Source organism: Chelon labrosus (assembly GCF_963514085.1).
Source record: "Chelon labrosus genome assembly, chromosome: 16".
Classification (NCBI taxonomy): Eukaryota; Metazoa; Chordata; class Actinopteri; order Mugiliformes; family Mugilidae; genus Chelon; species Chelon labrosus.
In genome coordinates, this window is record NC_140349.1 from 26,160,032 (window position 1) to 26,283,126 (window position 123,095).

General features: G+C 40.1%; 5 protein-coding genes across 6 annotated transcripts in view; 3 read left to right on the plus strand and 2 right to left on the minus strand.

The window, feature by feature from the left end:
- Positions 1–13,007: 13,007 nt before the first annotated feature.
- Positions 13,008–20,042, minus strand: LOC311501027 (sodium-dependent neutral amino acid transporter B(0)AT1-like; the record flags this gene model as incomplete). Its single annotated transcript, XM_084562676.1, has 12 exons — positions 13,008–13,869; positions 13,962–14,124; positions 14,261–14,420; positions 14,519–14,723; positions 14,809–14,965; positions 15,966–16,094; positions 16,198–16,310; positions 16,390–16,500; positions 16,738–16,919; positions 17,006–17,143; positions 17,227–17,367; positions 19,844–20,042. The coding sequence occupies 12 exons, from the start codon at positions 20,040–20,042 to the stop codon at positions 13,696–13,698; spliced, it is 1,872 nt and encodes a 623-aa protein (XP_084418802.1). The 3' UTR covers positions 13,008–13,695.
- A 2,820-nt stretch (positions 20,043–22,862) lies between these two features.
- Positions 22,863–36,996, minus strand: LOC311501472 (uncharacterized protein; the record flags this gene model as incomplete). Its single annotated transcript, XM_084563315.1, has 24 exons — positions 36,322–36,996; positions 34,359–34,499; positions 34,110–34,247; positions 33,846–34,027; positions 33,595–33,705; positions 33,388–33,500; positions 32,608–32,736; positions 32,357–32,519; positions 32,064–32,268; positions 31,818–31,983; positions 30,573–30,735; positions 30,260–30,479; positions 28,097–28,300; positions 27,374–27,514; positions 26,499–26,636; positions 26,188–26,369; positions 25,982–26,092; positions 25,138–25,250; positions 24,927–25,055; positions 24,675–24,831; positions 24,340–24,544; positions 24,074–24,233; positions 23,176–23,338; positions 22,863–23,066 (listed from the first exon to the last, which is right to left on the minus strand). The coding sequence occupies exons 1-24, from the start codon at positions 36,518–36,520 to the stop codon at positions 22,863–22,865; spliced, it is 3,837 nt and encodes a 1,278-aa protein (XP_084419441.1). The 5' UTR covers positions 36,521–36,996.
- Positions 36,997–41,039: 4,043 nt separating this feature from the next.
- fhod3a (formin homology 2 domain containing 3a) lies at positions 41,040–102,098 on the plus strand. 2 transcript variants are annotated; one of them, XM_084563301.1, is made up of 27 exons: positions 41,040–41,534; positions 47,266–47,375; positions 51,830–51,897; positions 73,081–73,148; positions 75,091–75,196; positions 83,103–83,197; positions 84,296–84,407; positions 84,555–84,649; positions 84,967–85,110; positions 85,262–85,497; positions 87,147–87,563; positions 88,547–88,606; positions 89,008–89,142; positions 89,728–89,778; positions 92,238–92,446; positions 93,913–94,212; positions 94,449–95,134; positions 95,606–95,746; positions 96,652–96,810; positions 96,894–97,076; positions 97,900–98,019; positions 98,210–98,371; positions 98,900–99,090; positions 99,238–99,442; positions 99,831–100,041; positions 100,129–100,293; positions 100,688–102,098. In XM_084563301.1, exons 1-27 carry the CDS (start codon positions 41,370–41,372, stop codon positions 100,768–100,770), a joined length of 4,677 nt encoding a protein of 1,558 aa, XP_084419427.1. In that variant the 5' UTR covers positions 41,040–41,369; the 3' UTR covers positions 100,771–102,098. The 2 variants fall into 2 exon arrangements, with proteins under 2 accessions (XP_084419427.1, XP_084419428.1); XM_084563302.1 differs by lacking the exons at positions 87,147–87,563; positions 88,547–88,606.
- Positions 102,099–102,167: 69 nt separating this feature from the next.
- On the plus strand, positions 102,168–103,911 carry LOC311501461 (glutathione S-transferase A-like). Its single transcript, XM_084563303.1, has 6 exons — positions 102,168–102,378; positions 102,990–103,055; positions 103,148–103,253; positions 103,334–103,452; positions 103,551–103,636; positions 103,715–103,911. The coding sequence occupies exons 1-6, from the start codon at positions 102,211–102,213 to the stop codon at positions 103,845–103,847; spliced, it is 678 nt and encodes a 225-aa protein (XP_084419429.1). The 5' UTR covers positions 102,168–102,210; the 3' UTR covers positions 103,848–103,911.
- Positions 103,912–113,352: 9,441 nt separating this feature from the next.
- The window catches only part of bzw2 (basic leucine zipper and W2 domains 2), a gene marked incomplete at its 3' end in the record, with an annotated part of 10,115 nt that continues 372 nt past the window's right edge, over positions 113,353–123,095 (plus strand). Inside the window, exons 1-10 of the mRNA XM_084563316.1 lie at positions 113,353–113,595; positions 114,725–114,901; positions 117,447–117,550; positions 117,983–118,048; positions 118,387–118,522; positions 118,857–118,966; positions 120,383–120,553; positions 120,655–120,801; positions 121,890–122,028; positions 123,064–123,095. The exon at positions 123,064–123,095 is cut by the window's right edge and continues 91 nt beyond it. Coding sequence (XP_084419442.1) covers positions 113,532–113,595; positions 114,725–114,901; positions 117,447–117,550; positions 117,983–118,048; positions 118,387–118,522; positions 118,857–118,966; positions 120,383–120,553; positions 120,655–120,801; positions 121,890–122,028; positions 123,064–123,095 — 1,146 coding nt within the window. The 5' untranslated portion in view covers positions 113,353–113,531. The remainder of the gene's footprint in view (positions 113,596–114,724; positions 114,902–117,446; positions 117,551–117,982; positions 118,049–118,386; positions 118,523–118,856; positions 118,967–120,382; positions 120,554–120,654; positions 120,802–121,889; positions 122,029–123,063) is intronic.

Here is a 123,095-nt window from a genome sequence, read left to right on the forward strand (position 1 = left end):
TGTGTTCTTTAACTTACAATACAATGTCCATATTTGTAACAAGAACCCTTGCTTGCTACACAGCTGGGCATGAACAAAATTTACATACACATGAACAAACACTAAAACAAATATGGCTAAATTGTTTAAGATTTGCAATAAAATTTAGCTACGCAATTATGTACAAAACCCAGTATACCGATATACACAAATGAATGTTGGTACCCAACCAAAGATGAAAACAAAAAAAACATGAGATCTCAATAAAAATCAAAATGTAAGCTCTGTGTAGAGTCTGTAATATATAGAGTATAAATCAGTCTTTGACTGTCGACTTCTCTTTCAATGGTCAAAAACCTCTTCTAATGTAGCCTTTCTACCTTTTTACTTTGATGACAAGTAGTGAGCTGTTGTCTTTTCTCAATAACATCTTTCTGCTGACGCTGTTATACTCTGTTCTACACGCTCGTGTCTTTCTCTGAGTGAAAAAAAAAAAAAAATCATCAGGTGCACATTACTATGCAGCAGCAGCGAAAACATAGATATTTAGATACTAGAATGGCTGTTCAGACTACCTGGCTACACTCTCCCCCTCTAAAACCGTATGAGTCCCTGCATGTGTGTAAGTACCTCCGTGAATAATCAAGGGACTGATTTGGGACTGGGTAAGGAAAGCCTGTAAACTTTCAAAGAATGAACTGAGAGCAAGAATCAGCGGCTTTCCTGGCTTATCATGAGTAAATGTATGGGGCAGACATCTCTCTCTAGCACAACGTTCACTTTCAGATCAAGCTACATGTCTTGGCTGAACATTGTAACTTTGCTCCGACGCTGTGCCTGCCCTGCTTTTCAGAATGTCGAGGGTGGTTTAACATTTTCACAGGTTCAGGTAACAGTTTCAGGAATGTCTGTGACAACACGATCAGATGATGTCACAGGGCAGTTATCTACACTGTTATCTGCCGCAATCACTGACTCAGGGGCATGGATTGGAAAGTCAGGTTGCACTTCCTCAGACAGGATTCTAGGAACCTGAGTGGTGAATTCAATGGCCTGAACGGTTGAGAGCAGTTATAGGTGCTCTAATGATCTCATCTTGAGCAAGTTGCATGATGGGGGGTTTTGTTGTCACCTCTGTGACCCTCTCTGCCCAATAACCTTGCTCCTCATCACTTATGTTATCGTCTTTATCACTGTGATCTACTTCCTGGTCTGCAGCTTTCCTTTTTCTCATACTTCTCCTGGACGATTTTGTCTCAATTTCCTCTTCAGAGGCTGCATCGATAGGCAGGAATCCACAAGGAAGAAGGAGATCTCGATGTAGTGTGCGATGTGGACCCTTCCCTCTTTCAGGTTTGACCCTTTTCTCCACGACGTTAATTATTCCCTTCCATCTGTCTGCTAATTTGCACTAATATTCTGCACCAACACTCTGTCTCCTGCGACCATTTCAGCTGCCCTAACCTTTGCATTAAATCTGGTTTTGTTTTGTTCTCCTCTCTTTTGAGCCTGATCAACAGCTATGTATAGCTCTCCTGCTGACATTGGCGCAAGTTACGAACTCTGAATGAGTACTGGAAGAACCTCCAGCAGGATTGTTTTGATGCCTTCGATTCTTTCCCTTTCTCTTGGGAAAGCATCATCCTCTAGTGGTCGACCATTAGGTTGTTTGGATAAACCATCAGCATCCTTGTTCGAGACCTGATCAATATTTTATGCTGAAGTTATAAGTCAACAAAGCTTCTAGCCAGCAGCTGCATCCAATTTGGTAAATGGTAAATGGCCTTATTTTTATACAGCGCTTTTCTACCTATTGGTACACAGAGCACTTTACAGTCACAGACAGATCTACCCATTCGCTCACACAAGCACACACACATTCACACACCAGTGCCACGCACTGGGAGCAACTGGGAGTTCAGTGTCTTGCTCAAGGACACTTCGGCATGTGTCACATTCAGGGGATCGAACCGCTAACCCTCTGGTTCATGGACAATCCACTCTTGGATACTCTTGGATCACTCTTGGATAGCCCTCAACTAGCGTAAGCTATCACTCTTAGCTTTCCGCCTTGCTGTTGATAAAGTGCAGTCCCAAGGACCTCTCCGCTAGCATCATTGTGCAGCACATAAGGGAGCTTGGGATCTGCAATAGCCAGGATTAGAGCAGATGTTAACCTCTGAACAAGGGTCTTGAAGGCATGGTCGCACTAGGAAGCCCACTCATCGCCAAAAGGGACACGAAAGTTTGCAGGGCCCCTTGGACAAGGTCTCTTAGATAGATCTTTCCTCTCTTGCGTGGATGATTACAACCAGCTTTCAAAGTATTTAAGGGCCTGGCTATCGTAGTCTTCGACAAAGTGTTGATAATAACCAGCAAACCACAAAAAACTTTCAAGCTTGAACGTTCCCTGACTATCCCAGCATCCAGTAGCTCTCTTAAATGTTGTTTTTTTTTTTGTTATCAATTTTTTATTGTGTTTTATAAATCATACAGCAAACACACAAACAAACAGAGATACATGTAAAACAACAAATAAGACAACATATATCAAATAAGAAAACATACAGCATTCAACCGCATTCCTTCCCCCCCACCCCCAGGTCTTGCTCTCCCCGCCCCAGAAAGAAGGAGATTCGGTTAGTTGATACAGCTCAACAAAGTTGACAAAATAGATATGCCAAATTAAGATGAGAGATGAAAAAGGAAAAGAGTAAGTAGCAAGGGGACATCAGGCCACTATCTACTATGGCTACTATCTTGACATACTATCAATAAACGATGACCATAAAGTAATGTTTTTAGTCTGAGCGCCATGCATAATGGCCACAGACTTCTCTAGCTTAGCCAGATCTATAACTGTATTTACCCAATGTTTATAAGACAGATCATGAGGTGCTTTCCATCTCTGTGCTATCAGTTTCTTGGCAGCAGTAAGGCCTACCAGGAACCAGCTTTGGTGCATCAAAGATAGGTCTAGATCAGTCAAATCACAAAGCAATAAGATAGTTGGGGAACAGGGGATGGTACGCTCTAATACTATGGACATCTTATTGGAGACCATACTCCAAAAATCTCTCACACCAGGGCAATCCCAGACCATATGAACAAAAGTTCCTGTTGTACCTAAAGAACATAGCTGGCAGTTGGGAGATGGGTTTAGTTTCATTAAAAATAATTTGCGAGGAGTACAGTAGAGTCTGTGTATGAAATTATAATGAGTCATCTGATGGTTGGGATTACGAGATGATAAGACTATCTTTGACCAGACTGTAGTCCAATTTATTGTATTAGGTGCAATCGAGAGATCATGGCTCCAGTGACTATCAACCTGCAGTGGTTTTTCTGCACGTTTGGTGATGTGTGTGTAAATAGAGGAGACCAATCCTCGAGTAGATGAGGTAATACAAATTCTATGAATCGGATGAGGCTCCAAATTATCTCCCCATGGGACTCCATATGCCAGTAGGGCACTGCGGAGTTGTAAATAGAAGAAAAAAGAAGTACCAGGTAAATTGTAGTGTGACTTCAGGTCTTGAAAAGATCTGAGTGTATTCTCTGATGTAATGTCAGAGAGGGTATAGATCTCTTAAATGTTGTTTGACATCTTCTCTGTCACATGGATGTATAGGTCTAGGGCTCTCTTTAAAAGGAGTGTCATCTCTTAGCCGATTCTGGTGCTTAACTGCATTTGTGTGGCCATTTGCCATCTCATCAGTAGCATGAGGACCTAGAATGGGATAAGGAGGACTGTTCAAAGCCCAAAGGTCCAAGACACAGACACATGCTACAGAAAGCTCACCAATGATGTGTTTTGGCGGCAAGATGACACTATGGTTTGTCATTTTCTGGATGACAACAGGAATCTTGCTGGTAGACTTACAAAAAATGTTCAAAAGTGCACATCCAGCATTAGCCCACTGGGCAATGAGGACGACTCCGATGGTTCAAGAACAAAGGAGGTGTTGGGATTTGTCTTACCTTTTCTGACATCTCCAAAGACCTGAACTGGAGATGGGACTCTTCCTGTGCAGTTTAACAGCACAAAATTTGCTTTCACTCCTGCTGCTAGAGGCTACTTTCTGGAGAAGTAGGACATAGTTGTCTGACCTCCCTAAAAACTTGGGGCCCTCATGCTCTAGAGCATGTTGATATAGTCGTAAGAGAACATTAGTGCCAACTAACAATGGTGTTTTACTGTTAAAGTGGCACTCAGGAACAATAAGGGCCAAGTCAGCTCACCTTCTGTACCAGTGACAGTGTGGGGAAAAGTTAGATTGACTTCCACATATCCAAGATGGGGTGCAGTCAGCCCTCCGGCACCTTTGATTTCAAGCAAGCAATGGATGGGTCGTACAGGCAAGGAAGACAGATGTGAAGCATGGAATGTTTCAGAGACCCTGTGCCAAAAATGGACTCACATTACACCCCTTCGATTGATACTGTGGCAGCACAACATGGACCAATAAGACCAGCAGGTAAGTTGGAGTTGACTTCACTGTCAGATCTTAACCCCCTGGGTACAGGTTTCTCATTTGAGTGTCATTATCATGGGACTTATCAGATCATTATTATCAGCTCCCAGTTGTCCCACAGCAGGAGCTGCTAGTAGTTTAAAGGTTGCCAAGAAGGTACTTGTGTCATCTGATAATTCTCACGCCTGACTTTGAGTTCTGAGTTTTTCTTGCGCACAAGAGCAGGGTTTGCAAACAGCTCCTCACTCCAAATGCAGCTTCAAGTTGTTCAAGATATGACTGGAGAGGTGCACTTGTGCCAAGAGATTTAACAATATCAGTGGCAGGACGAAGTAAACTCTCCAGTATTCTCCTAACCTTAAAGTTTTCAGACAATGAGGGGTCGAAATGGAGTGTGTATGCCAGGCATCATAATCATCTTCCCCATTTGGCTTAGGAAGCCTGCCAGAAAATGTTCAAATTCTGCTCTGTCTGTAGCTGGGGGGTGATGACTCACTGCGCAGTATGTGCTCAACCATCACTTTTTGGATGTGTGGGGGGTTAAACATGCTCTCGTTAACATGTGCTGGGTTGCTGGATGTGCTTGAGGGCAGAGGATCAATAGAGGTATGAGCTGGTCTTGTGCCTTAGACCTCATGAGTGTTGCCTTGGGCTGATTCATCAGTCACGTATCTGGGGCTATGTGCAGATCCCATAGTTCCATACTGACTGTCATGGGTCTGGTTTTCAGTATGAGGAGTAAGGCTAGGCTGACTAGAAAGTAAATGAACCTCAATTCTCTGAGGAGGACCAATGTCAGACTGAAGGATTTTGGAAGCATAGTGAAATACCCTTCTCTGCTGGTCCACGTAAAGCTTGCAGTTCACTTAAGTATCTTTGTGCAAGCTCCCTGCCAAGCTTGTCCTGACATATTCCTCGTATGGTCCTCACATCCCATGTTACATTAGGGTATTTAGGGCTTGGTAATTCACCTACAGGGGCAGGATTTAGTCTTGAGATTGCTCTATCTCAAGAGTACTCCCTGTAGGGTGCCCTGACTCGTTTGGGACATTCACAGTGTTTTCAATATCTCCATTAGTTGCAAAGAAATCAGATTTTGTGCTCTGAGTATGAATCGTCAATGCCAGTTACATAAAGGCAAATTTGCCTGCGAAGATCAAATCTGTTACAAAGTTCATCTTTTCTTTACTCAATATTTCTTAAGCTATTTTTAGAAATCAGTGTTGGTGGGAGACTATGATATCCACAGTTAAAATTATCAAAAGGGAAGGAACTGCTTCTACAAATACCTGAGCTCCTGGCTGGCTCGCCACTATTGTACACACCACATTTCACCAACCCTGCAGGTATATCTAAGATCTAGACTCTAAGAGGAGACTGGCATAAAATAGAGCAGAAAAGTACATGAAACACTTTAAATCCTTCCCATAAAAAATCACACCAACAACGGAATAATTTGAATTCACTGTATTGTTGCAATGTTTAACTGTCGTTCTACTTCCTTATTGTATTCACCTTCAGTTAAGACAATAACTTTCAATGTGTTCTTTCACTTACAATACACTGTCCATATTTGTAACAAGAACCCTTGCTTGGGACACAGCTGGGCATGAACAAAATTTACATACACATCTGGCCCAACTGAATGTCAAATTATCAACACTAAAACAAATATGGCCAACTAAATTGTTAAAAATTTTCAACGAAATTTAGCTACACAATTATGTACAAAACCCAGTATACTCAAATACACAAATGAACGTTGGAACCCAACCAAACATGGAAACAAAAAATGAGATCTCAATAAAAATCAAAATGTACACTCTGTGTAGAGTCAACAAGGTGAGTATAAATCAGTCTTTGGCATGAGTTGGGAAGATGAGAACTGAAGATGGTCGAGATGATGATGATGATCCAGTGATGGGGATGAAGGGGAATGATGAGGTGGAAACCAGAAGGCAGCGAGATGGAGGCAGCTTGTGCAACTCAATCCAGTCAGTAGATCAGCTCAACAATAATACTAGCCTGCACAAAATGTGCAGGAAAATCATTAATTGTCCTTATCAATCGTCCACATTGTATGTTTTTATTCCTCTCTCAACCGAGTTACACACATTATCACACAATGCATTGATCACAAAACATTGACCGTTTCTGCTCAAGTTAGCTGACCATTACTTCGCATTTCTCCCACAGTATTCAAACATTTTCAAATAAACATACCGTTTGTAATATCAACAGGATATGAGCTTATCCCGACTGTTTTTGTTTAACATACCTAATCCACAAACCTCAAAGTTATAAATATATTTCAAAGCTATCAACTACCAGAGTACTAATTCACGGGTCGACAACTCCCTGGCGGTCGGGCGACTTCCCTTTCAATGGTCAAAAACCTCTTCTAGCCTTGCTACCTTTTTACTTTGACGACAAGTAGTGAACTGTTGTATTTTCCCAATAACAGCTTTCTGCTGATGCTGTTAAGCTCTGTTTTCCACGCTCTACCTTTCTCTGAGTGGAAAAAAAACCAAACTCGTTAGGTGCTTTCTAATTCCTATTGCTCAGTTACACCACTAGGCGGCAGCGGCGGACCACCAACACTGAGAACATTTCCATTTTAGAATGTCTGTTCAGACTACCTGGCTACACACGCTTATATGCAAAGGCAAAATGCACATGCACTGTTCATCCAATGCTGATACAGCACTCATAAAAAGTATTCAACATCTTGGATGTTTTCCCTTTGTATTGCTTTTATGTATGAAGTCATGCTCAACATAATTTGTCTTTGTTTGACAAGAATTTCCAAGACAAACACATCAACATCACACTGAGTGCAGATTTCTACAAAACAATCTAAATTAATTAAGGTTATATACGGTAAAATACGTGACATAAATATGCATAAATATTCACCTCCTAAAGGCAGTATTTGTAGCTGCAACCACGGCACTGAGTAAGAAGAGGTCTCAATCAGGCTTGCACATCTGGACACTGCATTTTTTCCCTCCATTCTTCTTTCTACAAATTCTCTGTTGAATGAAGGTCCTGGAAGGTCCTTGGCCACTCAAGAACATTCACCTTGTTGTCTTTAAACCTTTAAGCCTTCACTGTTTGCTTTGTGGTTATTATCTTGCTGGAAAATAAATCTTCTCCAAAGGACACTTTGGAGTCCAGGAATCAAACCACCAACCCTGCATGCCACTCACCAGAGCAGACACTGAAGCGTACTGAATAAGTGTTCCAGTAAGCCACGGCAGTGAAGCAGCATGTACTACACTAAGTGGAATGTAGCCATCATTACATTCCACATATTGCTGGCGCAGTATTTAGCCTCTTGATTGAACTGTGACTCCTGGCTCATTCAGAAATTCCAGTGCTAAACCTCAGAGCTCACTGATGTCGTCCACTGTATTAATGAGTGACTCCTGCAATTATATAAGACCTCAGCTCCTGGACAGATACTGTATATCATGTTGAGGTTTATCTTCCTTTTATCATTATTTTTGTGAATCATTAAAGGATCATTTGGCAGTTGTCCGAGTGCACTAAATAAGCAAGAGACAAAGTTCAGTTTGTCTTGGACTGACTTCAATAAAACTCTTATTGTTAGTTATTTAGTTAGGCATTATTAGATAATATGATATTTGTTTGCACACCAGAACACTATAAAGAGCAGCTGAGCAATAACACCTGTCAGCTCTTCGGAAGTATTTATGAATTAACATGTATGAATGAATTTCTTTTAACTAACAATCAGATCTTCATCTATGTCCCAATCATGCCAAAGTAAAAAAAATACACTGAAATAGACTTAATTTAAGTGTGCTTAGTATACTGCCATATCCACTGCTGATAAATGTACTAAAGTGTACTATTTTCACTGTACTACAAATGCACTTTATATGCTAATGTTATGTCATAATTATGTTGATTAAGTGTACTTGACTGTACTATTTTGAGACACCATTAAGATGCACTTAAATGTATTTAAGTACACTATATAAACGTGATTGGTTTCAACTTCAAGAACATTTTACTCCACTTTACATGTCAACATGTCAATATAGCTGTAATGCTTTGGAAATATACTTGGAGTCTAATGGAAAACACATTCTAAATATAATTTAGGTGAAGTGTTTCAAGTATATTTAAATCCATACAATACACACATACAATACATATTTTTATTAAGACTTGTGTTACCTTATTAAATGAAGCGCCTACCGCTTGTATTTTGGCAATGACCATAACACTTTACAATACACTATTCTACAAAGTGGAAAAGTCAAATAAATAAAGTGCTATGTAGTTCATGCTTGGTGTAAAGGACTGAACAACAAACAAAACAACAATTTCCCTTCATCACAGAATTTTATTAAACTTAAAATGTATTCATCTTTAAATCAAAATGAGTTGTGTCTATTTGAACAAATCCAAATTTAAACCAAACATGGTATGGTAACTTCCACCGAACAAAATAAACACTTGTTACCACATTTTCATTGTTACATTTCCTTCTAATCACTGCTCTCATGTTAGACACATTTGTTCCTGGAAATTCAGCAAGTGTAAACTTTACAGACACCGTACTATCAACTATCAGTGCATCCATAAACATGTTTGTGTATTTTCTGTTATTTCAGGGCCCTATTCTCCATTACTCAAGTCATAAGGCCAAGTCAAGTCTGAAGTCATCAAATTAACTACTTAAGTGTGACTTGAGTCCACACCTCTGCTGTACAGACAACAACAATAAAAAATCAATAAAAAAGTTTTTGTGTACTGTTGTAGCAATATTACAAATGCTGGTGAATGGGCTGTACTCTTGCGAACTGAAAAAGGTTGTTGTTCATGTTCATTCCCAGCTAATTAATTTGTTGTATGTATGTATCACGGGGGGCGAGAGGCAGGGTACACCCTGGACAGGTCGCCAGTCCTGTATTGGTGTATTGTGTACTTTAAAAAATTGACTAATTTATCATTGAAATGTTTTAAATCATTAATAATAACTAGAAAATTCCCGCAGGAAATTTTGAGAGTGACTCGAGGGCTGCTGCCGGGGTTATTAAAAAAAGAAAAGGAAAAAGATGTTAGCATTACCATTACTAATGTTGGCATTACCATTTGCCACGCTAACGCGCGGCGCTGACGCACTAAACTAGGCTAAGGCTAGAGATTAGCACAGTCATGCACACACACAATAGAAAACATTCAGCTCAGATGTACACACAGAGCAAGCAGAGTGACAGTCACCTCAAAAAATGTCTTGCTTTACCTCTCTGTTACTGCCTGTCTGTCTTTTACCCTCTCTCTGTCTCTTTCTTTGTTATTTACTTAAATAAACTGAAATTAACTGCCAAGGACTACAAAAATGGCTGCAGCTGTGGCCCTGGCCTGAGGCTGCCATGGTGACTTTGCTGGTTGCCATGACTACTCACAGACACAGGAGAGGAGAAGGAAGAAATTTAGATGTTTTGCCCTCTGACAGTCCTCGCATTTGGGCTCAGTGAGGCAAAACCAAAGCTCACATCAGAAAAAAAAACAGACAGTGATTGGCAGGAGAAGTTCCCGAACACACTGATATAATTTTGGTGTCTCTTGAGTAAATATTGTGGAAACTGTGGTGAGTATAAGAAGAGGGTGGATTCAGCTTTCCTCGAAAATCAGCTTCAAATTTTGAATGGGAGTTAATTGGCAGTTGGAGCGGGACACTCCTCACTCTGGGGCACGCCATTCAAATTCAGAAAATGTCTCGTCTTAGGCGAGCACATTGTACGAATCAGGACAAGTTCCTCTACAAAAGTGGAAAAAATCTAATGTCTACGATGTAAGATGTGCCCAGGAGCAGTGTGGAAAGAGAAAAATTTCAGTGAATTTCAGACAGCCTCTCTCACTCTAGCCTGTGAGGTCCCCCACTCTAGGCCGAACATTCCACGCAATACACACCCATTATAAACTCAGAAATTTCACATGATTGATCACGATGATTGACGAGTGATTGATCGAAAAGTATAAAAGATATCAAAAATCTGAATGGTATTTTTATAGAGGACAAATTTACTTACATTTTAAAGTTTAAATGAAGTCTCTAGGTGAAATTTTGCGGGAGGAGTTAGCTTTTGAAAATGCCCCTCAAAAGTGTCAGTTTTTTCCTTTTTTCGCAGTTTCCCATTCATTTCAATGGGATGATTTTCGCAGTTTTTCGCGAATAAATTCGCGAACAATTCGTGGATTCCTTATAAAAGTAAGAGCACACCGATCCCGATAAAGGCGCACGTTTTGATGTAATTTTTGTCGGTGTCGCCCCAAAATTGCGGGGCGAGTTTGAAATCGAAAAAAGGTACGGAAGATGAATAATATAGAAGAAACACGCAGAAGAACATATAGCTTAGAGCTATATGGGGAGTCGTGTCTCGTGCATAGCCTCGAGTCACTAATAACATAGAAGAAACACGCAGAAGAACAATAGACGGATTTCTTGTCAACGTCACAAGTGTTTGCGCGCGCAGACAGGGGGCAGAAAGACGTCTTTTCAGAGAGTGTTGATAACGGAGGAGGACTGAATCTTTGCGTGTTTCGTTTAGTAGTAGTAGTAGTACAGTCAAAATGCCAAGGAGTTGTTGTGTTGGCTGCGCTAAAAGAGCCAGTGATGAGTGCCAGATGTTTAATATTCCTAGGGGGAATCATACTTTTGCAAAAAACCGGAGGAGGTTATGGCTTCAGACCATAAAAAGGGCAGATTGGGGTCCAGATGGTGTTTTGTTTTAGAGCTATCTTAATTCTCTATCTATGAGTTTAAGTTAGCACTGCATGCTCGTCCATGTTCACGTTCATTCATGTTAAAGTTTAACAAAGTTGTAAACAAAAGACATTGCGTTCAGTAAATCTGTTCGTAGCAGGCTAGCAGCTAGTGCTAGCTAACTGATATCACGTTTGCGAATGCTAATGTTGTTATAGCATGCCGGTTGGATCATTACTTCGGAGATATCCCCTTTGAACTTAACTACGGGTTGTATTTTAATACTTAAAACACGAAATATGTAAACATTAGCCAACATATCTTAGCAAGTAGCCTGCACGTCGACATATCTTAGCACGTCAAATGACAAAGAGCTCGAAATCTACAAAAATGTAAATTCAGCTAAATGTTCAAGATATGTGAGCAAGCCAGGTAAGCTCTGTGACTAAAGAAAAACGAAGGGTTCTTAACTTTAATTTAAAAGTAAAATCGGGCTGTCCGATTGATGCCGCTGTTAAAATTGGCTACGTTTTACATTACCCGCCTAACATGATAATTATAGCCATACATATACAGTGACATTGCAAAATTAAAGATGGACAAACAGATCCAACTAAAATCACGTTTTATTGAGTCTGCAGTTGTGCATTTATATACAAACAAAACAAAAAAGCTTCAATACTTAAGATTGTTGTCGTAGTCAGTCTGGCTTTCTGCCCCCTGGATGCGCACGCACCCAGTAATGTTTGTAAACGGGAAACCCGTCTATAGTGTCTCGTGGCTCCCCATATAGCTTAGAGCTATATGGGGAGTCGTGTCTCGTGCGTAGCCTCGAGTCACTAATTAATAATTTATTTAAGTATAAGTGATATTGAATTTACTTATTGAAAATAGACTTGGGGGAGCAATGCCACCATTCTATGTGAACAATACATTCATTCATTCATCTTCTGTAACCGCTTATTCCTGTTAAGGGTAGCGGGGTCTGCTGGAGCCTATCCCAGCTGTCATTGGGCGAGAGGCGGGGTACAACCTGGACAGGTCACCAGTCTATCGCAGGGCTAATACAGAGAGACAGACAACCATTCACACTCACACGCACTCCTACGGCCAATCCTTCTCGCTGTGAGGCATCAGTGCTAACCACTTCTCCACTGTGCCGCCCGCGAACAATTTTCAATTTAAAAAAACATTTGTTCACCCATATCAGGTGAGTAACAGGGGTCGCGTTAACCGAATATTTTCTGTCACTGATCGTTTTTTTAAAACTGTGACGGAAAAATCTGAAGGCCATCTGTCATATTCACACCCCTGACCACTTGGTGGCGAGTGACCTTATTAATTGACTCTTGTCTCGAATCGCAGTTTGCGATCCAAACATCACGGAACTTTTATCAGGGCACGATTTCCTGGTACACCGATTATACTGATGCACACGCCAGAGCTCGGCTTAACCATGGACCATAGACATATATACAATATATATGTATATGTCTATGTGGCTAACGGCTACCAAAATGGAGGAATCGGATGAAAGCACGTTGCTAGGACTGACTAGACTGAGTTTTTGTGCAAATTGTGCAAAATAAAAGAGTTTACATACCACCAAAGCACTTCAACCCTACTGTGCCATCTAAGAGCTGTTAGCGCTAGCGCTTTTTTTCCTACCATTTAAAGTCAATACTGTCAATACTGAAAAAGTACTTAAAGTTAATGACATTTTAATGAATATTAAATGCTATTGAATTGTATTATTATCATTTTAAAAATTTAAGTGACAGGTAAAAATAGATTATGACAGGATTTTTATGACCCTGTCAGTCAAAATGACAGACAACGTAAAAGTCTAGCGCAACCTCTGGAGACTACACTGTCATTTTGTATGCTATATATAAGTGAAATAAATCTTGAGGCTGGATGGTTAGAAACACAAAAGAGAGGAGACGAGAGGAGTGGAAACCACTGTAGTTGTCAGTTAACATGTTTAAGAACAGCTCTGTAGCTCTTCTGTCATGTGACATCAGACAGATGAGCTGCAATATGTTGATCTCTTCTGACTTCTCCACCACTGTTTGTTCTATCAGTATGCCGTGTCCCTCACTTGGTCAATTCAGTGGACTACATCCCCCACTTGTCCAAATATTAGTAGTGTACAGTTATGTCCGGTGGTCCTGTTAATGACTTTTCATTCTGTTTTTGTAAAGTTAAACTTTAATTTCATAGAGACAAAAATTGTTTCAGCAGCTGCAAGTGCACTCCAGTTAGAGAGTAACATGCTCCTCTCTAAAAAGGATGTATAAAACATGGCTAGGAACAGAAATACGTGGAATGTGAGTAATGAAATGGATCAATAAAACATCAGTAGTGTGCTTCAAGAAACTGTGCATGAATATAAATAGACAAAGCATTGCATTTCAAATTATGTTAATATATTGTAACATGATTTGCTAAATAATCTTGATTTCTCCTGTATTTTAAATTGTATGGCTTTACAACTGTTCAGGAGATCTGCCTCAATTTCTTCACCCCGCAACTTTTTTTTCTGCAGCACACAAAGACCAGCCTACATAATGCAAACAGAGGCACTGCCAGACTCGGGACTCCCGCCAAAAGAAAGATGATCGCGTTGATCCAAGAAGGGTAAGGTACTGATGCCAGAGCCGGGAACGTCTCCTGTAAACCATAAAACAATATGATAAATGGATTTGATTAAGCATGTATAATTTATGTAAGTTGTAATGAACGAAAATGTAAAATGATCTTACAGAGTTTGGGTCCCAGACTAAATATGTGAGCTTCTCTTGGGCTTGAGTCACCAGGTAGAAAACTAAGATAACCAAGACGATTAGAGGACTGACAAATCTCCATGAAACCTGCCAGAAGATGGAGGGCTTATGTCCAACCATGAACTTTATGTCCTCATTGAACCTGGCACATGAGAGAATATTTAATTAGTTTTGAAACATTTTTTAAATACATCATGTTACTGAAAATCCAGGCCATCTTAGTGCGCCTAACTTTATACACAAGCACCAACAGACAAAGAGTTGGAATGAGCTCAAACCTGTCAATGCCGTAGATGTAAACAACAGCTATCATCTCAAAAAATCCGATGGTCAGGAGTGGAACCGACCCAGCAAAGTTGTCAAAGAGAGTGACCCAATAAATTCCTGAATGCTGTGCAAACAGGAGGCAGATGATGAAGGCCACAAGACATGTTAGTCCTGGAACACACATGCACAAAGACAAGTTAGTTTGTGTTGCGAACAATGAAGCAATAAATGCAGAAGTTGTTTTATTTTGAGGTTAAAGGACGAGTTACCGGTCAGTACTTCATGGGGCCATTTTTTTGGGAATACATTTAGGTCTTTCAAAGGGACCACCACTCCTTCAATGTTGCCAAACAAGGTTGAGAGTCCCAAGCAGAGAAGCATAATGAAAAAGAGGACGGACCAAATCGGGGATCCGGGCATCTTGGTGATGGCCTCTGTGAAAACAATGAAGGCCAGACCTGTCCCCTCCACTCCCTGAACAAACACAACACTGATTAGAGAGAGAAGCTAGAATAACTGATGCATCTCCATAACTGATGCATCTCCATCAAAACCTCACCTCACTGAGAAGCTTCTGCATGTCACAGGTTTTGATGTCCAGTCCAAGAACAACATCAGGATAGGAGCTGTTCAAATGATTGAAGGCTGCATCGTAGTTGCTTGCAGTGATGTTATCCTCAGGAAGGCCAAATGCATTCAATAATGCCATGATGTTACTGGGGAAAAATTATGTCAGAGATTAGTTAGTCTGGATTTCTGCAGAGAGATTTAAGAATGCACTCAGATTTTCTGTTCTGTTCTGGTTTATCTTAATACTCATACATACCTACACTGAAAAAGAGAGTGTCTTGTGTAGCTAAATGCTCACTATGCTAAGAGGCTGTTATTCAGCAGGTCTGACTAAGACTTGTGTAGCTAAATGCTCACTATGCTAAGAGGCTGTTATTCAGCAGGTCTGACTAAGACTTGTGTAGCTAAATGCTCACTATGCTAAGAGGCTGTTATTCAGCAGGTCTGACTAAGACATGTCAGCATGCTAACATGTCTTAGTTAGCATCAAACACAGAGTACAGCTTAAGCTCATGTGAATGTACTTAAGTTTTGAAGTGGTGCACTGACTTCCAGTCCTGTAAGCCAACTCATCCATGTCACCCTGCTGGTGTGGCCAAAGGAAAAGACTTTTACTTTGGTCTTTGACTTTTTACTTTCTTACACAGTGGTGACACTCAGTAACTCTTTCATCATATACAAGTACAGTCTAAATATCCGGATATGTACAATGTCTTTTGATAGAGGATATATTGAGAGGCAACTTGTGTGGACTTGGTACAGCCAGGTATCCCAGTATGCAATTCAAGAACGCTCTCCATGCTCTCCGTTTTCAGAATCTAATTTGTCAAGTCCGAACTACCAATAGTCCAAAGTTTGCATAACTGGTATTGATAAACGTCCAGTTTTACCTTTGTGTCATTGTCAGTCAGTTGATTGTTAGCAACACCTTTTGTATCGGCCAGAAAGATAACTGATTTGTGATGGATCGTGTTTCACTAACTGTATATGTCATATGAGATTTGATTTCAAGAGAGAGCGTCTCCACAGACACCCGGACCTGAATACTGTAAATGCCAGGACTTTTTATGTAATTTCACCTACTAGTGAATTGAAAGGAATAATTGTCGTATATTACAAAACGTCCTTGAAGCTAACAGTACTCACTCACTGATACAGGTGTCATATTTCTCAGTGGCCCTGAAGCCAATGATGGAGTAGGTTACAGCAGCAGCATAGACTGAGGTGAAGCCAGTTACGACAGAGAGGATCACAGCATCTTGCACACAGTTGTTGCTTGGGAAAAGAAATAAAAACATATCTTGTGATTTTTTTTTAAATGACATCATGACAGCAAAGTTAAATGTAAGCTCACGTCTTCCAAATGTGACTGCCTTACTGAATAGGATTGTAGCTTGAGAAAGAGATGAGGCCTCCCCATGCCAAACCAAATGCATAAAAGACCTGGGCACCTGCATCCAACCATGTTGTTGGTTTCATCAATTCTTCCACCTGCAAGGTTGATGATTGCATTGTGATGTATGTTAGATCAATGAGATGTAAAAAAAAATCTGTCAATTATGAAACATACATCTGGTGTGAAGAGGAACTTTATCCCACTGAAAGCTCCTTTAAGAGTCAGTCCTCGGATCAGGAAGATGGCCAGCACTATGTAAGGCAGGATGGCTGTGACGTACACTGCCTGAGGTCAAGGCAAATACACAAATTTATATTTAAAACTAGGCAGCTGTGTACAGTAATATAATAAAATTGTGTATACCTATCAGGATCGTGCATATTTTAAGCTGAGCTGAGTAAGCAGAAGACATTTTCCAACAAACTCATGAAGTTGACAAGTTGAAGAAGACATGTATGACATTCGTAGCAAGAAGAACAAAAAGAAGCATGGATGATAGAATGACTTTAAGGTTCAACAAACCTTGCCTGAAGTGCTAATTCCTCTTATGCAGCAGATAGCAACGATAGTCCAGGCGGTCAGCAGACAGACTACTATGGGCCACTGGATTCCTCCAGAGTCAGCGATACCCGTCGAACTGTTCAGAGTCACTCGGTAAAAGAAATAATCCACAGTGGAGCTCTGTTGACATTCTGGTACAAATCCTGAGGGGGAATAAATATACATGGTCAGTGATGCAACTTGAGGTCTTTGGTGTGTTTCTGGGTTCTAAAGATGTGTGATTAAATACCTGTTCTATTTTCATTGAGAGGACACTGCGTCCAAGGCAGCGGCTCTTGGAAAGAATTGAAGAGATACCACAAGATCCAGGCTATCAAGGTGTTGTAGTACAGTGCGACCAAGAAGGACACTAGCATAGAAGCAATACCTGTAATACAGCAGCATTAAGTGTAAATTGTCACTCACAATAAGCCAAATTCCTAATTTTGTTACAGTGACGAGTTTACTTACCAACACCAGTAAGGTAAGGGTTGATGGCCCTCCACACTCCCACGCTGCCTTTTCTGAGTCGCTGACCAATGGCAAACTCTAGCAGCAGGAGAGGCATTCCCTCCAGCACCAGCAGGATGAGGTAGGGAATCAAAAAGGCACCTGGAAAATGAATGGGATGAGCGGTTCAGGAGTTGAGAAAGTGACAAAGGGGATGGAAATGTTTGCTGGTTAGTCCTCAGTCCTCACTTTGCTGAGATGTCACAACAACAAAGTTTGGATAGATTGTCATGTAATTCTGTCATCATCAAGGTCCTCTGTAGCCTGGAAGCCAGATAAACTTGGCCAGGAGTCGCTTTGTTGAGAACTACTACTCTGGCATTTATAGGGCCCTCATTGAAATACTTGGAAATTTATAATTTCAAACCTAGAGTGTTATTGTAAATGTAAATGTACTTTATTTATATAGCACTTTACAACAACCCACAGGTGAACCAAAGTGCTTTACCAGAGATCAAACAACACACCAGAAAACAAGTAAATGAGTAAAAGGAAAAAAATAAAAATAATAAATAATAGGTTAAAAAGGAAAATAAAATAAAAGTGTCACCACACTACCGGGTATTAAAAGCCATTCTAAATAGATATGTTTTAAGTTTTGATTTGAAAAGACCCAGGTCAGAGATGAGACGCATGTCAGTGGGGAGCTTATTCCAGAGCCTGGGTGCAGCAACTGAAAAGGCTTGGTCACCCCAGTGTTTAAATTTTGACCTGGGCACTTCCAACAAGAGTTGGTTAGACAACCCCAAAGCTTTACCACACTCATGAACTGTCAACATTTCAGACAAATAAGATGGGACGAGGCCATTAAGAGCTTTAAAAACAAATATTAAAAGTTTAAAATCAATTCTAAAATGAACTGGAAGCCAGTGGAGGGAATTACGGACAGGAGTGATGCACTCTCTTCTCTTAGTGCTAGTTAAAAGAGCAGCTGCATTTTGCACGAGTTGCACGAGGACTGGGAGACACCAGCATGCAGTGCATTGTAGTAATCCAGTCTTGAACTAATTAGGGCATGGATAGCTCTCTCAAGATCGTGACGGCTCAAAAAATTTAAACTTTGGCCAGAAGACGTAACTGAAAAAAGCTTGTCTTCACAACATGTGTGCAGAAGTTACCAAATATGGTTAGGTTAGTTAAAGGGTTAAGCCAGGCCAATCAATTGTTTGGAATTGCTTTATGTGACAGACAGAAGAGTGACAGCAGCTTAGTCATACATGTCATCTGAATGCCTTTGAGTTCATTGTTTACAATAAAATGGCTCTGATTGGTTGTAGGAAAGTCCATTTGCATGCAGAGGTTTCTTATTCTATTCATTAGTTGAAACGCCGCATAATGAAATCCAAAAGGTGTGTTATGTGCTTCACCAAACTAGGTCCTCAGAGGATGAATCCTGTTGCGTTGTTTGGCTTATTCCCTGAGATCCATGTATATATTATGCAGTCAGGTCAAAATGTTCAGTATCAGGTATTACTTTGTATTTCTATTGTAAATGACTGTAAAAGTATTACGTTTTTGCTCATAGTGTGAACACAGCATAGCAGTTGCTTTGAAGAGACATTGAGTCATTTCTATTAAGGATACTCTGCAGTTCTCGGAGTTGCTCAGAGTTTTATGTTTTGAACAAAGCACGCCTAATTGACAACATAAAATATATATATATATATACACACAATATAGCCAGTGGACACTTTGGCATGTTTGAAGCGCAACATGTGCTGTGCCCAATTTAAAATGCTTATGATAACAATAACTATTAGCAGTTAGGCATTAACGACTGTAAGTTCTTAAGGAATACAGATTTGTTACTATGCTGATAAGCATAGTTTATGACTATAATTAATTATACATGTTTTGATATGATTTAATCAGTTGTTTTCTTAAGATTAAATGTGATTTAATAACACTGGGTCCATCAGTAGCCTATAGTACACATACTGTTGGACACAAAAGTCACAAAGTCTTGACATTTGATAGCATGGACAATGAACTGTGGTTTTAAGTCTGTGTGCTTAAAACTGTCTGGCTAATAAGTCACAGAAAAAGAATAAATTATATTTTCATTATATACATGCTTTTCCATTCCCTGTGCGCCTCACTTAACTAACTTAATGCAGTTTCATTTGAAAACACACACACACACGCACCCACCTCCACACACACATATGCATTTTAAATGCATAGCAAAACATTGTTACCATTCTATTTCAACTTAAGCAGTGTACAGATGAACCCAGGGTCTCTGCCTGCACCTCATAAACCACACCAAAGGTTACCCATTACCTCAGAAAACCTACTACTCTCAAGAATCATTGATTTGGATCTACAGCTAATTTACAGGCACTCTGCTGCAGCTATGAATGAGTGATATATTTAACTTCCCAGAGATTTTATTGAAAATGAAATGTTTTAGCTTTTGGGTGATACTACAAGCTTCTGTAGCTCCTCAGAAAACTCATATACATGATGAACTGCAAAATGCTGTAAATTCCAGTAATAGCATAATCTTTTTTTCAGTACCACAACCACACATTAGCGATCATTTGACAGTATAACCAAATATGTACATTTAACTTACCTCCTCCATGACTTTGACACAAGTAAGGAAATCGCCACACATTACCAAGCCCAATGCAGAAGCCCACACAGGTTAGTATATACTGTGCTTTGTTGTCCCACTTGGGCCTGTCTGCATCCTCTTCTTTTTCTATCCTCTCCAAATCTTCATGTCGAGGGATACGGTGATCCAGTCCTGGGTTGGGAAGTACCAGTCTCATGATGACCACATGTGCACTGAAGCCACAGAAGAAGTGTCTGCTACCTTTGCAGCTCAGCGAGGGATAAGTGTTTACGTATGAACGTACAGATAGGATCATTGTTGGAACAAGTTTACAATCGTTTTCTTTATCTGGCGTAGATAAACCAAAGGCACACTCTGTTCTTTTGTGTATATTCATAGCCATTCAGGTAATCGGTGTAATAATTTTGTACAACCATACAGATATGTTATTATATATTATTATTATATAATAATAATAATGACCAGTGAGGACATATTATTATTATTATTATTATTATTATTATCTTTATTATTTTTAATAATAATAATTGTTAATAATAATAATTGTTAATAATAATAATAATAATAATAATAATAATAATAATAATAATAATAATTATTATTATTATTATTATAATCATTACTGCCATAATAATAATAATAATGATAATAATAATAATAATAATACGTAGAAGAAGAAGAATTTGATTTGGCAGACATTAGATTTGTTACCATTGTGAAATGACCCCTTGTGCACAAAAGAATGCTACATGTCTTTGTATGGACATCAGCCCCTGAAGTAACCCATTATGGTTTCCTTTACTGCCAAATTGTTAGTTGTTAATAGCGTTTTATGGAGCAACAGATACTGCTTCTATACAGACGTTTCTGTTCACTAAGCAACAGAAATGTGATGATTCTGAATCTACACTGCCTGGCCAAAAAAAACATCGCCACCTGGATTTAACTAAGCAAATAGGTACAAGCCCCCTATTGGACAATTACTGCATGGCAGATTACCTCTCAGCTGGCAACAAGTTATTTAACCCCAACTGATGAAATGAGTAGCTTCTCATTTCTTGAACAACCATGTCTAAAGACACATCCTGTGGTCGTGGAAAAGATGTTAGTCTGTTTGAGAAGGGTCAAATCATTGGCATGCATCAAGCAGAGAAAACATCTAAGGAGATTGAAGAAACTACTAAAATTGGGTTCAGAGCTGTCCAACCTATTATTAAAAACTAATAGGATAGTGGGGAACCATCGTCTTTGAAGAACAAATGTGGTCGGAAAAAAAATCCTGATTGATTGTGATCAGAAATCACTTAAACGTTTGGTGAAATCAAATCGAAGAAAAATAACAGTAGAACTCAGGACTATGTTTAATAGTGAAAGTAAGAGCATTTCCACACGTACAATGTGAAGGGAACTCAAGGGATTGGTGCTGAACAGTTGTGTAGCCTTAAGAAAACCACTAATCAGTGAGGCTAACTGGAAAAAAAGGGCTTCAAATCCCTAGGGAGCATAACGATTGGACTCTGGAGCAATGGAAGAAGGTCATGTGGTCTGATGAGTCCAGATTTACCTTGTTCCAGAGTGATGGGGGCGTCAGGGTAAGAAGAGAGGCAGATGAAGTGATGCACCCATCATGCCTAGTGCCTACTGTACAAGCCTGTGGGGGCAGTGCTATGATCTGGGGTTGCTGCAGTTGCTCAGGTCTAGGTTCAGCAACATTATGTGCTCAAAGAATGAGGTCAGCTGACTACCTGAATATACTGAATGACCAGGTTATTCCATCAATGGATTTTTTTCTTCCCTGATAGCACTGGCATATTTCAAGATGATGCGTTGTGAAAGAGTGGTTCAGGGAGCGTGAGACATGGATTGGCCACCACAGAGTCCAGATCTTAACCCCATTGAGAATCTTTGGGATGTGCTGGAGAAGGCTTTGTGCAGTGGTCAGACTCTCCCATCATCAATACAAGATCTTGGTGAGAAATTAATGCAACACTGGATGGAAATAAATCTTGTGACGTTGCTGGAGGGCCATACTGCATATAGAATAATAATTAAAAAAAAAAATAGAAGAAAATAAATCTGATTTGGCCATATTTGGCATAGTGCTGTATGCAATGGAGATGTCAATGTCCCTGCAGGAACCTCCCAAAGGGATCAATAAAGTTGTCTATCATATTTGCCTGCAGCTTGAAAGTAGCTCATGTGTTTAAGATTTTGTTCAGATCTGTCTATTAGTGTTAGAATTTGCTCTTATGAAAATGTGTCACCAGGATAAACTCTTAAAAGAACTTTATTTAAATAGTTTGCTCTTGAAGTATGAACTCATGAGAAACAGATTATAACAGTATATATCATTCTGACATATAACAGTTTATGTCAGAATAAGTGCAGTGCTTCAGTACACATCAAACATTTAAACTTCACAATCATCCTCCATAGCACACCAAAAACCGAGTGATAGGGCTAAAAGGCACAGATGCCATGATATATTAATTTGTTTTTGATTAACAACATTATGACAGTGTGTATAAGGTTTTACTCAGTAGTGATTCCTCCTTTGAGGATAATTTACAATATCTTCAAATAAAACTTCATTTTTATACATTAGACATGTGCATGTTGTAAACTTATAATATTAACAGAATAGTTAAATAAGCTCATTTGTTTTCTTACAAAGAATAGATGAAAAAAAATTACTCATGTGTGTGCTAAATATGAAACTACAACTAGTTAGCTTAGAGAAGATGAGTAGAAAGAGGAAAACAGCTCGAACACATTTTGACTTTTTCAAAGCCATGCTGTTTTCCTCTGTTCTCAGTCTTTGTGCCAAGCTAAACTGACAAGCTGTACTTAAGCTTCATACACTGCATATTTTCCAAAATGAAAACTATTTCTTGAATACACAAGGCACACTGACACATGAAACATGACACAGAAGGCCACAAATATTACAAAAGCCTTATCAATAAGCAGCATATGACAACAATGAAGCAAGTCACGCTGAAAGATCTAAGTGTGTCTAAAACTTTTTCTCATTCATCTGTATTTTGGCAGAGATAGTGTCCAGTGTACTGTCACTGTCCTTCTGCTTGCAGCATTTCCTCTGGATGAATTTGTAAATGGCGAACAAGGGGATGGCTAAGCTGGGAAATCCGGCCAAGATGAAGATGATGACGTATATCCAGGAGGGATAAGGACGTGCTTCAAGGGTGGGGAAACTCTCCTGTGGCCAGAGTAGAGAAAATTTTTCCAATTTATAGCACACGTATAACACACAAGAGATCTGAAATAACAACAAATTGTTTATAGTCTTCATTCGAGAGCAAACTTACCGCCTCCTCGTCCCAGACCAAATAGGTGAGACTCTTGGTGACTTGTGTAACAAAGTAGAAAATCAAGATGACGGCCATAATGAGTGGACTAACCACCCTCCATGTCACCTGCCAGAAGATATTGGGCTTGTGGCCAATCATAAACTCAATGTCCTTGTTAAACCTGTTTGGAAGCAATAAGAGATAGATTTTAATGTAGCTGAGTGAGAATGAACACCCATAAAAGGTCAACCTTGTACTTTTATTAGTCACAGTAAATGAAGCAGCACGTGTGGCTGTCAGTGGGTGCCCGGCAGGTGGAGCCTGAGATGGACTTTGTTACGTTAATCCAAGTTTGTGTACCAAATGACAAAATATGGCATAATGCCTTCTTTTGCAAATTTCTGATTGCACAGTTCAGATGTCACGTTCACTGCTTTCATCAACATCCTTAACAAAAAAATACACACACATTCCACGTTCCACACCATAGTGTTGCTACATCACAAGAGACACTCTGTACTTCGTTATCTCGTCTGTGATGGCTGCAACACATTATCTCTACTCCAAGGTCAGAAAACAATATGCTCTGTCATTTCCTGCTGTGTGCCTCACGAAATAGAACTCACCAAGTCATGCCTGCTCAGCAACTATCTCTGTCTCATGTGACAATAACTAGTCTCTAGAATCGTGCTAGGATTTAAAAGGGTACATCTCTATCTGATCGGATTTTAGGTTATCTAAAAATGTTCTCATTTAGAAGCCATCGAGGCTTAGAAAGCTAATCACAGTATTACTTAATATATTATTATTACTTAATAGAGGTATAAAGAAAGGATAAGGCTGTTGGGAATATGTAAAGTCTGTTATTATGGACACTGTGGGATACATTAAAGGATTATCTTATGGACAGACTCACCTATCTATCCCATAGATGTAGATGACGGAAATCATTTCACAGAATCCAATGACCAGTAAGGGGATGGAGCCCGCAAAGTTGTCAAAAAGAGCTAACCAGTAGTTCCCCGAGCGTAGAGTAAATATGAGGCCAAGAATACAGGAAACTATGCAAGTCAGACCTGAAAGAAAACAACAAAGAACTGGTTATACTCCTATCTGTAGATCAAAATGTTTAAAGTGAAAAAAAAAGTATTTCATATTTAGTAGGAAATTTTACATAATTACCTGAAAAAACTTCTTTGGGCCAACTACGCGGCAGTATTTTGAGATCTTGCAAAGGAACCACAACTCCTTCAATGCTCCCAAACATAGTTGAGAGGCCAAGACAGAAGAGCATGACAAAGAAGAGGACTGCCCAGAGAGGGGAAACGGGCATCTTGATGATGGCCTCTGTGAAAACGATGAAGGCCAATCCTGTTCCCTCCACACCCTAAAGGAGTATGGGCCATACATTTTAAACATTATCTTATGTTAAACTATTTCTGAGACACTTAAAGGAAATAGATGTTTGATAAACTCATTCAGATCTATGGTTAAAAACATATGAGTTCCATACTAACCTGACTTAGTAAAGCTTGCAAGTCACAGGTCTGTAACTGCAATCCTTGGATGATATCTGGACTTGTCTGGTTCAGGTGGGTAAGAATATCATTGTAGTTACTCTCTGTGATGTCGTTTTCAGGGTAGTTAAAGGCATTCATCAGCTTCAAGATGTTGCTGCAATAACAAGGACATTCACATGAGGTCAGCCTAGTACAAATTTATCACACTGTTTGGTTGTAAACTCTCCTTTCGGGCTGTCTGAAACTCACTCTCCAATGCAGTCGTCATATTTCGCCGTTGCCCTGAAACCAATGATGGAGTAGATAACCGTTGCAGAGTACACAGAGGTGCAGCCATTGATGATGGAGATGAGAACGGCGTCCTGCTCACAGTTGTTGCTGCAAGAACATTTTGAAGGGAGACTGAGTGAGGGGAACTTCAGAACGGAGAGCTTATCTGCGGTTTGAGACATTTACTCACTGGATAGAGTTGTAACTGGAGAAGGAGATGAGACCTCCAAAGGCTAGGGAGAAGGAGTAGAAAACCTGAGCCCCTGCATCCAGCCAGGTTGATGGATTCATTAACTCATTCACCTAAAAAGAAATATTCTCAGTAAAACTGCTATGTACTTCCTGCTGAATATTTTCACTGCAATTGGCCATTGTTAATAATTAATGTGTGACAGTAATGCATAATAGTTTTTATCTTTTGTTCGATGTTCCAGGTCTACCATATATATATATAGATTGTTATTGCATCAGGTAAATTTTTTTTAAAGTAATTATCCAAGTTTATTACGTATGTATTGGTACGTGCAGCACACTCTTTTGACATTCAGTATCATTTTTGTTATCTTTTATTGGTACTATAATTGAGGTTTATTGCAGACATCTTTTGAAATTTTCTATGTCCACTCAAGGTGGCAAACTTGTGTTTCTGCAAGAATGAGAACTTTGTGTGCATAAGCATGAAGGATTAGAGGAATGCCAATACAGAAAATGTGTATGCATAAACCATTGTCACCACTGTAGGTGGTAACAGGCGCGATTTAGCTTAGCATAAAGACTGCAAACATGCGGAAACATGAAACCTGTTTAGTTGGTTTAGCATATCTCAAAATCATGACTCATTGAAACAGATGGATAAACAGTACATCTGCTGATGCGGCATACTCAGTCGTTATTGCAACCACATTGCAAATGGGCTCCCATACTTGGCGACACAGTTATAATGCAAGCTTGTTTTTCAAAACGTCAAGCTACTGTCAAATTCTTGCATCTATCTTACAGACAAATGTTGGTTGATATGTGACAAGAGTGCTTACATCTGGTGTGAAGAGGAACTTGATTCCCTCTACAGAGCCTTTGAGAGTCAATCCTCTGATAAGGAAGATGGTGAGGACCAAATACGGGAGAGTGGAGGTGATGTACACAGCCTAAGAAATGAAGGAATGGCACATAGAGTTGAATAAACTTACATAAAGGAGTAACTCCCACCTTAGATTTTTCAAATATAACGTAACTTTCACACCTTGCCAGTGGTCTCAATACCACGAATGCAGCAGACGTAGAGCAGAGTCCAGGCACACATCAGGGCTAGCACCATCCACCACTGCACACCCCCAGACTCATCAATAGCTGTTGATGTGTTCAGAGTCTCTCTGTACCAGAAGTAGTCAACAGTGCTGCTCCGTGCACATTCCGCCACCAAACCTGTAATGGACGGATGAACAGATGAAATAACATGGAAGAGGATGTCAGTAACTTTTGAAGGAAACAACAAACCATAAATATCTAGATTTTTTTATAGCCTTCCTGTGGTCTTGTTAGATGAAGGCATACCTGTGCGGTTGGCATTAAGAGGACATTGGCTCCAAGGCAGAGGGTCTTGAAAGGAATTGAAGAGATACCACATGATCCAGGCCATGATGGTGTTGTAGTACACACCCACCAAAAATGAGACAAGCAAGGAAGCAATTCCTGGAACAGAATGAAACTAGAATTACAGTCTACGCCAACGAGACAAGTAACAATTTAAATCTATGTATGCAACACTGTAATATTGTGCAGAGTAATGCAGATTTATAAAAAAAAAAATAATAATTGTTCTTGCAAAGCAATGCAATGAAACAGTAAAGTTTGAACTTTGGTCATTTGGTTATAAAATGCCATCACCTCCTCATTTTGGTCTGTTAGACATTTATGAACAAAAGCGTGTGACCTTTGACCACCAAATTTTAAGCAGCTCATCCTTGGGTCCAAGTAAATGATTCTTCCAAATCTGAAGAATGCCCCTCAAGACCTTCCTTAACCCTCGTGCTACCTTTGGGGTCTCTGGGACCCCAAGCGAATGGACAGACAGATAGAGATCATGCAAGAGGGTAGCACGAGGGTTAAATATCACATACACCAGAATCGGACAAATGTACTAATTTGGTAGACAACCCAAATACAAAAGGTTCACCTGATTATGGTGAAAGTTAAACTAAATGAAAATTTTGATAAAGAGATCCCAGTTTGTCCCAGATGTTTGAAAGTATGTTTTGGTTCACCAGTACATTTTATTGTGTGCGGACTATCAATGCCTGAATAAAATGAATTTTAATCCATCAAATTTCAGTTTTGACCAAAGTGACTTCCCTACAGAGCAACCATGATGAGCATTTTTATAAAAATAAATAAATCGAAATAAAAGTGGGCATGTTTTTTGTACCCACCAACTCCTGTCAGGTAAGGATTAATGGACCTCCACACTCCCACACTGCCGTTCCTCAGGCGCTGACCAATGGCAAACTCTAAGTGCAGCAGCGGGATTCCCTCCAGGACCAGCAGGATAAGGAATGGGATCATAAACGCTCCTAGAAGTACCACATACACATTGGTAAATGTGCTGTGATTAATTTTATTCTACACTTTAAGGGAGGAAGGTAAATATTTAAAAGTCAACTTAATTCACAAAAGTGGCCCCATAAAGAGACCCATAAACCGTTAAAAGCATTGTACATGTTTTATTACATACAATAGGTACCACACAAATCAAGATCATGATTCACTTGTTTTATTTGAATAACAGGAAAGTTTGAAAATAAGAAACACAATGAAATATTGTATTTTTGTTAGAAACTTGTCTGTTGAACACATAGTTAGAATATGCCTTTCTAAGTATTGATTTGATATGTGATGTTTGTTAAAAAGTCAAGTCACAAAGTTACACTAAATTAATTTTCAAAACACTTAAGAATGAAATAATAATAATAACAAAGTTCTTGCAAATAAATTTAGACTCATTTCATTTCCATGAAAATTCCAAATTATGAATCCCCCAGATATGATAAGTTATGATGTTCAGGAACAATATGTAAGAAAAAAGAAGTGTTTAGTTATTGAATATTAAATTAAGACTAACAGAAATAAACCAGATTCTGATGATTGCTGCTTACCTCCTCCGTGGCTTTGACAGAGGTACGGGAACCTCCAGACGTTACCAAGTCCCACGCAGAAGCCCACACAGGTGAGCAGGTACTGGGCTTTGTTGTCCCACTTGGGCCTGTCCCCTGCCTCTTCCGTTTCCATCTTCTCCAGGTCTCCATGAGAAGGGATTCGGTCATCCAGCCCTGGGTTTGGTAACTTCAGCTTCATGGTGGCTCACTGGATATGAAAATAGAAGATGAAGCCGCTGAGTCTCCCTTCGACAACCAGTTGTTAGACTTGCAACTCTTCAAGTGGCTGTGTGCTGTCCAGATGTATCTCCTCTCTCTGCAAGCAGTTACTGATTCTCTCCTGACTCTCTCCCTCGGAATCCTTCACCCCTACTGTTTGTCCTGTGAGGGGAACTGAAGTATTTACTGTGACACCTAAACTAAACTGCAGTTATCAGTAGCTCATTACAGTCTGTGCTGTATTATGTGATGTCAGCAACTTTAACCGGAAGGAGGTGCAACCTCCTTGATAATAGTTAATGCATCACATGAGATGCTGCTACCAACTCAGTTCCCTGTAGATAAGTTTGGTGTTCCTAAATCTGTGAAGCCTTGCTGGGAGAAATAATAACATGGGATGTTGGAAAAACTGACACAAAAAATGAGAGGTCTTTTATTATATATTATACAGTTTCTCCTAAATGTAAGATTTTGTTGGAGGCCAATAAACAGATCTCAAGTGAATTGGTGGCAAAGCACATTTTGGTCTCACTTAGACTGACAGAGAAAACATGATATTACAGCTGGAGGCAGTTTCCATCATGGTTTATCTTAACCATCTGGCCACATCTTTTTATAGTCCTTGGGAAATCAGATGGGTTTATTGCACGGTGATGTACAAGCACATTATTTCAGTCTGTACATGCACATTTGGTCCATGTTCTCACAATGACACATGTCAGAGTAAATGTCAAAATAACAAAGAGCTGTCAAAGTGAATTTTGTGAGCTTGTTTGTTATAGATCATGATGTTGTTCTTGTAGCATGATAACTAAGCAATTCAAAGTGCATATAAACCTTATCAGTGTTCCATTCTAATTCTACAATTATTAACCACAGAAAGGCTGGCGTCTGCATTTACAGGGTTGCATATTTGGACTGTAAAATTATAGAAGTCATATATAGGGTTCCTTTTAGGATGTCCATATAGATATAGATACATGTGCATTATGTGCATTACTAGTGTTGGTGGGAAACACGTACATGATACAGTAAATGTACCTTTAGACAAAGTGAACCTTGGATATGTAGAATCTGTGTCCGGGAACCAAATTTAACATTTCTTTACGGGAAAATTAACATATGTAATACTATTTAAGGCTTTCTATTTCCCATTTCGTATGTATTGCCCATATTTCAAATAAATACAGGCAACACATTTAAAGAAGTATGCTCCAATCTGTACAATTTCTTTCTTTATGAATAGGCACATGTCTCTTGAGGCCAGTGCCATTTCAGACCTTTACAATAAACCTTTTTCAAAATAGGGACACTACATTTGGAATTCATATGACTATTAAGAGCCACAGTAAGCCATTGTTGTGAACCAGCATGCAGTGAAGCAGGACTTTACCTAAGCATTCTTTAATGTTAGTTCTCTTTTTTGTGTGTGTCATCATGTAAGAGTGGAAAAAGAAAATAGTGAGAAGTTATGGAAATAGATTCAATTTTACAAATCTTTAATTCTTTGAACAGAAAAGACTATACTAAAATATACATAAATGATGAAGTTACAGGGTTATAATAGCTGTTACAGTCTACATGTATGAGTACAATGCATGTCAAAATACAGGATTTTGATTTGTAATCAGACCATGTCACATTAAAATAATGCAAAATTTACCTTTTGGTAAATCTGTGCATGACATGGTTTTTAATTATGAAAACGTTTCTCTGCTTGAATCACATATTATTTAATGCATTTCAGGGTAGCCATGTTCCAAGGTCAAGTAAAGACATTAAACACACTAATGTATTTATACGTGTATTTTCTTCTTTCAGTTTACATACTTACTTCATTTGGTTCATACTACCAAATGAACCAAAACAGAATTGTTACAAAATAAAGCAAAACTTTAACAAAGTCTGAACTGGCTCATATCAGTTTAGCATGTCAGTTCACACTTGGTGAGTCCGACAGAATGTTTTTCGGAGTGTCAAACATGTTGATCTCGGCAGAGGTGGTACTGATGCCATGTACATTAGTTTTCTTGCAGCAGCATTTTAGGATTAACTTGTACAAAGCATATCCTGGAATCATAAGACTGGGGACACCCACCAGAAGGATGATAATAGTGGAAACCCAAGTAGGATAGGGTAATGTCTCCAACACTGGGAAGTTTGCCTGTAACGATGACAAAGAACTGAAGTAAGCTTTTAGTTATGAATGAATGAAGTTTGAATTTGTCACTGGGATGACGGTTTTTATCCATCATACCGAACTTGGATTCCAGGTGATGTATGTCAGTTTGGCTCTGATTTTGTTGACAAAGAAAAATATAAAGATGACCAAGATGATCAAAGGGCTGACCACTCTCCACATGGCCTGCCAGAAGATGTTGGGTCTGTGTCCTATCATGAACTCAATGTCTTTGTTAAACCTGACAAAAAAAAAAAAAAAGAAAAATGAAAAAGATCTGATATTGTAATATCTCTGTAGTATTTGATGTTGTACATAAATACAGACATACACTGCCTCACAGCAATTTTTAGTCATGAAATGTAATCAGTTGATTTTTGTGTACAGGGCATGAATTTCCTTTTTTTTTTTTTTTGTTGTTTTATCCCGACGTCCAGTGGCAACCCTAGCTTCTTGGGGGACCTATGCAAAAATGTATATGTGCTATCCTCCTTGTCCAGATTAACACAGTCTGTCATAGAGTAGATAGAAGGTGCCTCTGGGGACGTCTTGGAGTATTGCAGAAGCAGTGTAGGGCCTTGATATGGTTGTCATTGCAAAAAATACTGAAAGGGTGCCATCTGGGGCACCCCTTACCCATTTTATTGATTGGGCCTCAAGCAATTGCTTGGTTTGCCTTTCCTCACTGTGCGCTCTTGCAGATGACAGCTAGTATGAAGCAAGCAGCAGCCTCCAGGTCTGACAAATTAAGCCACCACGGGACTGCCACAAACTGCAGTTCCTCAAATGACCACTTCAGGTTGACTGTAAACATGAATCAGTCTCCACAGTTTAATGTCCAACTTTACAGCGGAAATAAACATGTTTACAGCCTAGTGCAAAGGCGGCTGTAATCTCTGTATCAGATTTACTCCTCAATAACAACTGTACTTGGGTGGATTTTTACTTAATAATATTATATAAAGAAGGGAGTGGCCACTTTCAATGAGGGGAGTGCTGTCTCAGGTCGCTAGCTATCTGTCCAGACATCATTTGCCCGTCTCAGCTCCATTTATGCTCCAGTCTTTGACCAGTTTTGAATGAGTCTGTAAGTCACATGTAAGTGGGATGATGCTGCAGTGTGGCAAGTGAAAAGACAAATATCGCTCTGGGGTGTGTCCCCTCTGGTCACATAAAGGACTTTCATTCATTTGAGTCGCATGTGGGACAACTATTTCATGAACTCCCATGAGACTGGATGGATATATGATAATATGTATATATATATATAAACTCAAAGTTTAATAATAAGTTATCTTCTGCTGGAGTTACAGTGGCTTTCACACTTTCCTATCTATTCCATACAGGTATACAACAGCCAACATCTCACAGAAGGCGATAATGAGCAGAGGGATGGAGCCTGCATAGCTGTCAAACAGAGCTAACCAGTAATTACCCGACCGCTGGGCAAAAATCAGGGCCATCAAGAAGCATGAGAGGCACACAATTCCTGAAATCCAAAACAACACTTAAAATAACAATGCTTCTCATCAAACCCATGTCGTATGTCAGTGTGACTGTGCTGTATACCTGTGAGCACCTCTTTGGTCCACTTTTTAGGGAAGATTTCCAGATCCTGCAGAGGAACCACTACTCCCTCAATACTACCAAACATGGTGGAGAGGCCGAGGCAGAAGAGCATGATGAAAAACAGCAAAGCCCAAAGAGGAGAAACAGGCATCTTTGTGATGGCCTCCGTGAACACGATAAAAGCAAGACCTGTACCCTCCACACCCTGGAAAACAAGAGCGCTTGATGGACCAATTTTACTGGCAATGAAGCAATGAACACTATATCATGAGAAGGCCTCAAAAATACCATACACCACTAAGAAAACTCCTCAGGTTGCAGGTGCTGAGATCCAGCTCTTGAATGACCTCTGACCCCAAGGTCGTGCCATTGAGCCTTTGTAGCATTTCATCATAGTTGCTCTCTGTGATGCTCCCTTCTGCTAGGTCAAATGCATTCAGCAGCATCACAATGTTTCTGAAAAAGACGATGTAGGAACTTTAGTGACTGAAAAACGTGTGCAGACACAGCTAGCACAGTTTTTTTTTAGTTTTAGTTTACATACTCATTAAGGCAAGCATCAAACTGCTCTGTTGCTCGAAAGCCAATGATAGAGTAGATAACGGTGGCAGCATAGACAGAGGTGCAGCCATTAATAATAGAGATGAGAACAGCATCTTGCTCACAATTATTGCTAGAAGAAAAAGAAAAAAGTACAAATCAATGACTATATATAAAATTATTCAGTTCCATTCAGTTTTGTTTATCAAACGATCGTCAGTAACAATCCAGTCTGTGTCAAACCCCCTGCCTAATATTGTGTAGGTCTCCCCTGTGCCTCCAAAACTGTTTGGAGGATGACTCATTAGAGAATGGACATGGGCCTTCTGGGGGTGTCCTGTAGTGTCTGGCAACAGAATGCTGTTAGTGGGGGCCTTTGGGTCCTGTGGGTTGAGGGGAGGGGCCTCTGTGGATCATCCCACATATACTTGAATAGTTTGGGATCTAGTGAATTTGGAGGCCAGGTCAACACCTTCATGTTTTTTGAGTTGTTCCTAAAGTGTTTTTGTGTGTGTCAACCTGCATCCTGCTGGGGACGGCTGCTGCCATCAAGGCGTGTCATTGCTATGGGGTGTGGGTGTGTGGTCTGGTCTAGGTGGGTGCTACATGTCTAAGTAACATCCACATAAATGAATGCCAGGTCCAAAAGTTTCCCAGCAGAACACTGAATTGTCCCAAAATGGTCAATGTTATTTGGTCAGTGGTTTTAATGTTGTGGCTGATCGGTGTAAGACTGGGATCATGTCGTCTGAACATAAACTGTGATGTAGTCATGTGTGCTTACTGAACAGAGTTATAGCTGGAGAATGAGATAAGACCTCCGGAGGCCAGCGAGAAGGAGTAGAAAACTTGCGCTCCTGCATCCAGCCATGTGGAAGGATTCACCAACTCATCTAGCTATAAATTCATAATATTATCATGACAGTGTCTGACAATGTCTTCAAGGCTAATGAAGACAGTGAGAAACTTATTAAATGATGACTATACTGACATCTGGTGTGAAGAGGAACTTGATTCCCTCCACAGAGCCTTTCAGAGTCAGGCCTCTGATGAGAAAAATGGTGAGGACTGCGTACGGCAGAGTGGAGGTGATGTACACAGCCTGAGGGAAAGGAAAGAGGAGCAAATAATAGGTTCATATGGTTGACCTTGTCTGAAAAAATGGATAACTGGAAAACTTTGGAAGGGAACATTAGGGAGCATATTATTTTATTAGACATGTAGACAGTTTAGCAGACGTACTTTGCCTGTGGTCTCAATCCCTCTAATGCAGCAAATATAGAGCACGCTCCAAGCAGCAACCAAGCATAATACTATCCACCACTGGAGGCCTCCAGCCTCCTCGATTGTCTCTGAAGTGTTCAATGTTGTCCTGTACCAGAAGTAGTCCACTGGAGAGCTGCGTTCGCATTCTGACACTAGACCTACAGATATGGAAAAGCAAATAGTTTGAATTGTCTGTGAATTATTAGACTGAAACTGAAGACCGCTTAAATGGTGACATGCCTGTGAGATTATCATTGAGAGGACACTGGCTCCATGGCAGGTTGGTCTGAAACGAGTTGAAGAAGTACCACATCACCCAGGCAATGATGGTGTTGTAGTACAAGCCCACCAAGAATGAGACGGTCATGGAGGCAATACCTGTAATAGTGGGGTAAAAGTAACTGGGTCACATTTGCAATGCAGACATCGCTCATGTATGTTTATCTACCAGATAACAAGCTGGACTAATAGCCACTATTGTGTGCTTACCAACACCAGTCAGATAGGGGTTAATCGCAGCCCAAACACCTACACTGGCCTTTCTGAGACGCTGGCCGATAGCAAACTCCAGGTACAGCAGAGGGATACCCTCCAAAACGACCAGGACAAGAAAAGGGATCATAAAAGCTCCTGGGAACACACCAATGTAAACTTAGATAAATGAAAAAATAAAAGGTAGACATGTACAGAATCCCTCAGATACATTATGTTTACTGTAACCTTTCAACAAAATAGAAATAATCTCCCTTATGGCAGACTCTATGTGATCTTCGCAAGTTCATTATTATCTTCATAATTCTTTTTATTTCCAGTGTTCCTAATAATACATCCTGTACAATCATCAGTTATCAGTCTTTCTGAACACGTAAAACTTTTGCAGAGACAGTTGCAATATAATGGCAACTAATAAAGGAAATTGTATTGCCTTCATTATCAACAACGAAGGTGCAGGTGGAGCAGGTTCAGGGCTGAAAGTTCACTCTGTTGTCAGGATTTTTTATAGATAGCAGAGATTGAAATCAGCTGATATGGAAAAGCTGAATGACACAGCAATTTATAATCCTCATGTATAATCAATGGATGTCCCTGCGCCTTTTTGACATGCCGTGCCCAATGCAGAGAGATGGCGACCATATTCAATTTCTAAATGATATTCGGAGAACTTTTAGTTACTACACTAAAGCAGCTCACGTTTTTACTTAATTGACAAGACCAGTAATATTGTTGAGAAACTGGATTTCCTCTATTAAAATGGTTCCAGCTCGTGTCTGTGATTCCTATGGAGAGTTTTGTTGGGGTGTTGTTCTGGTGGTGGTTCAGCTCTTAAAAATTTGGTTGCCATAACATTATGTGTAATATATAATTGTAATAACTATGGTGATCCATTAACTTTTAATTTTCTGGCATCGTCATTAGGTCAAAATATTGTTTTTTAGTTGTAGTTAATAACACTCTCACTGTGTTGTTAATATGCAATTTTTGGCATGCCAACATGCTTAACTTCAATCTTAATTAGCATGCTGACATATACTGTTGCCTCCAATGTGCCAAAAAATTGTCACTGGCAAATGTTAGCATGCTAAACTATGATGACCGTGGTAAACGGTGTGTTACCATGCTAGCATTTAGTTGAATTAGTTTACAGAAGCAAATATGCGTAACAGCGTTATTTTAATGATGCAGATTATCCATTTCATACAGCCTTATAACAGCACCATTTCTATATGTGCAGTACTGTGTGCTGCTCGGACACTTTTATCTGATAATGACACTTTTATCTGATAAGAGATATCTGATCACCCGTAGGGCAACAAGGCCATGTTTATGTATACATGTGCTGAGGCCCATCGCAGCCAAGAGGCAAAGGTCAAGAAAACACTGAAAACCACTGAGTGTTTGTGAGGTTGTAGTTTCTTCACTCCTGTTAGGTCACCCTATTACCAAACTAAATGTAAAATTCAGTCTCTGTGACTAAATGGAAAATAAATCAAAACATATTTGATCTAAAAAGAACATTCCAACTTTACTTCTTTTCTATTCACCTGATTGAGTTAATATTTAACATTAATCTATATTAGCCTCACAATTACTAATTTTGCTTTCATAGTGTCAGCTTTGCATTGTGAAATATGTATGTATATGTATCTACTGGTTTTATATTCCCAAACCAGAGTCCTGCCTTCAATAAATACATTTCCACTCAAGCAAACAGTGACCATATTGAAAAGTATAATGCAATACTGAAAGACACAATTTTTAGCAGACAGAATGTACAGTAGTCGGTAGGAATGTGTTATATTTTATGCTGAATAATACTGAACAATAAATATTTAAAGAAACATTTTTAAATTAAAGACAAACACAAAATGTCCAATAAACCTTCAGAGAGCAGTTTTACAGTATTTCTTTGACATTCCTCATTTCTTTTTCAGTTTCACCATAAAGAGCTTACCCCCTCCGTGGCTTTGACACAGGTACGGGAACCTCCAGACGTTACCAAGGCCTACGCTGAAGCCCACACAGGTGAGCAGGTATTGGGCTTTGTTGTCCCACTTGGGCCTGTCCCCTGCTTCCTCTTTCTCCATCCTCTCAAGGTCCCCATGGGAGGGGATCCGGTCATCAAGCCCAGTGTTGCGAAGACTCAAGCTCATGGTGTCTGTTTAATTAAACAGGCTTCCTCATTAAGTGCTGGGGAAGTCTCTGTGCTGCTTGCTGTCAGAGAGCAGAAGTGCTAATGATGTGTGTGACGGTGTTTTGCACATTTCACCTCAGAGTTTATCTATCCATCTCATCTCTTGATGAGAAAGAGGTGACATGTGTGTAGCCATCATAAAATATCCCTGCTAATAATTAATAGGGTATTGGGGTAGGTTCATGCAATGCAAGTTTTTAAGTGGAAAACTTTGGAATCAAATAATCTTGTCAAAAACTGAAACGTCGCCAAAATATCCAGATTGCAGGTTAAACCAGCTGAACTCCACAATCCACAGCTGGGTTCTTGGCTACTCCAGAAATAAGGCAGAACAGCAGTTCTGTGGGGAAAAGACTCGCCAACTGTTAATATAAGAACGACTTATAACCCTAACCCTAACCATGGCTAACAAAATCATGATTTGTAATACAGGATATCATGAACAAATGGAGACATAATTATGAAATCAGATTCCCCTACATGAGAGAAAAAAAATATCAACACAGCTAGTAGGCTAACCAGAATGGTCTCTCAATGTCTGTCTTGAATTTTGAATGTTTATGTGTTGCTGAATTCAGTTTGACTAGTTGTGTTTTATGACCAGTATCAGAAAAAAAAAACATCTCACTATGTGTTATACTAGCTTGCTGGGGTAAAAATGAACCAGGTGGACGAGGTTCTTTTAGAGGTTTGATGATTATGGACAGATTAAACAGCAGAAGTGCAGAACAAACAAGTGAGGGTGCAACAGTGGGCACTACTCAAAATGAGTAGTGTCCGAAGTTGTAAACATGCTTGATACGCTTGCTATATCTGGTGAGAACAAAAGAGAAATAAAATCCTGACTACTCAGCTTACACTTTCTTGAAGATAAACATAACAAAAGACAAGGATGAGTAGGACCCCTAAACCCTGATGTCTCTTGATAGTATAATTCATAAGAAGAAAACCCTGCTCCATTAACAAAGTAGCTCTGTCTCCAGTCAAAAGCAGGTAGACAAGACAAGAAGACACAAAGGATGTAGCTGATACACAAATACTGAAGTGACTAACATTCAACTATCAGTGAGGTGGAATGTCTAGCTGCACCACACACGACGTACACAGGTGCTCCGAATGGCAGTTTGACAGATATTTTTTTAAACAGGTGCTAAGAATATGGCAGCATCTCGATTGTAGAATGCATCTGAACGCTACTCCAAAGGATGACAGATGGAGGCAGACCAGAGAAGGAGGTGACAGATATCAGTATGGATCACCAATGCAGACCAAGGAATTACTCTGGCTAGTTGTACTGAACAGAAAGAATTACACACTAAAGAGAATAAGGAACACAATTACATTGCTTTCAGTCTGATTGTGCTGTAGGAGCAGTAAAGTACCAGTATAACATAAAAACATTATGACCACCTTTGTGTCTCCAAAACAATTGTGACTCATCAAAGAATGGACATGGGCCTTCTGAGGGTGTCCTGTGATGTCTGGCAACAGAGTGTTGTTAGTGGGGACCTTTGGATCCTATGTTTCACTGTTTCTTTTTAAAAGGCAAATGAAGTGAATTTTGCTTTTTACCTTACAAGTTTCACTTCATTTGCCTTTTAAAAAGAAACAGTGAAATATAAGTATTTAAGTAGGCAAAATGAACCTCTTCAATATATTTGGATCCTATGGGTTGAGGGGAGGGGCCTCTGTGGATCATCCCACAGATACTTGATCAGTTTGATATATACATATATATATATATATATATATATATATATATATATATACACTATATATATAAACACTGTTGCATACTTTGTGGTTGTTTCAGCGTTTTAGTTATAAAGGCTAAGTCAACTAAAAAATATGTTAAAAAAATGAAATACCATTTTACGCTTAAGGGAGTCACATCAGGAGCAGGGTGAAGTATTCAGGCTAATAACCTTTAGGTAATAATTTATCATATTCAGTGCATTTCCTCTTTATCGAGATGATTTCCTGTAAGTCTGCACAGCATCAATATGTAGTTGGGGATTATCAGCCAGAGTTTAGACAAGGCAGATGAAATGTGATGGACTCTTTGCACTTTAAGCTTTACTTTATAACCAGCCACTGACATGAGTTGCATGCTATGTGAAATTTTCCCCCCTCTTGGTTAAAAAGTAGAGAAAGGAGTGCGAAGAAGGTATTCACAGGTGGACTGACAAAGGAGAGAGGGAGGGTCGCGGCTACAAACAGACAAAGGACTGATGGGATAATAAAACACAGGTGAAACTAATGAGGGTGTAGCATACCGACACAAGGGCAGGACAACAAAGACAGGAAGTAAAATGGACACACGAGAAAAGTGATGTTACTAAGTACTAGCCTAAAGGAACCAAACAACACAAAGAAAAACCAAACAATGAAACAACAGAAAAATCCCATAACTAAAACCTGACACCATGACAGAAAAGGTGTTTTAGACAGGATAGATGTTACTGGCTTACACTGAGAGGTACAGATTTCTACAGTAATAGAGAGCCGAAGTCCCGCCCCTCTACTTCCGGGTCATGGGACCTATCTTTCGAAAAAATATGAACGGCAGTCTATGGAGAGATCATAATTATTTTTTGGTCCCGTTCGAATTGTGGCATGAATTTCACATATGATGTGTGTGAATTTAAAAGATAATTTTTCACGTCAAGAGATAAATTATTTGACGTAAATAAGCTGAACAACATTAGGTTTTGTATGAGATCGCTTAGTGAACTACATCTCTCGTCTCGAACAATGTACCTCACTAGAGAACTATGGCTGTCTCCTTGTTGAACTTTACCGTCTTCTTCCAGGATGAAGGCAGAAGCATCAAACGAGGTGAAAATCATTATAAATCAGGTCATGTCGAGAGCTGTAGTTACACGAAGGGAGTTTTGGTCGGTTCTGTACGCGCCAGCATGCGGGACTTGTAGTTCGTTTAATTACGTATTTTCCATAGCGTTTTACTTAACTATCTTGCGACAAACTGTGACATTCTTGACATGTAAAATCATTTTTTATTCTGAAAAAACAACATATGTATAATCCAAGGCACAAGTCGATCGGGACCAGAAAATAATTTATCTTTCGCCATAGACTGCCGTTCATATTTTTCCGAAAGATAGGTCCCATGGCCCGGAAGTAGAAGGGGCGGGACTTCGGCTCTCTATCAGACCAAGTGTATGATAACATATTAAAACAGAATGGACTGACTTTGCACTGCACATTCAATCACCCATTCACACAAGCAGCCGAGGACAATGAAAGGCAGCGGTCTAATAATGTTGGACAATTGGATTTCAGTGTTTCTGCATGCGGATGACATGCACTGCCAGACAAGGACCTATAAAAAAACACTGTTAAACACTATCATGTTGGAGCTTCGGGGTACTGTCTACAGCCACGGTCTAAAAGGAGAGATCATTGAAAGTAAAGAGCAAAATGTATTAAAGTAAAAAGTGGGAGTAATAGTTGCAAGACAGGCAGAACTATACCACTACAAAACTGTAGTCACTCATTTCACTGACCTTTTGCAACTTCAACCAGACAGAAATTTACTATTATTTCTACAGAGGCTCTTAGTCATATTATTTTATATAGGAGCTAATAAAGCAGCTGTAGTATTCCAACAGTAATACCCTTACTTGGTCCAGGTTTTAGAGACATCTGCAAACAATGGTGAACCTAAAGACACGTGTGTTATCACCCCAATCGAAACGAGCAAAGTCTTCAGTAGGGTAGATAAAAGGGGACAAAAGGGGAGGTTGGACTATTGTCGAGGCACCAAAGCTCCTTCATAGGTTTAAGTGGGTTTATGTTTGTATGTAACAAATGTGGAGCCATCTAGAGGGCTCATTTTGTAATTTCCTTTCTCGTGGGTACCAAACAATTGCGTGGTTTGCAGGCATTCTACACCTGCATTTACAAACTTTGGCCACAAGAGTGCAACATTGGTCAAGTTTGCGTTGGATTGCCCTCCAACTTGTAGCAACACTTTTGACAACAATTACTTAACAGCGAAATTAGTCAAATTAGTGTGCAAGACTGTGAGATTATATCAAACAGATATTTTATCATCTGTCACCTCATTATTGTAAGACATAAAGTTTAATAATTTAATAGTACATTATAGTAGACTAATATCATGATTGCAGTGGCCTATTACAAATTTAGTGTGTTCATTATATTCATTCCATTATATAGATATGTATGGTTTTGTATTGTCTGATAAAGTCACATTGGCATCTTGGGTCAACAATTCATATGTGTTCGTATTGTTCTAAATAAATGTATCATGGGATTAGTTCAGTTCATTTTCATATGGAAAGTCTCTGCTAAGCCGCAGCCAGTGATCTGAATGGAGAGGGAGGAGGGAGCGATGAGGCAGAAGGGGGGAGAAATAGATACCGGGGGGGTTGGATTTACTGAGACTCAGACATACAGCAGACCGGCTGTCCCAAGCTGCGCTGATCCTTCACTCTCCGGCACCAAGCTGAAGTCCGCCTGCTGCCTCCTCTTTATCACTGGCCACCTGCCTCTCCGAGAATAAAGTAGGCAGCGGCATCAGAGAGCGAGCAACACCAAAGCAAGGAGGCCAGGAGAGATCCTGACCCGAGTCCCGTGCCATCTTCTCGGCATCCACTCCGCGTCCTGTGGGAGGACGGGCTGCGCACAGGGCGCGCTTGGCGACCAACGGGTTTGTTGTCGTTACCAGGAGAAGAGAGCACAGCGAGCGGAGCGATAGCCGGTGCCGCTCTCACTACACCGGGCAGCCCCCTCGGAGGAGACGCCACTTGTATGGATGCACCATGGCCACGTTTGTCTGCAGGGTTCAGTTTTTAGACGACACCGATCCGTTCAACAGCACCAATTTCCCGGAACCGACGAGACCACCGCTGTACACCTTCAGAGAGGATATCCCCCTGATCAACCAGCTAGCAGGCGTCCACAGACTCCTCAAAGCTCCACACAAGGTAGGATTACCAGCAGACAGCTCATCCAGGAATTAACCAGCCTTAGGAAAATAGTTCATGGAAATATATAATGCAACATAAAGACTAAATACTAAAGGACAAATAACAATCTGAAAAGTTCATTTTCATCAACATGAGGTTCAAGCTCACACATTCTCGAGTTTAAAGCAGAGTTTCTGACTGCTGTTTTTCACTTCAAGCCTCCTGCAAATAAACCACAACCACCGTTCAGTCTATTTTGAGAACACATGCAAGCACAAGTGATTGGCTTTCCAGTCTGAGGAATGAAACAAGGTTCCAAATGTTTGCCTCAAAGCCCACAGCAACTTCAAACATGGACTTCACTTTTATGTTTTAGATTATAATATCCCAGTGTCGGCACACCTTTACTCCCCTGAAGTGCCATTGACCTAGTCGCTGGACCAGGTCATAGAAATCTCAGAGTGGACTATTGTTGAACTTTTGACCTGTCCATTGATGGGGGTCTTAAAATAAATTAACAGAAACACCCACAAGTGAATCTCTGTGTTCTCTGAATAAACCTGATCGCTGTATATTTGCACTCTGCCTTGCATGTCACAGTGACAGGTGGTTGCAAACGCATTAGTGCAATAGGATCCGTCCTGAGTTGCCTCATTCGTCTGCTAGTGACAGTCATACTGCCGAGGCAACCAGCGGCCTAAACTGCAATGAATGGAAAGCGAAGGAATATGCTGGGTGTGACAGAGAAGCGGAGATTCAATTTTCAGTAAATTTCAGAGTTTAAAGCGACCCAGAAAAAAAATAGCAACACATTCCTTTCTGACAAGGTTGACTCAGACACACAAACACATGAACACACCCACAGAAGCTACACAAGAGCAGCAGAAATTTCGTCTGACCTTATTTCTACTATTTATATTTAAGGGCAATATAGTTCAATATATACTGATAGTTCAATCAGCGTTTAACTGCATCCCTAACAGCAAACCAGTGTTGAACAGCGGAGTGGTTTTTCCAAACCAGTCGATCTTTTGCTGCCCCGTTTTTAAAAGCCACAAAACAAATGAAAAACAGCCCGCAGCACTGAAAAGCTTATGATTACAACTTATACACGGACAGATGGCACAGCCTGCCTTCGTGTTTGCAATTTTGTTCACATCAGGAGGAAGACTGTGCACAGTGGCAACTGGATATTGCACTTAGATTATAGGGGATGAAACTGAATGGCTGCAAATTTGCCCGCCAGACTGTCCAGATCTGAAAGCTGGTGCTTATAAGGCTCAAGTGTTATGATATTATCGGAAAATGTCAAAACGGGTCTGCTCTTGAGTTTTCCCCTTAGTTTTTGGAGTAACTAGTTGTAAAAACAGTCTTTCTCTTGTTTAGTTTCTGAGCTAAGCTCTTCTCTTATAAAAGCCTGCTGTGTTATTATGTCCTGATGGTAGAGCTCGGTGTACGGCTGGCTGGCCTGCATGAAAAGTATAGGTCACTTGTCCCAGAATTCCTGTGGCCGGGGCCTGGATCTCTGCAACACTTTGTTCTCCTTACTTTGGCTGCCGTGGTTTTCCTGACCTCTTCCTCCATCTCCTCTTCCACCTCTCTGACCGTGCACCAGTTTGTACGCTCAAACACACATAAACACACACATAAGGTTGGGATGGGTTGCCAAGGCTAAATCACTGTGTTACTGGGATGTGTCATTTTGTCCTAACCTCTAAACAAAGAAGTTTCCTTTTGATTCTTACAGATGAGGTCCTCATTTTCCTCTTCCTGCTTTAAGAAATCAACCCAACTTGATGATAAAAAGCCCATCAGTGATTAGTGATTAGTGAGATTAGTGATTTAAATGATGCAATAATGCAAGTTTTGTACCATTCCGATGTTCAGGCTCAAAGCAGAAGCTTCCCCAAATAGGTACCATTTTGCAATGAAAAACTCCCTTTGCTTGAAAAAAAACCCAACAACAATAAAAAAGAATAAATCCCAGACTTCACAGCTCAACTTATATTTCATTACCAAAGAGTTCTCATTAAAGCAACACTGGGAGATTTAATGGCAGAGTAGAACACACCCTCCCCCAAGCTCTTCAAAGAGCCCGCTGCTCTGTGGCTCAGATTTTGACACAAAAAAGTTCTTAAAAACTCATTGTCTACATTACGTAAGGGTATCATTAACTGTCGACGCACCGCCATCGCCGGCAGCCTCAGTGATGTTTTAACATGGAAGTAATTACACGCCCCCCACCCCCATCCCGCCGCCACCTTTTTTTTTTCACTGCCTTGCTCTTCTGGGAGAATTTGATTAAATGAGTGTAAAGTATACTAGCCACTAAGTGTTTCCCTGGCCTGTCCCGGATCCTTGAGCTGTGAAGAGCTTGTGGTTCCTTCTTGGAGCCACATCTCTCCCAGCTACATCCAGCATGATGTGTGTTGTTACTTCTATTACCCAAACCAAGTGTCTTTAGGAAAGAGTCACCCTTTGGCAGGTGAGTTGCTTATATATTGCTTTTCAAAGTGGTCCGGAAATCACTTCTTGCTGTCCAAACAGTGTTTACTGTATAATATAGATATATATAGATAAAGCAAAGTAGCAAAAAACAGCAGGGAGCTGGAGGTGATGGCACACTGTCTTCGGTCATGTGTTAGTAGACAGACATGGGATTTTCAAAGAAATGAAAAAGTAAATTATGCTGTTTTACTGTAGGTTGTAGTTTAGGTGGGATATTGTTAAAAAAAAAATCAATAATACAAGCAGATTGGGCTCAAGAAATGCTTTTGTCTCGTTAAAAAAAAAAAACAGGGCAGTGGGCCAGGGCATGATTAACAAAACCATCCACCCCATCCCCCTCTCCCTCAGCCTGAGATTTGCCAAATCTCACATTGACAAAAAGTGTGGATAACAATGGTGTTGCACTTGGGTCTAATAGCTTGAAAGCTAGTGCTAAGATTGCCCTTAAAGTATTTACTCTAGAATGCTAGTATCTCTTAATTTTTGCCTGGTTTATAGCTTGAGGCACATGAGCAGCCAAACAGTTTCTAGGGATCACTGTGTAGTCTGGTCTGTGTTCATCTGAAATAATGAATCTCTTTGACTTTTCCGCTTTGTGAGGTTAACATTTGTTGTTTTGAGTTTCAGCGGTTCTCGATGGGTTGCCATGAAATGGGGAAATTATCCTACTAGGATAAATTGCAATGACTTTGATGATCAAGCATCAATCTTCAGTTGACATTTCAGTGCTTTCGTATCAGTAACCAATATCTTATGGCCAAAAACAACATGTTAAATATACTAGAATTAGCATTAAGCACAGTAAGTAAAGGCTGGCTGATTGATTATGGGTTTTTTGAGCTGTCAGCTTTACCTTTTGCAACATTTCCCTCTACATTAGTTTATTTTGTCTACAATATTTTATAGTCGTTCCTATCAGTGGTTTACTTGATCATTTTTCAAATTGTGCTAGACAAGTGTGTTTTGCTCAGCAGATTAGTTATTTGGCACAGGCGGATTAGTGTGGTTTGTGAGAAGTTGAGGGGAAACTGCACTGTTGTCATCTTACTTGATTATGGCGTAAACTACTTTTTCTTCTTGTGGGATTACTTCAAGAATAAACAACATGTTGGAGTCCCACAGCAAAGTTCACTGGTAACATGGAGCTTCTTTGATTCTCGTCTGTAATAGTTTGTCCCTGGCAGTGTCCCCCTTTAGCTCCCAACCTCTGTGGACACACCCACCTTGGAGCTCCTGTAAGCATGCTGTCTCGGAGCAGAGTAAATATAGCAAGGATATATTTACGCTGTGAGTCCATCCGACTGTCCGTCTCTCAGTTCCCAACTGAAGTGTGGGGGGAGAGGGGGGCTCGAATAGATGGTTGCGAGTGCATTTGGCAGCACACCAGAGGCCAAGCTAGGTTATACCCACCAATACCACTGAGCTGCTAAATGCTCACTCTGATCTCATTCACCTATCAGCAGACATGGAAAACTAATGCTAATTGTTGCAACATAATGATGCAAGTTGATTTCTATGAGACGTCTCTTTGATGCCCGCTTGCACCTGCTATCAACTTGTGACCGCTATCATAAACATCAATGCCAGTGGAGTGCAGATATATTGCTGTGCACCTGGTTTCAAACTCAGCAGGGTTTCCTATTACACAGCATAGTGTGTCAGCTCTGACGTAGGCCCCTCAATGTTACTTTGGATCATGCAATCACAGATGGCATGGCTGAGATTGCACTTTCTTGACAAGTAAAAAACAGAAAGAGCAAAATCTGTAATGTAAACATGGATTCTGTATGTGGGAAAGACTGTTGCTCCCTCTGTAAACATACTGAGATCTCAATGTGCTGAAGCTTCATATTATAGGCTACACATAAATGCATTAAAATATGTCTACCATTCTTTGTGTTCCACTCTGGTTTTGGTTTCATGTTCTGCAGCCTTTATTACCAGTTAATGCCCTTAACAGGTTTGTAATGCAAAAAGCAGAGGCGCACCACATATGGTTTTCGCACTTTTCACAGACTACTGTACTCGTGTTCAAAACCCTGCCCCATAAACTGGCTTTATTTTATAGGCACAAATTGTTTTAAAAAGGCTGTAAAACATGGATAGATAAGGGCAACAGAAAAAGTGAGCCCAGAGACGAATGTCAGGCCTGTGGGTATTTTATGTGCTTAGATTGCCATGGTAATTTTGACATGGCATTTCATCCCAAATCTGCAAACCCATTGTCTGTCATCTGAAGACTTTGCCTCTGGGGGCAATTGCTAATGTTTCGTGACGTTTGGTGTTTTGGTGTCAGTGGATATCTGATCCAAGACTTCCCATTCTGTGCAACGGTCATTGCCTACAGTTTGACTAGCAACTGGAGAAACCAGTACTGAATTTGGGGTTGAACAATGAAGTCTGCAACAAAACATTGGTAAAGAAATTAGCTTGATAAATGTGACATGTTACCTTGCTTACTGTTCTGCCTCTTTTGTTCTCTGCACGGACTGTTTACCTGCATACAACCAAGCCCTCTCAAAGCACATTTTGGCAATACTACTAACAGAAACCAGAAAGCTTCTGGTTTATGTCTTTTATTTCTTCTGTACAGCACTTTGGTTTACTTCGGTGGTTTTTAAAGAGCTTTATAAATACAGTTGGATTGTATTGAATTGGATTGGATGGGACTGAATTGGTGCAAAAATGTTGTTCCCTGTCTACTTTATATGCAAACTCATGTGCGGATATCTGTTGATAGAAATCATTTCATCCCTAACATTAACTAATTATAATTTTAATTGTGGACCACTTTGTTGCGGTATATTTTGCTTAATTTTGGTCTGTTCAGTAAAAACAATTCCAGTATCTTAGTTGTGATCAATTGTATTCCTGTCCCTCCATATGAGCTGGGTTCTGCTCAAGGTTTCTTCCTGTTAAAAGAGAGTTTTTCCTTGCCACCGTCGCCTTCAGGCTTGCTCTGGGGGTTTCAAGCCGGGTTTTGTAAAGCGTCTTGAAACGATTTGTATTGTTATTGACGCTATATAAATAAAATTGAATTGAATTTAATTGAATTGGGCGACCTGTCCAGGGTGTACCCACGCCTCTCGCCCGGTGACAGCTGGGATAGGCTCCAGCAGACCCCCACGACCCTTAACAGGAATAAGCGGGTACAGAAGATGAATGAATGAATGAATGAATTGAATTGTATTGATTTGCATGAACCTTTTCATTAAAACAATTTCTTTCTTCCTGTCCATAGCTCGATGACTGTGCACTTCAGCTTTCACACAATGGAACCTACCTGGATCTCGAATCCTCTCTGGCTGAGCAAAGGGACGAGTTGGAGGGGTTTCAGCAGGATGACACAGGGTGAGACCAAAAGGTCATGCATTCTCACTTTTGACCAATCAAACATAACACCCTCTCTCCCTCACACACATATTTTCAAAGTTTCTTCATTCCTATAAAATGGGGAGAATCACAAACTGCTGGATATGGATTTCTTGGAAGCACAAGTTCACGGAAAGTATGAAGCACTCTGGAAAGCAGGACAGATGTGCCCTCCCTTCCACAGCAACAGCTTTCCTCTTGCTGTACTTTGTTTTAATAATAACTTGTAAAGACCATATCCTTGTGACAAAATTTTACAGTTCACAAACTTGTCAACTTGGATGTAGAGGAAACAGCACGATCACTCTGTAGCAGGACTGTTATGAAACCGTTCAGTCTCAAATTTCCCAGCTGTCTAGGTGCCTCTCTTTGTCTCAAAAAGAGGAATGGAAAACCAGTACGTTAAGCATTTCACTTGAATATTAGATGGTAAGCCACCTTTATTGTTATGTTGTTTTTGGATCAATTCTTGGACTGCTTCTTAAACAATAGACTCACTTGATGCTTAAGTATTAAGAATAAGTGTATTGTGTACTGTTAATGTTAAGTTAGACTCTGTGATGTGTAGCTGGCTTCCAGTCTGATTTACTATTTTGTTAACTGTGTCAGTATGTCAGCCTATTACAGTAAACCCTGGATCTGCTATAAGTCTCATCACGTATAATTTTCCTGGCAGCACTGTAGCACATCCACCATTTTCCTTTGACGGGTTGTGTTCATATTTCTGATACTGATGGTAGAAACAGTTTTCAGTCATCCCAAGCTAATAAACACTATGAGGAAAAACTGAGCACCTGAGGCTAGCAAATTAGCCACAAAGAAAACGAGAACAGTTTGTAATAGATACAGTTAGTAACTGAAAATAAGACTAGCCACAGATCTAGCTAGTTAGCATAACCATAGCATTTTTTTCTTTCTCGGGTATGTACCTTTGATGTTAACTAGCCAATGAGCGAGTTTGACCACTTTACATATTGACAACTTTATATACAATTAATGATTAGCAATGGGACACTATTTCTGCTTTCAAATGGAACTCATGAGGTTGTGTTTTATGATGTAGGAAGTTGTGTACACAAAATATTGGGCATTCAAGTGATAGTATCCAATGTAGTAAGTCACGAGAATACCTTTACAAGGCAACCGTTGGCGTCTAGAAGCCATAAGGGCTAGCAGTTTTGCAAGCTAATGACTGAGTAACATAATGTAGGAAATTCAAAGGGATAATCGGAGGATCCACTTCCACCATTTCTGAAAACATTTCAGCAAATATTTACACTAAGAGGTTGTGAATACTACATTGACGGGCCATTCATATGGTCTTTTCTGGTGAACACAGGGAAAAAACCAACCTCGTTTGAATGCAGTATATAGCTTAGCTGATCAGGCATTGTAATCTTAGCTAATCCCAAATAGCTAGAACAAAAGCTAACATCAAAACTTTAGAGAGTTTATTGTCAGCTGAAAGCCCTATATATACAGAAAGAATACTTAATAGTCATGGCTGAAGAGGTAAATTACTGAGAATAAATGACCAGATAATGTCTGCACTTGTTTCCAGAATTATCTCATTGTAACAGAACTTTGTTGTTGTGTTCTCTTTAGTGAATATAAATACAATTACAATTAATCTAGCATAGTTAGCCTTAATGGCTGTAGCCTTAAGAGTTAGTTAAATTAGAAAAATGTACAATTAGCATCAGACCAAATGAAATATTACCAAAAAGGTGGCCTTGCTATACATAACATTACTCACCATGTTTGCCAGCTAACTTTCATAAAAGTCCAGTGCATTAACAATGAACCACTTGTAACTTTAGCTAAGTAGCTGTATAATATTAAGTAAATACTACATTAAGAAACACAGTTTGTTTTCAGCTGTAAGCCTTTTACGTACACAAAGCAAACCATTTTGATAAGTCATCACTTAAGAGTAATAAGATAAGTTACTGAGAATAAAAGGTTGTGACATAATTTCACTGTTATCTTCTGTTTAGTACATTAGGTGTATAATGTAACTGGCCAGCATACTAAATTTAGCTAAAGGACTAAGGTAATTGTCACATTTTTACAACTGTTATAAAAATCTAGTGCTTTAACAATGAGTCACTCAATATTTGTGTAACAAACAAACTAATGGTACAACTTCACACAGTATAAATGAAACTGAATTTAACTGAATTCAAGATAGATAGATATGAACTTAGATTTTTAGATATGAACCCTTATACACAAAACATATTTAGAAGTTCACTGGGAAAGCACACTAGCCACATATGTGTGTGACAGTGTGTGTGTTTGTGGAAAGTTGTGGTATGTTGATCTGTTTGGGACTGGGGGCGGTAGCATGATAAGTGATGGCAGACCCACAGAGGCAAGCTGTTCCCTGTCTGTTTGTATGTGTGTGTTTGTTTCCATGTGTACATTTATTTGTTTGTTCGTGAGTGTGTGTATCTTAGTGGTGAACTTTTGTAAGTTATCTGACAGATGATAGACAGGTGAATAAGGCCTGTGTGTGTGTGTTTGAAGTGGCTAAGATCTGGAGTAACTGGCTGGATAGGGCTGTCTGTCATTCTGACAAACCAAGGTCATCTTGAGCAGACAGTAGGAAATCAATCACACATTTGGTTTGGGTCTGACCTTTTTCAGCCAAACATTACAAAGTTTCAGGATGGATACTTTACTAAGCCTGTTTTCTCTCTGTTGGATGAACACTAGGTAATAGTATGTAGGTAGGGTAAAAGAGAAAGGATTTAATCACATCAAGTAGTGGTATGAACACATCTGCGATTGTACTGTGCTCTATTTATATAGCTGTAAGTCACATCTTTGCTTCTATTATCTCACAAAAGCAACATTTATGCCTTAACTGCATAAATGATCTTCTTGCTGCTGGTCATATAGACAGACATATTATATATTTGTACAATATACATGCATAAGTGAGGGTTATTTTGTTACATTTTTCAGTAAAAACAGAACGAGTGTTATGAAGTGCACATTGGTGTAAACAGATTATCCACACACAATTTATGTTCCCACACTTCAAAAATGTGTTGTGATTCCAGCTGTGGAAGGACACTGCTCACCACAGTTGACAGTCTTGTTGCGACTAGCATAGTTCGGCCTCCACTGAAACTAAGTGAGGAGAAAATGAGAAGAACCTAACTATACTTCAGATTGGGATGCATACTAATCTCCCTTTAAATCATTTTTATTTATTTTTCTTGTCTTTGTAATATTCAAAATATATAAGTGTGAAATATATTAAGCCACATATGTAGGTTTCATCATTTTCTGTAAAGGGTCGTGGGGGGCTGGAGCCTGTCCCAGCTGTCATTTGGCGAGGGGCAGGGTACACCCTGGACAGGTCGCCAGTCTATTGCAGGGCTAACACAGAGAGAGAGACAACCATTCACACTCACATGCACACCTACGGACAATTCAGATTCACCAGTGAACCTAACTAGCATGTCTTTGGACGGTGGGAGGAAGCTGGAGTACCCGGAGAGAACCCACGCAGACACAGGGAGAACATGCAAACTCCCATATGTAGGTTTTTTAGGTGTAAATTTAAATTGTGTGACCCTGAGTTTTGAGCCTAGTTTCTCTCTGTTTGTTATCTCCTTCTGAGTCATTGCTTTGACTGTAATTCTCACACAATATTCTATCAGAAAAGTAAGAAAAATGTTTTTCCATCAGCATCTCAACAGATTGTGTTAACATTTGCTCAATTTCCCAGCAAAGCTGATAACATAGTGTAATGGCAGGATAAGAGGCCAGCTGCTGATTTGTTTGGGTGTATGTTTTCCTTAGTGCATGTCATGCATATCAGACAGTGCTTTCCCTGCCTGGCTGAGATGTAATCTGTATGTTAGTGATTGAAATCACTGTTTGGTGGATAACAGCTAAGGATAGGAGAGACAGTTTGGTTTGCGCTAAAAAGACCATCATGCCTCACCTTGATGTTTGTGTGTACTCAGTGTTTTCCCGCTGGCAATGTGGTGTGTATGAGTGTGTGCTCATTGGCATAATGCAGAGCTGTGTATAGTGTGCAAATGTGTGTTGTGTCTGCTGCAATTCTGCTGTCTGTCCTCAAGGCTCAGATGTGTATCAGTATAGGGGCACAAATGTAATGCAGGCTAGTGTCTGTCTGCATCATTCCCATCATACCAACGGTTTTACACTATAAAAAAAAGGTAATTGCTTCATATTTTGTCCTCAAACCCCATTTCTGTGGACATAATTAACAAAATTGTTGTAAAAAAAATTGTTTTTCACTTGTACAAGGAAGATTACATTCCAGAAATGAAACACGAAACAAATTTATTATCTTCAGCTCTACGGAAAAATCTTGTTCAGCACTGAAAATATTTTTGAATCAAAACTAATTGTGTTTCCTTCTGTTTTTATTCCCCCACTCGCTCTTCCAGATCCAGAGGGAAGAAGCACAGTGTTATTTTACGAACCCAGCTGACTGTCCGTGTACATGCCTGCATCGGTGAGTACTGTGCGACATGTTTATGTGTCTTTAAACACACGTTTCTCCCAGGACACACACACCAACAGTGAGACACATCAGCCTACCTGAGAACACATTGTACCAAACACTCAGCTGGGTGTCCTGGGATCCACATGGGGTGCATTTCAGACCTGAGACCTCCCAACCAGAAGCAGATTGAATTGGTGTGTGAAGTTTAATGTAGTAATTCCATCATGTCAATAATAGTGTTAAATGTGTGGTGGAAGGTTTTACATGTTGCGCAAAAAAAAGTTGATAAGGTTGTCTTTGTGAAGTGACTTAGGTGTGTAAAGGCTGATTCGTGTTTGTGCATTGAAGTCTTTTGTGTAGCTCTCTTTCTGCGCAATGAGAAGGATTATGGGAATTCAATCAATGAAGCTGCTATGAAGCTGCACTTCTGTACTAACATTTAGGGATGGCTCGATACAACTTTTTCATGTCCGATACCGATACAGATACTGCAACTTGGAGTATCTGCCGATACCGATATCAATCCGATACCTTCTTTTCTCCTCTGTTAAGTTTATAATACATATAGTTTGTATAGATGTACTTTGCTTAATATGGACATCTAAAAACACCATGGCCAAACTGTGCAACAAATATTCTGCTCCCCTAAGGGAAGAAATAAAATAGTCCACAATGTGCCTCAAGCCATAAGCTCTTTATTTAAACTTCAAATCAGTGCAAACTGCAAACTTGAATGCTTCTTCTTTGACATGTAACCTCTGGGGTTGAACTGTATGTAAAACACTCATATCCAACTAGATATAGAATGGACTCAGTTCCAATGTCCCATTGAAGACTATAGGACAGGGGTGCCCACACTTTTTTGGCTTGCGAGCTGCTTTTACAATGACCAAGTCAAAGTGATCTACCTATCCTAAGTCATATTAATTGTTGCTACAGTGTTAAAAGCTCTATCCATCTTTGTTTTTATTTTTATCAAGAAAAATTGGTGCACTGCACCTTTAGAAAAATAGCGCTGTCTCTTTAAGAAAGACGGTAGTCTTGAGTTGTTGTGGTTGAAGTTGTGCCGCTGAACTGAGGGCATGTTGCAAATATAAAGTAAATAAATAAAGATGAAGGTTTGTCTTGCTGTTTGTTTTGGAGGTGCAACAGATAATTGTTAAGCCAGACTAACATCTAAAACATATTTTTTTCCAATGGCACGCGATCTACCCGCACCGGTCGATCGCGATCGACGTAATGGGCACCCCTGCTTTAAGTGACTGCTAACTTTAAATAACTGTCACAAACACTTGCGTCCAGTGCTGCTGCCACCCCTTGAGACACTCGCGTTGCACAAGTTGCATTCGGCTGTTTTACTTTTCTCTTCCTTGCGTGCAAAGTAACTCCACACAGCTGACATGATAAGAGCGCGAGGCTAATTCACTGTCGCGACGTTCTGTTTACACACGCTTGCAGCAGCTGCTCTCTGTTTACGGCATGTCGCGCAAAGTTAAGTTGAGCATTTGGGCTTCGGTATCAGATCGGACGGGCTATAGTTATTTTTTTCGATGTCCGATCCTGAAATTTTGACCAATATCGGGCCGATACCGATCCTAAGTATCGGATCGAGCCATCCCTACTAACATTGCATTGCCATAGTTGCTAACGCTTTGCGTAGAATGGTGATTGGTTGAAGTGCTGGCTTGGGAAGGCAACAACCACAGCAGTTCACACAAAAATATATTGTGGGAAAAATCTCAAACAAGAGAGAGGTGCAAACAGTGGTTACATATTAAGATTCGGATTCAATACAATACAAATTATTTCTCAGTCCAGTCTTTTCCAAAGCAGTGGCACAGATAAAGGACCAACAAAAGCACAAACTTCTACATATTTTTGAAACTGCAACCAAGGGGTAGCAGACAGCTACTGTAGTAAACATGCATCTACAAAACTCTATGTAGCACAAACATAGTACCATGCTGTGTCCTTAAGTGTCCTTTACTCCTCTCAGTTTGTAATGGTGAAGAGGAGGAGAAAAACATAGGAAAAGAGGTGAAAGTATGGCCAAATGTAGATAGTACAAAATTTGAAATATGTCATGATAAGAGAAAGGAGAAAGGACTGAGTGAGAGATGTAGAAGGGAGGAAGAATGATCGGAGATTAAGTTGAAGGTCAACATGGCATCTCACAGCCAACACTTTTTTATCATGATGTTTTATCATTTGAAGGACATGTTGGATAAACATCCAGCTGGTTCTGTGATGAGAACACAGACAAGAACATCATCCATGTAGTTCTTGTTGACCATTGTCTACCCCAGATGAAGATATCTTGTAGATCACACATATTACACTTACATACAGACTTGTCGTAATTACCCCCCTAACACTCCATTCGTGCCCGACAGCCCAAGTTCTAGACTTACCAGTGTTCATCTGGCGGTTGGTCAGCTCAAAATTACATATAAACTGGTTTGATGATGGTTTGTTTCACAGGACAGTGTTGGTCTGTGTCCCCAATTTCAAATCTATCTCCGGCTAACTTTAATCAAATCAGACCAATTAACCATATGATGTATGAAATAAGAGGGCACAGAAGAGGAAGTTTGTACTCTGAGTAGCTTTGAGAGCTCCTAAGCGGTCATTGTAGTTTGCTGTGTGGTTAGGATGTTGGTGTCTTTGAAAGAAACATTTGTACATAAAAGTCATCTATAAGGGTGACTGTTGTCACACCTAAAACACACCTAAGCTGCCAATAGTTACTTACTTGGTGCTGACTGATCCCCGCCAAGCAAGTGGATTGCTAGAAGCCTGAAAAGACAAACTGTCATGCGATCTTCGTGTGATCTCTTGACCTCAACAACCCAATCAAGTTGGACTGGTTTAAAATTTGGTGTTCTTACTTGTGGTTTTGAGTGACAACTACTCGATGGACAGCGTATGGCTACTGATAACATTTCTGCTCAGTCAGACTTATGTTGGTGGTTCACTTTCTCAGTGGGTGTAGCCACCTTACTGAGCTACTGTGGACAGATAGTCTTTTTGATCGCATCACTGTGACAGTCGTAGCTCTTTTTGGATTTTCTCCCACATTCATTTTGTTGTAAAAAAGTTAACTCTCTAGCAGGAAAACATGTAACAGGATCTTTCATATACTTCGGCAAATCAAACTGGGCTAACCAACCACTTTTAGCTGGACTTAATGCCTTGCAACATTATTGCTACAAACTACCCATAAGGCAACACAACATGCCATTATGTAGTCAGTCACCGAATATAAGACAACTCTCTCTTCTGTTCAGGCCCATTCAGTATCTTATCTCTCCACAGCAGTAGAGGACTATCAGCATATTGTTTTTCATTCATCAGTTTTTTTAGACACCTACTATAAGTCTTGTACAGTAATTGTATGGAAAAACCTGTCAAAACAGACATTCAAATTATCCCACTCTCTCTTACTTTCTTTCCTCTACCTCCGTTCTTCTCACTTATTCCCTCCATGACTTGTCTACATGGTAAGCATTCCCCATGCCAGTGATAGCAGTGCTAATTCTGGATCCTAGAATCTGTGTCTCTGATTGGTTGAGAACCAGATGAGGTGAAAGGTCAGTGGGACATAGGGTGTTAAAGAGGGGAAACGTGCACATCTGTTATTATTTTTATGGTATATTTTTTTTACACAAGTGACACAACTGACCGTGCTTACAGTTATAATAAAGCATAAAATAAATGAAGCAGATTATGCTATAGAACCTGTTTCAGTAAATTAATACATATTAAGTGATTGAATTACAGTTTAATTTTCACCAGTCTTAGGGACCAACCACTGGACATGTCCCACACACCCCACCTTTAGCAGATTATAATGGACATCTGTCAGAATGAGAGCTCTGTTAAGTCCCAGGGTCAGGGGTATTTGAAATGTACTCTGCTCGAAAACAGATGAAAACAGACCAAGGTTCGGGAGACACCTGCTGCCATTTGAACACATGAACTCTCCACGTTTTTTCCTAGTCATCCTCTAGCGGGCAAATGAGTGGGAAGTGGGTTGAGCTAAAAAAAATTCTCACGCCCATGCATATGTAATAAACAAACCCGCACACACACACGCAGACAAGTTCTTACGACAGATATTCCCATGATTTTGAAGAAAACCAGTGCTGGGTTATATTTGCTTGTTGCTTTTAGCATAATATGGAAAACAACTTCTTATTAAAACAAGCAAGAAGGCACTGCATCATCCCCATATGAGATGGATTTCCTTTTTAAGGCCATGAGTGGATTATCCGCGCTATACTGACCGCAGTCCAGATTTCATTGAGCATGGCATAGATACTAAACAGCAACCAAATCTCGACTGGAGCTGGTATCTGAAATGGCAGTGTGCAATTCTGCTGCATTAAACAGGCATATAATCAGAAAGCTTAAGTGAGTCCGAGCGATCCATTCACTTTAGTGTGTTTGGTGTCGCCTCAGCTGTTCAACCTGTTTATAACATTCTGTAATCCTCTGAGGCCTTGACCCTCAAATCGCCTGAGTAGTAGTCAGCAGACTATCCACTAAATGAAAATTCTGTCGCATACAAGGATGCAGATTGCATACAGACTTAAGTGTCTGTCTCACAAGTAGTTGTGAGAATAACATTTTGTGTTAGCAATGGATAAGTTTCTTTTAAGACTGTCTTAATCTTTCTAGCTTCACTAGGTTTCATGTTTGACTGGCATCAGGATTTGATTAAGGTCAGAAGTTAGTGACACCTTAGAGTTTGCAACCTTCTTAAATCATACACTGGTCTTCTTTCGGGGAAGGAAGGGTGAGAAAAATGCGTATGGGAAACACAGATCTCCTGGGCATTTCTTGGTTCTGTTGTGGAAAGATCAAATTACATGCAGGCTTGCCAGCTTGGGATCAAGGAAGCTCTGTGAAGCATGTAAGTGTGAGTGAGGGTGTGACAGTGTTTGTGAGTTAATGAGTTTTTCTCTTGTGTATGAAAAGGAGGACACATTGGCACTGTCAGCAAAGCGGTGACTTTGATGGGTGGTATAAGCACTACTCTGCGTTCAGTGAGAGGTCCTTAATGATCTCAGCCATAGACTGTAGAAAAATGAACAATGCATTCCCACTCCCTCCCACTGGCCAAACTAACAGCAGTATCCAGGGGATACGGACGCTGCCACCTTGCCAGTTTGGAGTTTGAGCCTGCGCAGTACTGCCCAAGAGTCTGCGTTATCGATGACTTGCCCACACTTTCGCCAGACTCAATGTCGTTTACGTTTAATTAATCCTGCGCTCTGTTCTACCCCCACCAGTTACACAGAAATGTTGGATTATGCACTGTACTTATTATTTATTTTATTTTATTTTTTCCTAAAAATACTACTCTCACATTCCTGCAGGGCCGTTTCAAGGAGCGGTTTTCAATGGCAACTGTCATCATGATGTCACATCCTGTGTGAATACCAAACCTTCTCAGAAAAACTCACTCTTGAACATACTTCAGCATTCTGTTACCTAAAAAATGTATTTGACGTGTATTTTAGTGTTTTAATTTGGCCTAAGTTCCATTGTGTGGCTTGGCTTCTGACCTATACTGCAGCCAGCCACTAGGGAGAGCTCCACAGGCTTTGCCTTCACTTTTGAGGGACTGTCATGGTGTTCATTTTTTTACAGTGTCAACACTTAATGAGATGGCCTGAGTCCCGCTGGGAAATCAGGTTTTTTTGTTTTTTTCATGCATGATGCTGACCTGAGCATCCTCAGTGTTAGGTTAACAAGATTCAGTGTGGAATGAGCATCATAATTTTCCCTTGTACTTCTACCTCTTTCATTTGTTCTTTTGTCTTTCACTATCTATTCACATGCCCTTTTTCCTATATTCCCATCTCTTCTTTCAGTTGCTCCCTTACTCTCCTGTTCCATCAGAGGGCCAATCAGAACTTCTTGTTTAAGGGTTAATTTTAGCTGTCTCTGTCGCAGTATGTTGTTGTGCATCACGGCTGACTGGAGAGGGAGAGGAAAATGGAGGTGTTATCTTTAGAAAGTGTTGACAGCACAGAAAATGTGAGTAAGGCAGCCCACTGTTGAACTTGTACTTACTAAATGTGAGATTTAAAGGATTTAAGGGACACAATAAAAACTGATAGAGAAAGATAGAACAGTAAAAGTTCATAGTATGGAAAAGAATGTGTAATTTAACTTCTTTTTTTCCCCATAGACTGTAATAATTTTCTCACATGGGAGAATAAACGTGCTCAGAAAATAATAAACCCTCACAATTAAATTTGCTGAGGATAAACTATAATATTGTCATTTGTACAGTGATTAAACAGCATATACTTAACAGAAAGTTTGTCTGTTCCAAAAGGTGCTGTTTCACATGTGGCCTCATTTCCCAGCCACTCCTGAAGTGAAAGAACATCCAGTAATTCATGTGATCAAATATAGAGAGGGTATGCTATCTGACAGGTAAAGCTCCCGGTAATGAGCAGTACAGCAGGTGAAACAAAAGAGCCGGAGTGGAGAACAAAAGACCTCGCATGTGTTTTGGAGCTTGTTCAATCCACTGAGCTCTGGAATTTAGCCCCTTTAAAAAAATAAATTTGGCTTCTATACTTTTGAATTTCTGCAGCCCCATTATCCATCTCTAATCACCCCCTGCAGTATAGTAAAGGAGAGGTAGGGTCCAGAGGTTGAAGTGGAGTGAAGTTTGACATTTTTCTCTTGTAGTGCTGTTAAATAACAAATCTGTAACTCTAAAAAATCCTTTGTGCCTTTATTATTGCATTTATGTAGTACACTTCATAATTCAATGAATTCATGTTTCCCAAAATCGTCACTTATAGTTGTATGTTTTAACCTTGCTTTAACTGGATAAAAACGGCAATATAGCTTTACGCAAAAACAGGGATTTATAGTGACTGTATTTAAAACTATGTAAGAGATCTTTTGAGGATTTGGTGGCATCAACGTTACACAAATCAAGATCTTTCCAAATATGTTCTAATTGACAGGGTAATCTCAAGTGACAAAGAAGAAGTCACTTCTTAGTGGAGATTTACTGACAGGGCTGTAGTGGTAGTGACAGCAGCGTGGCCTGAAGATGCTGCAAAAAGAGATGACTACAGCTGGTCTTAACAGCGATTTACTGTTCAGTGTCCCCCTGCTGTGGGAGATAAGGCCTGGTAATGGCATGGTGTGACAGGGAGATAATACATGATAATACTTGGTAGGGGTCAGCAGTGTAGGACATCTGTGGCAATGTCCAGACACATTGGGCCTGTTCAGACCTTGCATTAAGATCTGATCTGGGTTATCTGATCACATGTGACCAGCTTTAGATGCGTGTTTTCAGACCCGGCATTAACGTGCGTCTCTAAATGCGTCTCCAGATCTGATCTCTGTTTTGCACTCATTATGTAAATAAACCCCAACATCACCTGGGGCACAGTAGAATATTCTAACAGCTGTTATTTCTAATGGATCTCTACCACTGCTCCAGAACTCTGAACAGCGATGTTTTATGTGTGTGCTCCATATTAAGTCATTATTTACTGATCTCCACCCTGACGTTAGTTAGACCTGCACAAAACTCAGATTATATTGTACAATTATCATTACAATTTGTAATCTCTGGTGATGAAGGTAAATAAAAACATTTGTAAATGAGGAAATACAAAACTTAACCACACACAGCTCCTCATACATCAACATGATCACATCAGTAATAACACAGAATTGCACTCATGTACTGTAGATAAAAATTTGAAACTTTTGTAATTTGTCATTTGTAAACTCTTACTACAATGACAGAGTATAATTAATTGGCTCTCATTACAAATGAACAAACATCACTCCTGCTGCTTTTTCCTTTTCAGGCTATCATTTATAATAACGTCCGTGTGTGTTTTCTGAATGAGTGAGGCAAAACTGTGCAGATGCAGGAGCACCCCTGTTGAGTATAGGTGGTCTTAATGCAACCCAGGACGCATTGCGTTTACACCACCAAAGAAATGCGGACACATGTGGACACATGCGACCCAGACTACCCCTAAATGTGGTCAGGACAGGTTCTCTTAAAAGCGACCTCAATGCATCCTGGTAGTGCACACCTGTCTTTTACATGATCGCATTGCCCAGATTGGATCTTAATGCAAGGTCTGAACAGGCCCATTATAAGGTTTTGCTGGCATACTGCCCCTAATACTGTTTGTGTGCTACCCTTAGCCAACGTGCTCCAACTATTTTTTAAACTGGCATAGTTTATTGTCCTTTTGTCCCCATTATCATCTTCCTACTGGTTCAATTCAGACATTAACCCCCTGTAAGCTTTTCTTTTCCCGGCCAGCATGCTCTGTTCCCTACATCTATATTTACTCAGCTCAGCTTCACATACTACTCATCTTGACTCTTTGTTTTGATAGCCACCTGTGGCTTTGGCTCATGTGCCCTATGATCGTTTGGCTGACTTGAGTCAACAGGGATAATTAACCATGCTTATGAATTGCATGCAAAGTTTAGACCTGTCACTCAGTCTGTTTCATTCGTGCATAACCATGATAGCTTCCGTGCAAATGTATGTTTATATGTCCATGTTTTGTTTTTACTGTCTCACCATTACCTACAGTCAACAACAAAACCAACCCTCCTCTCATTTTTATGGAGAGAAAGAAGTAATGAGAACATCTCTCAAATAGTTTCCCCTCTACCCTCACCAGCAGCTGAGACTCACATGAGTCATGCTTTAGTTGCTGCTGTGGGAGATGGAGAGATGGGCTGATGAGACATCAGGGATTGATGTGTAGAAGTACTGAAATAACTTTACAGCAGTGACTGTTGTAGAAAAGCCACTAACATATCTTTTTTTACAGCTCTGTAAATAGATCATGCTGCGTGCATATACAACTGAAACATGATAGGTGCACAAACTGACTTGGAACTGTTCTAAACAAAATGACAAAAAATGACAAAAACATTATGACTAAACTCTCAGATGTTAGCAATAACAGTTATTGTTCTGCTTACTACTTATTGTACTGCTTCTTACACAATGCCATAATATACAGGAAAACTGCATGCAGAGGTTCCTGTCTATAGCTCCAGCTTGTGTTTTCTGTGGATGTGGCAGGGTTTTCCCTGGGCTGTAGTTATGCTGACAAACGCGAGAAGTCCAACTCTTGTGCTGTGGCACAACATGGTGCTCTCTGGGGTTTTCTCTCCCAAGCCTCAGTGGGCTGACTGGAAGAAGAAAAAAACAAATATATCAATATGTGTGTATGTACGTGTGTACACTCATCTGAACGTCTGGGCTTGTTCATATATGGACCCAAGTGTGCCTGCACAAACCTCAGGCCAGCCTGTTTTAATCATTTTGAAGCTATTACATAATACAATAAAACATTACAATTGCCACAAGCTCAACATCCAGAGCACAAACTGGAGAATGTGCAGGCTGGGCATCTTATCCAGCCGTGGGGTTTTGAAGATGATGGGTTTAGAGGATGTGTGGAAAGAGACGTGGAGAGGGATCATTTCCAGTGAACTGGTAAATCACTTAGGGAAGGGATCGCAAGGGAAAAACAAAGAAAGGAGGAAATGCACCTGCCAGACAAAGCTGAAGCAGCAGGCCAACAGCACTGAACGTTATGTCATAGGTTCATGGTCTGCTGACTTACAGGTGATGATAGGTTTCTATAGATTTCATATACATTGTGTCTTTCCAGTTCAGATTAGTGATTGGCTTTGATTCAAACTATACTCTCACTCTATTTCTATTTTTAACATATGTCGTGTCCCCATATAACCCCAACATACACTTGTGCTTTCAGTAGTATTGTTCATTTTACTGTAGTTTCTCTTCAGTTTATTTCTAGTGGTTGCTTAGCTAACCACACAGTCTCTCTCTCTCTCTCGCTCTCTCTCTCTCTGTTTCTGTATATCTCACGCACACATCCAAATATACTACTTGAGGGGCCTTCTGGCATGACCTGTATCATTAGCTGCTAACTTTATACTACATTCTAATAAAGTCCCTTTTCTCTTTAACACTTCACTAACTTTATTTCATACAGTCACAGTCACAGTCATTGTGTTGGCAATATCTGACACACTCGCATAAACACACAACAAGCATTCACACACAAGGGAGGTGCATAATAACAGGCAAGTGTGGTATGAGTCAGAGCAAGATTTCACTCAGCTAATCCACTCAGCAAGCAGCACATATCCTCCAGTATCACCTCTGTTTACTCACTCTGTCTGCTGTTCTGTTTGTGCCGTGTTTGCCTTTCTCACTCTCTGTATGCCTGTCTTTTCTTTTATGTCGACCTTTGTTATATTCTCTTTTGCTATATAAGACAGTTTATTGGCATTTCTATTTTCAAAGCCTTTAACCCACATTTAAATGACAATTTTGTATTTCAGTGTTATTACTTGTAATTAGATACAGTAGTGCTTATTGGAAGGGACAACGCTGCAATGAATTAGAAAATACTGTTGTCTATACAAAGCTCTCATTCCATTTAATTACTTTTCGTGTTTGACACTTTCCGTCCTATTTCTGACACAGTCTCATTGCACGTGCTTAGTGAAGCCTGTCAATTAACAATGCCACCAGGACTGAGTGCGAGAAGTGAGATTGACACACAGAGCAAGAGAGAGAAGGAGTGAGAGAGAATGAATGTGTAAGTGAGATAGAATGACAAAGGGTGGGGGAGGAGCAAGGGAACACACTGGGCACTTGTTTCACACGTGCACATTTGTATGTGGGACTGAGCACCAAAATATTTCCCACAATTGGCTTTTGTGTCTGGGTTCCGCATTGCACAGATAGATAAATAAATTTTCAAAAACCGGGTTACTACTATAATAAGAATGCACTAGTGTAGAAAGTGCAGTAACATATCAACTAACTGACATAATGTCAAGTGCATGCATTAGCATTGAAGACTTGAATGAGAGGACTTTAGTGATAACAGTTAAACAGCAACACTGTCTTAATGAAAATTTTAAAGAATTTGCAAACTTTTTTTGCAACAAGAACGTGAAACACACTAGGTAGTTAAAGGAGAGACACTGGCAGTTAAATTAACACTGTGAAAGACAGGCTGCAGTTATCTTATTGAGCCAGCAGGTACGCTGTCACATTGAGGGCCAGAATTGGCACAAGAAGAAATGCTATGAGGAAATATTTTAAAAATATAATGATATTAATGGGTTGTTACTGTCCATGGCCTGTACGTGTAAAATAGAGAAATATTTTAACTGGCATGGGACTCGGGTTTGTTGTTGCAGTAGCACAGTCTGCTAAAACGAAAAAGCAGAGTATATTTGTGTTTGTGTTTTTCCGAGGTGCCAGGGGCATGTGAAGGGCACAGGGCATATTGTGGTCTGGCAGTGTGCAAGAGATGAACAGGACTGTATTTGTGTTGTATATTTTTATGTGTTTGCACGTGTTTATGTGGTAGTAAGTTTCCTTCCTGAAGACATCTGCTTTTGAGCTTCTTTCACAGCTGATGTCCTTTGTTCAAGGTTGCAGTCTGGAGATCTTATACAGGACCTGTCTAGGGTAGTGTGTGAGGGTATGTTGTTTGCATTGTATTTCAGTGTGTTAGATATTGCAGCCGCCATTTGCCTTAGCGGTGGATTTATGGGAATCACAGTAAAGTTTGCCTTTAGTCACTCACAAGTGAGTTCAGGCATTGCACTGATTAGCCCGCGAATGTGTGTATGTACAGGTTTGTTTCTCAAACCTTGAAGTTCTCATCCTCCCTTTATGACTTTCCCTCTCTCTCTCTCTCTCACACACACACACACACACACACACATTGAGTTCATGGTCCTCTATCGTCATCCAGAACTCATACTGTAAGCCAAAACCAACAGACAAAAAATAGACAGTTGCAAAATAACCAAGTTGTCCTCAGCAGTCTGACCTTCGCTGTCTGCCAACTTTTCCTTTTCATTTCACTTGACATGAGACTGAAGTCGTGCATTATTGTCCAAATATGAGTCCGTGGCAGACTGATGAAGTATTTATTCATTTATGCCACTCCACAGATGTGCACGGTACAGGGGTTGCTACCTCCCATATGCCTTTTCGCGTGCGTACTGACACAAAATGTGCAGAAATCTGCTCTAAAAGCAGTTTTGAAAGCTAAATGTAAAGCCTACAAGGCAGCACACGGTGCACTGCATGACCTAAACAAAGGTTGAACCCAGTATCTAGGGTTGTTACAGTATGCTTGAAACTTGATACCCCTATATTTAGATACCAGCACAGAGGAGGAAAGACTTCCTGGCATTAAATCAAGCTCCCAACGTGCCAGCACCCCATCCTCCTCTCACTTTTTTATTTTGGATCCCTCTGAAGACCCAGTTTATAAGTCAACTGACTGATTGGCCCAGACAGCCGCATGGGGACTTTTTTTAGGGGTGCAATGAAATCCTCGAGAAACATGAGTCAGCGGTTATAACTGGACCTAAATGCAGGACTATCAGCTGTGACCCGCCCCTTTCTTGCCTGTGTAGTTGTTGTACCATCCTGAAAAATAATACCCTTGGTTGACCTCAGCACATGCTTATCTGTAAATATCCTGTGACCGAATAAAAATGTGTCACACTGAAAAGATTCCCCCCAGTCAAAGCACATACAGTAGAGTAGGTTCATACATGTGTGCACTGTATTGTGGGAGAGGAGGAAGAACATTTTTATTTGTTATGTTGTTGATTGTGTCGTTGTGTTTGGTTTCCCTGTTAGCTGTCATATATTTCCTTTGCATATTTCCAGCCGTTTTATTTGATATGCTGCATAACAACACAGTGGCACAGCAGACTGTGAAATAGTCACAAATTTGAATCAACCGATTCATGCATATCTGTGTTATATTCAAAGTTGTGGTCTGTGTCACAAAACAGGATCATTTCTGTCAGTGGACACTATCCAGTTCTGTGACTATTTCACAAACTATCAAGGAGAGACTGGGCTGTTTTTATACATCAACTATTTTCAATTCAATTCTGCTATTGGGAATTAATCCTGTAATTAAGAGTTCACAGTTCAAGTTTTGAAAATGCTTTGTAGTTATTATTTCGGAGCTACTGGGCTCTAATTCTTAGATCATGCACTACATGACCTGTAACCACTTAGGGACAGCAGAAACAAGCTGTGAAAACAGCACTGACATTTTACCAATAAGCACCAACCTCCCCTGAAAAATGAAACCACCACAGAAGTGCCAAAAGCAGTTCCACAAATGGCCACTTGGGACCGGTTCCAAAAGCAAGGGAATCCTAACAAACCTCCATATTAAATTGCCCAACTTCACAGTGGACATAAACATGTTAAGCCTGGTCGGGGGAAAAAAGTTATGAGTAATTTAGGATATGGCTGCTTTGGGTGACAAATACAGTTAATCCATATATATTTGGATACTGATACAAGTTTTGTTATTTTAGCTGTTTACCAAACCATATTCAAGATACAGTTATATAATCAAGATGGGCTTAAAGTGTAGATTACTGGCTTCAGTTTATGGGTGTTCACATCAAAACTGGAGGAAGGGTTTAGGAATTACAGCTCTTTAATAAAAAGTAAAAACAGACCATCCTTCAGAGAGGTTGAAGAAATGTTATGCGTGGCCAAAACTTGACAGCAGTTTGGTACATTCTGAGAAAAATCTCAGGAACTCAAAAAGTCCTGGTCGTCCATGGGTTTTTAGAGTTTTTCTTGTGACTAAACATTGTCTACTGTGGCAAAAACGATAGTGGCGAGGGTGAAACCCAGTCAGTACAGCTGTGTCCTATAAAACCATAACTCTTAGTGACCAATAGGGTTTGTTAATGCCAATCAATGTGTTTGAGATGTAGATATCCTAATAGATTCTTATGATTGTTTTGGTTTGTCTTTTCACTTTGTTTTCTTGTTAACTGGCACAGTTTGCTCCTCATATTATTGTTTTTATCTAGGTCGCCTTTAATAAATATCTGCTGAGCTATCTTTCCTGTTAAGTCTGAGGATTAGGCAGGGTGGTGGTAGATTGTTGATGCCCTTTGCTAAGGCCAGCTCAGCTATCAGAATTAGACTTGAGGATGCTCCGATTTTGTAGCAAGTGCAAAAAAATACAGTGAGTGTAATAGCAGTGGATTGAGCCTAGTGACGATGACCTGTGTGTTTTGTGTTTGGAGGTATGTAAATGGTTCAGCAAATGTTGAGGCATTAGTCAAAGCTGAAGGGTCACAGCACTAATCTTATTAGGTATGAAGAGGCAGGGATTTGACCACTCCTGAACGACTTAACATACAGTCTGGGCACTGGGGGAATCCCTGTTTCACTGTAGGCGACACTCCCATACACGTGGGATAATCACAAACAGGCTTTTCCATTACACTAGCTACTATAATTTGAAACAAATGAATAGGGAAATTCAATTGATTCTTTATGCTGTATGATGTTTGTCAGGCTAAGCAGAAGTGCAAGTGCTTACATTGCGGTAAGTGAGTTATTAACATTACATTTCTAAGAATAACTTGCAACACATTAGGTTTGCTCCTTTATCACCTCTGCAACACACTGATGTTATTTATATCTAAAACAGAGAAACTACTTAAGCCAGTAACACACTGAGCATTCTGGAATTGTGAAGTGTCTTTTGACAGCTGCAGCTAAGGTTTCCTTTATTGTTTTTGTGCCGTAATCCTTGACTGCTCTTTCGTCAGAAGTCTCCTAAGCATGGTCACAGCAAAAATCACACCTGGAGCTCTTTTTTCTAGTTAACTCCACACATGGAGGCAGAACAGTGCTTCTTTTCCAGAAGTATCCACAGATGAGCAGTAAGAATGTTGGAAAGCATATTTTCTGACTCAAATTCTCCCAGAGGCCGCTTCTACTTGATCAGAGATGGTAACATCACAACACAACAACAAGTTCTGTTCTAGTCTGTTGCCAGGTTTTGCTTTTTATAGGCAGGTTGAACTGCACCAAGAATAATCTAAGGCAGTATGTTTGAAACATCCAACTTTTTTATGTCTAACAGCCAATGCATTGGCAACATTTGAGCTCTAAGCCAAAAGAGCCTAGTCTAGCTAGCTGGCACCTATATATCACAAGATGTTAACGATATGTTAAGGTGGTATCCTTAGGTGGCACAGTGCCTACATATAAATACACGTTTTCTGTGGGAATCTTTGACAATTATTAAATGATAAACAGATGATTCGTGATAGATGGTAGATAAAATCTTATTATATAAATTTGGGACTCATTTTTGGTGTCTAAGTCATCATGAACCATACAGTATAAACCAAGCTCCAGGTGTGTTGTTTAACATCCTTAAGGGCAAGGGCACAAGTAGAAACAACTGCTTGTGGACTTTCTCCTTACTCTGAGAAAATTATGATTTGAAGACAGAATATGGTGCTAAACGTCTCGTTAAGACTGACATATTGCAGTGCATGTGAGGTCATGGTGGAACAGTGTGGATGAGAACTGCAAGTACTCCAAAACAAAACTGTAAAACTCCAAGCGAACCTATAAATGAAATGTGCCTTTCTGTCTTTCCTTCATCTGTCTGTCTGCACGCAGCAAACACAGGCACTGGCTTACATATGGTCACACACAAGCCACAATGACACATCCCAGTGAGGGTTTTAGCGTTTCTTGTGACAATAATAAAGTCTAGAGCCAGGAAAAAAGAGAATGACCAGTAAAAGACACGTGTACAGCAAAACTTCCCTTTAAAAAATTATGATTTTGCTATTGTACTTTTGCTTTTTGTTACCAACACGTTACACAGACCAGTGGAGGGCATCTAATTAAGATGTGTTATGTTCATAATTTGTGTTTAGCTGTTTTTTAAAAAATTCCTTGGGGAGATGCAGGCACTGAAGCAGTGTTGTTCAGCCAAGACGGCTGAAAGAGAGAGTGATTAATGTTTGAATTTTCTCTAGCTTGTTCCTGCATTGTTAAGACAGCTGGATCAGTTTGTGCCAAGAGGAAAATGGTCTATTGATTATTTGGCATGTCAAATTCCATTTTCTCTGGAGTAGAAGGATAATTACGTTGACTAGCCTATCAACTATCAGGTGATTATAGGGTATTACCATTGACAACATTAATGCTGTAATGGGTTTGTAAGAGGCTGTTGTTTCACCTGTGTAAGAATTCTCTCAGTGTCAAGAATTCTCAGTGTTTTAGTGAGAAGAAATGAAAGAATGTCAATTTAAGACCAGGCTTTCGAAACAAAATGACCTCACACCTACCCTTAGATCTAACTGCATCAATAGAGGTAGACCAGAATAAATAAAGCCAAGTTTATGCCTTATCACTGCCGCTGACATGCTCCTGATGCACAGCAGACGTTTGGGAAAGGTTACCCTGACAGCACCACTCAGAGCCAGATGAAGAACACAAACGTGATCGTCTAAATGAACCATGACACTCAAGGGGCAGACGGAGTGTTGTGTGCATCATTAAGTGGCCACTTGATTTCCAGGGAAAGGTAGAGAAACGAGAACCAGAAAGTCATCAGACTATCTACTTGGATTACTTTGTATGTACTGTATGAATACTCTTTTCTCTTTTTTTCTCCTAACATGTTATTAGCTTTTTTTGGTGAGTTAATGCCTCTTAACACCAATTTAGAAATTTGGATGGCCTGATGACCTTCCCAGATTTGATTATCTCTACTGTAGACTGTCACAGATGTATTTCATGAATGCCAGTACTGATCCCAGAGAAACGGTCTTGCAGATGGAAGGACAGACAGGCCTGTAATTCTTCGTCTGTGTGCGGAATGATAATGATTTTGACCCTGGCCTTGGGTTAGCCTTGTCTAGCTTAGCAACCTTTACTGTTGAGCTCCAGACATCAGGGCAGACCGGACGACTCCGTTACCAGACTAGCCCACTTTGGGTCCACATTAGGTTGGTGTATACTCTGTCCTTCCCTGCCCTTACACAACTGCCCTGCCCCCCTCCCCCCATTATCCTTGGGGACTAAAGGATTTGTCATAAACACTCAAACTCTGGATTTACACACATCGGTTCCCAAACCCCCTGCTGTCACTCAGCTGATCCACAACTGTTCATATGCACAAATGTACAGTATGGACACTCAACCAAACAGAGCTTAATGCAGAGCACTTAAGAAAATTATTTATGTTGTATTATGCTTTCAGTGGAACTATGTAGCATTCAAATGCAAATATTTGCATATACAGGAGGTGAACAATTGAAACTGTTAAAAAGGTGCTTCAATCCACAGTGTTTAGAGGAGACTGGTTTTATTCATTCCACCCTAAAACATTTCTACCTGTCTATTGGGATTTGAGCCAGTGCCTGTAGCTGGATAAGCAAGGAGCTCCCACAAGCCGACTACGTGTATTTTGATCATACCTATTTAACGAGGATGCTGCAACAATGTAAAGCAAGCATTAAGAAGATATTAAAGAGAGAAGGCATTTCCAGACACCTCTTAACAAGATGCTCATCCACTGGCCCAGCTGAGTAAAGACTTATGGCAGCTCAGAACAGGCAACCAGTGATTTAAAATATTAAATTTTAATTTTTAAAATTAAAATTTGATGAGTACTTTTGTGTTTCAGTTTGGCCCAAGTCCAACATATACTGACCTACGCATAGATATGAAGAACTAAACCCACTGGATGAAGCTTAATGATGAACACCGCCTTCCTTAGAGGGGTATAGATGAAAAAGAAGTTGGCTGGAGTCACACTGTAAGCAACCGCAAGGACTTGTATGGGCATATTAATTCTTTGTGGGTTAAATCTCATTACTAGATGGGGTACCCTTTTGGTGAAAGATATTCCCCACCTAAAGTAAAAGAGGAATTTTACCAGTATGTTAGGAGAGAGTTGCTGGCACCTCTTTATGGATGTCTTGTTTTTGTGTATAGTTAAAATATATTCTAAATTGTTATTGTACATAAACTAAGAAGGCTTATGGATACTACATACAAAGAAATTAAGCTCATGCCTTTGAATGTTAATGGCCTTGGTAACCCAAGTCAAAAGAGCCAACATCATGACTAAGCTTAAAAGGAAAAGACACAGATAGACTTCCTGCAAGAAACCCATCTATCAAAAGCACACCACGAAATATTTAAGAGATTTTGATTCAAAAATACCTAATACAGCTCACATACCAATACTCGAAAAAGAGGACTTGTAATATTAATTTCTAATGCAATTACATTTGAGTACCAAAGACCAAGAGGGTTGATACATAATAATGAAAGGGGTAAGTGATCACACACAACATAACAATAACATTAGTGAATATATATGCTCCACCTGAAAACAATAACTAATTACTTAGATTTGTATTTGATATCATTGCATTACAAGCAGAAGTTGTATGTGGAGGAGATCTTAATGTGATTATGGACAAAGAGCTGGGTACAGAGACAGAAGACATCTATCACAAAAACTGGTGAAAAACTCTTGGGATGAAAATAATTTCTTCAGCATGTGGAGAGAATTGCACCCCCTGCAGAGAGACTATAGTCATTACTCATCAGCATACTTGGTTTATTCCAGAATTGATTATTTTTTTTATACAAAGTGAAAATAGAGATACAATAACAAACTGTTGGATTGGAGCCACAGATATATCATTTGAAAATGGCACTATGATCAGTCAGTTGTAGAGCAAATTAATAGCAACTACATGTACCCTTAGAGAGAGTAAAACAATATAATATGCATTTAGCTGAACTGAGACCATTGGAACAAAAACATTAAAGTAAAATAGAGCTAAAATACAGCAACAGATGAACAATGTGAAAGAAGAAAATCCATGACTTACTTTTATGTGAAGCAGAAACAATAGTGCGCTATATAAAACAAAGCTACTACTAATCTGGACCCAGACTGATGAAACTGTTAGCGAGACGATTACGGAAGCAACAGGCACAAACTGCAGTCAATAAAATGCAGAATCCAAAAACCAATTAGCTACTACATGAAACAAAACAAAGTGAAAAAATGTTTTAGAGAATATTGTAAAGAACTTCAACCAGTGACTTCAAAAATCGAAATGATATGAAAAACCTTTTTTTTGTCTTTGGATTTGTCCTCACTTGGCACAAAACAAAATGGCCATATGACAACAAAGATAACAATGGATGAAATACAAAAAGAAATCTGGAAATTAAAATCAAATAAGACACCAAGTAGAGACACAATCCAATCATATCAAATAGGCTCCAAACATTTGTACCTGATAGATGAAGATCAAAGGTTTGTGAAGAGCAGATTCACGAACGTTGCACATTATTCATAAAATTTAAAAAAAGACAATTTACCAGCATTCATAAGCTTTTGTCTTAGTCCAACTTTGTTTGCGCTTTACATCGAGCCAGTAGCCCAAATGATTAGACAGGACACGCCAAAAGCAGGGATAGATATCCATAAACTACAACATATCTGTTCATCTGTTTGCAGACGAAATAATGATTTATCCAAAAAATCCAACTCTTTCATGCACCTTACGGAAATGCTTGTACAATATGGTTTATACTTTGGTTAGGAAGCTAATATACTCAAAACCTAACTTCTCATGTTTAACTGTACACCAAACCATAAACCAAAAATGGGGAATAAATAAAACAATATCTGGGTATAAGCATAACCGAAAATCATACCAAATTATATCAAAGAGATTTTGAAAATATAAACAACAAAATAAAGAAAGATATAGATAGATGGAACGCCTACCCACTGGGATTAACTGACAGGATAAATGTAATAACGATGAATGTCTTGCCACATCTGTTATCATCACCAATAAATATAAGCAGAATTTTTAGAGTGGGATAAAAGCATAACCCATATGGGAAGGTAAATGTCCAAGAATACGTTATACCACACTACAACTGCCTAAAGACAATGGGTAATGTCACTTCCTAATCTGAAAGAATATTTTTGCGCTGCTCAATTGGATTAATTGTTGTGTAATCATAACTATTTAAATATCTGATTCAAACAAGTATTGGAGAAACAGAGAATCCAGATTATATAACAAAAGAGGAAGATCTCAACCCAATGATATCTTTTACTTTAGGTATATGGCACTCTATAATAAACATTTCAAACTTGGCAAAGAACTATTAAAATGGATTTTAAAAAAAATCTAAATTCTGCTCTAGATTTAAACACTGGCCGGAAAAAGGAATTACAGCTATAGGCACAATTACTTAAAAGCATGAATTTAACAAACCAGGATGCATTTAGATATTTATAAAGGAGAGATTATTTTAACAAGACCATACACACATCTTCTGGAAATGTACAAAGATTCAAGCATTCCAGGTTCAACTTAATTCAGTTCTTTCTGAAGTATTGGGATATGTGATTACTAGAAGTTGTCTTGTTTTGTATCTTGATCATTTGGAAGGAGATGTGCAAGGGGATCATTACCTGGTTAAAATTCTTCTTGTGGCTGGAAAGAGAGCCATTGCTAAGAACTGGCTCAAGACTGAACTACTGGATCTGCAAAATCTTACATATTACCTAAAAATGAAGGAAGAATGCTACATAATGGACTGGGGAAAATGGTTAATATATAAAAAGAGAATGGACATGAATAATAACAAGGACTAATAACTGAAATGGGATGTGACTAAAGGTGGTTAAACTACAAACACATTCTCCATTTTCCCTCCTCTCTGTTTCACTGAAAATAGAATGAAAAATTAAAAAATGAAACAACAATCCAAGCATCAGTGTCATGGTATACGAGCTAGCCGTTGGTTCCGAGTGGCTTCCGTGTCGTGACCTGAATACCTCAATGTTGAAGCCCTGCCAGCCACTCATTAACATTCCAATACGGCTCTAATCACCACCGAAACGTGTGTGTGCCTGTTTGTGTGTGAGAGAGATCATGCATGTGTTGCACTGTGTGTGAGGACACGGCGAAAGTGTGTGATGAAGTGCCTGCCTCAGGTGATTAGAGGCATGTGGTGTGATGGGTTCCATCAACTTGCAGCGTTACTCACACATTATTTAGTTGTGCAAGTTGCACAGCTGAGACTCATTTTAGGTTTTATTGATCACCTCATCACAATGAAAAATATGAAGGGTGGCAAGGGATGAAAGGTGTGCAGGCAAACACGAGGCATCAAGATTGTGTTTAAAGGGGTTTATCAGGTTGTTGTTCTGTTTTACAACCATTTCTGTGTCTCTCTCTTTGCAGAAAGACTGTATAACTCCAATGGACGTGACTTGAGAAGGGCACTGTTTTCTCTGAAGCAAATATTTCAGGTAACACACACACACACACACACACACACACACACATACACATTTTTCACATGCAATTACTGTCAGTTTGTTTTTGCTGAGTGCAGTTGGTTATTGTGGCCCCTGTGCGCTTCTGTGATGACAGTATCTCCATCAACGTGGCATTTCTCTCTCCATCTCTCTATGTGTGTCGGTCTGTGTGTGTGTGTGTGTCTGTGGGTGGATGTTTTTATTCATGTTTGTGTGTGAATCTTTTATTTTAAGATGAGAGGAGTCAGTCATTTAAAAAACCAAGGCCTTTTGTTCTGGATCACAAACACACAAAAGCATTCATATATAGAAACACAATGCTTCAGCAAACCAAAAAGCAACATGACGACAAGCTGTTTAACTAGTGCAGCTATGAAGTTAATAAAACTGATGCTTCTCTTGAAAATGCTCTGCCTGGCCAAAAAAAAAAATTCACCACATGGATTAAGCAAATAGGTACAAGCCCCCTATTGGATAATAACTGCATGGATGATTATCTTTCAGCTGGCAACAAGTTATTTAACCCCAACTGATGCAATGAGTAGCTTCTCATTTCTTAACAACCATGTCTAAAGACACATCCTGTGGTCATGGAAAAGATGTTAGTCTGTTTGAGAAGGGTCAAATCATTGGCATGGATCAAGCAGAGAAAACATCAAAGGAGATTGTAGAAACTACTGAAATTGGGTTAAGAACTGTCCAACGTATTATTAAAAACTGGAAGGATAGTGGGAAACCATCGTCTTCAAAGAAGAAGTATGTTTGGAAAAAAATCCCGATTGATTGTGATCAGCAAACACTTAAACGTTTGGTCTTCAAATCGAAGAAAAATAACAGTAGAACTCAGGGCTATGTTTAATAGTGAAAGTAAGAGCATTTCCACATGTACAATACTAAAGGAACTCAAGGGATTGGGACTGAACAGCTATGTAGCCTTAAGAAAACCTCTAATCAGTGAGGCTAACTGGGGAAAAAAAGTTTCAATTTGTTAGGGAGCATAACGATTGGACTCTGGAGCAATGGAAGAAGGTCATGTGGTCTGATGAGTCCAGATTTACCCTGTTCCAGAGTGATGGGGGCATCAGGGTAAGAAGAGAGGCAGATGAAGTGATGCCTCCATCATGCCTAGTGTCTACTGTACAAGCCTGTGGGGGCAGTGCTATGATCAGGGGTTGCTGCAGTTGGTCAGGTCTCGGTTCAGCAACATTATGTGTCCAAAGAATGAGGTCAGCTGACTACCTGAATATACTGAATGACCAGGTTATTCCATCAATGGATGTTTTCTTCACTGATGTCACGGGCATATTCCAAGATGACAATGACAGGATTCATGGGGCTCAAATTGTGAAAGAGTGAGCGAATTGTGAAAGAGCATGAGACATAATTTTCACACGTGGATTGGCCACCACAGAGTCCAGACCTTAACCCCATTGAAAATCTCTGGGATGAATGCGACACTGGATGGAAATAAATCTTGTAACATTGCAGAACCTTATCATAACAATGGCACAGCGAACGCATGCTGTAATCAAAGTTATAGGCGCTCCAACAAAATATTAGAGTGTGTGACCTTTTTTTTGGTGGAGACTTTTGTTTTGGCCAGGCAGTATATTACAGCTGAACTTGATAGTGCATCTTAATGCACTGGCAGCACAAATACAAAGTATGGTCATCATACTTTTAGTTTTGTTATTGCTGTAAGTGATGATATTTCAAACGCAACAAAATGTTTGTTCAGTGTTGAAGTTTATGTGCTGTCAATTTCAATCCTATTCTTCCACATTACTGACACCATCTGGTAACAAAAGAGAATGCAATTTAAATAGATGAATATAATTCAGAAGGGATGTGTGGTTCTGGTTGTTGGCACAATGAGTATAATACAATAAATACAACATATTCTATGCTAACTCTCTCGGCCTGTTTACCTCAGGATGACAAAGACCTGGTACATGAGTTCGTGATGGCAGAAGGTCTGACATGTCTCATCAAGGTGGGAGCAGAAGCTGACCAGAACTACCAGAACTACATATTAAGAGGTGAGGTCTCCCTCTGATGGCCACAGTCAAATACAATCACAGCTAGATACATTTTCTATTTACAAGGGACGTTAAGCGGAAGACGCTATGTGTGAATGTAATCACAGAACACATATCGTAAGATTTACATTTATTATAATCTTGTGTGTTGGGTGTGTGCATGCAAGTGTGTGTCTAAGTAATTGTACCAAAACACAATTAAAATTATTTTAATAATACTATTACTAATACTACACAACCTTTTTTTTTCATAATAGGACTAAAATAGATGTATAACAATTATATTATAATTACTATAGATGCGTAAATAAATTTTAATACATTTAAACTCTCTGAAGTCTAATTCGTCTATGTTTTTTTATTGTAGATGTTACAACTCCTGAGATGTTTTAAAGGCAAGGAGACATAAACACAGCAATCTAAATAAATGATGCCAGAGTTTGTGTGGGGAAGAAAAGAAAAATGCTTTATTAATCAAGCAACACTACTAATACAAAAACACAATTGTGGAGGAGTGTGAGACGGTGTGGTTGTGCCAGACAATCATAAAAACATACAACAAAACTAGGCCTATACTGAGGCTACAACTGAAACAAAATACAAACAAAAACCTGACTCACTTATCTATAAATGGAGCTTAACAAAAATAAATACAAAAGTGGCACCAACCCTAAAACCTAGTGTGTATATACAAGAAGTACTACGTGAATGAGAAAATGTATAGAGTACTCCAAACTTACCTAATCACACTTACTCACTCCACAAACCTATACTTTTTAACTACGAAGTTTACTAAACGAAGTATTGCACAAAACACGAAACCAACAATGCAGGCAGGCAGAGAATAGCGAACGTCACTGCAGGCACGGTTGTTTTATACTGGAACCTGGGGTGATTGGCCAGGTGTAATCCACAGCTGTAGGCCAACTGGATTGAGTACACCTGAGGAGTGAAAAGGAGGAGAGGAAGAGGAGAACAGAAGGGAAAACACACATACAACATGAATTCTGCCCCCTGACCCTGCCTGTCACGTAACATAGAATATAATCTATAATTTCTTGTAATGTATAACTGAGCAATTCAGCAACAATTTAGCACATTAGATACCTCTTTAATGTTCTTGCCAAAATTACAATTACAAATTTACAAAAAGAGTAAAAAGAATAGAAAAAAAGAGTATTCACTTGAATTACATTAGTTGGCTTATGAACCACTGGAGGATACAGGCAACAAAGTTGCAAAGACTGCTTTTGTAAATATGTAGTTGAAAGCTCGATCCGTTAGAAGGAAAACTCATGTAGTCCACATATACACTATATTGCCAAAAGTATTTGCTTATCTGCCTTTTTACGCATATGAACTTAAGTGACGTCCCATTCTTAATCCATAGGGTTTAATTTGACGTTGGCTCACCCTGCAGCTATAACAGCTTCAACTCTGTTTATGGAAATTTTTGACCATTCTTCCACAAGCGCATTTGTTCGATGAGAAGACCTTGCTCGCAGTCTTCGCTCAGGAAGGTGCCATCCCCAAACTGTTCCCACAAAGTTGGGAGCCTGGAATTGTCCAAAATCTCTTGGTATGCTGAAGCATTCAGAGTTCCTTTCACTGGAACTAAGGGGCCAAGCCCAGCTCCTGAAAAACAACCCCACACCATAATCCCCCCTCCACCAAACTTCACACTTGGCACAATGCAGTCAGACAAGAATCGTTCTCCTGGCAACCGCCAGATTCGTCCACCAGATTGCCAGATGGTGAAGCATGATTCATCACTCCAGAGAACCCGTCTTCACTGCTCTAGAGTGCAGTGGCGGCGTGCTTTACACCACTGTATCCGATGCTATGCATTGCACTTAGTGATGTATGGCTTGGATGATGTATTGGCCATGCAAACCCATTCCATGAAGCTCTCTACACACTGTTCTTGAGCTAATCTGAAGTTCCACATGAAGTTTGGGGGTCTGACTCTGCAGAAAGTTGGCTACCTCTGCGTACTATGCACCTCAACATCTGCTGACCCCATTTTACGTGGCCCGCCACTTTGTGGCTAAGTTGCTGTCGTTCCCAATCGCTTCCACTGTTGCACTGAGCCCCTGACAGTGACCCATTCTTTCACAGTTTATAGAAGCAGTCTGCATCCCTAGGTGCTTGATTTTATACACCTGTGGACATGGAAGTGATTGGAACACCTGAATTCAGTTATTCGGATGGGTGAGTGAATACTGTTGGCAATATAGTGTACATCTGATAATACAGTTGAAATATAAGGTTTGAAAATCAAAGTATTTCTGCATTATTACTGTTTTCTAATGTTCTGTCTGTCATAAGGATTCAAACCATGCCATCTCAGATGGTATTATAAACACATGTTTGTGCAGACATCCCCATTTTCTTCACTTCATTTGTATTATGAGGTTTGTGTTTTTGTTGTTTTGTACAGCACAAGACACACCTCTGATCTGTGTCAGACAAAAGTTAAAAAGTTGTCAGTAACTGCAGCAAATCTTACAACACCTCAGCATCAATGGAACATTAATGAGATGAGAACTACATTTCTTTATATACAGCAGCAAATGTCAGATGTAACAATGGAACCATATTAATTAAATGGCGAGAAAGAAATTACTGTGGCATTGAAAAGTCTCAGGGCTTTCCCCACGGTTTCTTAATTACACAATTTGTATCAGTATGTCTGTGACAGTAGGAAACAAAACTTCTTAGGAAACAGTCATTAAGGGGTTAACATGAAAGTCAACTAACCGGATTCATCAACTGTGGTTGATCAACCTGTTTCATAACCTTTTTGGAATTAACCCCACCCTTTTTTTATCTGTGAGAAAGACAAAACTTAAAAACAGAAACGCTTGCCAGATCCTTTAAATTACTAAATGAAAGACTAATACATGCTAGAATCCAAAGCAAAGTCCTGTGGCACATGAAATGTGAATGCATGTGTGTTATTGATTATGTATTACAGAGCTTTGGACCAATACTGTTCATATAATACTTTAAAATAGAATTTAATCCCTGAGCAACAGAGAAATAGCAACGTCATCACAAGTTCTCAACTCCAGGCATCATCGTCTTCACTGCCACTGTAACTGCCATTGTAATTTTCACCGTTGTAGTCGCCATCATCATCCTCAATGTCCCCGCCATGGTTATTGTAAATGTCATCGTCATTGTCATCATAGTCATTGTCACGTCCATCACCATCGTCATTATAATCGCCATCACCATCGTCATAGTAACTGTCATCCACGTTGTCATCAACATCAATGTCATCACCATCACCGTCATTATAATCGCCATCACCTTCGTCATAGTAATTGTCATCCTCAGCGTCATCAACATCAATGTTATCGCCATCACCATTGTCATTATAATCACCATCACCATCGTCATTGTCACTGTCACTGTCATTGTCATCAGCATCAGAATCAGTGTCACTGCCATTCCCATCATCATTGTAATCACCATCATCCTTATAATCGCCATCACCATCAACATCATAGTCACCATCACCATCGTCATTGTCACTGTCATTGTCATCAACATCAGTGTCACTGCCATTCCCATCATCATTGTAATCGCCTTCGTCATTGTGACTGTCATCGCCATTATCATCATCATCAGTGTTATCGCCATAGACATAGCCCCCTTTGCCATCATCATTGTAACTGTCATCATCATTGTCATCAACATCTACGTCATCGCCAACACCATCACCATAATCATAATGACTGCCGTCACCGTCATCATCATCCTCATTATCATCCCCCTCATCATCCTCATCATCGCCATCACCATCGTCATAGTAACTGTCATCCACGTTGTCATCAACATCAATGTCATTGCCATCACCGTCATTATAATCGCCATCACCTTCGTCATAGTAATTGTCATCCTCAGCGTCATCAACATCAATGTTATCGCCATCACCATTGTCTTTGTCACTGTCATTGTCATCAGCATCAGCATCAGCATCAGTGTCACTGCCATTCCCATCATCATTGTAATCACCATCATCCTTATAATCGCCATCACCATCAACATCATAGTCACCATCACCATCGTCATTGTCACTGTCATTGTCATCAGCATCAGTGTCACTGCCATTCCCATCATCATTGTAATCACCATCATCCTTATAATCGCCATCACCATCAACATCATAGTCACCATCACCATCGTCATTGTCACTGTCATTGTCATCAGCATCAGTGTCACTGCCATTCCCATCATCATTGTAATCGCCTTCGTCATTGTGACTGCCATCGCCATTATCATCATCATCAGTGTTATCGCCATAGACATAGCCCCCTTTGCCATCATCATTGTAACTGTCATCATCATTGTCATCAACATCTACGTCATCGCCAACACCATCACCATAATCATAATGACTGCCGTCACCGTCATCATCATCCTCATTATCATCCCCCTCATCATCCTCATCATCGCCATCACCATCGTCATAGTAACTGTCATCCACGTTGTCATCAACATCAATGTCATTGCCATCACCGTCATTATAATCGCCATCACCTTCGTCATAGTAATTGTCATCCTCAGCGTCATCAACATCAATGTTATCGCCATCACCATTGTCTTTGTCACTGTCATTGTCATCAGCATCAGCATCAGCATCAGTGTCACTGCCATTCCCATCATCATTGTAATCACCATCATCCTTATAATCGCCATCACCATCAACATCATAGTCACCATCACCATCGTCATTGTCACTGTCATTGTCATCAGCATCAGTGTCACTGCCATTCCCATCATCATTGTAATCACCATCATCCTTATAATCGCCATCACCATCAACATCATAGTCACCATCACCATCGTCATTGTCACTGTCATTGTCATCAGCATCAGTGTCACTGCCATTCCCATCATCATTGTAATCGCCATCGTCATTGTGACTGCCATCGCCATTATCATCATCATCAGTGTTATCGCCATAGACATAGCCCCCTTTGCCATCATCATTGTAACTGTCATCATCATTGTCATCAACATCTACGTCATCGCCGTCACCATCACCATAATCATAATGACTGCCGTCACCATCATCATCATCCTCATTATCTTCACCCTCATCATCCTCATCATCATCATCATCATCATCCTCATTGTGGCTATCATCATCATCATCATTGGCACAGTCATATTCATGACCATCCTCGTCATTTAATTCCTTAATCAGAATGCCGTAGGGTCGAATAGAGTTCTCCACTATGCGTTTCTCCTCCTCGACAGATGCACTTTCATCAACATGAATGAGCCAGTAGTCTTGTCTTCGGCAAATCTTTCTCTGTGCTGGATTGATTCGATTTTGCAGGATCACTTTGTAACTTTTCTCCGTTATTTTTGATGTGAAAGTCTTGGCATACTCCTCTTTCTCAGCAACACGTATATCTGGTGTTGAATAGATTCCTCTTCCATACATAGCTCTGACACCTGCTTTGTAGTTGCTCCGAATGATTCCTTTGGCTCCATCTAAGCTTGTTCCATGATATGAAACAGGCCATTCTCCAGGTGCAGAGTGACGCCTCCATCCACTGGGTCCCAGCCAGGCATCTCCATCGGGATATTTGCCCCTGACTTTTAGGGCCATGCGGTACCAACCTTTTGGTCGCTCGTAATTCTCGTCTCCTCTTGTAAACTCAGCTGAGTCAGAGAGATTAGTGAAGTCGCAGTCATACTGTGGGTCAAAAAAATCTTCCTTGTCGATGAAAAGTCTCTTTGCATAAGCTCTATGTGTCCCAATGATTGTATTGAGATGAAATTCATCAATAGATACAATATCTGCTCCTTTCCTATATTTTTTTTTCTGATCATAAGGTTTTATGACGTGTCCAAGAAGTGAAGATAAAATTTCAAATTTCAAATCTGTGTCAAAATTCATCGTCGAAGTATATCTTGTAGCGTTGCTCGTCTTTCCTTCTCGAACTCAGTGCGTATAAACTTCCTTGTTCAGCTGTGTGGCAAAAGTAATGAAAATTGACTTTCATTTTCACTTCGGGTGTAATGCAATGCATCCTCTGACACACCGCAGCATCCGGCAGATTCTGAAGCGTGACCGAGCGCAGACACAAAAACACCACAATGCCAAATATAATTTAAAATGTATGAAGGCATATAACAGAGATTCTTTTTCTTCTTCACAATGTGAACTCTTTTTGCAAACCTTTATGTAGCATGTAACGAAATGAGGTACTTCTCTTCTGTACTGCTTGTTGAGACGTGTTGAAAAACTCTTTAGTATTCATCCAAGGATGACTCATAAATGCAGCTTCATCATTAAAATGAAAGAGCATTTCCTTGTCTTCAGTGATACGTCACAGGAAACAAAGAGGCAGAGAAGCTGTAGAGACTAAAAGTCCTTCAGTCAGAAGTAAACAATATAACAACTAATGTAGACCACATACAATATATATTAATATTTTGTCTGTCACATATTTAAAATCTGTATGATCATGATGATGATGGTATTTCTATTTTGTGTTGTTTCACAAGACACCTCTTTCGTCTGTCTCTCCATAATATGACACGTGTATTGTCAAATACAAAGTAATTCATGTAAAATAAAATAATAAGCTGTGGGAACTCACAGTTCTTTCTCTTTCACTTTTGTATGTGATACAGTCCTTCCTCAGTTTGATAAAGCAAAGAGACCACGTCACACAAATAATGCACAACATGGCCATATGGCAAGGTATCATGACACCTTAGTCTTTTATAACATATTAGGTTATAAGTTTAACCATCTAACCCATTCAAAAATACAAGATTTGCAGTAATGGGTTCCAAGTAGAAAGAATGGGATCATTGTGTAACAGGCAAAGAGACTTAACTTCAAAATTGTGGGTCATATCTTCATTTCAGTAGCTTTTGGCAAATTCATCGACTTTCTGCTTTCTACTGTGGTCTGTCTGTGGTCTGTCTACTGGGATGTTGGAACATGTGTGAATTTTGTTTAACTTCATGGATTTATTAGGCTAATTTGAAAAAGAACACTTAAAGGGACATGGCCGTATTAAAGTTAGTGTTTAGACTGCTCATTTGATCTGGGTGCTTGGCAGATGTAAACTCAGTTACAGTAAATGCACTACAGGGCAGATGACATCAGCCACCTCTCCTACATTCTTCTCTGTTGCAGTCTCACATGTTTGCTCTTCACAATCCATATATTGTTAAAATGTTTCCACGTGAAGGAGCCGAGTATCTCTCCTCATGCTTACATTGTGTGTGAACTGCAGAAAGCTCAACAGCTCAACAGATTCAACATGTGGTGAAATAATTAATGTGATTGACTTTCACTTGGAGCCTTGGTTTAGGTAATGTAATCTGTGCTGTGCTGTGATGTACAGCAACAGATGAAAGCTTCAGCAAGAGGTCGATGTCAAATACTCACTCACTTGAATTAGTTAGGGGTTATTTGGTTTGAGGATTAGACAACAATATTTACCGGAAAATGCATGTAATAGTCATTTATCAGTGATAAAATGTAATGTTATCGTCCTGATTAGGTAAGTAGGAAATACATATAGTACATAATTAATTTATTATTACTTTTTAATTAATTTATAAGCACATTGATTTGTAAAAATAAGCACTGAGCATGAATATTATTCAGCACAACCACAGCATATACTGTACATACTTTGTAGCAAAGGAAAAACATCAGTTTTACACATTAAGCTCATGATATGCTTTTTCTGTAATGTAAGAAACAATAGCTCTGTTCCTTGACCATTTTCTCTGCACTGATCTTTTATTTACAAATACTGTTCTGTACAAAGTTACCATTTGGTGCTTGTATTTTATTATAGGGGCTGAGCTATCATTCTATATCCGTTCACATCCTTTCCTTCTCCACCCTCTTTCTCAGCCCTGGGACAGATTATGCTATATGTGGACGGGATGAACGGTGTAATTGGCCACCCTGAGACAATCCAGTGGCTCTACAATCTTGTTGGTTCAAAGGTATGGCCGAGCATGCTTAGAAAAATAGTCTTAGCACACACATTTCAAACAGCCGGTAGTCGGCTCTGAGCTAACCATCCATTGTTTGGAGAGCCTTATATTTAGCCTTTATCCAAAGTAACACACAAGCACATCTCCTTCTGATTGTACTCTGTGTCTGGATCTGTTTCCTTGGTTGTGTGGTATTTGGTTTTATTAAGGTCTACTTCTGCTTTAGACATTAAATATAAGTCTTAATTGCAGTGCTTTGTTTGCATAGTTTTAGGTTTTTTAGAACACATTTCATGTATTCTCCTTGAGGGACATATAAAAGCAAGGATGATATGGTATTATATGTATTTTAATGCCTTATTATTGTTTAGAGAATTACATTCATGCACACACATAATATGCAGTGTGTAGGGTCTGTACACTCACATAAAGTTGTGTTTCTAGTAGTTCAGAGGACAATACAATGACTAACTCTATATTCATTTCCTGGATCTTATTTCTTACCCATGCCATAATCACTACTTGTACGACAGTAACCCTTGCCCTAAAATTACTAACCTTACCCTAACTGTAAACCAAGTCATCGCCCTAAAGATTCATAATTTATGTTATGGGGCTTTTTTGACCATAAAAAGGAGGCGAGTCTCTGTGAAACAGATTTGTGTGAACAGTCCCTCAACTTGAACCTGTACACTCACAGTATTGCTATCTTTGTCAGGACATTCATTGACATACTGATTTCCCTAGTCCCTTACCCTAACCATAACCTAATTGTAACCTTTGCCCTAAAACCAAGTCTTTACCCTCAAACAGCCTTGTAAAGAAGTGAGGACTGGCCAAAATATCCTCACTTTGCAGAAATGTCCTCACTTTGATGGTGTAAAACTCAAACTGGTCCTCAGAAAGATAGCTGTACAACAGCACTCACAAACACAAACAAACAAATACATAAGTGTGTATATGAACTGTGCGAACTGTTGGCTTTAACGGTGCACATAGCATAGACCATACCATGATGCTTCCATATGGATATACATTTTCCAAAAAAAATAAAACTTTATATATGCAAAAATATATTAATATATGCATTTATATTTCCTTCCATAGTTCCGTCTGGTGGTGAAAACAGCTCTGAAGCTGTTGCTGGTATTTGTGGAGTACTCCGAATCCAACACCCCACTGCTGATACAAGCCATCACGTCTGTGGACACAAAGAGAGGTGCAAATAACTGAAGTGACAGAGGGGCTGCTGTTGTTAATTATTCTGTTTCCCTTATTGATGGTTTGATTTCTTTTTAGATCAATACGTAGAGTTAGTTTGTGTGGATAGCATAATTTAGAGTTTCCTTTTTGACTTGATATCCAGGCTGCACGCCATGGTCCAATGCTATGGAGATTTTGCATGAGAAGGATGGAGTGGACACAGAGCTGCTGGTCTATGCTATGACCCTTATCAATAAGGTATACATATCCTGAATGCTTATATACTATATACTAAATATGGGATACAATAAAACATTCCTTTAATATGACAATGGCTACTTGAAAGCACATAATTTCTTTCATTCATAAGCATAAAATCACAATTTTAAATGAATAAAATCTTGGCTTTTTTTTTTATTTTGTTCTTCTGTTTGCAATATATAGGCTACACTACTTGTTGTTAATGCCACAGCCTCAAACCCTGTGAAATGTATTGAGTGAACATTCAACACTGTAATATTTTGTCGGAGTTTTCAGAATTATTGAAAGAATAATTGTCTCCTTTCTTTTTGTAGACACTTGCAGCACTTCCAGACCAGGACTCCTTTTACGACATGGTGGATGGTCTGGAGGAACAAGGAATGGAGACAGTTTCCCAAAGACACCTTGGACGGAAAGGGACTGATCTTGACCTGGTTGAGCAGCTCAACATCTATGAGGTTTGAGGCACAAACGGATCCACAGATTGTGGATTTTTATCACAGATCACATGTCAGCTTAGTTGTTGGTTATGTTATAAGAATGATTCAGTTTGACACCAAGCATCTATCAACACTCTCATGTTACATCCTTTTTAACTTTCTCCTTCAGATGACCCTAAGGCATGAAGACGGTGATGATGACAGCCAGCCTCCACCGATGGGGCGGCGAGACCGGAGACGGGCCAGCCTCGGGGGTGGAGACAAAAAGCGTGGCCTGGAGAGGAGGCGAAGTCGCAGGGCCTCTCTTGGGCGATCGGGTCAGGCCTCCCCCTGCAGCCCTGCATCACCACAGAGAGCTGGCTTCCAGCCTTTCAGTGGACACAGAGCTGAGGACATGAGCGAGAGGTGAGAGTGACGGGAAGATGGAGGAGTGTCTCGACCAGCTGTTTTGTGATAAGGGGATAAGGTGTCACAGCAGAACATAAAGAGTATAAAGAAAAATCATTCATTTTGTGATGCACATGTACAGTATTAACTGAGCTTAAAGAGGCGTTCTGACTCTTTCTGCTACAGAGCACTGTCAGGTTTCCTTCCATCCATGTAAGTTAAAACGTCAATTTAAAAAGGTCAGCTGCTGACCTCTTTGACCTCTGCTCCTCACATAAATGCTATAACAGCCAAGAGTGTGTCCCCGCCACTCACGTTCCCGCGTGGGTTTTCCTTCTGCAGCTAATGCAGACTCCTGCTCCACTAATAGAAATTAAGTACTTCTCAGCATCAGCACATGCCTTGAGGGTTTGCTTGTACTTCTAATACAAGCGCACACATTGTTAAACCAGCACAGGCTTATTTCAGTGCTGTGTGGATTTGCACAATAATAGGAATTTGGGTCGGACTCTAGCTATCTGCCTAAGGTAAATCTGTCGTCTTATTTGTCTTTTCCTTCACTGTAGCGCTATCACTGCCATTATGGGCCTCCTCCGTGTCTCTTCATCCTCAGTCAGTGTGTAAGGTGAATCTTGGAATAGAGAAGTAAAAATATAGTTAACTGTGTCAGATCTGTTTGCATATGATTTTTTGGAATCAATGGGTGAACGTTGTTTATGTCAGACCTTACATCCTGCTTCATTTTACGCATGCACACATAGAAAAAACAAACAGAACTTTTACTGGCTATCTCATTCGTCACACACACATGGCTCTGGTCTTGTGGAACAACACCTGGCAGCAGAATGCAGACCGACTCAACTGCAACCAGGCTCATCTGGTTTCACTGTACAAAGCAGTTTGCTGACACTGATCTGGAGTCAGTCTTTAGGCTATGGATCATTCTCCTTTTAGCATTCCTTCCTCCTTTCCTCTTGTCACAATGTTTTGTCTTCATGTGCATGTGAAGGTACCTAATGGGAGGCATGGAGTGTGTGATCCACTCCATGCCTCCATTCACCATTCATCCTGTTCCATTTCACTTTTGTGTCTTGTTGTTATCCTTTTGCTTTTCTACCTATCCTGATCTGGTAGACACCATGTCCTTGCTTGTTGTCTTTAAGTGTCCTAAATGTTTTCCTTTTCTGAGTTCCATCACTTTATTTCTCTATTACTGTGGAGATTTGCATTTGCATTCAGTTCTTATGCATTGCATCGTCTCTCCCTCTATCCTTGCCTTAAATGTTCCACCCATCTCTGCATTCCCTCTCCAACACCTCCATAGAGAGGAGGAATGTGAGAATGACAAAGAGGAGGAGGAGGAAGAGGAGACTCCTGTGACTGAGTCTGATTCGGATGAGCAGGAGGGGGCTAATCAGACCACCCTCAGGTATTTTAGGATATGGTGGTAACGTGGAAATAATAATAAATAATGTCCTGTTCTTCTTAGACTTCGTGGAGCTCTGTATTAAATATTTCTCCAGTCACAGCTTTGTATTGAATATCTGGTTGGCTTGATCTCTGCTTTGATATACAGTTCCTGGTAGTTATTACTATCAGTGCAATACTAGTCTTTCATCTTCCCAGCTCTTCCACTTATTCTTCTCAATCCATCCTTCTTCTCCTAGTCCGGCTAGACCTCTTCCATCCATCGTTCACAGAACAACCCTTCAGTCCATTACCATCACTACCAGAAAGGAGTATTCAAAAGAGGAAGAAGAGAGGAATAGGACAGAAGTACTTCCAACACCCACTTCCTCCCCTTCTACATCCACCTCCTCTCCTCCCGTCTCCTGCACTGTCAGCCCTCCAGCTCAGCCATCCCTCCTGGCCACCCTGCTGGCCAGGAAAAAGTCTATAGTCACTGTCCCGGCAACCAAGGAGGTCAGCCCACCATCACGTGGCAGCTCTCGTCCTTCACCTGACCGCCTGCCTTACTTGCCTCACACGCCCTTCCACCTCTTCTCATACGATTTCGATGAGGAGCCCTCACCCTCGGCTCCAGCTAAACCCAGTGAGGACCCACCCAAAACGACATCTCCCAGGTCAGACGGTCAGCAGAACAGTCACCCATGAACTCAAGAAGCTTTCTTTTTCTCTCTTCGGTGTTCCACTTTTACTTTTCGGATTTCCACCTCTATTTCTGACTTTTTTCTCTGCACCAGCTTGGATTTCTTTGCACCACTTTTTGTTATTCATCACTTCCCCTTTTCACCACTTCTTTTCAGACCTCACACCCTTCACACCTTGAATCTGCCAGCTCTCTTATTATCACCTGTCATTCTTTCACATTTCTTTTCTTAGTTCTGCCACTGCGTCGATAATCCACACTTGTTCCGCACTTTGTTTTCCCCTCTTTTCGAGAACACAAGAATTTTGCTGTTTGCACAGATGCCTGTTTATATTCTTAACCTGTATCTTTGTAGTCTCTCTTTGCTTCTTACTTTAATACTTTGCCTTTCCTCATCCTTATCTCGACACCAGCCCAATTCACTTTCCACTTTTGTTGAGTTATATTTTTTCTTGCTTTATTTCCATGTGATTCAGACATAATCTATACAGCACTTGTTGCTTCTGTTAGATACTTCAGATTACAGGCCTGTTAATGAACAACATATGCATACATAGGGCAGAAATGTAATGCTTGTAATGCATGTAATTCAATTTCAGTTATAATTATTAGGAATCAGATGCTAATAGGGTTCAAATGAGTCAATATACTTTTGGTTTCGTATCACCGCATTACATAAATATTTAACCTCTAAACACTGTAAGTGAGGACAGACACCTTCCCTGGAATCTTTCAGTACCATAACAGAGTGAACATCACAGCATGCAGTTGCTAATTAGGGTCACTCAAGTGTTGGTGCAACAACAGCATTCCTTTTATGTAACCAGGTATCACTGTAGTTTGTCGCCACAAGTTTTGCACTGATCAGTTAGTAGATGTGGTGTCGTGTAACTTGGGCGACGGGAGAGGTCACTCAGCGTCACCTAATTTCTCACCCCCTCTCATTTCCTCTCCCAGGAATGGTGGTCTCATGTCCTACTCCTCTCTCAGCACCTCAAGTACACCTACCAGTTCAAGGTAATAGGCCTCTGCTCCAACATGTCCCTCCTCACATGCATGGAAACGTGCCTAAAATACACACTCCTGTACCGTTTCACATACAAGTACATATTCACATGTGTTTGCTTGGACAAATTTGAACACACTCACAACAAACATGGACTGTGTGCAGCCCAGTAATGTAGTCATGATCATAAAGGGAATGCAATGCAAGGGAATCTGGTTTCCTGACTCACTACAGTTATTAAAACATAAGTTATGCTGTGTTACATCTATACTTGATACATGTTGTGCAGATGCATTGTTTTAGAACCGGACATATTTATAGAAGAACATTATTAAAGTCGTTTTCACATGACAAAATAACTTAATAAATGATGATCTTTTTCCCCCCTCTTTACTCGCACGCTCTGCTTCAGGCCCACTTTGGGAGGTCTTCTGTCCTCCTCATATAGACAACACCAGGAGTCTCTGGCAGCTGAGCGAGAGCGCCGCCGTGTGGAGAGAGAGGAAAGACTGCTGAAGATAGAAAGAGAGGAGAGGAACAAGCATAGGTGAGGCCTGCCAAGCTGTGTTAACAAAATAATGAAGATGAGTGCCAAGCAGTTTTTGAAATGCAGCACCTTCCATATGATCTCAGAAGGGTTTTGTATACATTAAACATCTGTCCACTGCAATGGAAGACATCATAAAACTGCTCCAAGCCCTTTACTAGACTAAGAGAAACATATTTAACTCATTTATGTGACTAAAGAGACTATTAGGATGGAGAAAAGTCAGATCATACAGCTTGGAAAACACACAATACTAAATACAGATTTAATAATAATGCTGATATTAGGTGAACTTTACTAGTAATTAGTATATTTCAAAGAAAGAATACTGAGAAAGAAGACTTTAAGTGACAGTAAATTAAAAAGTATGGAAAAATACATCGAAATTCCTTAAAAGTATTACTCAAAATGATATTATTTATGAATTGCCTCAAAGAAGAGTTTTTGTTGTGAAAAAAAGAATATGGAAAAATGGGTTGCTTGCATGCAAGGTGTGTACACATGTTATTTCTCACTAAATTGTCTATTGAGGACTACAGTCTGATTACTATCTTTTAAAATCCTCTGTTTGTGTGTCCCTCACAGCCGCGGCTATGTGGATAAAATGGAAGAGGCCAGGCTTGCACGGGAGGAGAGGTAAGTGTGTGCACAAAATCAAAACAACACAGAACAGCTGAACCCTCTGGGAATATGTGTGCGCTGGTAGTTTGGGTAGCTTGGTGATAGTGTAATTGTTTTCAGGTTAAAAAGGTGCCCTTTTCTGCCAGAGACTGGAACCAGCTTTCTCTGCTCTCTCTTCCTGTTCTTCTTTCTTAAGGAGCTGTATTAACTGCTGCCAAGGACCCGATTGTTTTGGCAGCATGTTGTGAGAAAATCAGATGGATTTGTCGAGCTTGTCACGCTGCATACACGCGCGTACACAGCCACAGTTGTCACTCACGCATGTGCACTCACACACATGCAAAAAGCATTTTCATGAGGCTAATAAATCTATGTTTGTGTGTAGATGGAAATCACAGGAAGCAAGAGATTTACTCAAGAGGGCATGTGAGGTCACAATCACAAGGAGTAAGGAGTGATGACAACTGTATTAGCCAAATCCACTGTGTTAATCATCACAATATTTCAAAAATATGAAAAGTGACTTTTATTTACATTATCTGTACTGTGTCAAATACAGCTGTTGTTTTTTTCAGATCTCTTTCACCCTCAGTTTAAAACACAGTTGATTCGAACATGACACATTTACATTGTGTGCTATGTTGAATGAATGGTCAAAGCAAGAAAAAAATGGTTAAATAGAGAGAAAGACAGACTGAGAATTGACTCAACAAAAAAGGTAGACAAGTATGAGACAGGCAAAAGCTAGTTTTTACTTCACCTCACCTCCTCGTCACCCCTCCATTACAAATTTCTTTTATCCACATAGCCACAGCTGTGAGGGACACACAAAGAGACAAAAAATAGATAACCATGCTAACATCATCTTTAGTATTAGCATGTAGCTTTAGGCACTGCACTATGTCAGTTGTATTACTATGAAAGTACATCAAGTATTCATTTTTTTTTCCTGTTGCAATATAGAAATGTCCCATCACAAGTGTAAATAAGCAAATCAACTAATTTTCCAAACTAAGTGTACTCAAATTATAGCATATAGCGTCCTTCAGATGTAGTGTAGAATGTTTGACACAACTTCACTTTCTTCAACTAAGGTGCATGGAGGTGGAAAAAAAACACAGGAATGTAAAAACTCCATCTACAAACATGTTTCAGCTCACTGCCTGTAGTATATTGTTCTTAATACTGCAGGTTTAGTTAGAGTTTTGACCTCTGCAAAATGTATTCTCCAAGTCTTGTGCATTACATTACAAGTAGTACTTCACAGTTTTCCTGATTCTGAATTAAACTGTTTTACATAGTCTTAAGCAGGATCATGTTTTAAGATTGTTTTTATCAGATTTATTAGATTTATTGATTAAGGCTACAAAATGAGTAGAAACTGCAGTACTTTCTTAGTGTATGAAGTTAAACGGCGGTGTCAAAATATGTGATAATACATATTAGTATTAGTTGGTAATAGCTCAGCAGACACATACAGAGTGCAGTTTTTCAAAGAATAATTTATGAACATTAACACTGCTCATAGATATATTAGTGTCCTGCAAACTTTCAGTCAACATATTTTATTTCTAAGCGTGTAAGGACATACAGTATGCTCAAAGATTTGGGCCACGTTAAAGCACACAATACACAGTTGGCTTACTCAATTCATTCTTAATCACATGCACGTACACACCAACATGCACACACATCCATGTATAAGGATCTGGTTTCTTAAGACCTCTGAAGTGGCCTGATGCTAATGAACTCTGAACAGAAGCTCCACACATTCGTGGTACGGTGGGAAAGAGGAGGGGTTAGAGTAAGAAAGAAAGAAAGAGAGAGAGAGAGAGAGAGAGAGAGAGAGAGAGAGAGAGAGAGAGAGAGAGGGTTGACTCAGTGCCCTAAATCTGTTCTGGCCAGCAGGTTGAATGGTAAAGTTTGGTAGAAGGAGAGAGGGAGGAAGTGAATAAGAGAGAGGCAGAAGGAGAGGGGAAATGGAGAAGGGAGGAGAGCCGAACGAGGCACATCTTGAACAGGTTTACTCTGATTCACTTCTGATGTTTAGACTTTCAACAGCCAAACTAACATTAACTTCTACCCATTCCTTTCTCCTGTCCTTTCCTCTCTGCGTGTTTTCCTCACACTATCTCTTCTTCTTTAAATTCCTTCATGTTTCCTTTTTGAACTGCTGGTGAAGGCTGAGCATTTGGGTTGATAGGACAGGAGAAGCAGGAGTGATGAATGCAGTGAATCCTCTGTGGACGATTAGTGAGGTGGGATTATATTGTGAAGTGGCATGGCAGCTGCAGAGGAGAAAATGAGTAGTAAACATTGTATGATTTTAATACCTAGATACCTAGAGTAGTTACGAGGACAATTTGGCAAAGACCAACACTTAGAACAGCCCTGTTGAGAACTGCAAGACAGAAGACGCATTGTCTCAGACTCAGATTTTACCTCTTTCATCCTTTCTCGCTCTCCCTCTCCAGGTATAAGAACGTGGAGCGCCTGGCTGCAGAGGAATATGAGAAGGAGCGCGTCCGTGTGTCAAGGACTCACCCTGACCTCAACTTGACCTTTGAACCCTCGGACGCCTGGCCCTCGTCATCACGCAGCAGCACCCCATCATCCTTCGCCTCCCAGGAGGACGCAGAGGCCGAGCTTGATGCTGAGGCCCCTGTCACCCCATCTGAGGCTGGTAAGACAACTCAGAACAATGTTTGAGTGAGTGGACTGACCTGTTTGGTTGATTAAAACTATTCTGGGAATGTGGATTATTAGCAAACTGTAAAACAACTTGGATGACAAGACATATAAACTTAAACTTTGTATTTGTTCCAAGCATTTAAGATACAATCTCTGCTTGATTTAGTGGCACACATGTTTGAATAGGCCACCACAAGTGCTGTTTAATACAACACACTCCAAAAACTAATACAAGAACTGCTCGTCTGTGTGTTTACAGCGCAAACCAACTCATTATTTTAATGAGCTTTGTTCTTGACACACAAAAAGTTAATAGACATTATTATACAACAGATAGGTGCTGTATATGGAAATGTGACATTGATGATGTGTGGCCTCTCTCATTGTACTTCTTATTGCAGTATTTAAGACTTCAAACAAAATCCCAAAAGTGCTTTTGTTTATTTGTACTCTATGTTTTGTCTGACCAACTGTTCAAGCGCTCCCAGCAATGATAAATGTATGAACAGTTATGATGCATTTCCTATGAAACTATATATAACTATATACATAGCTAGTAGATACACTGACAGACTAAAAAAGACCACGGTAAATAGCATCAAAAGTGAGGTACATTTATCATTACATACATTTATCAATGAGTCTGTTTGTGATTGTTTTCTTAGTTCAGACAGCTTTGGAGAGTTATAAAATAAAACAGAATGTTGTCCGTTCAGTTCCCAACAGTGTGCCCCACAATCATTCTTAAGCTGAAATTGTTTCACTTTCCTGCTTACATTTTAAATTAGAAGGCAGTTGTGAGCAAAAGGGAGATAGATTGTTGACAACGGTTATTGGGGAAAGGAGGTGACACCATGAGAGGGGCTGGAGAGGATATGGGTGAAAGGGTCAGGTTGGTTTTTGAAAGACCTTTTTGAAAGTGTGATGCCAAAACATCTTGCGCAAGAAAACAGCCTTGTATTGGAGTGCATGTGCAGCCACAAGCTGAGGTACTGTAGATCAAATACACGAGTGTATGAGGCCCAAGCGTGGTGTTATTCTTACCCTGCCTCCATCACTGCGTGGCCTGTACTGTTGAATTACGTATGTGTACTGTGTGCATGACTGTGTTTTGATGTAAACAGGAACTTAATTCCTCATTTCCTGTTAATATCCTGGTCCTGCCACTACCTGGCTTTGTGTATCTGCCATATTGTTTACATTAGTAATGTGTGAGTGTGTGATTTGGTTTTTCTTGTTAGTGTGTGTCTGTGAATGTGCGTTTTTACAGGGGTGTATGCAGTCTACACAAAGATGCCTTCAAAATCAAAGACTTTTCATGTGTTTCAAACAGTGTTTCATTACAGATAAGTCTTACTGTATATCTTACAGTGTGTTTCCATGGGCATGGCTGCAGCTCCCATACAAACTAAATCCAGTTGTGAGAGATTGAAAATAATACTGACTTATTTGTTATAGGAGAAGCCGATGAATCCAGTACCAGCATAGAAACAGAGGAAAAAGAGGCTGAAGAGGAGGAGGAAGAGCAGAAAGAAGAGGAAGTGCAGGAGGAAGTGGGAGTGGAAAAGGAGGAAGAAGTCAAGGAACACAAAACAGAACCGGAGAAGGAGAAAGAGGAGCCTGAGGAGGACAGTGGCATCCTGAGTGACAAAGAACGACAGAATGAGGAAGTGAACGAGAAGGACAACTGCTCAGCCTCCAGCATCTCCTCTGCTAGCAGCACTCTCGAGAGAGAGGAGAGAGGGAACAGTGAGAATGGTTGGTAGTCTGTATTCTACTCAGAGTCAGTGTCGGAGTTTAATATTCTGTTTTGGAATTTCTTTGCAATATATTATTATATTATAATATACCATATTGTATTTGTCATTCATTCTGATGTTGTAGTAATATTCTTTGGTGTACAACCTCCCAGTCAATGGACATGCAATTAAATGCAGTGTGTATTCATTCCAACATCCATTTTCTTTTCTTATTCCCATCACCATATTTCTCAGGCTGTAAGGAGGCAGAGGTGAATGATAAGTGCAACAAACTCCTCAACAGTAAACTCTTCATGCTGGACATGCTGTACTCCCAGAATAAGAAGCCCAGCGATGAGGAGGAGGAAGAAGAGGAAGTGGAGAAGGAGAAAGAGAAAGGAGACGGAGAGGACAGGGAGACACATCAGGAAGCTAATGAACAACTGGGCAACAACCAGGAGGACACCGAGAATGGCGAGTCAGAAAACCACGGCAGCATTCGTCAATTTGCTGAACGGTTTGGAGACCTGATCAAGGGGCTTGGCTCGCCCATCCCGCACCTGGACAGCCCTGACAATGAGCCCCTTCCTACCCCACCCAAAAAGGAATCAGACACGATCTGGGACCAGCTGCTGGCCAGCCCTCGAGAGCTGCGCATCGGGGACATCAACTTCACCGACCTAACAGAGGAGGATGACAAGGACATTCTGGATGCCGTTTCAATGGGAGGGTGCAGTGACCTCCCACCTCCGCCGCCTCCTCCACCCTGTTTCCCACTACCCCCAGCAATGCTAGGCACCTGCCCTCCACCCCCACCCTTAATTGGCATTATGAGGCCACCACCTCCTCCTTCATTTAGCGCTACAATTCCAGTGCCTCCTCCCCCAGAGCCACCTCTCTTCAACAAAAAGAAGAAGACCATCAGACTCTTCTGGAGTGAGGTGAGTCAAAACATTAAAATCCTCATTAAGATTGTACGACTGAGGCTTTTAGGACACATGGAAAAATACATTACAGTTTTTATACAGTTTTACACCTGCATTCAGTCAAAACTAGATAGCTACAATAAAGGATTTCTTATCATCAGACATGAATCCAAGGCAAAGAAAGCAGACTGAGTTTTGCTTTTTATTGAAATTACAGAATTAGTTTTACTCCATGTGAACTACATATTTGTGCAGAAGACCTTGCAAACCACCAAGATAAACAGGTTCTTCAAAAAAAAAATGCATGTTTCCATTAACCAGTGAAGACTGAGTCTGATTCATCAGACGCAATGACTCACTCAGCATGTTCCTGTTGCTGCTATCATTTGTGGTTTGTTGCATTCAGAGTCTCTCATTTACCCTTTTTATTGTAGAAAATGGGAGTTTCTACCTCATGCGAGCTGTTCTTGCTCTGTTTGTGATCAGGTGCGTCCGACAGACTGCCAGTACAGGGACTACAAGCGGAGTGGAGACTCATTCTGGTCCAAATTGGAACCAGTAAAGATGGACACAGCCAAACTGGAACACCTGTTTGAGACGAAGTCTAAGGAAATGCCTGTTACAAAGGTACACAAACAGAGACTGAAAAGAGTTTAGAGAGGTTTGGGACGCCTATATGATACTGAATAATGTTAATCCTAAAGATATTAAAAAGAATGTGCTATTATTTATTTCTCCATTCAGCTGCCATCACACATGAAGTTGAGGAGAGATGCAGCTTACAACTGGGGTGTAGCATATTTAGATTAAACTCTCAGACATAACATTGTAATTTGTGTGTAAGTCACAAATGACTGTACCAAACATTTTTGGTGGTAAAGCTGATGTGGCTGATCACAGTGAATGGCAGCTCTGCTGTCATTGGTGTGTGGTTTGAATATTAAACAGTGTAAAGTGCTTTACTGATGTTATTGTTTTGGGAGATTCTTCTTTGTTCACTTCTTTAGCTTCAGTAATTTTGGCCATTAACATACAAGGTTTAGATATCAAAGATTAGAGACTGCAGGGTTGAAAGTTGAAACCAGTTTTCCCCTACACCGCTGGTAATACCATTAACAATAGCTATGGTTATTCTATAAAATACTATTATGATAAGAGTACAGAGTTGTAATGTAGTGTGTCCCCAGGTCTCCACGTGGAGAGTATGGGATTTTTAAGTGGCAAGTCTTAGCTCCCACTCCTGTTAAACTCTTAAGTATTGACACAGTATAAATTCCTTCTATAATAGCTATTAATGTACACATCTAATAATAATACGTCTACAGACTTACACGTACAATAAATACCTGAGCTGTAATGGCATTTCCTGGTCCCACTACCCATATAGTCCACACAGTTGTCGTTAGTGATGGGCCCTCTAATCCTCACAAGCCCATAAAATAGACCACACTGAGAAAAGAGAGAGAGAGAAAGCAGGGGAGGGAGAAAGAATGTGATCCAGCATTGACCCTCTGTGTATTTCTGTGTCCTAGAAAACAGCAGCTGACGGCAAACGTCAGGAGATCATTGTTTTGGATTCTAAGAGAAGTAACGCCATCAACATCGGCCTGACGGTTCTGCCTCCACCTCGCACCATCAAGACAGCCATCCTAAACTTTGACGAGTACGCTCTGAACAAGGAGGGCATAGAGGTGAGTGGTTCAACTACGGTGAAAAGGGAAAAAGTGATTCCCAAATCCTTCCTCACACTTCTTTCCTATCGTTGCATCTCCAGAAAATCCTGACGATGATCCCAACTGAGGAAGAGAAGCAGAAGATCCAGGAAGCCCAGCTGGCCAACCCTGATGTCCCTCTGGGCTCTGCAGAGCAGTTTCTCCTCACTCTGTCCTCCATCAGTGAGCTGTCTGCCAGACTCCAGCTTTGGGCCTTTAAGATGGACTACGAAGCGACAGAGAAGGTCTGTTTAAACATGGAACTTTGCTTCTAAAAGCTTAAAACTGATGAATCTACAAAAGTTTGAAAAAAATGTGGTAGATTCTTTTCAAAGAAATGTAGGAAAGAGAAAGCCAAACCAAAGCCATGACCAGATGCACATTAAAAATAATACTCAACAAGTGAAAGTAGTTTTATTAAAGCAGAAACAGTCATAGCTTAAAGAACTCTGCACCATAGAGGTTTCGACTAAATGTGCACAGCATGTGTGCTTTTGTGTGTGTGCCTTACACCCGTGTCAGTAAGTACCAACATACCTTTAGTACAAACAACATCCGCACAGCATCAGTTACATCACAACAAAATATGCACGCTTATTAGCAGTACCCCGACTTCTTAATCTTCTGGCACACCATGTAGTACTCAAGCAAAAGATGCGTCCGGGAGGTAAAGTTCAAAGTCAGAACTCAGAGAATGAGAAACATGCCGCACCTCTGTTGTTGTCCTGTAAATTTTACAACTTCCAGCAGGATGCAGTTGTCTTTAATCTCTCCATGTAACACACGATCCCCAACCACACAGGCGGCACTCCCAAAGGTTCAGTAGTGGGAAGTTTAATGGAGGACAACTTGCCATGCATGCACACAAACGCACCATAGGACCTGCTGCACAAAAACAAACGCTTCACCGTAATCAGAAACACCTTTGATAGCTAAGGGTATCCAAAGCAGCAACCTTTAATGTGGTGGGACAAGGTGCACCTGTTCTCCTAGTCTTATGTAACTTCTGACTGACGAAACACAGGTTTTTGGAAGTCTTAATTAACTCAGCTAATGATGTCCTCCCAGGAAGTAGCAGAGCCGCTTCAGGATTTAAAGGAAGGTATGGAGCAGCTGGAGAAGAATAAAACCCTGTGCTACATCCTCTCTACTCTACTCTCAATTGGAAACTTCCTCAATGGCACCAATGTGAGTCATGGCCATTCATATGTTTCCTTTGTCAGTGATTTTTATGGAGTGTGAATTTTCTAAGCTTGTAATTTGTGGATTAAAAATTACATCACACATTTACAACTACATTCTTTGCTCACAGTCAGTTTTGGCATTTTTGATGTAAACCAAATATGATTTCCTGTTCCAAATAAATCTTGTTTTCCAGGCTAAAGGCTTCGAGCTGACATATTTGGAGAAAGTTCCAGAAGTAAAGGACACGGTGCATAAGCAGTCTCTGCTCCATCACGCTTGCTCTGCAGTGGTGGAAAACTTCCCTCAGAGCACTGACCTCTACTCTGAGATAGGGGCCATCACACGTTCTGCAAAAGTATGAATCACACTCACTAATGGAAAGCGTGTGCACGCCACATACTGTTAGCTTCCCTGCACTGTCAAACATACATGTATAAGAGATGAGTTGAGGAAACAAGATCAATAAAGTTCTCAGGTTCAGAAGTTGCTGGAAACACTTGTACCACAGTTCATACATGGAGAGGGACTTGTTTTTATTGCTGTTAGGAGAAACAACTAGCACTGAGTTTGTTGTTGTAAAGACACACAGCAAGTTTTAGTGTCTCTAGAGAATCTAAACATTCAAACAGTGCATGTTGGGAAGTCTAATATTTGCTTATCATGCTTATCATTTGTTTATACTTCATGTTGGCTTGTTGAAATTGTCTCCAAACCAAAACCTAACAATCACACATTCACATGAAGATATTAAGGATGTGTTAGGTGATCTCGCTAAACTGATACGGAAAGCTTTATAATGGAGAATCAGCTGTTTTATATGCAGCAGTTTATCAGAGTGGTTTTCTAATTGGACATTTGTTTGTTTCAATTTCTTTTCTGTCAGGTGGACTTTGACCAGCTGCAGGAGAACTTGTGTCAGATGGAGCGACGCTGCAAAGCGTCATGGGACCACCTGAAGGTGATCGCCAAGCATGAGATGAAGCCCCAGCTAAAGCAGAAGATGTCTGACTTCCTCAAAGAGTGTGCCGAAAGAGTCATCATCCTCAAGATTGTTCACCGCAGGATCATCAACAGGTAGGTCCCCTCCCAACTACTAAAATAAATCCAGTGAAACCCAAATTACAGTACAATATGATGAATAAAAACTAGCTACTACAATCAAATGTGACCATCAGTATGCTTTTACCTATGACCTATTTCAACATGAACTTCACCACCTAGGTTCCATTCGTTCCTGTTGTTCCTCGGTCATCCGCCCTACAGTGTGAGAGAGATCAGCGTCCACAGGTTCAGTAAAATCCTCAGCGAGTTTGCACTGGAGTACCGAACCACCCGAGAACGCGTGCTGCAGCAGAAACAGAAACGAGCCGACCATCGTGAACGCAATAAGACCCGAGGAAAGATGATCATGGACGTTAACTCTCCTGTGAGCATCACACACTAAATTCCTCACACACAGACACACTCAGAGATGTTCAATCTCTCTTTCTCCTCTTCCTCTTTTTCCAAGGCTAGTTCACTTGTTTACTCTTCCTTTCCTTTGATCTGTTGTTTGACATTCACTCTTTCCTTCTCCTGTAGTCTGATGATGAAGAGGAGCGTGAGGTATCAACATGTGTGCCAGCATGTCTGCCTGTGTGTGCATGGATTCACTAACTGTTAACTTTTCTTTAAGTGTTCATTTAACATCTGACTGATTCAATAAAATATCATAGTCAGTGTAAGATTTGCAGTTTTTTCTTCAGCGCGTTTGTCCAACTTATCTATAGCACAAGCTGCCAAATTCTGATCCTATTTCATTCTATTTCCCCCAGCAATGTGGTCGCTATGGCTCAAGCACCAACAGCAGTGCCCCCGGTGGCAGCCAGGAGAGTGAGCAACCTCAGGCTCTGGGCCATGCGGAGGATGCCGCAGAGCATGAGCACATGAAGGCAGTGCTGAGAACCAGCCTCAGTGGCGGCGACAAGGAGGGAAGTGGGGTGCCGGGCCTTCGGACACGGACAAGATCACGACCTGGGCGAGGAGGTGAGAAAGACAAGAGGTTCCCTACTGGAGTTTGTGAATTTAGAAGGGTTTCTTTGCTGATGCACAAGCTTTCATCACCTCATGCAGGTCGCACTATGCAGCCATGGACGCCAGCAGTGGAGGGCGCTCAGATATGCCGAGATGATGCCGCTGATGAAATCATGGAGCGTATAGTGAGGTCAGCCACTCAGGGTCCAGGAACCAGAACCCAGCCCAGAGAGAGGAGGAGGTCCAGGGCCAACCGCAAATCATGTACGACCTAAATGAGACTGTCAACTACTACTGCTCATTATTATATTATACTATATAGTGTATAAGTGAGTTTTAGTTTGGACATACTGGAAAACAACCAACAAATTGCCTCGTAGAAATGCCCAAATTGTTGATAAGCTCCAAGAACTAAAACTAGCTTTTACATTTTTTTAAAGTAATAGTTTGTCACATCAGGAAAAAGCTTAGTAACTTGATCGGAAGATGTGTATCACAAGTGAAATTGGCAGTTGTCTATGTCTTGATTCTGAGCCAGGTAACAAGCAGGCTTCTGATCCTATTAATATGGTTAATTTACAGTACAGAACTGAACACATCATCAGTTTGAGTACAGAAAATGAGAATAATTTTCTCCTCTCCTCTCCTCTCCTTACAGTGAGGCGGACTCTGAAAAACGGTCTGACACCAGAAGAAGCCCTTGCTTTAGGTCTAACTGATTCACCAGAACCCCAGATGTGATCATCATTCACCTGTCCTCACAGCTGTCGATGTCAGTGCGACATCTGTCAGCCCTCACCACACTTTAGAGTTGTGCTCCAGCGGCCACAAGTCCCTTTAGGTTTTTGCCAGCTGATTATCTTGCCTGATGTTTCTGAGTGAAGAGGCTGTAGCCATCAACAAAAAATCTTCCAGAACAAATAGTGGGGGCAAGAAATGTGTCACATAAGGAGGGAATTTTGCGGGTAAAGGGAAAACGCTGCCTTTTTTGTTATCTAAAAATATTTTAATGGTGCATTCGTCCAAAGGGATAATTTTTTGTAAATTTCTGCAGCTGTGACTTTTTCCTTTATTTAAGCTGTGAATTTGAAAAGACTTAACGGCCTGAAGCAAATACAATGTCAAAAGAAAATCACACAAATAAAGATGGTTAGTAAAAATTCTTCTATGGAAATGATTTGCTTCTGCAGTTGCACATTTGAATCGTGTAGCTGTGTTTAGTAGCAATGTGAAAGGTTGTCAATCTGATGAGTGCCTTTCATTTAAAAGGGACAGTGCTGTACCTTTTCACCACCTCTTTGCTCTTGTCTTCACCTCCTACAGCTCAGATGTCACATTCACAGGTTCGAATATTGGTGTTACAATTAACTTTCTCAGTATTTATTTGCAAAGCTCTGACATCTTGCACCTTATCGCATAGTCTTTTGTGCTGAAATGAACGACTGATTGAAAATACAGGAAAAAAGGACGATTTTTATCTCAGAGGAACTGTTTGTAAAGTGTAAAAAGACAGAAGGACATGGACGTTTTTTTAGAAGGAAGGACTTGCAGAGAATTCTGCAGAAAATGTAAATGTAAATGCCCTTGTCAGCTGCCAAGTCCTAGATACTGTAGTTCTACAGTGTGCATGTTTAGTGCGGTTTATGTTATGTATTATTTTTGTAATTTCTGTAGAAACTTGTTTTATAGTCTGAGAAAAGATCAAAAAAAGTTTTTTCTGTGAATTGTAATTAAAGAGAGAGATGTGGTTATAGCAAAAATGTTTGTTTTTTCAAATGTCGGGGAGCAGTGTTTTGGACTCTGTTGGACTCTGTATGAACTTGAACAGGTCGTGGGACACTGTGGATAACTGAAGTCCCAGCTCAAGTGTCTACTCCTCTCACAGCACAACAAGAGCTAGGAAGCATCACTGCATAAATATTTTGAAACCACGGTTATCACTTGAAATGCTGTGTATACACATTCTACAATAAAAAAAAAAAAAAAACTGTTGAGTGTAAAAGTGGATTTCCGTGTCATTCTCTTTCACTTTGAGTCACGTAGGCGTGTCTCTACTGATCAACCTTTGGATTAAGGACGCACCATAAACCTGACAACTGCCACTCACTTCACCGTATTCGTGCAGTTTGGTGTAACGCTTCTTTGTGTTTCATTGACTCAGGACTGGGTCTATCTGCTCCCATGGCCAAGTCAATGAGTCTGCTATGGGGGGCCGGTTCACCTCCTTGTTGGCGCGTTATGATCGCTCTGCAGGAAAAGAAGCTGCAGGGCTACAAACACAAGCTGCTGTCTTTTGAGAAAGGAGAGCAGAAATCGCAGGAAGTCTTGGAAATCAACCCAAGAGGACAGGTAGACACATGGAGATGGATTTATATCAGCCACCAGTCAAATACTGGAACTTTAAGGGGAACTAGGAGGAGTATAGGATCAATGTTTGTTACAGTGTGATTTATTTAGTAATTTATTACGAGGTTAAGGTAGTATACTACATCTGTGCATGAATTCATTTCGCGTTTGTAGTTCCTGTACATTTTTAGTAATCTTGAACATATTTATAGTTATCTAGTAAACAATTTTTGTAATTAATTTCAAATATTACAGCCTTTATAGAAGGCGTACACGTTTATCGTAATACAGTAACTATTAGTTGTAATCTGTTACACATTTACTATAATTGATTACACTTTTTCCCATTTATAAAAATTTCTTACACTTTAAAGTTATTTCAATTTCAATTTCTTGCAGTTTATCTAGTACACATTTATAGTAATTAATTTCACATTTCCCGTAATTTCTTGCACTTTTGTAGTAATCTTGTACACATTTCTAGTAATTAATTGTGTCTGATGCTTTTTCCACGATGCTGTGCGACACCATTTTGCTGACTGGTCTTTTGTAGGCCTTTATAGCAAAGACCAGCTAAAAGCCTGCTTTCTTATGTCAGCATTTCTCTCTGCCAGCTCCCTGCATTCAAACATGGAGACAACATAGTGAATGAGTCCATCGCAGCATGCTTATACCTAGAGGTGAAGTGAAATATGGAACATGTTGAATATTATGCTTGCTTGACTTTGACGCATAAGTCTGCTCATACTTTTCCTTTTCTCTGCTGTGACAGAACCAGTTTAAGTCCCAGGGCTACAAGCTGATTCCTGACAATCCTCGAGAGCAAGCACTCATGTATCAGCGAATGATGGAGGGTCCCACCCTCACTGATAAACTCAGTCAGTCTTTTACACAATAGCAGAATGTCCTGGAGGTATAGCACACTGTAGTGATGTTCATATTGGGTGCTCTGTCTTAGATTTAGTTATCTACTATGACGGACATGTCCCTGAAGAAGAGAGGTGCGACTCTGCTATGAAGAGGCACAGAGAAGCTCTGGTCACTGAGCTCAAACTGTGGGACGGTTACCTGCAGAATGTATGTGCACATGAACAGTACACAAGCTTGTACAGTTGCATACATTCACACACTATACATCGTCAGCAGTGGTTTCATTGTTTGCTTTCTGCATCTAGGTGGCTGCAGGCTCATACCTGGCGGGGGCCTTCTCACTAGCTGACGTGATTGTCTTTCCGAACGTTGCTTTTGCTTTTCGTTTCGGGTAGGTGATGGAGTTCATTACTTTATGGAGGGTGATCTACTTTTTCAGTGACATGATGGGCCTGTGTCTTCTCTTTAGGCTGTCTGTTGGACGGTACCCCAAGCTGGCCAAATATTACAGCCTGCTGAAGGACAGGGCCAGCATTAAAACCAGCTGGCCTCCACAATGGTTTCCCAGCTCACAGGGTTATAACATCCTGAAGGATATCTGAGACAACAAAACACTTCACCTTTTTCATTGTCGTGTGTGCTTGAAAATTTGTTTAGCTAGTAGTATAGTAGAATTCACAGTTGTATATTGGAAGTAATGAAGACTTTAAAGGAATTTAATCACAGGTGTTAATTCTATTATTCACAAAAATGGATGTAATCACTGACATGTTTGATTCATGAATGATGAATGAATAATTTCCAGTGAGAAACATGCTGGTTTCAGTCCAGAGGACGGACATATAACACAAATCACATTAGGATATATCAGCAAAACTTGTGGAGGAACAAGAAGCCTCTTTCTTGTCTTGCCTGTCATGCAGAGAAAGGAAGTGAAGAGTGGTTGACTACTATTTTCGAAAATATTATCATAAGAGTATGAATTCTTAAAATATGTTAAAAAAAAACAAAATAAAAATTAAAAAAGTGTTTCTCTGGTCTCAGCATTGACATTTGACAACAAAATTCATCATTCAGTGCATCCTTAAGTATTTGTAAACATTCATGCCTCAATTTTTTATTTTTTTTTTAAATCCTTCTGGCTTCTGGCTGTGGCTCAGTAGGTAGAGTGGGTTCTCCATGAACCAGAGGGTTAGCAGTTCAATCCCCGGAATGTGCCGCATGTCGAAGTGTCCTTGAGCAAGACACTGAACCCCCAGTTGCTCCCAGTGCGTGGCACTGGTGTGTGAATGTGTGTGTGCTTGTGTGAGCAAATGGGTAGATGTGTCTATGACTGTAAAGCGCTTTGAGTACCAATAGGTAGAAAAGCGCTATATAAAAGCAAGACCATTTACCATTTACCATTCTCTCTAGTGCTACCTGGGCATTTACTTAGTTAAATTTAAGTCAAGATTGGTCTGTCTTTCTCTGATATTTCTCCAAAGCAATGGATGCAGATAGAATTCCATGCTTCCCATAAACAGTGTCCCTGTTATTGTTGACAGTCTACTTCCAGAGATCACAGTTTTAACTGGAACTACTTTCTTCTGACGTTTCTTCATTTGCTCTCAAAATGGAAAACATGGTGAAGCTATAATAAAAGGACATTTAATTGAAATCCATAGTTGTAGTTTCTTCTCCCAGCCAGGAGGTGGAAATGTGCACTTTTGAGAGTCCCGTAAACTAAGAGTCATAAGAGAAATAGGTAGAATGAGGTAGCGTTCTACGTCTGCCAGGAGGTGGCAGTATATACACATCTAACAACTTGATCCTGCTCTGGTTGAGAGCCAGTCAATTTACATAGTAAACATAGTAGTGTTAAAGAGGGAAAACCCAAGGAAGAAACGGTTGTAACGAGAGCTATCTCCCACAACTGGTTCGGGTGAATGCTGTTCATGAGGTAGGCAATGCTTTGCTGGAAACCTGGTAAAAGGTGGACTATGGCTGCAAGTTGATTAACTTGAACAAGCCCCTGATGTGTAGGTCAAATCTGCCAGAGTGTAAAGTACAGTAAACGCTCCTTCTATGAAATGATACAACATTAGTACAAAGGAGTTTACATTTAATGTCACAACTTTGCTTCTTATTAATTACTGACCTAGAATAGTGCAGCTTCTACATATAAGAACTCTTCTTTTAAATGTTATGTACTGCAGATGTGTTTTGTTATTGGTGGCAACTGGAGCATGTGATGGTTTTCCTGCCTAAACCCTAACCTAACCACATTTGAAGCAGTAAACCCTGGTGTCTGACGTCAACAACCTATGTTTTGTGTTCTCATTCATCCACCCTGACCACCTCCCTTCACATCTTAATCAGTTTAAACATAATTTGCCACTGAACCTATCCAGACACCAAGGAGGCAGAGGGCATGACAATATCCCTTTCCATCCAAGAGACTCAGAGCTGAACGTAGTCATTAAAGTGTCATTAAAGTGGGATGATACAAACCATTAAAGTTTGGGGCGGCTGTGGATCAGTAGGTAGAGCGGGTTGTCCACGAACCAGAGGGTTAGCAGTTCAATCCTCGGAATATACCACATACAGAAGTGTCCTTGAGCAAGACACTGAACCCCCCAGTGTGTGAATGTGTGTGTGCTTGTGTGAGCAAAAGATGTGTCTGTGAATGTAAAGTGCTTTGAGCACCAATAGGTAGAAAAGCGCTATATAAAAGCAAGGCCATTTACCATTTAAAGTGGTTTGTGACATCCCATCATATCCTGGGTCCTTATAGCTTTGTGCCTCTTCCATGACATGACAGATGAAAATCAATCATAGAGGTCAATGATCTTGTTAGAGGCAGCTTCCACTTGAGGAATCAAACACAAACTGTGGCATGATCACACAGCTTTGTATGGCTGACTCCCTGATTCACTTCCCAGAACTTACTAATGGAAAGGCTATTTTAAGCAAGGGGCAGACCCTACTCCTCCAATAACACACACACTTTCTGAGATCTGAGAGAGTGTATGGCTGAAGTGTGCGTTACTACAGTATGACCCTATAGACTTGAAAGCTTTCATGACAGAAATGCTTCACCAAAATCCTGCCATCCCCTGTATCCTACATGTTAGAACACTACTTGATGACTACTCAGATGTTTTGGGAGCATGTGAGCAATACTGGCACGGGGAATTATGACAAAGCTGACATATCATTTAATTTCGTTTAGCTCGTTCCTCCTGCTGTTCTCTTCCTTTCTTTCTGTCTCTACATGGCTGACCTTAGGCAGATGCTCCATATGAGCTGGGTTCTGCTCAAGGTTTCTTGCTGTTAAAAGGGAGTTTTTCCTTGCCTTCATGCTTGCTCTCGGGGTTCAGGCCGTGTTTCAGACCAGATTTTGTAAAGCATCGCGAGACAGTTTGTATTGTTATTGACGCTATATAAATAAAATTGAACGGAATTGAATTAATATGTTCTCTTTCCCCACAATGTGTGGTTATGTGGCCATACAATACCACTTCAAGTCAACACTGTTCAAGTGTTTCCGCTCAGAAGAACCTAAGTGCACTGCATAGCATAACTCCATAGTGGCACCCCTTTCCAAGTTTTGATCAAAAACCCCATGCAGATCCTGGAGGTGTGTTTTTCTGATAGTAGTGTCACCAGCACAAAAACAATGGTTTCTGAAACCTCAAAGTCATCAGTCAAGCTTTCCACTGCCTTCTATAGTAGTTAGTTGTGGCCACCTAATGTGATTTAATTTGTCATGTTATGTACTGCTTATTTTGTGTAAGACTGTGAATCTGAGAGTCCTGTTTATGTGTGGGTGTGTGAAATCTTGTTTTGGGTTGCTGTTCAAATTTATGTGATGAGGGGGCAATGCCTCAGTTAGGAGAGGTTTGGTGTTATTTGTGAGATGAGCTCTAGTCCTCAGACTGGCAAAAGCAAGAAAAGGAGAAATACCACTTGCTCTCCTACCTTTATTTCACTGAAATCGCTACTCTCAGATCAGACTGTTACAGATGAGACCATTCTGAAGCAGAGGGTAACTAGTGAGGAAAGAGAGCGACAGCATAGGCTGGGGTCAACACATAGGTCCAAACACATAGGTGCACAAAGTGCACAAATAGAGGGGCAAAGTGTGAAACCGCAAAATGTTGAAAACCTCGAAGCCAAACCTAAAACACATACGGTACAGCAACTTGCAGAGAAAATAGATATGCTTATTAAATTAGAAGACTCACTAGTTGAGAAAGTACATAAAGAATGTGCATGTCACAGTTTGCCCATCAAACCTCAAGTCACCAGATGAGAAAAAATCTATAGATTCCCAAAGTGTGTGCATGAGATTGTCAGCACTGCTTTTCTTTTGGCCACAGAGCAGCAGGTTGCCTAAAACACCCTAGGAGTCAGGGAAACCTGATCCGGTTGCTGCAGGGGGACAATCAGTAACTGGAACGTTTTCCAAGTCCTAAAAAGCAGGTACTATCGGAGCTGACGTAAGAGAAAAACACAGGTGCCTGTTGCCAGACTAACAGGCAGGAGAGCTTTAACAAAGCAGATCCTCTATGGCCTTGCAGTCAATGCACTAGTAAATATGGGGGCTCAAGTCAGCATAATAGACAGGTCCTGGAACGACAAATACTTACCTAATCTTGACATTCATGGATTATCATAACTGAGAACTTACCAGAAAATGAAGATCCAGACTTATCCATCAACATACCGTTCTTGGTGAGTCCTATGCACCTGGAGATGCCACTGATCGAATTCATTGCAGTCGAGGTGGTGACTGAAGGAATATCAAAGTGACTAACAGCTATTTTAGCTTGACTGTTAGGAGGAGCCATGCCCATCCCTAGTGACAAAGCTATAACAGCTCAGGGATGCTTAAGGATATGCCACAAAGACAAAGTCATCCCAGCATGTAGTGTAGCCTGGGTGCAGTGTAGGGTACCACCTCAACTCCACCATTCAGACTCATTAGTGTTGTCTGAATCTGAAGAAAGTTGTGTACAGCTGCAGCAGCTGGATGTAGAAGAGGGCTTGTTGGAAATTCAGACAGGGAGAATGCCTTATGTATTGGTGCCCTTAGGTGACTGCACAAAGCATGACATTAAAAATTCCCAATTGACAGCATCCAGCTGATTAAAAAGATAACTGAAACTGACTCTGCCATATACAAAGGATTAACGTTCAGAGTGTCACTGCTATCCCAGCCAGGGGCGCCGCTAGGGATTTTGGGCCCCATGAAAATAATCTTTACAGGGCCCCCCAACACAGCGGCGAAATTTTTTGATGCTATTTTACATACAATTATGCATTTTAATGGTATTTTTGACTATTACCATATTTGTGAAAGAAGAACAACATGACAGTTGACATGTACAGTAGGGGAAGAACTGAGCACTCTGAATACAATGGAATTCATTTTGATTCATTTATTTGCTGCAACACTGATTCTTAAATTGGAAATAAACTCTTCCATGAAAAAATAGCAATTATAATCAGTGGAGCGAAATAAATCTCAGCAAAAAGAAAAACACCATCAAAATACAAAATGGCCATATATGATTTCTCATAATTTAAGTAGAACTTAATATATGAAAGAATGGCAAATATATAACGTTGCCGACTGAGTCAAGCTTCCTTTTGCAACCTTTCAATCACTGGTCCTTGCTCAACCTTTTTCACCAAAAGCCCAATGCCGAGCCTTCTCACGTGCAAAATCACTTATCAGCAGTGTTGGGAACGTTACTTTAAAAAAGTAATTAGTTATAGTTACTCACTACTTGTTCCAAAAAGTAACTGAGTTAGTAACTGAATTACTCTATAATAAAAGTAACTCATTACCAGGGAAAGTAACTATTTGCGTTACTGTTAAACAAAAAAAAAAAGTTGCTATAGGCTATGTCAAAGAATTTGGATTTTTTTGAGCAGTTTTCACAAGTCAGTTGAAATGAGTAGAACAGACAGGTGTTTGTACATAACTTTCGATATTTATATATAGGCTATATTTTATATTTATATTTATACATATAATATTTATATTTCGATAGGGTTTAGACAGCGAGCTATCGTCTGTGGTGGAGGTATCGGTGTTTTTGGCCACTAGCTTTGTAAATGCGTGTGTCATCGTGAGATGCTTCATTAAATTATAGTTGCTTACAACGGATGTCAAGTCTTCGCTCCTGGACATAATGTACACATTACATGCACGTTCCTCCCTTTGACCACAATGAATTTTTTTATTTATTGAAGTAGTGCTTATATCTCCACCTTGAAAATGCCAACTTTTCATCGGATTGCTCCTGACTCGCCATCTCTGCTGCTTCATCGAATCTCTGTTGAGCTGTTGTGTGTGTGTGTGGCGCGTGTGCTGTCATGTGTGTAAAACCACTGGCTCTGATTGGCTACCATGAAACATGACTCTGCCTTAGCCAATCATAATCGCTTACCTCGTTATTAACCCACCTCCTCACTAGCGGTGAGCCAGGGGTGCGCTCGGATTACACAGTTTATTCAATCAATGCATAGTAACGCACCGCATTTAACCTCCAGTAACGTTAACGGCGTTGTAACGACGGGGAAGGTAATTAGTTAGATTACCCCGTTACTGAAAAAATAACGTCGTTACCTAACGCCGTTCTTTTAAACGGCGTTATTCCAAACACTGCTTATCAGGTCTTTGAAGTCCAGCTTTCTAGCCAACTGACTCTCAATTGACAGCATGGCAAGACTGCAAAGTCTTTCCTGAGACATTGTGGACCTCAAACTTACTGAACGCTCTCTCACCACCAGCAACAGTAACTGGTAGGCTGTGGCGCTGTGTGACAAACCGCCGGTGCGCTACCTGCAGCTGATCCAGTCGGACTGAACCATTTTACATAAATAGAGGGGGGGGAAGGGGGAGCCCTGCAGGCGTTGATGTTTCCAAAACAAATAAAGTTATTGTTACCAGGACATTGAAAATAAAACATTTGTGATTATATGTTAGTTAATAACTTAGTGTCATTATTTTTTCTGTATTATAATTTCATCATCATTAGGGGCCTCTCTGGGCCCCCCTCAATCATGGGCCCCTAGAATCCGTCTCCTTTACCCCCCCTTTTCGGCCCCCAGATCCCAGCTACTGCTTTTTTCATTGTGGCAGTCACCAGTGGATGCAAGTCATCTTGAGAAGGAGCAGCAAAAGATTGTGAATAAAATGCTGTATGAGGAGTCATCTGCTTTTCTGACATTAGTGTACAAAAGGTCTACTCCTCTGTGCCAAAACCACTAGTTTCAGTAGTAAAGGAGTACATATGTAATCTTTTAGCAAAGGGACGTATCGTAAAGTCAACATCTCCCTATGTAGCCCATGTTGTATATACTGATTATCGCTTACTGAACCAGAAAACCATCCCAACAGGCACCTTTTGCCTCGGATCTGTGATCTGACCGATACTTTGGGGGCCATTCATGGTTCAGTATCCTTGATAAGGGGAAGGCCTACTATCAAAGGTTTATGACATACGGCTCGCGACACCTCACTGCTTTTGTAACTGGCCAAGTGGGTACAAGGATACCTTTTGGCATTTCCAATGCACCCGTGACCTTCCAAAGGAGTATGAAAGAGATGCTGGACTCACTCAGAGATAATTGCTGCATTCCCAATTTAGTCAAATCAAGTAGCACCTCTTTCCCCAATATTCCACCTAACTCAGTCATTGACTCAATTTTGGACATTCCCACAAATCAGAAAGGCCTTATCTCAGAAACGATTTGAGAGTTGTGATTTGAATGATGAGATGGAATCTGACTGTCGTACTTGGGGGGGTTCCAGAGTCTGGGTCCAGCAGAAGCTGAGTGAAGAGTACGGGAGGTTGGGGGGGGGGGGGTACTCCTGGAGGAGGTTCTTGTAATTAATGCAGTACTGTACAGGGAGCCAGTGGAGTGAGATGAGAACAGAGTGGTGTGGTCAGATTTGGCGTGATTGATGATCTGGGCGGCAGAGTTCTGGATGATTTGTAGTCTGTTGATGTAGTTTGGTGGGGAAGCCATGGTGATGGAGGACTTACCAGCTGGCAGCTTACCACACAGACCTGAACCTGAAGAAGAGAAAAGACAAACTAAACCAATCAATAAACCAGTTACATGGCCCACACAGGGGAAGAACCCAAGGTGATACAAATGACTCTGACTCTGATGGGACTACATGTAGATATTGATTGACAGATACTGCAAAAGAGAGGGAACTTTTAGAGGGGAACATACCTACCTTTGTCCAAACCAATCCAGTCCCTGAAAGAATGAAAGTATGTCTGTCTTGATGGCAAGACAGACATGGTGACGTGCTAGTCAGTGAAAAATATAATATGCATACACCACTCCGTTGTTGTTTTGAATATTTGGATTATGTGTTTGGTCTTCATAAAATATTTAGAATTGAGTTGGCAGGAGCCATTCTTGATTTGTGGGGAAGCGTGTGGTCACATAATGTGGTTTATGTGGTAAACTTATGTCACCATGTTGCAATGCCTCAATTAGGAGATGATTTAGTGCTATGTGAGCTCTTCTAGCCTTCAGACTAGTAGAAGCGAGAGAAGACGAAACACTTTATTTCACTGCTTTTCAGTTAAAAATAATCTTGCTACTGGCTCCATTCTGGGCCTGTAACAGATTCTCATAGGACGTGATTGGTCTGAGCGACTGGCAGAAGGCATCACTTGTTCTACAAGCACATAGCTTGAAATTTGACAAGCTGTTTGTCACTTGATCATGTGATCTTGTGAGAGTCCAGCTGCCTCATTAGGTAACTTTTCATCCTATCACAAGTCAAAATATCTCTTTTGAGTTAACAAGGTTTATAGAGTTTGCCAGGTCCATTGATTCTTGGAACTATGAAACCAGGTGTGCTGCAGCATACTCTTTCAATCAAATTAGGCTTCTAAGCAGGGCCAAGGTCCAGTCCCCAGAATGCCAGGATATATGGATATATTTTTTTCCAGTTCCTATGGAGCCAGGTTTTGATGGCTTCAACTCTCAGGATACTGTAGGTTAGTCCAGCCTGTTCCTCCTAATACAATATGTTCTTTGTGTGAGGGAGGCAGTGAGTGAGTGAGTGAGTGAGTGAGTGACAGACAACAGGCATTGGTGTGGTGGATTAGAAAGTGCAGTAATCCGTGACCCAGCCGGTAGCATTGAACCCTGTCTGAGCATAGCGAACATGACATTGTTGCTTTCCTAGCACACCTTTTTCAGATGTGTTTTTCAACGATCAGTGATATTTCAGTGATATAAACAACTCATGTGTATATGCATGCTTGATTGACATGGAAAGAAGGGACGAGGTAGACACACTATGAGTAATACGACACGTGTGCTGAGTATGAAGCAGGTTTACACTGCAGGGATGAGCCCACTATATATAGAGCAGAGCAAAAGGTTGGCAAACAGTCAGTCAGTGCAGTCCAACTCACTTGTAAGCAGCAAAGATCTCACTGGTAAGCATTTGGTTTTCAATTTGTCACTTGTATTATTTATATTTTATTCTTCAGTTGGGTTAAATGTTTGTGGTTAAAGTTAGTAACTGATAGAAGTGGAGCACCCGTTGCTATTTCAAGGGCTCTTGCTGCTTACTGAAATTGAGTTTTTATTGCTATATTTCTGTTGATCATTGTTTCTCACTGGCAGTGTTGGGAAGGCTTTTGATGTAATGTAACTTATAAAATTGGACTACTAGGCAATAAAGCTAAAAAAAAAAAAAAAAACTAATAACCATAGATTTAAACCAGGCATTCTAAGTCGAGTAACAGAATTCAGCACTGATTCATGCTGAACTTTTATTAAAAGTTATTCAATTTTGTCTTGAACACACGCAGTAAATAACATGGTGGAATGGAGGTACTTTATTTTATGGACTGATTGTGGTTACACTAAATTTAAATCACATTTTGAACATACTGCCAAACAGTCGGTTTCTAAAGAAATTTCACTTTACTTTAAACCTAATGGACCAGAATTTGAGCCCATATTACATAGCCCAATCAAACACTATTTTTGAGAAACATAAATGTAATTCAGTTTATAAAAGTGTTTAGAAATGCAATACAATTCAATTTAATGAAATATTAAGTGCATCAATATAGTGGTCGGAGTCATACTGCAAAACTTGTAGCAAGTGCAAACCTGCATGTAGCCTTTGATGTGTGGTCCCCCTCATGGCATACCAGCTCCAGTCAATTGCTTGCAAGTACAAGTTGCACAGGTTTCATATAAAATGCTAATGCAGTGTCTGTTTGCATTGCTGTTTTAGGTCTTGTATGAATACCGGTAAGCAGCAGAAGCCAGTTCTCACAGGCCAGCGGTTTAAGACCAGGAAAAGGGGTAAGTGGCAAAGAGAGCTTTTAGGTATCAGGGCATCACATGAGACTTAAGGCTGTATTGTCACACATTTGACACATTTGACACATTTGCAAATACTGAATAATATTGAAACTAAACCACAACATGAACATACTATGAATATTTAATTTACGAACATCTGTTCATAAGGTGCAATGAACAAAGAACAAGTCCACCTCCTTTCACACAAACAAGCATTCACACACACACACACATTCCTCATGAAATGTCACAGTCACATTGGCAGCGATAGCTGGGGAGAAACTGTTCCACACTTTAAATGGCATGTATGGACAGCTATCACTGAAGTTGGAAAAGATTCATTTTAAACTGATAAATAAACATAAACTGTATAAATTAAATATTGCCTGAATTTGGCAAAAATGTGATTGATTCAGTAAATAGCATATAAACATTCAACAGTGAAAGAGAGGAGGAAATGATAATGAAAAGAGAACATGTGAATTAATTAAGACATGGATAAAATGAAGTTTTGCATCTAGTAATCCTTTATTTTACAGATCATGGGTGAAGGTGAATGGAATGTTTCTGTTGCTCATAGTCTTGAAATTTTTCTCCAGACACAAGAAAAGTGTCTTCTTTTACGTTAGATGATCAAGAGAATAGGCTATCAACAGTTTTACAGTCCCCATGGAAATTCTGGGTGAAGCTACGATTGAAGAAATTCTGCTAAGACTAAAACTGAGTTCGTTATTGTACCTTCCAGGCAGTCTTAGGTTTTCAATCAACTGACTTTAGTTTCCTTTAGTAAATGGTAATGGTAATGGCCTTGCTTTTACATAGCGCTTTTCTACCTATTGGTACTCAAAGCGCTTTACAGTTAGAGACACATCTACCCATTCGCTCACACAAGCACACACCAGTGCCACGCACTGGGAGCAACTGGGGGTTCAGTGTCTTGCTCAAGGACACTTCGGCATGTGGCACATTCCGGGGATCGAACCGCTAACCCTCTGGTTCGTGGACAACCCGCTCTACCTACTGAGCCACAGCCGCCCCATTTACATTTAGTGACATTCCAATAATTGCTGTTTCAGATTTTCTGCACTAATCTCAATCTTTGCACTGACTTTGTGATCCTCTGTCTTAGATGAAAAGGAGAAGTTTGAGCCAACAGTTTTTCGAGACACAATTGTCGCTGGCCTCAATGAAGCAGGTGGCGACCTGGATGCTGTAGCCAAATTTCTTGATGTCACAGGGTCCAGACTGGACTATAGGCGCTATGCAGACACGCTGTTTGACATCCTCATCGCAGGAAGCATGCTTGGTGAGTGTCACTGACATACTAAACTGTGGGCTGAAGGGATCCTGTTTGGCTCTCACATGGGGCAAGAATGTAACAATACTATTTTCATTTACCTTCACATTTTAACTGAACTCTAATTGAAACTGGCTTTATTATTTAAGACATCCAATTTTGTGATAATATCATAATAGAAATCTCAACAGTTGTAATCAAATAATATAATTATCAATTCATTTTGTACTGACCATCAACTTTCCTACAACAACATAAAGATCATATTCAGGCAGTGTCCTGTACAAGGTCACTCCAGGACTCCAGACAAGGACAAAGAGATCACTGCTTTGTCAGATTAACACAGTAATTCCCACTAATCAAACAGATCTCATCACTAAGCACCAGACCTTACAGCTCTCTGGTTTGATAATAAAAGAATTCTTCTCTCAGCTCATCTGAATATTTGTGAAAAATGTTGACGTTTCCTTATAATTCAATTCAATTTTATTTATATAGCGTCAATAACAATACAAACTGTCTCAAGACGCATTACAACATCCGGTCTGAAACCCCCAGAGCAAGCCTGAAGGCTTGGTTGCAAGGAAAAACTCCCTTTTAACAGGAAGAAACCTTGAGCAGAACCCAGCTCACATGGAGGGACCCATCTGCATAAGGGTACAGAGAGGAGAAAGAGAGAAGAGAACAGCAAGATAAACATACATCTGTCATAGATACATACAGTACATGTGACTTAAGTGTGAGAGAGGGACACACAGCAGTTAACATGCTATATAGTAGTAGCAGCACAGAATTGCATGACTAGTAGAGGACATGCCCCGCAGTGTACAAAATAAATACAACTTGTTAACAATCCCATATATTTAAAAACAGTAATCACCTCCGGGTAAAGTTAGGTTTAATTTCCCCTGGGCGCCGGAAGTGATAAATGTCCAGTAGATCTTCCATCGTTATTACACAAGTACTTCCTGAAGATTGTACTGTACCTGATCCATTAGATGAGCAAAGGACATCTGAAAAACATGGCTGAAAACTGTGTTGCTGTAAAGATGGTGGGATGCAGAAGAAGTCTAAAGCAGATCATTGTAACCTTATGACCTTAATTAACCTTATGTTCTTACTCTGTCTGTATTATGTCTTCTTTCCTGTTTACATGTTTTAATGCTGTAAACTGTCTTTCCTTATGTACATACACACACACGCACACACCCACACACACACCTCCTGCCCCTTAATCTGTCACAGTAGTTTGTTCTCTGTGACTGCCTGGCAGCATTCAGGTTGGCTCACTCTCGGTTAAACCAATTACAATTAAAAACGTTAATGTTCAACTTACACTGGAGGTTCAAAGAGCTAATAATACCTGTTGTTAAGTTATCTAACCATTTAGCTTTATATACTGTATGATAAGTATATGACAGATTTGTGTAAGATGACCACAAAGGCAAAGCTTTTTATTTGTATTACACCCCTATGGTTATGATATTTTTGTAATGAATAACAAGATGAGATGATGAATATAGTTGGTCGAAATAATTTTCCTCTGCATAGTGGCTAGGCTCACCCTTATAAATAGGCTAAGGAGCTAAGACAGCATGTCAGACTGGAAGGAGAGGTCAACCGAACCAATAGGAGCTGTTATACATAATGTCTTGGGATTCCCCTAAGGGGAGGAGGCTTCCTTTCTTCCTGTTGGCATTGTGACATGGACAGGAAGTAGCAAAAGATGGAGATTGGATGGATTGAAGCTGCAACTATTGTCATCATTGATTAGGCAATTATTTTATTTTGTAATTATTTTGGTTGTTCAAAATAGTAACTAGTTGTGAATTAAATTTAAATTTTATAAATTTTCAGAGACCATGCTGATATATGAGTTTAAGTTTGACCACAAGTTTAAATGAGTAGTTCCCCTCACGGACTTACAGCCTAGAGTGTGTAACCAGATCCAAGGTGCAACAAGGAGCTAGTGAAGCGAACAGAAAAGTGGAGGAGTGTGAAAATCTGGGAATGCTGACCATTCTGGAGTTACTGAAAAAAGGCTCTAGCAAGGAAGGAGTTACTGTTCTCCTGGTAGGAGATTGTACAGGTTCCGTTTTTAGTGGTTTCTTTGCATTCGTTCCCAGCAAGTAGTGGTGTATGCTTCCATTGTACACCACTCTAGAAAAAAATGTAAATTCGAAAGAATTATTGCTCTCTTGGGGTGATGGAAAAGATGGAAAATAACATTTACAGATTTCTTGAGATGCCCAGTTACAAGTAGTTCAGCAAAATATATGGACAGAAATATCTGCACTGTACATGAACACACTGTCAGTTGGTTAGCAAATACAATCAACCAACCTACAAATAAGGCAAAGTAAAACAACATTAGACAAAAACTACAGCATGAAGCAAGCAATTGGATTTGCTTCAAGTGACCTAAACCCCAAAACAATATTTTTTTTTAAATTATCTTTGTGACCATCATGTGTCCTGTCAAACTTGGGACATATCATGCTCCCAATAACAGGTTTAAAAGCTCTAACTAATAAACTTGTGTTCCATTCCTTAGCTCCTGGTGGGACACGTATTGATGAGGGCGACAAGACCAAGGTGACAGCATACTGTGTGTTCACCACTGAGGAAAGCCATGCCGCTCTACGCCTGCATGCTCAGGTAGAATCTGAATCAGAATTCCTTTAAGAACATGACATATGCAAGGAATTGATTTTGGTGTTCATAACAGCAGTAAACAGTAAATGATTTCAGATCTTATCTCTTATCAGATGCTTCAGGTATTGGACTTTAACAGTACCAGATGCAGGGGTCCTAAATACATAAAGAATGTATAAAATGTCTGGTTCTGTATAAATGAACCTTACAGTTTGTGAAGGCATGTGGAAAATATGAGTCACAGAATGTGCAATGTTTACAGTATGAAGTACAAGAAAATCTCAAATAGTCAGTTAATGCAAGACATTATGTAAATGTTACAAAGGTACATTAGGGTTATCCTTTGTACTGACTGTGTCAAAAAGTGAACAGGGTTCTGTTAATATCATGTTTGTAGGTTGGCTAATTATGTCCCTGTCTGCTTTGTAACTGCAGGTTTTCAATAAGCTCATCAGACGATACAAATATTTAGAGAAGGCCTTTGAGGAGGAAATCAAAAAGGTGATGATGCATACGATGTGAGGATGCTTAATTCTTATTTATAGTAGTGTCCAGGAACATTGACTGGCCCTACTGTGGCTATACCAAATGAAGAGCAGCCCACATATATGGCTTTAAGAAGGGTACCACACACTTGTTCTAAGAAACACATTCATTCAGGAAATAAAGGTTGCAACATTAGTACTACTTCCTAACCCCTAGTTATTAACCCACATGTTGCATAAATCTGAGGCATGAGAAGGAACTTAATGGAACTTAAATTAATGCTTTTGTAAAAGACTGACATTTTCATTGCTGTGTGTCACAGCCCTCACAGTACGCCATCTTGTTTTGTGTAGCTGCTGCTCTTCCTGAAAGCCTTCAGTGAATCAGAGCAGACCAAAATGGCTATCCTGACAGGCATCCTGCTGGCTGGCAGCACACTGCCACCTTCCATCATCACCAGCCTCTTCACTGACAGTGTGGTTAAAGAAGGTGAGACGGTACAGTTTCTACTGGAAGAATTAATTTTCTGACAGCTGGTCTGAGCAGTGGAGCTGGGAGGACGTTTATCATCTGAGATCATCCAAAGTCACTTTATTGAAAGAGCCCCAGTCAGTGGGTGGATGGTGAGATAATGCGATTTTTCAACACTTCCAGCAGAGGTCCTTCATCTTAAAAAAAAGCTCATTGTGGAATCTCTGCAGGAAGTGTTAACTCCTATTAAAGCAAGAAATATATCATCACAGCTTTATGATGTGCATTATTTTTGAGCACAAAGGAAATATATACTTTATATTAAATGACATATGTACACTTCTTTGTCCAGGCATTTCTGCATTGTTTTCAGTGAAGATGTTCAAGGCATGGATCGCAGAGAAAGATGCTAATTCAGTTACCTCCTCTCTGAGGAAGGCCAACCTGGATAAAAGACTTTTGGTAAGAACAAACCACCAGGGTACACAACAAGAGCTTTACAAGAATGTGGTGTGGTGTGTCACACTTCTTTAGGAATAGCCTTAGAGAGTAACCACGGATGCAGTCCACCAAGATTGATATTTCTAAATAAGAACCAAGCTACTGATGTGCATTTAGGTGTAGGAGGGTACTCCTCACGTTTCCATGTTCATTTTCTGTATTTCTGTCGTACTAAAAAAGTCCATGTACTTGATTACTAAAACAAATGATTAAAACCGTCATCAGTCGGCTGGGGTCAAGAGTTGATGCTATCAAATGTTCTGCTTCTTCTAGTGAGGGCAAAAAATAATTTAAATGAGGGATGCTGTCGGTGACAGAGCAGCATTAGAATAAGACACAGCGGAAAATACAGTGATCTGCTTATATACATGTGCTAGGAAAATAGCTGTAAGGATTTAAATAATGTGTGTGTAAGTGTGGTGTAATCATACATGGATCATGTACATGTGCAAAAAAATATTGGACACAATAACGTGTGCCAACTGTGTACAATACATATGAAAATATGCAGTATGGGGTAAGGGCAGCTGAAAGACAACAGTACATGTGTAGGTAGCAGTAAAAATAAGAATAAGAATAAGAAAACCTTTATTTGTCCCACAATGGGGAAATTACAGTTTGCAACAGCATGCAGACATGACAGAGATAATCCCCTTGTTCATGTACTCTTCATGCACATTGTTTTCTTTCTGGCGGTCTTTATGACAGTCTTTACACATTTTACCATAGATACTGTACATATTCCTGTTTACTGAAAACAGGAATATGTACAGTCCATGCTGGACGATGAGTCCTGCCCCCCTCCATGCTGACCTGACAGGACTGAGGAGCAGCTTCAGTGACAGACTGCTTCACCCTCGATGTGTGAAGGAAAGATGCAGAGGGTCTTTCCTTCCTGCTGCTGTTGGGCTCCACGGCGAGCACTCCTAATATGTGGAATATTGTTTACACCTTATGGTGTAATAACACCAGTGTGTGCAATATGTCTATTATCTGTTTGTTTTAATGAGGCAGAGGTAGAAATCCATATTACTGCAAGAACCACTCAACTGACTGAAGTGAATTAGAAGTCAGCTGTCAAGAACTCGATGGTTTTCTTCATCTGCACTTGAAGAAACTTTCAAATGCTGTGAGGATTAGAAGACCAAGCAAAGTCAATAATACCTTAGGTTAGAACCAACATCGAAGCTTCCCATAGCGTCAGTGTGCTATAAGTGCCTCTTTAATTTATTTTTTTTTACTACATGAATGCAAACATTATTTTTATAGTTTTAGTGTCTTCACTAATAGTATATAGTTTTAGCTTTGTTTCTCAGAGCACATTTTATTCTTGTTCTTTATTGTAAAAGAGTTGTTTTCTGCCCTTGGTGACTTCAGGAGCTGTTTCCTGCCAACAAGCAAACTGTGGAACATTTCTCTAAGTACTTCAATGAAGCCGGGCTCAAGGAGCTGTCTGAATTCCTGCGTGTGCAACAGAGCCTGGGGACCCGCAAAGAGCTGCAGAAAGAGCTGCAGGAACGCTTGTCCCAGCAGTGTCCCATCAGAGAGGTACAGACAACTGAGATGTACACCAGCGCTGGACCAGAGAGTCACTACTGTCACTGTGATCAGATTTACGACCATGCTTTAGTGTCTGTGTGTGTGTTCAGATGGTGGTGTATGTGAAGGAGGAGATGAAGAGGAACCAGCTGCAGGAGCAGGCTGTGATTGGCTTGTTGTGGACTTGCCTGATGAACGCTGTGGAGTGGAACAAGAAGGAGGAACTGGTCACAGAGCAGGCACTTAAACACCTCAAAGTAGGTCACACACGTGATGGATCCCACCCTTTGAACTGTTAAACAAGTCTTCCCACTGCATTCATAAAGAAACTGTTGTAACAGAGGTTATTCTTGGTGACAGTTATATGACAGGACATAGGAATTGGTAATCTTTTGAATCTTCTTTTGAATATTTTGCGCTCCCGATCATTGTTATAAGTGATGCCACCTGCTGGTCACTTTTGTTTCTGGTTGGCAGACCTAAATTTTTGGTCCTTTTCAGTCTGGGTGTTGTTTTAAATTTCCCTTTCTTGAGACATCATGATACTGTTGTACTTTCACTTCTTTTCAGTGCCTTACTTTGAGGAATATACAAATGTTGTTATGCAAAACTCTTTTAATAGTACAACTTCTAAATGCAGCCTGGAGCGACTTCAGTCGTCTGTCTGTTTCACACAGGACGTGTTCAGTCACAGTACTACTGTGCAGGTCAACCAGCACACAATCACCGTAGAAATACTTTTGAATCAAAGCAGTGCACTTTAGGTCATATTTACATCACAGAAACAGCAGTGGAATTTTACATGGCCTGGGTAGCAGCTGTATTGTTTAAAACAGATATCTGTTCTGTGGGGTGTGCATAAAAGTATTGTAAGGGCTAGTACACTGCTATGAGGGTTACTACCTCCATACACAAGTGGAAACAAATAAATTCATAAAGAAGAATGCATAAAACACATATTTGACAACACAAACGGACAGAATATCATGGGGAAAATATCATGACTTCATTTCTACATTTATAATGATAAAATGATATAATTGTTGTTAGGCTGTATTGGTACATTTTTACGTTTTACATGTATACAAGTTTTTGTATTGATTGTATTTTTGTACCTGCAGTTTCAGTATTGGTAAATGGCTCCTCATTGCTCACTGTGATCACACATAGCCAGCTGAACCCTTCTGGGAAATAGAACTATAACTATACACATCATGTTGATGCATTTGTTTCATTCAGTGACACTACTTCCCAACAAAGGCTGTTGTTGAGTCCTTTTTGTATTAGCATTGGTGTAGGTGTTATTCTATTGACTGTGTGTGTGTGTGTGTGTTCTGTCTCTCAGCACTATGCTCCTCTCCTGGCTGTCTTCAGCACTCAGGGTCAGTCTGAACTGGTGTTGCTGCTCAAGATCCAGGAGTACTGCTACGACAACATCCACTTCATGAAGTCTTTCTCTAAGATAGTTGTGCTCTTCTACAAAGGTCATCATCATCTCACTCTTATTGTAGTCCTCTAACACCAATCCCTCATTTATCTTCTAATTGTTTATTTCCACATATAGTGCTACTTAACAGTATTTGCACAACTTAGAACTTCTGACATTTCTGCATAAAAATGACTCAAAATATTGCAGTCAAAGATAACCAAAATGAAACAGAAATATTATACTTTCTTTGCACATATGCATTTATTTATTTCAGAATATTCATCATTTGTACTGTACACCGATCAGCCACAACATTAAAACCCATGACAGGAGAATTAAATAACATTGACCATCTTGTGACAATTCAATGTTCTGCTGGGAAACGTTTGGACCTGGCATTCATGTGGATGTTACTTAGACATGTAGCACCCACCTAGACCAGAGCAGACACCCCCACCCCATAGCAATGACACTCCTTGATGGCAGCAGCCATCCCCAGCAGGATGCAGCCTGACACAGACACACACACAAAAACGCTTTAGGAACAAACTGTTTTTTGCAAAAGTAAGTCTGGCGTTATCTGGCGTAACCTCCCTTTGCGGCGATAACAGCAACTAAATGTTTCCAGTAACTTCTGATCAATTGTTCAGAGTGGCTGGAGTTTTATCCCATGCCTCAGTACAGAACTGCTTCAGTTCTCAGATGTTAGTGGGTTTCCTCACATTAACTGCTTGCTCCAGGACATTCCACAGTATTTCTATTGGATTAAGTTCAGGACTTAAACTTGGCCATCAGAAAGCTCATTTGTTCGTGCCATCATAACACAAACACTGTGGTGAAGATCAGACTGTGACAAATTCAGACTCTAATTTGAAATTAACTTATAATCCTAGAGGTGCACTTACTTATGCACCTCATAGAGATTTAGTATTGGCTCTTTTTCCTGAATAAACAAACACAAAAGCATAATATTTCTGTTTCATTTGTGTGACTGGCTTCTCTTTGCCTACTACTTTTGAACAGCATCTTTGGTATCAATGAGTAGACTTTTTATGCTGCTAGTACAAAATGTTTTTCTCTCTTCACTCAGCTGATGTCCTGAGTGAAGAAGCCATCTTAAAG

Excerpts from the sequence above, each read along its gene's own strand:
- LOC311501461 (XM_084563303.1), top strand. The coding sequence starts at position 102,211 with ATGGCCAAGTCAATGAGTCTGCTATGGGGGGCCGGTTCACCTCCTTGT. Across the intron at positions 103,056-103,147 it reads CAGCATGCTTATACCTAGAG|AACCAGTTTAAGTCCCAGGG; the intron begins GTGAAGTGAAAT and ends CTGCTGTGACAG. Across the intron at positions 103,453-103,550 it reads GGGACGGTTACCTGCAGAAT|GTGGCTGCAGGCTCATACCT; the intron begins GTATGTGCACAT and ends TTCTGCATCTAG.
- fhod3a (XM_084563301.1), top strand. The coding sequence starts at position 41,370 with ATGGCCACGTTTGTCTGCAGGGTTCAGTTTTTAGACGACACCGATCCG. Across the intron at positions 84,650-84,966 it reads CTATGACCCTTATCAATAAG|ACACTTGCAGCACTTCCAGA; the intron begins GTATACATATCC and ends TTCTTTTTGTAG. Across the intron at positions 88,607-89,007 it reads AGTACACCTACCAGTTCAAG|GCCCACTTTGGGAGGTCTTC; the intron begins GTAATAGGCCTC and ends GCTCTGCTTCAG.